Source organism: Cervus canadensis, chromosome 20 (genome assembly GCF_019320065.1).
Source record: "Cervus canadensis isolate Bull #8, Minnesota chromosome 20, ASM1932006v1, whole genome shotgun sequence".
Taxonomy (NCBI): Eukaryota; Metazoa; Chordata; class Mammalia; order Artiodactyla; family Cervidae; genus Cervus; species Cervus canadensis.
The window spans coordinates 34583300-34727478 of NC_057405.1; the positions used below are offsets into that span (position 1 = coordinate 34583300).

The 144179-nt window shown below is 37.4% G+C and overlaps 1 protein-coding gene and 1 long non-coding RNA gene across 4 annotated transcripts in view; both read right to left on the bottom strand.

The window, feature by feature from the left end:
• Nucleotides 1-19635: 19635 nt before the first annotated feature.
• On the bottom strand, nt 19636-110356 carry IBTK (inhibitor of Bruton tyrosine kinase). Of its 3 annotated transcripts, none has more exons than XM_043439721.1 (29): nt 110220-110356; nt 97552-98242; nt 92597-92693; nt 89281-89405; nt 85635-85745; nt 83831-84001; nt 81910-82027; nt 81640-81820; nt 79552-79675; nt 77153-77330; nt 74183-74357; nt 72385-72984; nt 71332-71418; nt 69883-69965; nt 69764-69801; nt 69231-69327; nt 61024-61125; nt 58457-58574; nt 55608-55668; nt 49017-49138; nt 47319-47431; nt 45309-45457; nt 43600-43763; nt 42420-42512; nt 41737-41880; nt 31928-32077; nt 22160-22231; nt 21640-21772; nt 19636-20920 (listed from the first exon to the last, which is right to left on the bottom strand). In XM_043439721.1, exons 2-29 carry the CDS (start codon nt 98056-98058, stop codon nt 20789-20791), a joined length of 4245 nt encoding a protein of 1414 aa, XP_043295656.1. In that variant the 5' UTR covers nt 98059-98242; nt 110220-110356; the 3' UTR covers nt 19636-20788. The 3 variants fall into 3 exon arrangements, with proteins under 3 accessions (XP_043295656.1, XP_043295654.1, XP_043295657.1); XM_043439719.1 differs by having other exon boundaries at nt 74183-74360; XM_043439722.1 differs by lacking the exon at nt 42420-42512 and having other exon boundaries at nt 74183-74360.
• Nucleotides 110357-141676: 31320 nt separating this feature from the next.
• Nucleotides 141677-144179, bottom strand: part of LOC122422939 — a 63571-nt gene continuing 61068 nt past the window's right edge. The window contains exon 3 of the long non-coding RNA XR_006264032.1: nt 141677-142092. This is a non-coding gene — a long non-coding RNA (uncharacterized LOC122422939). The remainder of the gene's footprint in view (nt 142093-144179) is intronic.

The following is a 144179-nucleotide window of genomic DNA, read 5'->3' on the forward strand; positions in this document are numbered from 1 at the left end:
AACACCTGGAGTAACAGGCAAATTTGGCCTTGGAGTATGGAATGAAGCAGGGCAAAGGCTAATAAGAGTTTTGCCAAGAGAACGCACTGGTCATAGCAAACACCCTCTTCCAACAACACAAGAGAAGACTCTACACATGGACATCACAGATGGTCAACACCGAAATCAGATTGGTTATATTCTGTGCAGCCAAAGATGGAGAAGCTCTATACAGTCAGCCAAAACAAGACCGGGAGCTGACTGTGGCTCAGATCATGAACTCCTTATTGCCAAATTCAGACCAAACTGAAGAATGTAGGGAAAACCACTAGACCATTCAGGTATGACCTAAATCAAATCCCTTATGACTATACAGTGGAAGTGAGAAATAGATTTAAGGGACTAGATCTGATAGAGAGCCTGATGAACTATGGACAGAGGTTCGTGACATTGTACAGGAGACAGGGATCAAGACCATCCCCATGGAAAAGAAATGCAAAAAGGCAAAATGGTTGTCTGAGGAGGCCTTACAAATAGCTGTGTAATGAAGAGAAGCAAAAAGCAAAGGAGAAAAGGAAAGATTCCCATTTGAATGCAGAGTTCCAAAGAATAGCCAGGAGAGATAAGAAAGCCTTCCTCAGTGATCAATGCAAAGAAATAGAGGAAAACAACAGAATGGGAAAGACTAGAGATCTCTTCATGAAAATTAGAGATACCAAGGGAACAAATTTGGGCTCAATAAAGGACAGAAATGGTATGGACCTAACAGAAGCAGAAGATATTAAGAAGAGGTGGCAAGAATACACAGAACTGTACAAAAAAGATCTTCACGACCCAGATAATCACCATGGTGTGATCACTCACCTGAGCCAGACATCCTGGAATGTGAAGTCAAGTGGGCCTTAGGAAGCATCACTACGAACAAAGCTAGTGGAGGGGATGGAATTCCAATTGAGCAATTTCAAATCCTGAAAGATGATGCTGTGAAAGTGCTGCACTCAATATGCCAGCAAATTTGGAAAACTCAGCAGTGGCCACAGGACTGGAAAAGGTCAGTTTTCATTCCAGTCCCAAAGAAAGGCAACCCCAAAGATTGTTCAGACTACCACACAATTGCACTCATCTACATGCTAGTAAAGTAATGCTCAAAATTCTCCAAGCCAGGCTTCAGCAATATGTGAACTGAGAACTCCCAGATGTTCAAGCTGGTTTTAGAAAAGGCAGAGGAACCAGAGCTCAAATTGCCAATATCCGCTGGATCATCAAAAAAGCAAGGGAGTTCCATAAAAACATCTATTTCTGCTTTATTGACTATGCCAAAGCCTTTGACTGTGTGGATCACAATAAACTGTGGAAAATTCTGAAAGAGATGGGAATACCAGACCACCTGACCTGCCTCTTGAGAAATCTGTATGCAGGTCAGGAAGCAACAGATAGAACTGGACATGGAACAACAGACTGGTTCCAAATAGGAAAAGGAGTACGTCAAGGCTGTATATTGTCACCCTACTTATTTAACTTATATGCAGAGTACATCATGAGAAATGCTGGGCTGGAAGAAGCACAAGCTGGAATCAAGACTGCCGGGAGAAAATATCAATAACCTCAGATATGCAGATGACACTATCCTTATGGCAGAAAGTGAAGAGGAACTAAAAAGTCTCTTGATGAAAGTGAGAGAGGAGAGTGAAAAAGTTGGCTTAAAGCTCAACATTCAGAAAACTAAGATCATGGCATGGTCCCATCACCTCATGGGAAATAGATGGGGAGACAGTGGAAACAGTGTCAGACTTTATTTTTTTGGGCTCCAAAATCACTGCAGATGGTGACTGCAGCCATGAAATTAAAAGAGACGCTTACTCCTTGGAAGGAAAGTTATGACCAACCTAGATAGCATATTAAAAAGCAGAGACATTACTTTGCCAACAAAGGTCTGTCTGGTCAAGGCTATGGTTTTTCCAGTGGTCATGTATGGATGTGAGAGCTGGACTGTGAAGAAAGCTGAGCACCGAGAAGTTGATGCTTTTGAACTGTGGTGTTGGAGAAGACTCTTGAGAGTCCCTTGGACTGCAAGGAGATCCACGCAGTCCATCCTCAAGGAGATCAGTCCTGGGTGTTCATTGGAAGGACTGATGCTGAAGCTGAAACTCCAGTACTTTGGCCACCTCACGCGAAGAGTTGACTCATTGGAAAAGACCCTGATGCTGGGAGGGATTGGGGGTGGAAAGAGAAGGGGACGACAGAGGATGAGATGGCTGGATGGCATCACCGACTCCATGGACATGAGTCTGAGTAAACTCCAGGAGTTTGTGATGGGCAGGGAGGCCTGGCGTTCTGCGATTCATGGGGTCGCAAAGAGTCGGACACGACTGAGCGACTGAATTGAACTGAACTAAAGTATTGATATACTGTAACAATTCTTAGTACAGCAGTGTCTCAGTGCTATAAGAGATATAATACTTTGCGGTCATTTCCAAATTGGAAACAGGTTTAAGAAATGGTAAAGGAAAGGAGGTGAAACAGGATTCCTTGGAAAAGAAAAGTACCCTAAGTCTCTGTGTTCTCTGGCCCTTGCTTGATTTCTCCTGTCTGCATTCTCCAGCGCTTTCCCACGAGGTGTCTGTCCCAGTTCTAGGGCCCTCGCGTTCTCCTTCCTGGTGGATCAGATGGCAAAGAATGTGCCTGCAATGCGGGATCCCTGGGTTGGGAAGATCCCCTAGAGAAGGGGATGGCTATACACTCCAGTATTCTTGCCTGGAGAATGCCGTGGACTGAGGAGCCTGGCGGGCCACAAGTCCATAGGGTCACACAGAGCCGAACCCGACTGAGCACCTAAGCCTTTCTCTTTTCAACCCCACCCTGCAGGACGTGGTGATGAGTCACACAGCCAGGACAGGGCCCACTGGCTCACATTCCCTCTGCCCCCAAAACTCCTGGGGTCTGCTGCATCTCGGGCTGCCTCCTCTCCTCTCTGTCTGGCCTCGTGTTCAGGATTGGGTCTCTGTCTTTGCTCTCCTTTAACATGCGTCAGGCAGTTACCCTGTCTAGCAGGCTCTTCATCCTCAAAGCAGATGCTCCATCCCGAGCCTGGCTTACTGGAGCCGGAGCCGTGATGATTCTTACCAAACCACAGCTGGGGCTGGCTCCTGCCTGTCAGTCCCCGCAACTGTTCGGGCAGGTCATCCAGGATCGTGGCTCTTGTGTGTTGGCTCCAAGAGCCCAAGTGCCCAGTCTCTGTGCTACTATTTACTGGTGTGTAACTTGTCTCCAAGATGGTGACAATAACCTTCCCATCCTACATGCACTCTTTTTTGTTTTTTACTTTTGTATTTTGAGATAATTAACAGACTCCAGAAGTTGCAAAAATGATACAGTCCCATAGAGCCTTCAATCAGCTTCTCCAAATGATGATAGCAGAAGTATAGCTGGCGTAAGACATCACAATTGCAGGACAACATACAGTGATGGAGCACACATGGAAATTGACATTAGTCTATTGCCGTTACCTGGACTATAGGCCTTATTCAGCTTCCATCATTTTTTAACCTGTGTGTGTACCAGTGCATATAGTTCTATACGGTTTCATACCATGTATAGATTCACATAATGACCACAGTCAACACACAGAACTGTTCAGCCACCAAAAAAGGACTCCTTTGTGCTTCTTCTTTTTTCCTTTGCCCCTCTCTCCCAAACACCCCCTCCCTACCCCAAGTCTGTCACCTGCCAACCACCAATCTGTTTTCCATCTCCATACTTTTACCATTTTGAGAATATTATATAATTGAAACCACACAGTATATAATCTTGAGATATTTTCACTAAGCATAGGATCCTTGAGGTCTAGCCAGGCTGTTGCTTGTTATCAGCAGTTCATTCTTCTTTATTGATGAGTAGTACTCCATTGTGAAGGAAATGGCAACCCACTCCAGTGTTCTTGCCTGGAGAATCCTAGGGACGGTAGAGCCTGGTGGGCTGCCATCCATGGCGTCACACAGAGTCGGACACGACTGAAGCGACTCAGCAGCAGCAGCAGCATTCCATTGTATGGATGTGCTAGAGTTCGTTCAGTTGAATGCAGGACAGGAGGGTTATTACTGCCATCTTGGAGACAAACTATGCAATCCTCCAGCTGAGTGAGTGGACAGTGGGACAAAGACTGAGAACTATTCACCCATAACGTGGGAGATGTGAGCTGAAGATTTAAGCTGCATCCAATATTTTACTATCCCACATAAAGCTACTATGAACGTTTGTATACAGATTTTGTATGAACATAAATTTTCACTTCTTTAGGATAAATGCCCAAGAGTGAAATTGCTGGGTCAGATGGAAAGTGCGTGTTTTACGGGAAACGGCCAAACTGTTTTCCAGAGTAACTGTACCATCATACATTCCCACCAATAAATAAGAAACCCCATCTCTCCATGTTGTCCCTCATTAGCATCTGATATTATCACTTCTTTTCATTTAAGCCATTCTCGTAGGCGTATAATGATATCTCACTGTGGTTTTAATATGTGTCTTTCTAATGGTTAATGATGTTGAACATGGTTTTGTATGCTTATTAGCCATCTGTGTCTCGTCTATGGTGAAATATCTGTTTATATCTCTTGCCCATTTCATAATTGGATTTTTTTTAAATGTTGTTCTTTATATAGTCTATTTATTGTGTGCAGCTTGCCTTTCATCCTCTTAAGTGTCTTCCATAGCACAAAAGTTTTATCTTATTTTTGTCTGATGGACAGTACTTCTGATGTCATGTCTAAGAACTATGCACCTATAAAAGAGACTAACATGTATTTGTACATGCCTGAGTATGCATAAAGGAACTAGAAGGATAACTAATCTAATAAAAGTGTGGTTATCTGTAGTGGGAACCAGAAGTTGTAGGCAGGAGCAGGAGGCGTGTCTCTTCATCTTTTTATATTATTTGAGTTTTTAACTATATGGATATGTTCATTTAAAAAGGAGATCATGGGTTTTGGAGTCAGGTCAGAGTTTCAGTCCAGGCTCCAAGATTAGCTGTGGGAGCTTGGAAAAGTTATTTTTTTATGACTTCCATTTTCTCATCTGTAAAATTAAATGTAAAAATAGACATAATATCTCGGCAACTTTTAATGACGATTAAATGAGATAATGTGTATGAAAATTTAACTCAATAAGTAGTGACCCAACTATGGGATCGAATTACTAATCATGAACCAAAGAAAGATTTACATTTTAATATAAAATAGTTCCTATTTTTCCTGCTGCATGGCAGTTGTCTTTGGTGATGTATTGCCCAGTTTTCTAGGCTTGTTACATTCTGCTGAGGAATGAAGTGCCTCTTCTTCAATTAATGCTGTTTTGATAAGTAAGCATTTTTAGTGATAATAAGCTATGTTCTTTACCTGAACTAGTAGTCTGTAATATCTCCATTAGGTAGAAATCATTCCTCTTACTGTATAGGTGATAGCCCAGGGCTCAGAGAGGTAAAGTGACTTGCTAGATTGTCTAATTCTAGAGCTTCTATGTCTAACTTTGTTTCCAGTGTAATTCAGAATATTCTCTTATAGAACTCCAGTCCCTAGGGCTATTGCTAAAAGAAAAGAGTTCATTGGTTAAGTGATTTTGGTATACCGTTAAAAAATAAAACATGTTATAAGAGTCCCTTCTTGAGAATCTCCTATTCATTTTAGGAAATTTTAAAGGTTCTGAAAAGTCCTGTAGTCTTTAACCCAGCATTTCCCAAATTAAATTAGCGACTGGGCTTTTTAGAAATATAAAGAACTAATATGTGGATAAACACCCCTTGGAATTAGCATTCCATAGAAAACATTTTTAAGGAATCCTGCACTGAGCATACATTTCTGTGCTATTTTAAAATGCTTGATATTTCTGTAAACTGTCTAATTCCGTTGTGATACCGAATGTTTCAGCTTCACAAGAACTCCACAAATAGCTCATTTATATGGTGTCATAGCATCTTACTAGTGAAAATAATAATCCTATGGCAAACTTAGTATATGTATGTATAGATGTGTGTATATATATATATAATATGTGTGTACATACTATATATAATATTTCTTTGGTTTGTAACCATAACCCTAGAGGAATAGCAAGTTTACACCAACAACTCTGAAGGTAAATGATGTTAAAGAGAACACAAATCTCCTTTCTAACAAGCCTGCTTTTCACCATGAATGATGTACACTTCTGAAAAGTTTAAGGTCATTTGGAGGGTTCTATTTAACTAATGCAAAATATATGTTGTATAGCATACAACCAATCTGTCACTACCTTAATTATAGTACTTATTTCCAATATCTCTTCTTATAGGCTCTTAGAACATACCCTGTTATATTACATTTCAGTCCCCAGACAAGAGGAATATGCCATATTCTCTGTCTTGAATTCTACTATCTGTACGGTATCAGAGGGCCGTAGTAGTAAAGAATCTGCCTGCTAAGGCAGGAGACACAAAAGACGAGGGTTTGATTCCTGGGTCGGGAAGATCCTCTGGAGGAGGAATGGCAACCCACTCCAGAATTCTTGCCTGGGAAACTGCAAGGACAGAGGAGCCTGGCAGACTACAGTCCGTGGGACTGCAGAGAGCTGGACATGACTGAGTGACTAAGCTCACGGCACATTCAGCAGTAGCTCTTTAAACAGATGTTTGGTGGTGAGTGTGATGTTGATGGTTTTAGATACATAGTTATGGACATACATAAAATATGAAATCATACTAAATGCCTCTTTGCCTCTAAAAGTTTTCCATTTCTAAGGATGCAGAATGAGTCAAATATTCTATTTTATGGTCATAGCATCAGAGTAATGAGCAAATCCAGGCTGGTCACTGTTCCATGTTATTCTTAGAAGGTAAAGGAAAATTCATCTTTTCACTCCAGCTGAATGTTATTTCCATTTCATTGGCATTGGAAATAAAAGGAATACTAGAGTTATAAAACTTGAGTGTTTTTCTATTTTTATTGACAAGTGTGATTAGTAATTTGTTTGAAAATTATTTTTTAAATGTTTAAATCACAAATTGAAGCCAGTGACATAGGTAACAAGCAGCACTTAAGAGATGTAATAGCTAGGAGATAGTTTTCTCTAAAAATTAAAGGAAAATAAGACTTATTTCCTCAAAATATTATGCAAGAAGTTCAGGGTTGAGTTACAGTAATGAATACTGTGTTTATTTTTAATAGTACTGTCTGTAAGTTCTAACTAGAGCATACTTTGAAAGGTTCTAGACTAGGACAATTACTAATATTAGGCATAAATTGTTTATGAATTGATCTTAAGATGCTCTTATTTTCTATCTTATTAATAAATGATTTTTTCCAGTGAGGATATAGATTACTTCCTCTTCATCCTAAGGTATACAAAACATAATTTTATAATATTCTAGGATACATTGTTTCCCAGAACTTTAAATTGGGTCATTAGAATAAGCTAAATACTGGAGTATAGCAAAATTTAGCTTGATTTGAAGTTTATGGCTTGGTTTATAAAACAAAAACAGAACTTTGTTTTTGCTTTCTGACTTTTTAAAGCTACTTGGCTCACAATAAAAAGAAAATAAATGCACTTTATGTAATTCTGTTTAAACATTTACTCACCTACTCTTTTCATATAGAATGCCTAAAGAAAAACCAAAAAAGTTACCTTTTCCATTTCTTAAGCTAACAGTTGTGATACAATTCACAACTTGAAAATTCTAAACCAATGTGCCATCTGTTACTATGAATATGAAAGATAGTGCCTCATGGAGACTTTTAATTATATCAAAACATGAAATTTGGACTTTTGGTTACTATCTCAGTAACCTATAAAAAGCTTCTAATTTTGGAATACTTTTAGGATTCACAATTTCTTAAAAGAGCAATCCCAAAGAAGAATCTGAGGCTCAAATCAAACATGAAATTTACCTTAATAGAAATCAACTTGAAGCATTCATAACTTTTAACTGACTTTCTTAACTTTCTGCTTTGGATTTATTTTCTTTACTGACCAAGATAGTCCATATAGGAAGACCCAGCAATTAATACGCTTATTAGAAAAGGGTTTGTTCAAGTCTGCTTCTCTGCTGCTCTAACTATGTGGAATGTATTGGTAACTTGACAGAATCCACAATTTACCTCTCTTCATATAATTAATATATCATAATAGGATTCAAAATTTAGTTTTACTTTAACAAAGTCTGAAGTGTACTCAGAGCATTGAAACATATACATGACTGTATGTAAAACAGCTAATGCAAAGCCGCTATATAACACAGGGAGCTCAATGTGGTACCATGTGATAACCGAGGGGTGGGATGCGTGGAGTGTTGGGGGAGAGGTTCAGGGGGGAGGGATATAGGTATCCTCGTGGCTGATTCACGCTGTTGGGTGGCAGAAGCCAATGCAATATTGTAAAGCAATTATTCTCCAATTAAAAATAAATTAAGAAAAATAAAGTATACTCAGGACTAAGATTTATATATATATATAAATAATCTAAATGTTACACTCCACCACAGATTTTTGCCTTAAAATATCTAATACAGTTTCAACACAGAGTGAAGACAGACGTCTTATGCTTGTACGTTTTCTGAAACAGGCTTATTTTATGGAGGAAACTTGGCTTAATATTTCGAACTTTCACGCTAACCAAGTTTAGGGCACTTGCTTTACATAGTTTCAAATTTTAAGATTAAACACAGGGTAGATCAGTATTTATACTGAGCAAAAATTAAGTTCTGGTTCTCTTTTCTATAAAGTCACCTATCTACTTACTACATTTTTGAGTTTATAGTTAACTTTACAATCTCTAAATTTTATCAGTAACATACACTTGCAGAGCTTAGAAGTCAAACCCTGCTAAAAAGATGTGTGCCAAAAAGTGGCTCCCGACCCCAGCTCAGAGGTATTACTTTCAGCTCTCCTGTTCCTTCTTTTTTTAATTCTACTTATTTTTAAAACCACTTTATTGAGGTATGATCGATATATAAAAAGCTGCACATATTTATACAACTTGATAAGTTCGGAAATGAGAACACACCGTGAAAGCACCACCACCATCAAGGTCACTGACAAATCCCCCATCACGTCCCAGTTTCCTCCCACCCCCTTTAATAGTATTTTGAATGTGTCTTTCAGAATACATGATCTGCATGTTTTAAGTATATAATCATACTGTTAGCTGTAGGCACTGTGCTGAAATAGTAGATCTCCAGTACTTATTTTTGCGAGGTAGGTTAGCCCTGGCCCTTTCCAGTCCACTGGGGAAGGAGCGTGCACAGACACACCCACTAAAGGGAAAGTGAGGCTGTGCTTGTGGGTTGCAACGCGGCAGCAGTTAGCATCTCGCTGGCTCATCACCAGTTCTGCTGTTTTGGGGTCAGCCTGATATTGAGATGGCTTGGGCCACGAGCACACAGCATACATCAGTTATTACAAGTTATTACAAGTCAGTTCTATTGGCTGACCCACAATTCCTGAAACTTATCAAACTGGATGACCAAATCTACTCTTTGGGGGAAATGTTTTTAAAACACAGGACCCAGAAGAGCTCAAATCAGAACTAACTAAAAAAGGAGAAAATACTTAAAAGAATAGGGGTTTTGTGGAGTTATAATCAACTAATAAAAGTGGAGGCCATTCTACTACAAGTTTGATGGGACCCACACTCATTCTGTCTTCCTACCCTGTGGGGTAGTCTTAGAGATATCTCCTGATTTGATCAAAAATGAATTGTGTGTTTGCTTCTTGCTGATTTTCAAGAGATAGGGGATGATATTTTCTCTATCCTAAAACTAGAAATTCTAGTACACACTAAACTGTGCCTACAAAATTGCTGTAAGTAAAAGTTTACATCACCTTTTTTTCCATCATCTCATGTAGAGATGAAAGGATTGTAGATTCTTTTAATATTTTTAGCTGAATCTTTAAAAACCAGTTGTATTTTTGGCTGTGCTGGGTCTTTGTTGCTTTGAGGGCACTTTCACTAGTTGTGGCGAGCAGGGGCTACTCTCCAGTTGCAGAGCATGGGCTTCTCATTGTGATAGCTTCTCTCATTGTAGTGCACTGGCTTAGCTGCCTCACGGCATGTGGAATCCTCCCAGACCAGGGATGGAACCCAATGCAGGCGGATTCTTAGCTGCTGGACCACCAGGGAAGTTCCTGGCTGAATCTTTTAAAAGGGACAATATATTTGCCACCTATTTTAAAAGGACTGTTTACAGGATTTTATTTTTTAGGAGCTTCAAATACAAAAATACTACATTAAGCTCCATAGTGAAAATTTTAAGCATTTGGAAAATTATTTGCATTATAAGATGATATTAACAACCATTTAAAATGTATCCACTTCTTCATTATCTATACAAATTAACTTCAAATTTAAAGATAATTATACTAGGTATGGAACCTAAGGACTTCCCAGGAGGCACAGTGGTAAAGAATCTGCCTGCCAAAGCAGGCACTCTAGGGACATGGGTTCAATGCCTGGGTTGGGAAGATCCCCTAGAATAGGAAATGGATGGCAACCCACTCCAGTATTCTTGTCTGGAAAATTCCATAGACAGAAGAGCCTGGAAGGCTACAGTCCATGGGATCACAAAGTCTTGGATATGACTGAGCATGTGCACACCACACACACATAGAATCTAAAAAGTCTCTATGTACATTTGTTGTTCAGTCCTTATGTTCTGTTTGACTCCTTGTGACCCCATGGACTGCAACACACCAGGCTTCTCTGCCCTTCACTATCTCCCAGAGGTTGCTCAGATTCATGTCCATTGAGTTGATGATGCCATCCAACCATCTCATCCTCTGTCATCCCCCTCTCTTCCTGCCTTCAATCTTTCCCAGCATCAGGGTCTTTTCCAATGAGTCAGCTCTTTGCATCAGGTGACCCAATGTACTGGAGCTTCAGCTTCATCACCAGTCTTTCCAATGAATATTCAGGGTTGATTTCCTTTAGGATTGACTGGTTTGATCTTGCCGTCCAAGGGACTCTCAAGTCTTTTCCAGCACTACAATCTGAAAGCATCAATTCTTCTGCAGTCAGCCTTCTTTATGGTCCAACTCTCACCTCCCTACATGACTACTGGAAAAACTGTAGCTTTGACTAGATGGACCTTTGTTGACAAAGTAATGTCTCTGCTTTTTAATATGCTGTCTAGGTTTGTCATAGCTTTCCTTCCAAGGAGCAAGCATCTTTTAATTTCATGGCCGCAGTCACTGTTCACAGTGATTTTGGAGCCCAAAGAAATAAAATCTGTCACTGTTCCTACTTCTTGCCCTTCTTTTTGCCATAGTTTCTTGAATGTTGAGTTTAAGCCAGCTTTTCATTCTCCTTTCATCCTCATCAAGAGGCTCTTTAGTTCCTCTTCACTTTCTGCCATTAGTTACCACTCTAATATCTGAGATTGTTGATATTTCTCCCAGCAATCTTGATTCCAGCTTGTGATTCATCCAGCCTGGCATTTCACATGATGTACTCTGCATAGAAGTTAAATATCCAGGGTGACAATATACAGCCTCAGTGTACTCCTTCCCCAATTTTGAACCAGTCCGTTGTTGCACATCCGGTTCTAACTGTTGCTTCTTAACCTGCATACAGGTTTCTCAGGAGACAGATAAGGTAGTCTGGTATTCCCATCTCTTTAAGAATTTTCTATAGTTTCTTGTGATCCACACAGTCAAAGGCTTTAGCATAGTCAGTGAAGCAGATGTTTGTTCTGGAATTCCCTTGCTTTCTCTATTATCTAATGAATGTTGGCAATTTGATCTCTGGTTCCTCTGCCTTTTCTAAACCCAGTTTATATATATACATCTGGAAATTCTTGGTTCGTGTATTGCTAAAGCCTAACTTGAAGGATTTTGAGCATTTTTGCAAGGATGTGAAATGAGCACAATTGTACGGTAGTTTGAACGTTCTTTGGCATTGTCCTTCCTTGGAATCGGAATGAAAAGTGACCTTTTCCAATCCTTTGGCCCCTGTTTTCCAAATTTGGTAACATATTAAGTGCAGCACTTCAACAGCATCATCTTTTAGGATTTTAAATAGCTCAGTTGGAATTCCATCACCTCCACTAGCTTTGTTTGTAGTGATGCTTCCTAAGGCCTACTTGACGTCACATTCCAGGATGTCTGCCTCTAGGAGAGTGGCCACACTATCATGGTTATCCAGGTCACTGAGACCTTTTTTTGTACAGTTCGTCTGTATATTCTTGCCACCTCTTCTTACTCTCTTCTGCTTCTATTAGGTCCCTACCATTTTTGTCCTTTATTGTGCCCATCTTTACATGAATTGTCTCCTTGATATCTCAAATTTTTTTGAAGAGATCTCCAGTCTTTCCATTCTATTGTTTACCTCTATTTCTTTATTTCTATATGCACATAAACCTATATAAAACATGGGTGAAGGGAGACTGTAAAACAGAGTATCTGATTCCTTAAGAAGTCATGGTCTATCTTGAATATTTGAAATTGAGTTCAGCCCTATAATTTTTTCCACACTGTCTTAGCCTGAGCCATTTATTTTCAAGCAAAGAATAATGGCATTAGGAAATTTTTTATTGAAGTATAACTGACATAAACATTAGTTTCAGGTGTACAACTGAATGACTCAGTATTCACATATACTATGAAATGATTACCACAATGAACTTAACATGTCACCATACCGAGTCACAAAAATTTTGTACAGTGCTATACATGACACCCCATTTATTTTTTTTTATAACTGGAAATTAGTACCTTTTGGATCCCTTCACCCATTTTGCCCAACCCTCACCTCCTACCTCCAGCAATCACCAATCTGTTCTCTGAGCTCAGGTTTTTTTCGTGTTTTTCTAAATAGCATGTAACAGTATATGCCTTTCCCATCTGACTTATTTCACTTAACGTAATGCCCTCATGGTTCATCCATGTTGTTGCAAATGGCAAGATTTCCTTCTTTTTTATGACTGAATATTCCACTGTGTGTGTGTGTGTGTGTGTGTGTGTGTGTGTGTATCACAGTTTCTTTATCCATCGGTGGACACTTAAGTTTATTTCCTTACTTTCACTATTGTATATAATGCTGCGTATTTTCATTTTCTTCAGATAAATACCCAGAAGCAGAATTACTGGATCATATGGTAACTTTTTAAATTTTTTGAGGAACCTCCATACTGTTTTCCATATTGGCTGCACCAGTTTCACTCATGCCAACAGCTCACAAGGGTTCCATCTCCACATTCTTGGCAAAATATTTATTTGATAATAGCCATTCTAACAGGTGTAGAGTGATGTCTCATTATGCTCTTGATTTTCATTTCCCTGATGATTAATAGTGTTGAGACCTTCTCATGGCCATCTGTTAAGTATTTTTTGAAAAAGTGTCTGTTCAGGTACTCTGCCTATTTTTTAATGAGTTTGTGTCTTTGTGTTGCTACTGAGTTGTATGTTCTTCATACATTTGTTCTTTATACATTTTGGCTATTATTCCCTTATCACATATATAAGTTGAAAATATCTTCTCTAATTTAGTAAGTTGCTTTTCGATTTTGTTGGTTTATTTTGCTATGCAGAAGAAGCTTTTTAGTTTGATGTAGTCCCACTTCTTTGTTTTTGCTTCCATTACCCTTGCTCCTGGTGACAAATCTAAAAAACCATCACCAAGACCACCTACCACCTTTCCCCACCCCTCAATTGTATGGTTTCACATTTTTCATTTAAATCTAATCCATTGTCAGTTTTTATATAAGACAGTAGTCATTTCATTCTTATGCATATGCTGTCCAGTTTTCCCAACACCTTTTATTGTATGATCTTGGTTCTTTTGTCATAAATTAATTGGCCAAATGTGTGTAGGTTTCTATTGTTTCGTTGACCTATGTATCTACTTTTGATTACTATAGCTTTAAAATCAGAAGTGTGGTGCCACCAGCTCAATATTGCTTTACTATTTGAGTTCTTTGTGGTTCCATTGAAATTTTAGGTTTATTTTTGTGAAAAATGCCATGGAAATTTTGATAGGGATTGTATTGAATCTGTAGATACTTTGAGCAATGTGAACATTTTAACAATAATTCTTCCAATTCATGTGCACAAAATATTTTTCACTTATTTGTGTCTTCAATTTCTTTCATCAGTATTTTAGTTTTAACAGGTGTTTCACCTCCTTGGTTATATCTATCCTGAAGTATTTTATTCCTCTTGGTGCAATTATAAATGGGATTTCCTTAATTCCTCTGACAGTTCTTTATTAATGTGTAGAAGCACAAAAGACTTTTATATGTTGATTTCTTACACTGCAAGTATACGAAATTCACTTATTCGAACAGTCTTTCGGTGGAGTCTTTAGTGTTTTTTGTAAATAGCATCATGTTACCTGCAAATAGTGAAATTTTACTTTTTCCTTTCCAATTTCAGTGCCTTTTATTTATTTAGCCTAATTGCTCTGACAATCTGAGAACCACTAGGGCTTCCAAAACTCTGTTAAATAAAAGTAGTGAGAATTGACATCTTTGTTTTATTCCTGATCTTAGAGGAAAAGTTTTTAGCCTTTCATTGTTGAGTATGACGCTGGCTGTGAGCTTGTCATATAGTACTTCTCCTCTAAACGCACTTTGTTGAGAGTCATCACAAATGAATGTTGGATTCTGTCAAATGCTCTTTCTGCATCTACTGAGATGATGATTTTTATTCTTCACTTTGTGGTAGATCACATTGATTAGATGTTGAATCATGCTTGCATCCCTGAAATAAATTCCACCTCATCATAGTCAATGATCCTCTTCATGTATTTCTGAATTCAGTTTCATAATGTTTTGTAGAGGATTTCTGTCTTTATTTTCATCAGGGATGTTGGCCTGTAGCTTCCTTTTATTGTGGCATCTTTGCTTGATTTTAGTGTTAAAGTAACATGTCTCGCATCAGAATCACCTGGAGGCCTTGCTGAAGCACTGATGTGGGGATTCACTCTACACATTTTGGATTCCACAGAATTAGAGTGGAGCCCAATACTTTGCATTTCTCTTAAATTCCCGGGGATGTTGATGTTGCTGATGTGGAGACAATCTGAGATTAGAGATTATACAGTTTCTTCCCTGCAGTTTAGGAGAAACAGATAGCACTTCTTTCCCTTCCCACAAGTTTTACTTTGTACTGCTGCTTCCATCTTCATCCGCATTCTACAATTATTTCCTCTTTTCCCAGCACCTTCTATAAGCACTGACTTCCCACCTCCTGTTGTCTGGATACAGAGACTTCCATTTTTTAAAACACAAAACAAGTGCCCTATCTGACCATTATTTCTGTGTCTCACACATCTATCTATTCACTGCAAGTTTCTAAATGATATCCTGGAATCAAAACCTCTACATTCTGTTACTTTTCTCCATTACTTGGATCACCTCTGAATTAGTTAAGAGTCCTAACAGGAAACAGCACTCTCAACTTGGGAAACTACTGAAGGACTCTTTATAAGAAAGTGTGGTTGCAATGGATACTAGCAGTAACCTGGGCTGGAAACAATGGGAGGTCTTCTGCCAGTCCTAGAACGATGGGTGAAGGGAAACCGAATCTGGAGGGAAAGTGCTGTGTGGAGAGTGAGCTATCTGAGGAGCCGTGACCTGCCTGAGAGACATACGGCCCACAGCAGTTCCATGGAGGTGAAGGGCAGGGGAAGAAAAAACGTTTTCCTCCTGTCAACATGCCAGTGTTTTGCTAGTGTTCCAAACTGGCTAATATGACCAGAAACCAGAGGTTCCCTAATCCTGGCTGGTAGAATCCTAGAGTTCAACCCTATTAAGACACAGGAGTGGGGAGAAGAACAGAGAATGGGTCTGAGGTACAAATAGAATACACCTAGAATCATCCGCCCCTTTTGTTCTTCGGCACATATTCTTGTCCTTTATTTAGGCAACAAATTTATGTTCTCAATGTAAGAAACATACAGAGTCCCGAGGCTATCATTTCATATCAATTTAGTCATACTCTTCTCATGAATACAATGGAACTTTCTCCAGGATAGATCATATATATGTTAGATGATAAGGCAGGTCTCAATAAATTTAAAAGACTGAAACAATACAAGATCCAAATTTAACAAAATTAAATTAGAAATCAACAATAAAAGGATATTGGGGGGAAATTCCCAAATATTTTGAAATTAAACAATATACTTTAAATAATCCTTGGTTCAAAAATGAAATCAAGAAGAAATCAGAAAATATTTTGAACTGAATGAAAATGAAAACACAACATATAAAAAATTACAGAATGCAGCTAGAGCAGTGCTTACTGGCAAATTTATAGCTTTAAAAGACTTTATGTTTTAGAAAGAAGACAGACTTTAAATCAATAATCTAAGCTTAAACATCTAGAAAAAGAACAGCAAATTAAACCTAAAGCAAGCAGAAGGGAAATAATAAAGATCAGGGTTGAAACCAAGGATGATGCAGGCACAACAGGGAAAGATCAAAAGGAACCACAAAGTTGGTTCTTTGAACAAAACAATAAAATTGATACGATCAAGGAAAAAAAGACTACCAAAATCAAGAATGAAAGTGGGGACCTCACCACCAACTTTACATAAATTAAAAGGATTAGAAGTAAATGCTATCAACAACTTTATGCCAACAAACTAGACAATTTAGATGAACTAGAAAAATTCCTAAACATACAAATTATTGAAACTGACTCAAGATACAGAAAATCTCAATAGGTGTATAACATGTAAAGAGAAAGAAACTGAATTAATAATTTAAAACCTTTCCACAAAATCCATATCCAAATTCTAGGACACATAGGAAAAAAGGACTACTTAAAATAAACTATGAGGCCATCACTAAACTAATTCTAAAGGTAGAAAAAAGGGCAAAAGAAAACCACAGACCAATATCATGAATTACAGAAACAAAAACCCTTCATGAAATACTCACAAATCAAATCCAGCACCTCTTTTCCAAGGGGCTGTTAATGGTCCATTTCTTGACCTACTGGTAAATCACTGAACTAAATATTTTTCTCTTGTGCACTTATGTCTGTGTAATGGTTCAAGTTTAATGATTTAAATACACACAAGAAAGAAAAGAGTGCCTAGTTCTATGCCTTCAAACTATAAGTAACAGTAAAAGATAAGGACTAACAGAAAAACAAAAATAATGGCAGAATTTGACAAACTCCCTAAAAAGGTATAAAGTGTTCAGAGGAAATGGGAACATAATTGATCCATGTATGCTACTCTATTTTTTGAGGTGGTATGAGAAGGAAAAAACAAAAACTTTATAAGAAAAATAGAATTGGGGTTGTGTTTATCATGGATGGGTAGAATTTCAATAGGCAAAGAAAAAGAAAAATTTAGGTAGAAATATGAATGAAAAAACTTTAAGCCTATCTGGGAGAAACACCAGGTCAGGTTTGGCTCTACCACTATATATACATATAGATTAAAAACAAAAAAAATCACTGGAAGCCCAAGGTGAGCAAAGTATAGAGGGAGTAACTTAAGTTTTCAGAGCAGGAAAATATGCTTTTGGGGGTATTTTTTGAAAGTTAAAGAGCTGAATGTCTTGGACCAGGAGAAAGAGAATAAGGTGGCAGTTAAGGGACTCTGGCAGTTAACTGGACCACTTTCTCAACCTTTCAGGAGTTGGCAAGGTCAAACTATTCATGTTATTTGCCTTTTTCAATCTCAATCTTTCAAGTTTCCAGACACTATATGACTTTTGTTTTCATACCAGATTAAATGTGGAAATAAATATGAGAGTCTAGGGGTCCTCTATTAAACCAGGTGGTAAAGACCTAAACCTGAAATACTGAGTTACATATTTTTATATATGAAAATATAAAACAAGCTCACTTGTGTAATTTTTTATAAAAGTTACTTTTTCATTAGAAATGTCATTTATGTTAGCATGCATTGGTTTATGATTTTTTAATGAATTAAAATCTTACAGTCTGTTGTAACTTGCAATACATTATATATGATAGATATGTAGTCAATATAAGTGAAAGTTGTTTGGGGTCCTCAAAAATTTTAATCATTATAAAGGGATCCTGACACCAAAAAGTTTCAGAACTTTCAGAGAGACTTAAGGACATACAACAGAGTAGTACTGATAAGAATGAAATGGTGAAAGAGACAAAGAATTCAACAGTTTATGACTTAGGAGAATGACAGATTAAGAGAGAAGGAAATAAAAAAGATCAGAAAGTTTGGGAAAGGCAAAACTGACAAGAATTCAGCTTTACCAAGTAACAACATGTAAGAAAATGAAGTATTTATAGGGTCTAAGATATAGTTTGATGGTCATTTTCAAGCAAAAGACACACATAAACATTACCATGAATATCTTGGATCACTTGTCCCCAGTTCCTTGGTGGAAGGTTGTGGTAGCTTCTTCTGAAAACAGCTCTTAAATCAGTAATTCTGGAAGCTTCCAGACTATATTTATTAAGTGTATTTTAATATTTTCTTACTCTTGGCTAAATTACTATAGACAGTTAGAAAGAGGCAGATAGCTATAGGCGGACCAGACTGAAAAGACAGAATTCTCATTACTCATTTTCTCTGGAGTTTACACTCTTTTAATTTATACAATAAAAAGATATACAGGGTTGATCTATTAGGCTTCCTCAAATCTAAAATTTTATGAATCAGTTATCAACCCCCTTCTCATGAACTAAAAAATATACCCCAGCTTCCAGAAGAGTTATAGAACAAACCCAGATATTAGCTATTAAGTAGCAATACCTTTCTCAATCAACTATATCTGTTGTTGTTCCTCTTTACAGTAAGTCCTAAATCCTAGTATTTTGTCAAAAAATATGACTTTATAGCTCACAGACTTCTTGATCTTGCAAACTTTAAGCATATACTGCTCTGACACTTCTATCCCCAGCAATTCTCCACCCAGTCAACACCTTTCCAGGCTAAGGAGTTCTATAGCAAGTGTTGTCGTCAGTCTTAAAAACCTCTTCATCCCACCGATCCTTTAAATTGCCCACCTCTAGAGTTTAAGACTTCCTCCAATTCATGAGATTAAAGATGAATTAATTATTGTAGGCTGAATAATGTTAGGGGAAAAAACCCATTACTTCCCTAGACTTTTTGGTCATAATATATCAGGTTGCTTTCATGCAATCATTTACAAATCAGTTTATAGCAGTGCTTACCTTTCATTTCAATAGCAAAAGAACTCTTTCCACTCACTCCAAATGAACTTTTATATAATACTCTATAAAACAGGCCATAAAGTGCAATTACCCTCAATGAGGTTGGTAAAGACCTAAAACCCCACAGACTTGGTCAGGCCCTGCCGCTCCTTCACATCCCATCCACTGAAGGCCCTTAGCTCTGCTCCAGGCAGCAAGGAGCACATCAGGAAGATCATCATTTTACGGCATCTTTAAAGATGCCACGATGCATGGAGGAGTCAGAGGTTCAAATGCAGGAAAATTACTTCAGAAAATCTCTTTACAGCAACATCAGTAACACATTACAAAAGTTGTTTTTTCTCAATCTACTCAAATGTACATAATATAAAACTTTTCACAGATGCATTTTAGGAAAATTGCCCTTTTAGGTAGTGGCTACAATACATGATATTAGGAAGAATCACTGGTAATTCCTCCTATAATAGATGTCAGTAGAGTACAAGATATTAAACACACATCAACAGTGAAATGGATCAAGATTATTTTTTTATTGCACATTTGCTTACAAGTTTGCTGCTTTGGGAGGAGCTAAAAAGCTCAAGTGTTGTTAATTTCAGCCATATTTCATCAACCTCATTACAGCAGTGATTTGCCTGTATGTTCCCCGAGGCTTATTATTTCCCAGAAACATTAACCTTCGCAATTTGTCTAGGCGCCGGAGCAGATTTAACATTTGTTGTTTTAAAATTTTAACCACTCAGAAACAACCCGAACAGCATACTGTAAAGAAAACAATGTTTCTGTCTGTTCATATAATCCAGGCTCAGAAAATCTGATTATGTAACATTGCAAAGGTAACTATAAACCAAACTTGCCCCACACTATTCAATTCTTGTATGTATAATTAAGCATTTACTTTAGAAAATTTTAACACCTTTAGGAACTGATTCTTTCACAATTAGGCTTTTGATAAGGTCTCCTCTCCCTATCAAAATACAATCCCCACAGTGACTCCTAATTTTATCTTAGACTAAGCTGCTCAGAATAGTTTTATTTCCTTTCCACAATACTCCACAGATCAATGCAAAATGGAGAAAGTGCTGTTCAAACTGAAATAATATGGCATTCAAACAGCTCAAGCTTTAAAAATCAGGCTAGAACCCAAAGCCTGATGGAAAAAGACACAAGAATGGAGACATAAAACTACTAATAGCAAACACAAAATTTTGACCATTAACAAGATCAGAAGTAATGGCGGAGGCTCCTACTTTAAGCTCATCAATGTCACACTAAAAAAAAAAAAAAAAAAGATATTTGGCAAAACTCTTCTAAATTATTTATCCCAAATGAAAGTTATTTTTAATCCATCACTCTTACATTTTACACTTCAATCACTCATGTTTTCCTTTTAAGACTATTCAGAAGAAATAGTTCTACTCAAACTTAAGCTAGTAAGTTTTTCCTCTCACACATTTTTACATAAAAGGTTACTAAAATCACAATTCTGAAGAATTTCTTTTTAATCATACAAACATTATATACTTAAAATTCAGTAAAGAAATTATATCCTTTCATATTCTATCCAGAATGATCAGTTACCAAATTTGTATGAACTCTTTTTCCACAGCATTTACTTGTAACAATCACAATTTATGAAACTTGTATCTCAACTCCATGGTGAACTAGCATCCATGCTTATTCCACATAGGTACTGCCAGTGGCCCCTGTGGTGTCCTTTCAACAACGACAAACTCATCAGGGTTGCCAAATGCTTCATAGAAAACCAACAAATCCTGTATTGCACGCTCCTCAATCTGAAAGAAGGAAAGGAAGAAAACTTGCTTTACTTTTTGAATTACCACTTTCTATGCCTGCAATACAGAACAATAGGTATCCTGCAAGGAGAAGGGCTGAGGCCTGAGCTACAATAATCAGATACCCACCTTTCCTTGATTTTAATCTTGAGCAGAAGGAAAAAGAAACTGAAGATAGCAGATGGAATCCATTCATTGCAATCTCTCATCCTGTGAGATACTTCCTGTTGTTGCACAAGTTGTCTAGCTCTTTGAGCTCTTTAGGACAACGATGAGTCTCGTCTGTTTCCTAAGCCTGGCTCTCTGGTTTTCAGCTAAGTCTATGGAATCTTAAGTGTCTCTCAAATAAGTTCTGTTCTCCTTAAGTTAGCCTGGCTGGGTGTCTGTGGCTTACAACCTACCAACTCTGACTGATACAGAAGCCAGATGCAGAGCTAGGTAAGGCCAGCTCTCTACTGGCCACTTTAAAAAACTAAAACAGTCCAAAGCATCACCAGTGCTAAAAATATTAGCTTTACACAATTTAATTTTTATTATCCTGAATACCTTCAATTAATACTTGCTGAATGCTTCAGTTTTGTTTTATACTACATTTACATTTTACTGTGCTAAATACACATGCACCTCTGCAAAGCTAACAGAATTTTCTTAAGACCTAAGAATGAAATACAGTATATAGTTCTTACCCTGAATTAAGCCCAAACAGGCATGTTACTTACCTGAATCAAAGCCAAGGGCTTCTCTCGGCTTCTGATAAGAGCTGCTTCCTGCTGTAGCTCTTCTTCTACGATAGATGCAAAAGTGACTGGTGCTGCCATGGAAGGAACGGTCAGTGAAGACGACAGCCAGGGACTGAAAGAATAGGAATAATGAGCTTTCAGTCATCTTGCCAAATTTTTGCACATAATGTCTCCCCTGAAATACTCTTTACCAGTGTTGCATTGTCTCCTCGTGACCTAGAACATAAGGGGACCTGGAAGCTTCTGCATTCAAACTTAACAGAATGACGAGGTGAGAAAGAGAAACAGGGAGAACTGATATTTAAATCAGTGCTGTAAGGTTTGGAAACACCAACAAGGGGAACAGAGCAAAGCAATATAACAGAAAGATGACTCAAACTGTGGAGCAGAGTATTCAGATAATACATTTCTACTGATACCATCGTCAACTCTCAGTGTTCTCTCCCAGTGCCAAACCAAGTCTAGCTTTGAGGTCCCAAAGCTGATCAATTAACCTTACTTGGGACTGTCTGGAAGTGGTACATCTGAAATGTGGTTGCCTTCTCGTCCTGGGGAACCGTGAGTAGAACATCTGCAAAACAAATGCCAAAACTGGAGATTAAAGCTTTTAGTAACATTAGTAAAACTGCTTATTAATAGAAATACAGAGAAGAACTGCAAGGCTCTGACTCAAGACAAATTAATTTATGAAGTCAGACTTACCTTTGAAATTGTAAATAAAACAACAAAAATCTCCAGATAATTATAAACTTATGTGTATAAAATATCATGGGGGAAGATCTTACAAGATATTGGGTCTGTTCTTCAGAAACAGAGTCACAAATGTAGAAAAAAAACTTTATGGTTAGCAGGGGAGGTAGGCAAAGGATAAACTGGGAGACTGGGATTGATACCTACACTGCTATATATAAAAGAGATAACCAAGAAGGACTTACTATGTAGCACAAGGAGCCTTACTCAATACTTTGTAATGATCTATATGGGAAAAGAATCTAAAAGAGTGGGTGTATGTACAATCGATTCACTTTGCTGTATACTTGAACTAACACAACACTCAATCAACTACACTCTCCAAAAAAGGTCTGTTTCTTTCTAATAACATTCATATAGCCAATTTATTATTAAAAAAAAACACATTAGGAAATAGACAACTCTATGAAGACTGTTTTACATTAATAACATTTTATGAATAAAAGTGACAGATTAGCACGAAGTTTCAAAATATATAAAAACACAATGGTCAGCAGCCAAATTTTGTGAGGGACTCTAATAGTGTAAATACTGTGAGCAAGAAAAATAAAGAAAATGCTTTGATACCCCAGAGATTATAGATAGGACAGAAATTTGTTTTATTCAAATACAGTTGACATACAATGTTAATTACTGCTTACTGCTGTTTGGCAAACTGATTCAGTTACACATATCTATATAATATTCAGCTTTTTAGAAACACTGTTTTCCATTATGGTTTTTCATAGGACACTGAATACAGTTTTCTGTGTTACACAGTGGGCCCTTGTTGTTTATCCGTTCTGTATGTAATAGCTTACATCTGCTAACCCCAACCTCTCACACCATCCTTTCCCCACCCCGCTTCTCCTTGGGAACCACAAGTTTGTTCTTTATGTCTGAGAGTCCGTTTCTGTTGCATGGATAGGTTCGTTTCTGTCATACTTTAGATTCCACATATAAGTGATATCATATGATATTTCTCCTCTGTTTGATTTACTTCACTTAGTATGATAATCTCTAGGTCCATCCATGTTGCCGCAAATGGCATTATTTCCTTCTTTTTTATGGCCGAGTGGAATTCGGTTGTATCTATGTCCCGTATCTTCTTTATCCTTTCCCCTGTAGATAAGACATTTAGGTTGCTTCCATGTCTCGGCTATTGTGAACAGTGCTGCTAGGAGCACAGGGGTGGCATGTACTTTTTTGAATACAGTTTTGTTCAGAACTATGCCCAGGAGCGGGGCTGCTGTGGTAATTCTGCTTTCAGTTTGCTGAGGAGCCTCGATACACTGGCCACACCAACTTACATTCCCACCAAAAGTGTATGAGGACTCCCTTTATTCCACATCCTCTCCAGCATTTGTTATCTGTAGACCTTTTAATGACGGCCACTCTGACTGGTATGAGGTGGCACCTCATTATATTTTTTTATTTGTATTTCTCTAATAATTAGCAGTATTGAGCATCCTTTTGTGTGCCTACTGGCCATCTGTATGTTTGCCCATTTTTATCTTGTTGAGTTTTATGAGTTGTTTATATATTTTGGAAATTAAGCCCTCATCAGTTGCATAGTTTGCAAATATTTTCTCCCATTTCATAGATGATCTTTTCATTTTCTTTATGGTTTCCTTTGCTGTGCACGAGGTTTATTTTTGTTTTTATTTCTACTGCTTTGGGAGGCTGATCTAAGAAAACATTGGTATGTTTTCATACCAATGAATGTCTTGCTTAAGTTCTCTTCTAGGAGTTCTATGGTATAATGTCTTACGTTCAAGTCTTTAAGTCACTTTGAGTTTATTTTGTGTATTTTTGTATATGGGGAGAGCGTGTGTTCTAACTTCACAAATTCACATGTGGCTGAGAGAAGAGAAATGTAAAACACACTAAGAACTCACAAACTAGATGAGGAACCAAGATATAAAATGACATAACAGAAAAGAGTTTAAGAAAACAAAACTTAAAGGTCTACTGACTGTAAAGATTAAAACAACCAAACAGATTTGGTCATCTGAGAAGGTCTCACAGAAAAGACAATAAAAAGGGTATAGAATGAGGGAGGTAAGAAGCATTCCTGTAAGGAAAAAAATGAACAAAGGAACTATGAGAGAGCCCTAGTTGTGGAATTTTATGCTTAGAAAGATACCTAGAAATTACTTAGATTAATTGACTGCCCTCATTCAGCAATAAGCAAATTTAGGTCTAGATGGGCTTTACAACAGAAAGTCAAACAAAGCATGAATAAACGGGGCCTAAAATATTGACTTTCTGATTCATTTATGCATTTATTGGGTATACGTCAGTACTATGATACTGAAAATCAGGTTAAAACCCAGTTCTCTTCACTCAAGATTTTTTAAAGGTATTTAAGTAATGATAAAGCAATGTGAGAGTAGATAATTGATATTTACATCAATATGTACAAAGTACTATGGATTCACGGGAGAAATTACATAACATGGAGAAGGGTATATACACTATTGGCTTCACTGAGGAAATGACATTAAAGCTGACCTGGAGAGCGGCACTGAGATGGGGGCTGGCCGTACAAATACGTGCAACAGTTCAAGACTGCTGGCTTAAGTAAAGGTGGGTTGTTCTCTTCAATGAACTGAATGACTGGATTAAGAGATTAAGAGGGAAATAAAGTTAAAATGAAACAGGGTCAGAGTACAAATGCACTAAGAACTAAAATGTTTAAACCTGATGTGTGTGGGCAAACAAATTTACTGAATCTATTTTCATATACATTATCTCATTTAATCTTTCTAATACTCTGAAGAAAGCATGTATTGTTCCTATTATATTGATTAGGAAACTATTAAAAATACTCAAAGAATATTCGATAATTTGCCTGATTAGCAAGCTGGGTAAATGGTAAAGACAGAACTCAAATCCAGGCTTTTTTCACTCAAAATACAGAGTATTTTCCATACACTGTAGCACAGAATATGGTCCATTACAAGGATCTTCTAATTCTCTAAGGACTGATTCAAATATCACCTTTTCTCTCTGCAAACAGAAGTGAATATAAGGACTAAAGTATCTTGTATAGGTCTTGTTAAAGCCAATCAATCAGAACTTAGTTAACATTATATAATTTATAAAGTACTATCATATGAATTACCTGATATAATCCTTGTAACAAACCCATATGATAGGCATTACTGCTGTCATTTCAGAAATGTTCACACTGGACTGCTGTAAGAATTATACCCAACTCAAATGTGTTTTGTAAGATGTCAGAATTTTTTCATTAATGATTTTCCAAAGGATAACATTATTAATTATAAATTTACTCAAACATCTTTATCAAAATTTCATCTTAGAATGAAGTAAAATTGCTAAATAGAGCTATGACTAAACAAATACGAAAAGAGTATAAGCTTTCCAATGATAAATAACAGCATTATTAAGCCTCAGGTATTTGCAGCATAGAAACAGACATCCCAACAGATAATCTTATAAAATTTAGCCTTCTGGAAATAAAAGCAACATAAAAGGGCTGGCTAAAATCTTTTAAAGATTTTTGTTCAAACTGAGGAACATTAATCTGCCAAATTTAGACTTCAAGAGAAAAACTTACTTTTTGCTCACATGGTTGACAATTACTTTTTTTTATGGTTGACAATTATTAAAAATAATTTTGTATTATCACAATTACAAAGATTTTATATAAAATTAGATCTGATATAATGATTTTATCTCACATGTAGTTTTCCTTACTAATTAGAAATGCAAGATCACATTTTCTTCCTAGAAGCACTTAAGCGGATATTTAAGTGAAAGGAAAATGAAAGAAAACACATTAAAATGAAAAAGAACACAGAAGTAACAATAAACAAACAAAAAGTGCATAAACCTCTTTTCACATCAGTAAGTAACTTTGCCATTCTTTTATTAGCTCCCTAGCCTGGGGGTGGGGGATGATCACATTTTCTACAATTAAGACAAGAATGTATTATTTGTGGGATGAGCCCTCCATCCCTGCCACTGAGTCCCTAAAATATTCCTGTCTTCTTGCTCTAATTCCCACTATTTCCTCTCTTTATACTGTCCTTTCTCCTCTCTTCTTTTAAAAATCCCATAAATATATGGCCATTTGATCATTATGTTAAGATAAATAATCATTTAAATATATAGCCATAAACATAATGATCAAAATATTTGAGATTGAATAGGAAAAGTGTTTATGAACTAATGCTCAAACTTTTCCTCTTCAATGAAGTTTTTCTGGACAGCTCTAGCCCATGGTCATTTTCCCTTCTCTGAACCACGCATTCAGCATATAGTCATATATTGCCGTGTGACTTCTTTAACACTGTTATATTACGCTGTATTTTTGTTCTGTCAGTTAACTTCCATGTATGCATATTTACACTTACCAACCAGATTTCAAACATATTTCAGGCTGGGTCTGTGTATTATACCTTTATATATACATCCAAGAGAGGCCAGCAGAATATGTATATCAAATGTCCCATAATCTGGTGAATTAATAAATATTCTACTTTATCTGTTATATATTATTTCCTTAAATACAGCTGTCTTAATGGTAACATATTTTCTATGATGAAATTAAAAATGAAATCAAAGCTGTTTTCTTTCTCAGTGACCAGAAGACAAAAAACTATTTAAAACATTAACTTCCACTTGCCAAACACCCAAGCTATGGATAGCAAGATACTATCATACACTCCTTTAACTAAAATGTCTAAAGCACTGTAACATCACACACTACTTTTCAGTTAATAGCCTGATGTTATAGCACACCCTAGCGATCAACTATGAAACCACACATCCTTAATATTTTAAAAGATAAATATCTATCCAAAGAAAATTAGAAAATTTTTGAAATACATTCAATATTTAAAATGTAAAAATGTTACAAAACAATATTAACATTCACACCTTGACATTTATACATCCAGGGCAAACAATATAGCTCATTACATTAAAAACAAATGCTACTTGAAATAAGAGCTACAATTTTGTTTCACTTATTCTTCCCCTCCGTTCACCAGATGATCACTGAACACCTACTATACACTAGGAAACATTCTAATCAGTGATAAGCAAAAGTCAATCTTCCTTGCTATCACTGAACATACAGCTGAACACAGACATTAAAGGACTAATATTTGAAAACACTGGGCTTCCCTGGTGGCTCAGTGGTAAAGAATCCACCTGCCAATACAGGAGACATAAGAGACACAGTTCAATCCCTGGGTCAGGAAGATCCCCTGGAGGAGGAGATGGCAACCCACTCCAATATTCTTGCCTGGGAAATCCCATGGACACAAAAGCCTGGTGGGCTACAATCCATGGGGTCACAAAAGAGTCGGACACGACTTAGCGACTAAACAACAATTCGAAAACAGTAAACAAAGAATCACACCAACAGTAAGTTTACGATAGTTCCCATGTTATCCACAGGAATACATTCCTAGTCCCCTAGTGGATGCCTGAAACTGCGGATGGTACTGAACCTTATACACACTATGTTTTTTCCCCATACATACATACCTATGGTAAAGTTTAATTTCTGAATTAGGCACAGTAAGAAACTTACAACAATAATAAAACAATTATATAACAATATAGTGTAATAAAAGTTATGTGAATGTGCTCTCTGGCTCTTTCAAAATATCTCACAAACATAAAGCCTTTTACTTCTATGTCCTAAAGTATGATAGCAAAACTAGCATGAATATTTCATGGGTAGAAGATTCGTTTATAGCATAATCGTAGCACCCTAAAGACACAAATTTTTCTCTCCTCTCCTTACTAGGTTGAGAACTTTCCACTTTTTTTTTTTTTTTCCACTTGAAGCTTTCATTTAAATGGCTTCTCTTTGGCATATTTGAATTGTCAACATCACTACTCTTGTGCTTCGGGGCTGTTATTAAGTAAAATAAAGATTACTTGAACATAAGCATCGTGAAACCCCAACAACTGATCCGATAACTGAGACGGCTACTGAGTGACTTGCGGGCAGGGAACACTGGACAAAGGGGTGATTCGTGTCCTCGGTAAAATAGTAAAATGGATCAGGCAAATGGTCAGGATGGAGAGCGATTTCATCACACTACTCAGAACGGTGCAGAATTTAAAACTAAAAAAATTGTTTGCTTCTGAAATTTTCCATTTAATATTTTCACACTAGAGCTCACAGCAGGTAACCAAAACCATGTAAAGGAAAACCACAGACAAGGGGTACTCCTCAGACTGTGGTAAATGTGACAAGCGAGAAGAGCCATGAAGGCATTAACAGGAAACTGACCCAGTGAGAGAAGTCAGGCTTCTTCAACGCTTTGACTGAACAGAGACTGGAAGAAGTGAGTCAACAAGTCAAAAGGCAGTCAAGTGGGAAGAGGTAACTGGCATTTGAGAAACTACAAGGTCAAGGTTAAAATACAGAGACCATGTTAAAAACTAAAGAGGTTGACAGGAGCTAGACTGTATCAGCCTTGAGGGCCATATAAGAATTCTAGCTTTTATCCTACGAGGTAAGATTTGCATTTAAAAATACACAAACACTAGCCAAATATGCCATAGAGAAGGATAAAAGGCTATATGGCAACACTTGTTAGGCAGCTTACTCAGGCGGCCCAGGTAAAAGATTACAGTAGTCTAAATAAGGGTGGTGGCAGTGGAGATAGTTTAATACACAAATGGATATAATACTAAAGAGCTATAACTGGCATGTCCTGCTGACAGACTGGATACTGCTGAGGAAGATGATCATGTAAAACTTGCGAATGACATTTACTCAGGAAATCAAGAATAGGCTGGGTTTATGATTTGCCTGTATTTTTGCTTTTATGAGAAGGCTATGAGGAAAATGTTCAGTTTGGTTTGGGACATAAAAGTTTAAGGTATTTCTGAACATCCAAATAGGATGGCAATATCAAAGAAGGCAGATGGAGACCTAAGTCTGAAGCTCAGATGACAGATGTGAACAGGCAATTTAACTTTGAGTCTTTCATGTATAGCTGATAACTGAACAGAGAAACTCATGAAACAACACAGAAAGAACATAAGTGAAATGAGAAGATAACCTATAAGTGAACTTCAAGTATGATGAGTCATATAAAAAGCCCATGGTGTTGGCAATATGGAGGCTACTTCCGAATTTAGCCTGAACTGTTTCAGTTTAGTTGTGGGACTGGAAGCCAGAAGAAGTAGTAAGTGGGCAATGACAGCTCTTTTGAGAAATCTGGCTGTGAAGGAAGCAGGGAAGGGGGAACAACAGGACAATTCTAGAAGAAAGTAAGGAGGCTGAGTGAAGGACTGACTTCCCTCGCCACCCCCCACCCCCCACCACTCCACATGTGAGACACCTGTGCATATTCAAAACCAAATGGGATTTTGTCATACATTGACATGAATCAGCCATGGAGATTCATGTCAATGTATGACAAAACCCACCACAATGTTGCAAAGTAATTAGCCTCCAACTAATAAAAATAATTGGAAAAAAAAAAAAAAACCAAATGGGAAGAATCTACTTAAAAGGAAAACACTGAACATCCATGAGAAAAAGAGAGACAGTTAATAATTTAAGCCTTCATTAGTGGACCTGGGTTAAGATACAAGCACAGGTATAAATCGAACCCGCGTCTCTTATGTCTCCTGCATTAGCAGGCAGATTCTTTACCGCTGAGCCACCAGGGAAGCCCATAATGACTTATTTAGAAGATCCTAATTGAAATAAATGGGCTTCCCTGGTGGTTCAGTGATAAAAGAATCCGCCTGCCAATGCAGGAGACGTGGATTCAATCCCTGGGTTGGGAAGATCCTCTGGAGGAGGGCATGGCAATCCACTCTAGTATATCTTGCCTGGAGAATCCCATTGACAGAGGAGCCTGGCAGACTACATACAGTCCATGGGGTTGCAAGAGTCAGACATGATTTAGGAACTGAACAACCGTGAAAATAAATACTATACAATTAAAACATGAGAAATAAATTGAATATCGAGGCTGATAAACTTCCTCTTCATAATGTGTTGTCACTTTTGTATAAGGTTGGTCTTCTCTTTTGAACTAAGTTCTGTATGAGCAGGGGCTATGTTAATTTTGTTCATCATTGTAACTCTATTATCTACTATAATGTCTGATACACATCAGCTAATATATGTTAATATTAAGACATCTTACACTGCACCCAATTTGTATTTATGAGCCTATCACAATAGCTTTAATATTCCCTTAATCATACGTAAACATTATGTAAAAAGGTTTATCTGTTTTACACATTAGAGTTTGATTTAAGATTTTTGTTTTAAAATAACATCACACTGCCAAAAGTATTTGAAAAGTTAGATACTGATCACGACTTCTTTAGATCCTTTCTAATCTGATTTTCTGTACTATAAGTAAAAGGCTCAAAAACTACAGTCACAAATATACCTATCTGTAACAAGAAAGCCAATTACAAAAACAACAAAGCTATGTTTAAACAGTTCATCTAAACCTGCACTTCCCAGTGTTGTGAGAAGACTCTGGCATTCCTCAGGAGCTGCTTATAGGACAGGTGAGGAAACAGTAAAGCTGTTTGTTTCCTAGACCCCTCTCTTCACTCCAGTCAGAGAAGTTTGTATTACCTGTTTGATACGCTACAATTCGATGAAAGATCTGATTTTTAAAAAGGAGTTGGGGGGGAATCTGACAATGAAAAACTGTTTAATCATTATGAAAAAAATTATTAATCTGGCCACAACTAACATTTTTAATTACATTTTTATTTTGTCTAAAACATTCTAGGGAGTATAATATATAGGAGATGTCATATTAGCAGAAATAAGGTAAAAAAGAAAACTCCATTTAGTCAACCTACTTGAAACAGTTTTTCCTTCCAACATTGGCCCAATGCCCCAAGAATGTTTGTTCCCTTTTGAACGATAATTAAAAGAGAATTTACATACCATGGTGGGGAAACTTTTTTAAAATACCACTTTTAATCTATGTTTAGGTTTTCATGTAGGCATTTATAATATGAAACATGTTTTTAAAATACATTGGACTTTGACAACTAGTATCAAAAACAGCTAGAGAAAAAGATGGAAATACCTAAACAGATTCAAAAAAACTTGGATGCATCTCAAAGTGGATGCTAAGTGAAAGAGATTTTTTAAAAAGCATGTGCGGAATGATTCCACTGATATAATAAAAGTACAGAATATAAAAGTTAATCCATAATGACAGAATCAGGTTAGTAGCTGCAAGGAGACAGGATGGGGAAGGACTGTAAAGGAGCATGAAGAGACTTTGGAGAATGGTGGTTAATAGTCACCAACCTGAATAGCTGGTGATGATGGTTTCACAAAGGTATACATACGCCAAACTTCAAATTGTATACTTTAAATATATATAGTTTACTGTAAGCCAATTATCAAAATATATCTTAAAAGTAAACATGTTAATTTTGAATGTAAAAAGAATGTATAAAAACCTGCCTTATAAATTTTTAAAGACTATTTCAGAACATAAAACCACTATAAGAACATTTAAAGGTAGGAAAATGTTTATTTTACCTTACAACTTTTGGAGACTGGGAATTTTCAATTCCTTTAAAACAAACTTTTTTGACATGATCTCCTGAGCTCTGGCCAGTAACAGATTTTTTTTCTTCTACTAAGAAATCCCGGAATGACTTGGATGAAATTGAATGTTGAGAACATACCCTGTAGAAAGACAGCAAAGATCATAGAAAAACATTCATTTTTCTTAAAAGGCTGTTGCTGAAAGCGACGAGGGGACAATGAAGTGAATATATACCAAAAATTTTAGTGATATAATTACAGTTTTCAGTGTGATGTTGGATTTTGACTGTCAATTATAGACTAATGAAAACTGTGATAAGAAAAAACAATCAATGGAGATCAACATGGGTGATAGCCCAGATACTGAAATTAGCAATGCTTTTAAAAACAGTATTATAACTATGCCTCAGGTAACAACGAAAAATATGGTTAGAATAAATAAGTAAGCTCAGCAGAGGGAAAGTGTCTATCAAAAAGACACTATGAAAAAGAAGAAAACAGAAATTCAAAGGCTTTAATATTCAACAACAAAATTCACTGGAGGGGTGTAACAGCAAGATTGGAAAAGTCTAAACTGGAAGATAAATTTTTTCAATCTTTTCTTCTGATTAAAAATGTTTTATTGATTTAAGTCAGTCATGGTGACTTAAGGTAATATTAAATGTAACTGGAGACCCAGAAAGATAGGAGATAGGGCAGATAAAAATATCCAAAGAAACAATGGCCATCTCCAAATCTGGTGAAATCCATAATGTGAAAGAACTCAAGAATTTTAGCCAACCCCAAAGAAGAAAAATGTAAAAAAAAACATACTTAGACACATAGTGGGCAAACTGCTAAAAACTAGAGATCAAAAAAGAAATCTTAAAAACAGCCACAGAAATCCAACACAGTATGAAAACACCTGGCTTATTTATTAGAATGAAACTCAAAAGAGAAACAACATCTTTAATGTGATGGGGAAAGGGAGTCCCCCCACTTAATTACATTTAAAAAAAGCATTAACCAACCTAAGCCATAACGGATTCCTGACCCAAAGGACCATATACACTGGTTGTTTTAAGCTACTGTTTAAGGTAATTGGTTACAAAGCAATAGATAATACAAGATAACAATTTCAAAGGACAATAAAGAAATATTATAAATAACTATGCAAATAAATTTCACAATTTATAAGAAATGGACATACCCTCATCAAAGATAACAAAAAATAAATTAGAATATCTGCATAGACCTGTATCTAAACAACTGAATTAATCCCACCAGCTTTTTACTGTAGAAACTAACAAATCGATTCTAAAATTTATATGAGAATAGAAAAACCTAGATTAGCCAATGCTGTCTTAAAAAAGAATATAAAACTGGAAGAAGATAAAATAAGTTACTGTAATCAAGACAGTGTGGTATTGACATAATTATTAACAGATCAATGGAACAGATTAGAGAACTGAGTAACAGGCCCTCATGTGATAGTCACTTTACTTTCAATAATGGGACTGCCAAAGCAAACAAGTGGGAAACAGTGTTTTTTATAGAAGAAAATAAAAAGGCCTTTATTTCACACCATACCCCCCAAATTATTTCAAGATGAATTATAGACCTAATGTAAAAGCTAAATGTCCTGGAAGAAAATTGAATTACAGACTTAATGTAAAAGCTAAATGTCCCAGAAGAAAACAGATTATCTTCGTAACCTGGTGGCAAGCAAAGGTTTCTTCAGACATAACCAGCAATAACTATCAAATTAAGGAATGATAAATGAGACTTAAGCAAATCAAAAACTTCTGCTCATTAGAAGATATCATTAACCGACCGAGCTATGAGGGAAGCCCTAAGAAAACAAAAAATATCTGTAAAACATATATCTGACAAAGAACTTTTTTTTTTTGGACAAGCCAAATCTAAGATTTATATAAATGTGGTTGACATTAAAAATAATTCTGAATAAAAAGAACAAAATCAGAGAAACTGCACTATCTGATTTTAAAATGTATAAAAGTTATCATCAACAAGTCAGTCTATATGGGCACAAACACATGCACGTAAGTCATATGAAACTGAGTGGAGTCCAGAATTAGACCCACACATACATGGTCAGCTGAGTTCCACCAAAACTGCCAAGTAACAAAATAGAGCAAAGACAACCTTTTCAATAAGTTCAGCTGAAACAACTAGTTATCTGCATGAAGAAATAAAAATCTTGCCCTGTACCTTACCCACATACAAAGAGACACTTGATCACAAAAGCTAAACTAAGGAAACATCTACATCAAAACAAAAAATGTTTGTAACCTTAGTCAAAGACATGGAGATACTAATACCATCTCCTTCCTTATAAAGGTTGTTATATGGATCAAATGTTAACTTATGGTAAAATATTTAACAGTACCTGATACACAGAAATGCTATGTAAGTCTGTACTATCCACAATTTTCACAGCATTTAACAAAATTTGCTTAAAGCGAAAAAGACGACAATGAGAACACAAATTCTGATATGAAGAAATATAGTCAATTAACAGGCATAATATCTTTCCTTCCTAAAGTCTGACTTAGAAAAACTAATCCAGAAATGTAACTTTTTAGGTATTAATCCTAAGCATCATTTTCAGAAATCCTTAATAAGTCAATATTATGAACAATATAAAAAATTTCCTAGTCAAACATTAATTTCATCTATTTTATTTCCTCAGAAAACAAAGTGAATACAAATGCTAACCAGTTAATTCCTCCCAAAACTAAATTCATACTTTGAAGAAACCATAAAATTCACACCAGAGTAAACTCATAAACTATTTGGGGTTCCCCATAAAAGATTAGCAAAGCCTTCTAAAATCCTATTATCTTATCTGAATTCAGGGATTCAGTTCAGTTGCTCAGTCATGTCCGACTCTTTGCAACCCCATGGACTGTAGCATGCCAGGCTTCCCTGTCCATCACCAACTACAGGAGCTTACTCAAACTCATGTCCATCGAGTCAATGATATCAGCCAACCATCTCATCCTCTGTCATACCCTTCTCCTCCTGCCCTCAATCCTTCCCAGCATCAGGGTATTTTCAGATGAGTCAGTTCTTCGAATCAGGTGGCCAAAGCATTGCAGTTTCAGCTTCAGCATCAGTCCTTCCAATGAATATTCAGGACTGATTTCCTTTAGGATGGACTGGCTGGATCTCCTTGCAGTCCAAGGGACTCAAGAGTCTTCTCCAACACCACAGTTCAAAAGTATCCATTCTTCAGCACTCAGCTTTCTTTATGAACTCCCAACTCTCACATCCATACATGACTACTGGGAAAACAATAGCTCTGACTGGACAGATCTTAGTCAGCAAAGCAATGTCTCTGCTTTTTAATGTGCTGTCTAGGTTGGTCATAGCTTTTCTTCCAAGGAGCAAGCGTCTTTTAATTTCATGGCTGTAGTCACCATCTGCAGTGATTTTGGAGCCCAAGAAAATAAAGTCTCTTTTTCCATTGTTTCCCTATCTATTTGCCATGAAGTGACAGGACTGTATGCCATGATCTTAGTTTTTTGAATGTTGAGTTTTAAGCCAGCTTTTTCACTCTCCTCTTTCACTTTCATCAAAAGGCTCTTCAGTTCCTCTTCAGTTTCTCCCATAAGGGTGGTGTCATCAGCATATCTGAGGTTATTGATCTTTCTCCCAGCAATCTTGATTCCAGCTTGTGCTTCATCCAGCCTGACATTTCACATGATGTACTCTGCATATAAGTTAAATAAGCAGGGTGACAATTTACAGCCTTGACATACTCCTTTCCCAATTTGGAACCAGTCTGTTGTTCCATGTCCAGTTCTAACTGTTGCTCCTTCACCTGTATACAGACTTCTCAGGAGGCGGGTAAGGTGGTCTGGTAGTCCCATCTCTTTCAGAATTTTCCACAGTTTGTTGTGATCTACACAAAGGCTTTTTGTAATCAATGAAGCAGAAGTAGATGTTTTCCTGGAACTCTCTTGCTTTTTCGACGATCCAATGGATGTTGGCAATTTGATCTCTGGTTCCTCTGCCTTTTCTAAAGCCAGCTTGAACATCTGGAAGCTCATGGTTCATGTACTGTTGAAGCCTGGCTTGGAGAATTATAAACATCACTTTACTAGCGTGTGAGATGAATGCAATTGTGTGGTAGTTTGAGCATTCTTTGGCATTGCCTTTCTTTGGGACTGGAATGAAAACTGACCGTTTCCAGTCCTGTGGCCACTGCTGAGTTTTCCAAATTTGCTGACTTATTGAGTGCAGCACTTTAAACAGCATCATCTTTTAGGATTTGAAATAGCTCAACTGGAATTCCATCACCTCCACTAGCTTTCTTCGTAGTGATGCTTTCTAAGGCCCACCTGACTTCACATTCCATGATGTCTGGCTCTAGGTGAGTGATCCCACCATTGTGGTTATCTGTGTCATGAAGATCTTTTTTGTATAGTTCTTCTGTATATTCTTGGCACCTCTTCTTAAATCTTCTGCTTCTCTTAGGTCCGTACCATAGCTGTCCTTTATTATGCCCATCTTTGCATGAAATGTTCTTGTCTGAATAACTAATATATATCTGATTGACCTAACCACCAAAACACTTTTATATGCGTCATCTCATTTAATCTTTACAACAATAATCCTTAAAGTATTTTCATCACAACCTAAATTTAAAAGAGCACAACCAAAGCTGAGGCCTTTGAATGACCCTCAGATCACCAGAGATAAGCAGAACTGGGATCCAAACCCAGTTCTTAATGATCACAAAACTCATGCTTGGCCATCTAGTCTATCACTGGCTTCAATAAGAATCAAAATAATACTCCTTATAAAGTGCCAAAGATGACACAGATGGAAGGAAAATGATGATTCACACTTAGTTTTGTTAGTATATGAGCTAATAGGCATCTATTCATAACAAAATCAGCTGAAACCTTCTACCAAATTTCTATCTGCTCAATAATTAAATACAACTGCTTCACATAAGGTTTTTCTTAGGAAAAAAACTCACCAAAATAACTCAATACATGCTAAAGAAATCAATCATGTGAACATATCACAAAGTTACATTTTATTTATATACTAATGGTTAATATTATACAATGCTTAAGGTGCTGTTATAAATGTATTTCATTAACTGTTTACTCTTCACAATACCCCTGTGAAATAGGTCCTGTTTTTAGCCTATTTATGAACAAGAAAACAGAGAAAAATTAAATAACTGACCTGACAGAGTAAGACTGGAAAGTCAAATTAAAGACTTAATCTGAATTCACACAGCTACCAGGCAATAGATCAACATTTTAAAGTTCAGGCAAGGCTGACTCCTGATTACCAGGCTTAATCACTATACTACTATGTTCACAGAAAATCATTCACCCTATGTAAAATTCTTAAATGAGATAAATTTTCTTTACAGATTTATCAGAAATATGACCTACCAAGGCATTTACATTAAAGATATTTCTTCAAAAGGAACTTACCTGACTGACTTTATCACAAAATTTTCTCCAAAGCACATACATGTGCAGAACATTAAAAAATTAAACACAAAGAACCACGCCCCATTTCCTTACCAACTCCCTTCTCTTCCCAAAAATACACATACCTGAAAGTTTCTACCGGCAAACAACACAACTGTGCTATAAAGTACTTTGTAGTATCATTAGTCACTAGGAACACTGCTGGCAAATACTCTGCCCAAAAAAATCTGATGAATGTCTTTTGTAAGTAATTCATGTCTCTAAATACAGAAACTTCACAATCATCTGTATAAAAACCACAAGATGTCAAATTACCAAACTTTGGTAATCTGCAAACTTCTAGACGTGGTAAATAGTGTACACCCTAAAAAAAATTATTTCTTTCATAGCTATTTATAATATATCCTTAAGAATCAATATAGGTAACAATGCTTACTTACAAGATATCTTATATTCACGTTTATTAATCATGCATAGTGGCTACTTATAAATCGTCTTATACAGACTTCTTTAAATGAATTCTATTACTCTTTCCACTGATCATGCCATAATTTGAAACAGTGTCTGATGTCTGATTTCCCACAATTTTACTTTCCTAACTCAAAGGCTCTGGCTCTTTTCCATTTTAGCAGCCAGAGAAACTTAAGAAGCATTTGTAGACATTTGTAGCCACATAAAAAATTAATCAACATTTTTTTCTCAACTAAGGAAGCTCTAAAAATTGTGCTTTAATGAGTAAAATTTCTAGCTAAAAAATTAAAGAACTGAACTTAGTTTATAGGTTAGCTCAAAATGGAATTTGGAAGAAGTTACATTCATACAGCCAGGCCACAAAGATCATGCATTCTTCCACTCAAGATGGCTGGTGAGAAATGCAGTTTTATTTCTCCAAGTAAAATAAAGGATAATGAAAAGTGATCAACTCCCATATACACTTGGTATTTTCACAACAGATTTAAAAGTCAACTGGTTAGAATTTCATTGTAATGCAAAAACCAGTTATTTCTCCATTTAACATTGTCACACCTAACTGCATGCAGCAGGAGTACTGTTGCATACTAGAAGTCATCATACAGACTAAGTGAAGGAATGGGTGAACAAACTAAGTAAATTCCCCATCACAACCAGAAGTAGACTTAAAGGGCTAATTTGTGATTTGCTAAAGAATTGCACATTAACCTTATTAAGAAGTTGATGTTTAGTTGCTAAGTTGTATCTGACTCTTTTACAACCCCATGGACTGTATGTAGCCCACCAAGCTCCTCTGTTCTTGGGATTTCCCAGGCAAGAATACTGGAGTGGGTTGCAGTTTCCTTCTCCAGGGGTTTTCCCAACCCAGGGGTCAAAACCACACCTCCTATACTAGAGGTGGATTCTTTACTGCTGAATCACCAGGGAAGCCCGTTATTAAGATAAAAACAGAATAAAAACATCCTTTAATAGTTAAGAAAAATCACATTAGATGATTTATCAGGAGATGAACATGTCCCTTTGAGAAGTAATTGAAAAAATCACTATAGCAATGAATATATTCCATACATACAATCTGTAAATCAAATCAAATTAAAATGCTAATTTCTTATTAATTTTCTACTTTTTTCAAAGCTGAGCAAACTTTAAATTCTACCAACTTTATCTAGACCAACATTTACAAGAGATATCCTCAGAAAAACAAATCTATTCCTTTTTTTTCTAATATGATTTCTAGAGAAAATAGGAAGGAAGAAAGTATCAAATAGTATATAAGCTGTTCCTAGACTTGGATGTTCCTAGACATGCTTTTCACAATTAATAAGAGAGCCCACCAAGTAGCCAGTATAACGTATCAGAAAAGAATCCACATCAAGGCACTTCACTATGAAATTTAAGAACACTAGAGAGAAAAAGGGGGGAGGAAAAGAAACTGGTAACATGTGAAGAGTTAGGAGTTGGAATGGCATTAGACTTCCCAGTAGAAATAAGAAAAAGGAACTCTACAAATGATTTCCAACTCAGAATTCTGTTCCCATTCAGTCAAGGGTGGCGAGAATAAAAACATTTTCAAAGTTATAAGAGCTCCAAAAATGTGCGTCCTGTACATTCTTCATCAGAAAACTACTGGTTTTGATGTGGAGTGTGCTACCTCAAATCAAAGAATAAACCAAGAAAGCAAAAAACACAGCCTCTAGGAAACTGGGGATCGAACACTGGAGAGAAGCAAAGGAAATCCCCAGGATGACAATTAAGAGAAACCTCAAGATCACAGTATTAAGCGTGCCTGAAAAAGGCCTAGTTCAAGCTAGAGAACTCAGAGTTCTAAATGAAAATGGTTCCAATAAAAAACAAAAGTCATAAGTTAGCTGGGATATTTCCCAGTAGGGGAATTAGTTATTCCCGGGAAAAATAAAGGCATAAAAAAGGAACCAGAATCATACGATGGTTCTGTTGTAAATCTTAACCAGTCAAAAGAGAATTTTTTTTATTGGGGTTGGAATGAACTCCAGTGTTTGAAATAGATTTGAAACCAAGAGTTGGATTAAGTCTATTAGTTGGATTTCCCAACTTGAGTAATCATTGTTTTGTTCCTCCTTTTGCTCATTTACTTTTTGTTTTTAAATAAGGAAACTGGTTGATGACATGGCTGAAATTGTATTTACTAAGCCCAAAGCTTCTCCTCAGGCTTCCCAGGTGGCACTAGTTGTAAAGAACCTGCCTGCCAATGCAGGAAACATAGGAGACACAGGTTTGATCCCTGGGTAGGGAAGATCCCCTGGAAAGGGAATGGCAACCCATTCCAGTATTCTTGCCTGGAGAATCCCATGGACAGAGGAGCCTTGGTGGGCTTCGGTCCATGGGGTCGCAGAGTCGGACACGACTGACATGACAGCAGAAAGCTTCCTCATGTGCTTAGTTAACTGGCTCAAATCGCAATATATTTAGTATCTTGAGAACTAATTTAAGAATTTTTTTTTTTGGTCTTTTCCATGCTTTTGTTTAGGAAAAACATTAACTCTATTTTAACAGCTACTCCATAAACCTAACAGAGGCAGTGATCAAATTACTTTTGTATATTGCCTTATCAGAAACTAGAACATGCCTTGCATGTAGAAGCTACACAACAAATACCAATGAATTGAAACATTCTACTAAACCCATTCCCTCAAGTTTTACTCTTTTCTTTTTAAATTGGGTTTTCTCATCTTTTTTTTTCTGTGATCAAGTTTTAGATTTACTAGTGGTTCTGACATTTAGTCTTCCTGATAGCAATCAAAATAAAATGAGTTGATACTCTCTTCAAAATAATTTGCATTTTAATTGGGAAAAAAATATTCCTTCTTACAAATAGAAAAAAAGTGGCATTAGAAGCAATGAAAGGATCTCCCCATGCCCACCCCCCCGCCCCAATCAAGGGTAATCTCAAGTACCCTCTTCTATGCTTGTGACAGCAATAGGGTTTTTTCCTGCCCTTCATATATCCATGTATTTTTCCTCTAAAATTGGTTTCCATATATTCTATTAGTGGACTTGCCTGGTGGTATGGAGGCTGGGGATATGCCTACCAATGCAGGGGACACAGATTCAATCCCTGGTCCAGGAAGATTCCACATGCCACAGAGCATCTGGGCCTAAGTGCCACGACTACTGAAGCCTGCATACCCTACAGTCTGCACGCCACAACCACTGAGCCCACACGCCACAACCAGAGAAAGCCCATGCAGACCAATGAGGACCCAGTGCAGCCAAAAATAAATAAAAATTTTTTACAAAGTCTATTATGATATTAGTTACCAAAAAAGGAGGATGGAAGGGAAGCAGGAAGTACAATCTTTTAACATATCTCAAAATTGCCATGTGAACTCTTTGGAAATGATTCCTGCTAATGCTGCATTTATGGTTAAATTATAACGGAGAAAACTATATAACATATTGTTAAGTAAATAGTCCTGCTTAAAAGTGACAATGACAAGCTATGATAACAGAGATTTTCATGATACATACGGGGAATGTGCAAAGAAATTAGGGTGCTAAAAGAGATTTACTTTTATCAAACTTCTCCATGATATATATTATTTTTTATTAAAAAAAAAGAAAAAATAATGCTCTCAAACTACTTTAGCAATAAACATTAATTAAAATACCAAGAAGGAATTTTATCTACACATATGAAAAAGTTTGAAAATCATGATATACTTGTCAAAACAAACAAAAAACTAAAGGATTTCCCAAGGTCTGATTCATAACATAAAAGCTAAGGGGGAACAAAATATTTGAAAAAACAGGAGGAAAAAAAAAACCAAAGCCAAGAATCACCTTAAAAGCTAATGTACAAAGCTTATTTTAATAAAAATTAGAGCATACCATGCATTTGCTGGCTTGGGGCTTTTTGAAGGAGCACTTAAAGCTGTTTCCATGTTATTCATTCCTGAATTATTATCTTTGGTAGTCATTGCAATCATTTTTCGTTGCTTCTGAGAAAGTTTAACTCCATGAGAAATCATTTTTCTAGAAATTAAATTAAACCAATCAGTTTTACTGCTTCTGAGAAAGTTTAATTCCATAAGAAATAATTTTGCTAGAAATTTCTGCTTAAGATTACAGGTAATTATATTGCTTTGTGTTTAGTTGATGAAATTTTACTATTACTAGATCAAAATGACCACAAGTTTCAGCAGTGACCATATATATATATATATATAATCAGTTTATACTACCAAGGATAAAGTAATAGCTACAATGAGCCTTTATAATAGCGTTCATCACACTTGTATCAGAAATAGCCTATAAGGATTATTTTAGAGGCCAATTTCTGGCATATAATTGTATTCCACAAGATCTGGACTATCAACCCAACTCAATCTTTAGCATGTACTTAAGAGATAATGTTATGGAGGCTAAATTACCTATCAATAGAAAAGAGCTTAGAACTAACTTTAACATCAAATGCAGAAAAATAATAGGAAAGGTCCAGTAGGTCTTTCTAATTCCTTAGGGCAAAACTATAATACAACATGTTCTTTCCTTTTTATGATTTTGTAACCAACCCCAAATTTGTCTTTGGTGTAGTTCCACATTTTTGTCTACTTTCTTCAATTTGCATGATGGTTCTGAGATCCACGACAGGAGGGCTGACAGGACTAAAAGACATATAAAAGCTACTTTACAACCCATTCATTACTTTCTACCCAAATATTACTGAAACTGTAAGTTATATATAACATCATTAATGAGAGGACAATTTAGGTCCATTTTGTCAGCTGTGGTCAACTTCAAAAAGGATAAATGAAAGCTCCTTTTATATATACATACATAAATAATAATTAAAATGTATCTAAGGTAAAATGTTAAGTGATACATGTTTAATAAAGCAGTCTAACATTAATGATTAGAAGATGCTTCCAAGTGTTCCCACAAGTATGTTTACGTAGGCAGAAAATTTTGAAACTACTTTCTGACTATCTTTAGATCATGAACCATCATATACCAGGACATCATAATCTTTATTCCAACTGTGCAATAGAGCATATTTCAAAATATTTACACAAATGGTCCAAATGATAACTAGTAAGGCAATTAACAGTTTTAGCCTATAATAAACCATACTAGGTAATAAAAGATGAAGAACAACCTCAATAAGCATTTTGAAAAAAATACTGTATTTTAATTATATTTACTCCTTCAGTTTTAAAAACTGGATTTTCTAAATAAAATAATGGACAGAATATATAGGTAAGGTAAAACTACAGTATAACAGTATAACTAAATGAATATCTTCTGACAATAACTGTGAACAACAACACATTTTATGAGATCTTAAATACCCTTTAATGTGCTAAAGAAAAGATAAAGGAAGCCTATAAGAGACAAAATGGTCTTCCTGAGTGGGTGTTTTTACTAATATACACTATTCGTTAAAAAAAAAAAAAATGGTGATATCAAGTCACTGCGTGCATGTATGTGTTTGTTACAGAGAATTTACTAGTATTCACTAATGACACTACAAAGGCAACTATATTTTGTCTGGAAAAAAGAGCCTATTTTAGCTGGTTAGTAATTTGTATGCACTTTAGCTGGTAATCTGTATGCAATTAGATACTTTCCTCTATGTTAGAAATTTATATTAATGGTTTTAAATGTGCTCCATTAACAATTTTCATTTGACTAAGAATGAATGATATTTTTGCCAACTAACAAGTATAGTACAGAACAAAATAGAAATCCTACCTGAAAGAGCCAGAAACCCAACTGGAAGAGCTTGTAGTATCAATTCTGTTACTGGGAATGGGCTGTGGAGCAGTTATTTTAAGTACTGGTGATTTTTCCCATGGTTTTAAGTCTTCTCTAAAGTATGTAGGAGGTGTACCATTAACATATGATTTAATTTTCCCCTGGAGGTAAAAAAAAAAAATTTTTTTTTTAGTTGAGTAGTAATAGGCACCCCTAGCACAGCAGTTTACACACAGTTGGTACTCAGTAGATACTGGTTAAACTGTATTAAAGAATAAAATTTTATGACAATAATCATCTAGCACTTTTAAATGTCACACAATTCACTCTGAATATACTTAAAGGACTCTGAATAAAATGAAAGCCAAATAATATTGTCACTTCAAAAGGGATGCTACAACTATTGCTATAGATTCTTCTACTACTGCTAGAAAGGCACTTCAACCTTCCTTTAAACCTCAAATGTCTTCCAGGCCAACCTTAGTGTAATATGAATTGCCCCCAAACTACTACTCTACATAAAAAATTTTAATAAAATTTTGTTTTGTATCAGTCCTTGAGGCCTGAGACTCTTTAATAAAGGGTACATTTTCTGAGGTCTCACAAATTTCTAGATATTCTGATATGTTTTGTGAATGCAGAGAGGTTAGAAAAAGATTATATCTGGTAAGTTAGATGTTTTCATTCCCTGTAGATTAACAACTATGGAATAAAATGTTAAGAGATGTCTAAAATATGGCCTCCCCAGAGTTCACTAGACTAGGAATTCAGCAGCTTGGTGTCAATTATGCTAGACTAGGAGAAGAACTCCATTTCAGATTGCATTGTTCTAATTATTACCATGAAGGAAAGATATTAAACAGATTTTGCAATTCAGCTCATTTTCAAAATCATTTTCCTTGGTTTTTAGCTGGTATTAACTGACATTCCAAAAAATAAATTTCAAGTAATCCAGCCATGAATATACAGGTGGTGCCACTGGTAAGGAATCTTGTCTCCAATGCAGGAGACACAAGAGACATGGGTTCCACTCCTGCTTCAGGAAGATCTCTGGAGTAGGAAATGGCAATCCACTCCAGTATTCTTGCCTGGAAAATTCTGTGAACAAAGGAGCCTGGTAGGCTACAGTCTATGGGGTTGCAAAGAGTCAGACACGACTGAGCAACTACACATACACATATATTTCAACTGCCTATACAGTATTGCTATACTTTATATCAATATTATATTTAATGTAGAAAGATTAGAAATATAACATCATAAACAGCTCAACAGTGCCATTAAAATCTTTAAGAGTAGAAACATTAGGCAAATTTGAGAAAATGAATATTACATGTATTGTCACTAGTTTCATATATATATATATATATATATATTTTATAAACCAGTTAGAGGAGTGTTTTAGAGTAAAACACTTGTAAAAAAGCCCAGTAAAAAAATGCTGGGTTCTTAGTAGCTCAGCTGGTAAAGAATCTGCTGGCAATGCAGGAGACACCGGTTCAATTCCGGGTCAGGAAGATCCGCTGGAGAAGGGAAAAGTTACCCACTCCAGTATTCTGGCCTGCAGAATTCCACTGTATAGTCCATGGGGTCGCAGAGTCAGACACAACTGAGCAACTTTCACTTTAGAGTAAAAACAATGAAAGACTAAACCGTCTCCAGACTAGAATTTGAAGAAAATAGTGCATTAAAAAACAAAGACAAACCTCAGACTTATCTGAATGAAATCCTGTTGTAAAGTCAGGAGACTGTAAATCTCTAGGACTACCCACTCCTGCATAGCTTCCTTCAGAGTCCGATGTCAACAGTTCTGGAAGAGACTCCACAGAATTGGTCTTACCAGACTTTAACAATCCTAAAAGATAAAAAGTTTTAAAACATTTAAACACATATACATTAAACATATATGAATTACATTTAAAGAACCAAATAATTTAATGAAGTAAAAAAATTGAAATGGAGGTTTTAAAACAAGTTTTATTCATTTCAACTACATATCAACTATGAGGAAGATTGTTATTTGGTATCTAATGTAAGAAGTGACTCAGAATATTTTCCCCCATAAAGATAAAAAAGGAAGGCAAAAATAAGTAAACTCTACTCTTTCTATAAAAAAGAGTCTATTTACTAGTGGAATGTTCCCAAAAGTCAATTATAAATTAATCTAATAAATAATGTCTTCTAACTTTAAGGATCAACACAAAAACTAAGCTGTCACACAACCATCCTTGATGAAATTAGCCTCATACTCAAAATTTCTTCAAGAATGGTCTTTTTTTTTTTTGGCCCGTATTAAATTTAACCTTTCAATCATTATTTGCTTTGGCCACAGAAAGAGTAGTATAGCAGGAAGAATACCAAAGGGAAATCAAGAAAATAAATTCTACTTCTGTCTGTTACTACCTGAAATCACGTAAAAGTTTTCTGACCTTGCTTCAAGTTTAAAGGAAGGGGCATAAATTAGTTCACTACTAACGTCTCTTCCAACTCTGAAATGCTATGACTCTAACACATGTGCTAACAATATCATTTAAAACAAACCAAATGTCTGCTTTTTCCATAAACCTTTTAGGTATTTAGAAAATCACTAGTTCCATGATTGTCTATCCATTTAAATACCTTCCCATCAATGTACCTATGCTTCCTTCTAAGGATGTGAGGTAATTCATGTAACAGAATGAAAAATCACAGAATTTTAAACTTGTAAAGGTCCGAAAATAGGAATCAAGATATGTAGTAAATATCTTTTATATTACCTAAAGCAATTATTCTTCACATTATTTATCAAACATGTCAAATACTTCACTTGTGCTTAAGTTGTTTGTATAAAGCTGACTGACTATGAAAGAAAATACTGTGGATAGAAATTGCACCAGTTTGTCTTACTGCTACAGATACACCTACTATTCCTTGAAGCCATATTGTACAGTCATTATTTGTTTACACTTCAAATTTTTATCTAAAGAAACTTAAAATTTAGGTAGTTTAATTTAGATCTAATCAGATGAATCTACAATATAGGGTAGTCTATACCGCCACTGGCCTTAACTTCTGAAAACAGAACAAAACGTTGTGAGGGGGTGCTACTCTAGTGTAAAAACACTAAAAAGACATTAATAAGCAAAGGCAATGTCAATCTTAGTAAGACATCAGATTTTCTTTTACATTAAAACAAAAAAGACTATAAAAACATTTTTGGACAAGTAGGGAAATTTGAGTGTAGACTGTAACACTAGACAGTATTATGAATTAATGTCTTCCAAAGTCTGACCCTCTCCCACCCATCTCCTATCGGCAGAGATCTGATATGGCCGAGCCAAGCGGAACTGTGTGCATAAGATATGTGCAATCTTTCTACTGTCTCTAGGCTTGAAACACTGCCCTGTTCTCTTACCACGTCAACCTGCCTCCTCTTCTTAACTAACCTCTTTACTCTGCAAGAGCCAGCCCAGCTATCGCTGTCCTCTAACAGACATGTCCTCTAACAGATCTCAGGCTGCTTTGGGTGCCTCTCTTGTTCTCACAGAGCAGGTATCAGAGTACTTAACCACAACACACACCATTTTCTGTGGCCTCCCTAAGACAAGGATTATCTGGTTCTGTAGACCCAGCAAATGGCATGTATTGGTATTCAACACATGTTAAGTGAATTAGATAAGGAATAGAGTCGTGAAAGATTACATCAGAAAATACACCCTCAAACAGGTTCCACTAACCTGCAGATGGCGGACTCTGAATAATATCTGAAAGATTATAACCTCCAGAACTATCTGACCGTTTACGTGGCTTCTTTTTCGCTTTTGTTTTTGTCTTCTTGAACATACTTTCCCTAGAAAAAAAGCAAACATAAAAGTCATTTTTAAAAAGTTAAGTTAGAGGTAAAACAGAACAATGAAATTTTGAGCAATGGAATACAGCTTGATCAAACAGAAAACACAGAAGAATACACATGCTCTAGAGTCCCATTTATCTACGTGGCCCAGAGTTCCACTAAACTTCAATGTGATACTATCACACAGTAACTAGTATTTCTGTGAAAGTCAGAAACAAGGTGGTATATATGAAATACTCTGAGAAGTAAAATACTGTACATGTTCACATACAAGCTACTATAACCTATGATCTGGAACTAGAAATAGTTGGTGATAATTTTTAAAGCATTTCATGCGATGCTGTAAGCATTATTAACCAGGAAAAGGAAAATAACACTATCGATGACAACTACAAGTATCTTATCTCATCTAAAAATAATAAATCTCATCACATGATTTATCCCCAGTTAACACAGGTCAGCTATGAATACTATTATTTTGTAAAGGATAATATACTTAAGTCAGAGTTAATTTTATGATCACTTTTAATGTGGTAACACATCATACATCCAAGTCAGACATTTATAAATATCAAGTAGCCCAACAGGTACCGTCAAACTCCAGAAAAGAGGTTAAAAAAAATTCCTGGAACCAAGAGGAACTTTTCAGAGAGCAACATAATTGATTATTATACACTTACATATATATACACTCATATGTAGTAAATTACTTGAACATACCAAAATTTTAACAGGTCATTTACCAAGTAAAGGGAGAGTAATTCTATAACCAGCTGGTAAACTAGCCTAAAACACAGGCTGGAAATTCTAAACCTGACTTGTCAAACAGTCAACAGGGAGATTATGTAGAACCTGGGATATTTTATCAGAGGACTCCCAAATGCCAGGCATTATAGATCGTATCTCTTGAACTAGTAGGGTTCTCTAATATACTGGGGGATCCAGAGGAATGGCTGATGAATCCCCTTGGTTCACCCTCCCCAGAAGGCAAACCTTTTCTCTTCTATCAAGATGGAGGCGAGGCACTTACTTGGTTCAGGAATAGATCAATGCTTTTAGAAAAATTCTCAAACAGTGCTCTTTTTGAAATCCAACCAGGTACACTAGTCTTCATAAACCTAGTACCTCTAATTCTTAAGCCTGTCAAGAATTCTGTTTTGTCTTTTCTGTTCTAAGTCACTATTGCTCAACAACCACTTTCTAACTTCCAAAACATTAACATCTCCTGACTGACATTCACTCCTTTCCTGTTCTCTCTACTCTAGCACAACATGCCTTTTTCATTTCTTTACTATGCTCTCTGCAGGGTTTGGAAAGGTACTAAGATAACTGTACTTATTCAACCCAACATATTAAACTGGAAGCCTATATTCCTTTTATGCTTATGCTTAATTTTGTTATATCTGCAAATATTAATTATGCAGTCATATCAAGGCTAAGAATGGACATAAATACCTATTTTCTACGTTTTCACATTTTCTTTCAGTGGCAGTACAAAAGTGCCAACAGTGTCCAAGATTGGGAATGGGGGAAGGAGAAAAGAAACGGAAAAAAAAAAAAAAATCCCAAATCTAAAGCTTACGAGTAATTCTGTTCCATATTGACTTCTTCTTTCAAAAAGATATCTCCATCTTCTACATCCAAATAGCTAATATCTGGTCCATCTTGATATGGTGTAATGACTCTTCTCTCCATTGCTGGAATCTATAAGAAAAAAGATGTTACTTTTTCTTATAAATTCTACTAAATGTGTAGAGGAATTACATCACCTACCTTTCTCTCGCCCCTTCAATCTACAACCAGTAAAACAGCCAGAGCTCAAGAAAGGTGCTTCTGTCCAACACGAGGACGCCAGAGATTTCCACACATCTGCACGTCTAAAGGTGCAGGCTGGAACACACAGAGGAAGGAGGCAGAACCACTAAGAGTGGAGTCGGTGCCTGCAATCCTGGGCCTCTCACCATGGCAGCTGAGTCCACAGCTTCAGAGAACCGAGAAGCAGCAGGCAAGGCGGTACACACGTCTCTAGCCTCCTGAAAGGGGTGCTGGTGCTCACAACCCCAGGTCGCCGGGTAGCAGTGGCAGTGGGCCCTGGACCCCAGCCCTCTACCCCCACCTCCCACAGTGGCGGAGCCCAGAAACCTTACACAACACCGGACACAGTAGAGACACCTGTGAAACTGCTCCTACCACTCTCACGCTCTTCCTCCCCCCATGCAGAGGAGACCGTCACTCAAAGAATCCCAGACGCTGGGGAAGGGCCCCACATCCCAGTGATGACTGCAGCTCTGGCAGAAGAAAGGCAGTAAGGATCAGGGAGGCACAGAAGGAACAGGCAAGGCACTGACACACTTCTCACTGAGCCAGTGGAAGCCGGAAAGTGCCAACTAGAAAATACAATCGGACGCAACTCGGGGAAGAAACCAAAACCTTGTGTTATAACGCCACCTACTGGGAAACAAGAGTAAGGACTCCAACTTCCAACCTATCATCAACTTCAAATGCACCTGCAGAGGAATAACTCATCAAGCACCGTGTACAACCACAATAACACTGTATCACAAAAAAGAAAATAACTCTCCAGAAACCAAACTGAATCACAGAGTGTTTCAACATAACTGAAAGATAATTCAAAACAGCTGTTAACTCAAGGAGCTACAAGAAAAGTCAGAAAGGTGGTTTAATGAGCTCAGGAATAAAATTAATGAACAGAAGAAATCCTTTACCAAAGAGAAACTCTAAAAAAAAGAACCAAACAAACACTGGAGCTGAGGAATCTAACAAATGACATAAATAATGCATTAGAAATAGAAATAGACTTAATATATGGAAGAATTAGCAAGCTCAAAGATAGAAATCTTGAAATGATACAAGTATAAGAAAAAGAAGGAACAAAATATTAAAAAATGAGGAAATTCCTCAAGACCTATCTCTTTTAGGAAGGATGACACTAAGGTAATCAGTAACACAAAAGGAGAAGAGAGGGAGAAGGCAGCAGAGCGTTTATTTAAAGAAATAACAGCTGAGAAAGTCCCAAATCTGGGGAAGGAACTGGATATACAAGTACATGAAATTACCTCATACAAAATGACCTTTTCCAAGACAAGTAATAAATAATAAGATTGCTAAGAGTCAATAGCAAAGATTTTTAAAGGCAGGCAGTGTAAAAAGGACAGTGGCCTATAAAGAAACCTCCACTAGGCTATCAACAGATGTCTCAGCAGAAACTCTACAGGCCAGCAGGGAGTGAAATGACAGTCTCAGCATATTAAAAGATTAAAAACTGTGAGCCACGAATATTCTATCTGGGAAAGATATCATTTAAATATGACAGATAAAGGCTTTCTCCAACGAACAAGCTGAGGGAGTTCATCAACATTAGACCTGCGTAACAAGACATGTTGAAAGCAGTACTTTAATAGAGACAAAAGTAAATAAAACTTTGAGCAAGATGATAAATAGAACCAGGAAACTATAGAGCATAAAGGTTAAACAGAGAAAAAAAGAAAAAGAACTATAAGCCATTCCTGTTTGGTAGCAAACTCACAACATAAAAAGGGATAATTTGAGAAAACAAAAACATAAAAGAGGATGAGAAAAACTGAACAGGTAAAGGAAGGTAACCAGCAGAAAAAAGATTTTTTCTATGAGCTGTTTTTTTACAAAGCTCAGGACAACCACAAAACTTTATCCTACAGAGCAGAGATATGAAACATAAAAAAAGAAAACACTGAGAAAAAGACCAAAGAAACCTCCACACCAAAATGACAAAAACACAAGGAAAAAGAAACAACGGAGATGTCAAGCAACCAAAAAACAAAACATAAAATGTCAGGACCAACTCCTCATTATCAATAATCACCCTAAATGCAACGGACTGAATTCGTGAATCAGAAGACAGAGACTGGGTGAAAGCACCAAAAAACAAGACTAACTCTATGCTACCTCCTGCAGACACACCTCAGCTGTGAGGAGAAACACAAGCTCAGAGTGAAGAGATGGGCTGCTATACTCCAAGCAAATGGCAGCAAAAAAGAAGCAGGTATAGCCATCCTCACACCAGACAGACTTCAAGCCGAAAAATGTAACAGACAAAAAATGGTCAGCATACAGTTATAAAGAGGACAACTCATCAAGAAGACATTGAAGTTACTAATGTATGTGTACCTAACCTAAGAACTATAAAATATATAAAACAACTATTAATCAACCCAAAGGGAGAGAAATGACAGCAACAAAATAACTGTAGGGAGTATTTACCACCCACTTACATCAAGAGTGGGCTTCCCTGTGGCTCAGCTGGTAAAGAATCCGCCTGCAATGTGGGAGACCTAGGTTCGATCCCTGGTCTTCCTGGAAAATCCCCTGGAGAAGGGCAAGGCTACCCACTCCAGTATTCTGGCCTGGAGAATTCCACAGACTGTATAGTCCATGGGGTCACAAAGAACCAGACACGTCTGAGCGATTTTCACATATACATCAACAGATAGATCAATCTAGAAGGAAAGTCTACAAGGAAACAGTGGCCTTAACTGAAACATCAGACTGGATATATTTGACAGGTCAAATTTGAACAGAACATTCCATCCAAATGAAGCAGAATATACATTCTTCTCAAATGCTCATGAAACTTTCTCAAGGATAAGCTGTATGTTGGGACACAAAAAAGTCTCAACAGATTTAAGAAACCCAAAATCCTATCAAATATCTTTTCTGATTACAATAAGAAAATAGGAATTAAGAACAAGAATGATAGAAAAACTACAAATATGTAATAAACAACATGCTACGGAACAACTGGGTTACTGAAGAAATCAAAGGAGAAACAAAATCCTACCAGAGGACAAATGAAAATATGATATACCAAAATCTATGAAAAACAGCAAAAGCAGTACTAAGGGTTTGTAGCAATAAAGGCTTACCTCAAAAAAATAAAAACTTATACCTAGAGGTACTAGAAGACCAAAGGAAATAAAGACCTAGTAGAAGGAAGGAAACAGGAAGAGAGGACAGTAGAAAAGATAAAGTAAGAGCTGATTCTTTGAAAAGATAATAAAATTGACAAATCATTAGCTAGACAAAGAAAAAAGAGAAGGCCTGATAAATAAAATAAAAAATGAAAGAAAAAAATGATACCAAGAAATGTAAGAGTATAAGAGAATACAAAAATTGGAAAACCAAGAAGAAATGGACAAATTCTTAGAATAATAAAACATTCCAAGGCTGAACCATGAAGAGACAGAAAATCTGAATAGATGAATCATGAATACAGAGATTGAGACAGTAATCAAAACGCACCTAAAAAGCATAGATCCAGGACCAGACTGCTTCACTGGTGAATTTTACAAAATATTCAAAGATTTAATACCTATCTTAAAACTCTTTCAATGAACTGAAAAGGAGGGAATGCTTCCTAACTCCTTTTATAAAGCCAGTATCACCCGATACCAAAACCAAAGACAACACAGAGAAAGAAAATCACATGCCCGTATCTCTGCTGAACAGATACAAAAATTCTCAAAATATTAGCAACCTGAATTGAATAATACATCAAAAGAATTATACAGCATGATCAAATGGGATTTATACCAGGGATGTAAGAATTGTTAACATCCTCAAATCAATGTGATATATACCACATTAACAAAATAAAGCATAAAAATCATGAGGTCTTCTCAATAGATGCAGAAAAAGCATTTGACAAAATTCAACACCCATTTAGGATAAAAATTTTCAATAAAGTGGGTATAATATATGAAAAATCCACAACTAACATACTCAATGGCAAAGTACTAAAAGCTATCCTCTAACATCAGGAATAAGACAAGGATGCTGACTCACCACTCTTATTCAACACAGTATTAGAAGTGCTGGCCAGAGCAATTAGGCAATAAGAAATAAAAGACATCCAAATTGGAAAGAAAGAAGTAAAACTGTCACTATTTGCAGATGACATGATTTTACACATACACAGATACACTACACATTCCACCAAAAATCTGTTAGAAATAACAAATGAATACAGCAAAGCAAAGGATACAAAATCAACATACAAAACCCTGTTGCATTTCTATACACTAAGAATAAGCTATCAAAAAGAGAAATTAAGAAAACAATCACATTTACAATCACAACGAAAGAATAAAACACCTAAGAAAAGATTTAAACAGGAAGATGAGAGATCTGTACATTGAAAACTCTAAGACACTATCAGAAGAAATTCAAGAAAATACAAATAAACGGAAAGATATTCCAGTCTCATGGAACGGAAAAATTACCATATTACCTAAAGCAGTCCAACTCAATGAAATCCCTATCAAAATCCCAAGAACATTTTTCACAAAAAATTCTAAAATTTATATGGAACCAAAACAGATGCTGAATAGTCAAAGCAACACTGATTAAAAAGAACAAAGCTGGAGGTATCACACACCCTGATTTCAAACTATATTACAAAGCCACAGTAATCAAAACAGCATGATATTGACAGAAAAATAAATACAACGATCTCCAAACAGAATTAAAGTTCAGAAATAAACACTTGCATATATGGACAACTAATTTACAACAAAGGAGCAAATATACAATGGAGAAAGGACAATCTCCAGTCAATAGTGCTAGGAAAACTGGACAGCCACATGCAAAACAAATTAAACTAGACCACTATCACACCACAGACAAAAATTAATTCATACAGCGGATCAAAGGCTCCAGTGTAAGACCTGAAACCATAACACTCCTAAAAAAGAAAACATAGGTGGCATGCACTTTGATATGAGTCTTGCAGTATCTTTTTATTTTCTCAGTCAAGGAAAACAAAAACAAACATAAATCAGATTACATCAAACTAGTTTCTACAGGGCAAAAGAAATCATCAAATGGGAAGAGAGATTTGCAAATGATATATCAAAAAACAACTTATATATATGAACTCAATGATATATTTAACAAAAAAACTGATCAAAAAATGGACAGGAGTTGAATACATATTTTTCCAAAGAAGACATATAGATGGCCAACAAGCATATGGAAAGATGTTCAGCATCATTAATTATTAGGAAAATGCAAATCAAGACCACACTGAGATATCACTGTACACCTATCAGAGAGCTAGGGTCAAAATGACAACACAATATCATGTGTTGGCAAGGATGTGGAGAAAAGGGAACTCTCGTACACTGTTAGTGAGATTTTAAATTGGTATAGTCACTAGAGAAGACAGGATGGAGATTCCTAAAAAAATTAAGAACAGACTACCATATTATAGCCAGGTACTGCACTTCTGGGTATTCATCCAAAGAATACAAAAACACTTATTCGTAAAGATACATACTCCCCTATGTTCACTGCAACATTATTTACAATAGCCAAGATATGGAAGCACTGTATGTGCCCATCAAGGGATGAACAAATAAAGAACCTGTGTTATATGCATTTGCATATATAAATACACACACACACACATATATATACATACAATGGGATACTACTCAACCATGAAAAAAGATGTAATCTTGCCATTTGCAACAACATAGACCATGAGGGTATTATGCTAAGTGAAATAAGTCAGATGGAGATAGACAAATATTGCATGATTTCACTCATAGATGGAATATAAAACACTAATAAATAAAAACAAAATAAATGAGTAAACTAAACCCCAAAATTCCCTTTGTACAGAGAACACAGTGTGGTTATGAAAGGGAAAAGCAGGTGGTGAAACAGGTAAAAGGGATCAACCATATGCTGACAGACAGAAGTTAAATTCTTGGTTGGAAGCAACCTGCAGGGTACACAGAAACAGAAATATAATGCCGTCCACATGAAACCTATACAGCATTATAAATCAACATTACCCCAATAAAAATAAATAAAACCACTAAAAGCCCGTGTTTTTATAATTTCCAGATCTTTGCTAAATGAAAAATAACAAGACCCTGAAACTTTCCATAAATTCCATTTATAAAGGAATTTAAATAGACATTAATTTTATCATTGGACATCTTTAATTTTGATTATCAGGTTTACCTGTACAGTGGGTACCTAAGTCTCATGACCTCATTTTTAAAAGATCCTAATGAATCAGAATTCATTAGGAATTTGTTCTACTGAGAAGTTGGGCCAAATATACTGTTTCACTTGATACTGTAACTGAAAAAAAAGTAAACCTTACCATTTTCCGGTAAAACACAGAAAGGTCCTTCAAAACACCATCACTTAAAACATCAAGAGATCTAAAAAATAAATTATAAAATTCTATCTTAAGACTCAAGTAATTTAATGCCTGGTAAGATTTTCAAATATATAGAGACATTTTATATAGTTGAATAAGTAACATTTATTTTTTAATATATCAGCAGCAACAAATTCTTTTTGGAAGTATGTGTGATTATATATTTCAAATATACAGCAAACAGACAAACATACTGAATAAAACTCAAGCAACTCTTACAAATAATAGAAAAATATTTTCTATCATAATAAAGTATAAATTTTCAACTTTCATTTTCCACAAATTAAAATCCTTAAAGAGTAATAATTAATATAATTATAATATATAATTATATGTAATATATAATCATATGTAATATATAATTAATTATAGTTAGCATAATTTATTATAATCCTACAAAAGAGTATTATATTGATAGAACAATGGCCTATCAGGTACCTGAATTCTATCCAGAATTATCACTGTTTCTAATCATCTACATTATCTTGAGCAACTCACTTCATCTCTCTACGTTTTAAGATCTTCATGTATAAAATGACATTTGGACTAGTTCAACTGAATTCAAAGAGATTTCAAGGAATTTTACTGATACTTTGAGGCATCAGTAAAAATTTAAATCAGTTTTCATTCTAAAGTAAACTTCAAACTTTTTTACAACTAATATGAAACATGGAGAAGGAAATGGCAACCCACTCCAGTATTCCTAACTAGAGAATCCCACGGACAGAGGAGCCTGGTGGGCTACAGTCCACGGGATCACAAAGAGTCAGACATGACTTAGCAACTAAACGACAATGTGCAACAAGCATATTCAAATCTGTACCATACCGTTTTTTTAGCATTTAAAGATAATTAACTTGTAATGCTACATCAATTTACATGCAGCTCTCCTTTCTTAACATCTATTTGCATATTTATTTACACTTCTGAAAAACACATATTTTACTAGAAATGTTTACATTTATACAAACAAATCTTTATTTTAATGAAACTTATGCAAGTCTACTTATGTAAAATTATTCAACACAGCACATGTGCCACCCTTAATACTTCAGCTGACAAATTTGTCACAACATAATAAATGAAAAACAGTAGTGTGACACATCATTTTCCACATATTTTATTTTTCATATTTTAGATATGGTGTTCATTTCACACTGTGGTTGATTCTTATCTGACATATTAAATGAGCTTAATTTGGCAATAATGAAAAAAAATTGCTATGATTAGAATTACTAATGTCAGCAAAAGTAAATGAATTTGTTCTGAAACCTTTGTTCCGACACTAAAATACCAGAGGCATTTTAAATGACATTGTCTAACATCCCATACTAGTAATTTGTATTTAGAAAGCATGCACCAAGTAACAAAGATTAAACGGCCATAAGAATTTCTTCTAAATAGACCCTAAATGTCAATTATTAAGAATCTCTTTGTGATTCACCTTTATAAAAAAGTAGAAAACTTTTATTTCAAACATGTTTTGAAATTAGTTTTATTAAAAATCATCCTGACTTTGAAAGGTTAGTTATCAAACAACTGTTACCACTTCTAATTATATGAATCAAGGTTTTTCTTGATTATTTGCAAAAAAAGTTTCATGGGTTTTTTTCATCCTCATATGAGGATATAAAAAAAATCTACCTTATAAGGTTTTCATAAAAATTATGAGAATCCATACAACACCTCTAGAATGCTGCCTGGCACATGGTAGTATTATTATCACTATTATTATGTAACTATTATTATATTACTACTATTAGTTATTATTAATAACTACTTTTATGGCAATAAGTGTTACCTATTATTACAATTAAAACAAAATACAGAATTATTATGATACTGACTTTAAAAATGCAACTGACACCAAAAACTCTAATCTGAAATTTCTGTATTCACCAAAAAGACTCATCTTCTTATCACTGACTTTATAGTGAATAAATGTAATAACATCTTGACCTTACACTAAAAAATGAATCTGTAAATTTATTTCATTAAAAAATTCCACTGCTAAAATAGTTGAAAAGAATGGGATTAAATTTCCTAAGATTCTTCTAATTCTAAAATGTCTATGACTCCTAAATCATTAGCATTTATCAAATTCCTTTCATCCAGGTAAACAACAATATAATGTGAAATATTAGCATATAACATAGGATATAATGTTTAACTTGTAACATGTGTCATTTTTCATAATGAATATTCCATTACCATCAAAGCTTGCACACATGTACCAGCTTGCAATAAACCAGACCAACTAAATTTTTCAGGCCATCTGCTGCACACTAAGTTTGACCAAAGAATCAATACATAGTATAGGGAACATCTTAAAAGAGAATAAATACAAAGAGAAAATAGAAATCAACCAGTAACAAATTATATGCATAAATATATGTGAAGTAATTAAGTGCTGGCTTAATTAGTATTAACAGATAGTTTCCAAAAGACAGGTAACAACTACATAGCTACAAATTAGCCTAAACAAGCAGAGAGGTATGAATACATATACAAATACATTTGTGATAATATTGTCCCATAACCTTCCAATCAGAATGTAAGCTCCTATAACACTGAGGGCAAGGATATTGTCCATTTGTTCACTGTAGTACTGTAGCAATGGCTGGCATATATTAAGCATCCAAATACTGATGAAATGATTAAATGTCTTACATTTTCACTTTTTCTACAAAGTTAGGATTTATTGTTATTCACTTCCAAATTACTAACATAATAGCTATTATATATAAATAAGTGCTTTTGCAACAGTCTGTATATAATACTCAACCTACCTTGCTTCAAGTAAAGCTGCCATATTCAGTCCAATAAACTGTAAACAAGAGAGTTTCAATTGTTCAGCATTATACATTGCTGCAAATTCCAGCAGCATAGCAGCATTCTTAAGGGTAACTACAAAGGAAGAAAAGATCTATAAAACAAGATGAAAGGCATTTTAACTATAGCAAATGAAACATACTTATTTCTTAACTTGTCAGGTTTGAACATTTAGAAGAAGGAAAACTGAAAGTACTGTCCTGCCAAAAAAAAGTTATACTGGGGCAAATATAGAATTTATTTTCCAACCCGATATGCCAAAGTAATTTTAAATGATTCATTATGAGGAAAAATAAACACACACAAAATTTTAAGCAAAAGAAAATAGAAAAGGTGCATTACAGTGTCATCTAAAAGTAAACACGTAAGAACTGACAATCTTCCATCTAAACTTTTTGGAGTATTTTTAACTTTCACTGATAAACAACACTCCTTTTCATTTACATGTCACAGAACAGTTATTTCCTCTTCTATAAAACTAAAAAGATATGACTAACAGAAAGTGAAGGAATCATTCTATAAAATATATTTATGTTAAATCAACTATCAGACTTTATGTGAATATATTTACATATATAAACACAAACTATATATTTAGAAAATAAGTACATTTAAATATTACTATATTATCATTCATGCCAGTGCACAATCTGGCATACTGCACAAAAGATGCTAAATTTTGTTATAATCCTTGTAAATGTATATATATATACGAAGTGTGTTTTACTGGAGACTGTCCAAGAATATTCTGCTTACCTAACATGTAACTTGGCTTCTGAAATCCCCTTTTCTTATTTCCTCTGAGCCCCAGCCAACAGAGAAACACAACTATTTTCTACACCTGGCTTCCTCCATTTCCTTTCTCTTTCTCTCTTGTAACTCAGTCAAAAGTTATATGCAGACAATAATGATCTCTGCCTCACTCTGGACTGACCCAAAGTCTCAACTATTTATTTCACGGAAATAAAAATGAATCATATAAAAACTTTATAAAGAGTTGTTCAGCTGGTTTCAAGGACTGCCCAATAAACAGACACCAAGGTTCTGTTGAATCCTTCTCTTGCTAGATTCTAAGATGATCAAGAAATTCATTAACAGGGGCAACTGTGCAGCAGGAGCCAAGAAAGAATATCCAAAGGATAACAGGAAAGTTGACCGAACAACTGAAAATATCCTCAATTTGTATATTTTATACCTACTGCATGCTGTGTCCTTTAATATAGAGCTGGTCCTCCATGCCAGCAAGTTCCATACACAGAGAACCAGCTGTATTCACTGTATTAATACTATACTATTTTACACAAGGGACCTGAGCATCCACAGATTTTGGTGTCTGCAGAGGCTCCTGGAGTCAATCCCTGTGACACTGAGGGACAATTGTATTTCCTTTTTCTGGCTTTTAAGATCATAGCTGTTGCTCTCTCTTTGACAACCAAGAAGAAGATACTCCACAGAACTCAAGTGAGTAAATAAGATACCTGAGCTAAGTTAAACTATTAGCAAGTACAAATCAGAAAAATCTAACAGGAAATCTCTTCACACTTCCTTAAGAGGCAAAGAAGGAGAACAGGATAAGATTAGAAAGCCAAGAAACTTTTGTTATCAGGCTAAGGAAATTTAACCATTATCTTAGAGGAAGCAATTAAAAACATGAATAGGAGAAGACACTAACCACTTCCTATAGGAAGATTAAAGAAAGAGAAGTCAGAAGAGAGAAAGAGGACTTAAAAGACTACTATGACACTACACAGAAGGGACGAGTAACAGTGATCTCAACTAGCATAGTGACAGTGAGGAAAAAAAAGGTGGGGGAAATGTGATCAACACAGTTAAGAGACTGATCAGTTTTGACAGCTGAAATTTGGATGTAAGGCACAAAATAATAAAGAAATAACTTTGGCTTTCAAAGTTCAGTGTTAGGATGACAGTCCTGCAAATAACTGAAATAATAAGCAGAGAGAGAAGTAAGAGCTTCAGAAAAAGAGATACTTTTGATCAAATACATTGATGGGATGGTTACACAAAAATTCCAGCAAATATAATTCTCTGGCAGTCCACGGGTTTGAACTCTGTACTTGCACAGCCAAGGACACAAGTTCATCCCTGATGGGGAAATAAGATCCCGTAAGCTGTACGACGTGGCTTAAAAAAAAGAAATTCCAGTAAATAACAGGGTAGTTAAGTGTAGACTTACAGACCAGGGCAAGTGCAAAGAATTTCCACTTTCAAACTCTCATCCTTCAGATTGCAAAATAATTTCATGCCATCTTTATTATTCAAGTTTTATGATATTTCAAAAAAATTAACATATTTCAACTATAAGATTTACATGTATTCACATATTAACATCTCTGAAATAAGGATGTGCTTACAAATGATGACAAGAAATAATTTTAACTGTCTTGACATTTTTCATGATATAAAAACAGGCATTTTACTTAAGCTGCATCATAAAGTCAATAAAATATCATAAATCCTGAATCAACCTGAGAAAACACTAAGATTCTAATTCAAAATTACTCACGTTTTTCAGTTAATGCTACTTCACAAATTTCTTTCAGTCGAGATATGAGAAGCTGATCAGCCACCACAAGAACACTACAAACAAAATCCACATTTTGAGATTCTGGAAAAAAAAAAAAAAGTGTCACTCATACTATTTTGTAAACATTACACCTAGGAAAAAAGTCCAAGTAATTACGATACTACAAAATACTACAAAAGAGAGGTAAGATGATTCATTTCTAAATGCTGAAATTGTAAGTATGATAAAATATTTCTATCTATAGGTAGAAAACTGTTTAAAAATAAAAACACAAAACCATCAAAATGCCCTGGTTTACATTAGGACCATAAAATGGGAACTTGAGTAGATCTCTTTTAGTCTAAAGGGCTAGAATGCCTGCCTTATTTAAAATCTCCCATTATTGTTACAGAAACTAACAGGGGGGAAAGTCAATTCTCATCATCAAAAATAATATACAGGTATATGTTAAACACACACACACACATACAGCAAGGGACGGCAGAGGTGAATAAAGCTCTTAGGCTTATTTAAAATGAAACTGGTCATCTAAGAGTACTTTTAAACTATAGAGAAGTTCCTTAATTTAACATAACCTTGGTCCAATGTACTATTTATGACCTTAAAAATGCCCCCGAGTCACTGCCAGAATAGTAATATAAATAGGAAAAAAAAAAAAAAAAACACCATAGGAAGAAAAAAATGGTTAAAAAGAAAAAAATTAAAGCAGAAAAAACATTAAATGAGAGGCGAAGTCACTATAAATGGGAGACTAAGGACTACGTCAAAAATTCTTCTCTTCTACCAAAGCAATGAGAATTATTACAAAAAATGAGCAAAAATCAACTCTTTCAGAATTCTAGAAATTAGCCAAAGGCTCACAATAATCAGGGAGCACTGACTCCAAAAACTTGGCTGAATCTTGCTAAGAACAGTGAGCTTTGGGACACCCTGGCTCCTCCTACTTAGATCCTACTCTCCTCCATTCTCAACAGTAGTCCTGAAAGCCATCATTCCTGCAATCATGGGCTGAAATAAGCAGGTACAGACACTGGAGGTGACAGAACAGTTGTGGGGCAACATTATCAAATAACTTATTATTTAACCTATCTGGCAGTTTCCTGGAAACCCCACCAGTAGGGGTTTATTTGACCTGACTCAAAGCTCAGTGTGAACAGCGGCAGAAAAAGGTACTTATTAAAAACAAATAGCAATTGTTTAACACTGAGGCTGTCCAAGACAATGATGAGGGGCAGAGCAAACAAGAGGCAGGTCAAAAAACTTAAAAAGAATAGCTCAGGGAGGAGATGTTGTCAAGACTGAATGTTTGTGTCCCCTGAAAATTCACATGGTGCAGTCATAAGGGTAGGGCCCTGATCTGACGAGATTAGTCTCTTTCTACGAGACAGAGATCTATCCATATTTCCCCAAAAAGCTGTTCCACGTGTGTGTGCTGTCTCACTCTTTCTCCATACACACTCACACACAAGCGCTGAGGAAAAGCCAAGTAAGCACATAACAAGAGGCTTGTTACACAACACAACAAGTAAGGACATAATAACAAAATTATACACACAACCTGTGTATGAGACAGGAAGAGAATCCTGCCAGACCTTGGTCTGAGACTTCTAGCCTCCAGAACTGTGACAATAAATTTCAGTCTGTTATTTTGTTGTAGCAGTCTAAGCTGACTAGTAAAGTGTCTAAAAGGGGCTTTGAAAAGTTTTAACATATTCCTGTGAATCTAGAAGGCCATACAAATGTGGAGGACTGTGTACATGCCCAGAAAACACTTAGGAAGGCCCCAAACTCTTGAAGCCACGTCACAACACACACAAACAACTCCTAGGCGTAGGCTGGGAAATTTACTGGTTTAGACATTTAAGGAAAACTCTATTAGCTGAACAAACAGAGGCCTCAGTGGTCACATATGACAAAGAATATCAATCTGACAGAATTAGCTTCAAAAAGTCACTAAATAAACAGAAAAAATAAATAAAATAACCCCTGGAGAAGAAAGAGAATCTGATTTCAAGAGTTGCTACATTATGGGAATTCCCTGGTGGTTCAGTGGTTAGTGTGATTACACTGCCAAGCCCTGGTCAGGGAACTAAGATCCAGCAATTATGAAAGATGAAAAGAGAAACGTCAAGTGTGGCCTATAGGCAAAAAAAGGAAAAAATAGTCAAGAGAATGTCCCTAAGAATGCCAAGATCCTGAACTATTACAAAGAGTTTAAATCAATTATTTTAAATATGTCCAAAAACAAATTTAAAATATCACATCTAAAAATTTAAAAGAAAGCATCAGAAGAAATGAAGACTATCAATAAAGACAGAAACTACAGGTTAACTGAGATAATCCAATATGAAGAACAGAAAAAAAATAATGAGTAAAAAATAAACTGTGTATAAGGGATTTATGGAATACTATAAAAAGATACATAGGGGACTCACAGAAGCAAATAAGAAAGAACATAATATTTGAAGAAATAATGGAACTGGAAGATAGGGATTGACATATACACACTATTATATATAAAATGGATAACTAATAAGGACCTCCTATTAATACAGGGAACTTTATTCAATACTCTGTAATTGCCTACATGGGAAAAGAATCTAAAAAAGGGTGGATACATGTATATGTATAACTGATTCAAACTAACACAACACTGTAAATCAAGTATATTCCAATAATTAAACAAATAAATGCTTTAGTGGTATATAAAAAAAATAAAATCAGCGGTAATCTGGAAAAAAAAATAATTATCGGGGGGGGAGGAACTAAGAGTGAAGAAAATCTGAATGCAAAATTAAGCAGTAAATGACAGCCAAGATAGGTGTAGTTCAGTCACTAAGTCGTGCCTGACTCTTTGCAACCCCAGGCGCTGCAGCACACCAGGCTTTCCTGTACTTCACCATCTCCCAGAGTTTGATCAAGCTCATGTCCATTGAGTTGGTGATGCCATCCATCCATTTCATCCTCTGTCATCCCTTCCAAGAAAGGGAACAACCAAAAAAACCATCACCCAATGAATGGATAAAGGAGATGTGGTGTTTACATGTATGTATACATACATATATGTGTGTGTGTCACATACAGTGTAATACTACTTGGCCATAAAAAAGAATGAAATTCTGTCATTTTCAATAATGAATCTAGAAGATATTATGCTTAATGCTGCTGTTGCCGCCAAGTTGCTTCAGACGTGTCCGACTCTGTGTGACCACATAGACAGCAGCCCACCAGGATCCCCCGTCCCTGGAATTCTCCAGGCAAGAACACTGGAGTGGGTTGCCATTTCCTTCTCCAATGCATGAGTGAAAAGTGAAAGTGAAGTCGCTCAGTCATGTCCGACTTTTAGCGACCCCATGGACTGCAGCCTACCAGGCTCCTCCATCCACAGGATTTGCCAGGCAAGAGTACTGGAATGGGTTGCCACTGCCTTCTCCGATGCTTAATGAAATAAGTCAGAAAGACAAATACCTCATGTTATCACTTGTATGTGAAACTGTGGAATTTAAAGAACACACATGTATATAAAAAGGACAAAAACAGACAATGAGAACAAAGCAGTAGTCACCACTGGGGAGAGGGAAAGCGGAGGGGCAAGGTAAGGTTATGGGATTAAGATCTAAAAACTACTATGTATAAAATGAGAAGGCAACAGGATATATTTTATAGGACAGAAAAATAAAGACATTGTTTTTTTTAACAACTTTACATGAAGCATAATCAATAAAAATATTGAGCCACAATGCTGTACACCTGAAACTAATACTGTAAATCAACCACACAGAAATTAAAAGAAATACAGAAAAAAAGTTGTGATTGTTATAATTACATTAGGGCTTTCCCCCGTGACTCAGATGGTAAAGAATCTGCCTGCAGTGCAGAAGATCTGGGTTCGATCCCTGGGTTGGGAAGATCCCCTGGAGAAGGGAATGGCAACCCACTCCAATATTCTTGCCTTGGAGAATTCCATGGACAGAGGAGCCTGGCAGGCTATAATCCATGGAGTCGGAAAGCCAGATATGACTGAGCCACTAACACTTCCAGTTCCATGATTATATTACATGTAAGCCTCATGGTAACAACAAAGAAAAAACTCCATTAGATATGTTGGAGCACCTATATAAAGGAAATATTAAAAGCTGAAGGCAGAAATGGACATGAATACAATAATAGAAAGGACTTTGGGCATCCTGGTGGTCCAGTGGTTAAAAAAATGCCTCCCAATGCAGGGAACACAGGTTTGATCCTTGGTCTGGGAGGGTCCCACATGCCGCGGGGCAACTAAGCCCACGTGCCAGACTACTGAGCCTGCCCTCCAGAGCCCACAGGCTGCAACTGCGGAGCCCAAGCTCTGACAGCCTGTGCTCTGCAACAAGAGAAGCCACTGTAACGAGAAGCCCGCGCACTGCAACTAGAGCAACCCCTACTCTCCACGACTACAGAAAGCCCATGTGCAGCAACAAAGACCCAGCATAGCCAAAAATAAACAAGTAAACACAAACATTTTTAAAAATAATAGAGGACTTCAATACTCCATACTCAATATGAATAAATAACCCGGACAAAATTAACAAAGAAACAGCAGATATGACCAACGCTATAGACCAAATCACCCTAACAGACATAAATATAACACTCCATCCAACAGCAGCAAAACAGACATTCTTCTCACATGTACACAAGACACCCTGCAGGAGAGACCATGTGTAGACCCACAAAACAACAATTTAAGACTGCAATCATATTAAGTATCATCTCCAACTACAAGGGCATAAAATTAGAAAAATAGGAATAAAACTGGAAAATTCAGATGGTCTTGAATAACCAGGAAGTCAAAGAAAAAGTAAAGAAAATACTTGAGTCAAAGGAAAATGGGAAACACAACATATCAAAATTTAAAGGACAAAAGAATTTCTAAGAAAGATGTTTATACTGACAAATGCCCTAAAAAAAAAAAAAAAACTCAAAAGAACAACCTTTGAAGGTTTTTACACAACAAAGAACTATAAAAAGAAGAACAAAGCCCAAACTTGGCAGAAGGAAGGAAATACTAAAGATAGAGCAGAAACCAATGAATCAGACACCAGAAAAGCAAAAGAAAAGACCAACAAAAAGTTGCTTGTTTGAAGAGAGAAAATTAACACACCTTTAAGTAGACTAAGAAAAAAACTCAAATAAAATTGCAAATGAAAGAGGAAACATTACCAATGATATCACAGAAATATAAAGGATCATAAGAGACTATTATGGATAACTATATGCTAATGAACTGGACAATCTAGAAGAAATGGATCAGTTCCTAGAAACAAGAAACATACCAAAACTGAATAATAAAATAGAAAATCTGAACAGACTAATAACAGAATAAGGAGAATGAATCAGCAATCAAAAATCTACCACATAAGGAAAAGTTCAAAAGCACAATGCTTCATCAGTGAATTCTACCAAATATTTAAAGAAAAATTAACATAAATCCTTCTTAAACTAATCCCAAAAATCAAAGAGGGGGCAACACTTGCAAATTCACTTTATGAGGTCAACCTTATCCTGCTACCAGAGACAGACAAGTTCACTAAAAGAAAATTACAGAACAATATCCCTGATGAGTGTGTATATAAAAACCCTCAATAAAGTACCAATAAACACAATTAAACAGCATATTAAAAGGACCATACACCATGATCAAGTGGGATTTACAGATAGTGATGCACAGATAGTTCAAAACGTGCAAATCAATATAGATGATATGCAACATTAACAGAATAGAGGTTAAAAATCATATGATCATCTCAATAGTTGCAGAAAACGCACATGATAAAATTCAACATCAGTTCAGTTGCTCAGTCATGTCCGACTCTGTGAGTCAACATACATTCATCATAAAAACTGTCAACAAATTAGAAATGCAACAGGTTTTTGTATATTTGTTTTTAACCCTGTAAATTTATTCATTTATTATTTTTAATAGTATTTTGGTGGCATCTTTTACTATTAGAAATAATAAATGAATAAAGTTGCAGAGTAAAAAAATCAATATACAAAAACCTGTTGCACTTCTATACACTAACACTGAGCTAAGAGAAAGAGAAATTAAGGAATCAATCCACTTTACAATCACATCAAAAAGAATAAAAGACTTAGGAATAAATTTAACCAAGGAAATGAAAGATCTGCATACTGAAAACTACAAAACATTGAAAAAACAAAGAAGATACAAATAAATGGAAAGATATTTCATGTTCATGGGCTAGAAGAACTGATATTGTTAAAATGCCCATTCTACCCAAAGCAATCTACATATTCAATGAAATCCTATAAAAGTTACAATGGTACCTTTCATAGAAACAGAAAAAGTAATCCTAAAATTCACATGGAACCACAGAAGACCATAAATGGCCAAAACAATATTGAAAAAGTTCAACAAAACTGGAGCTGTCATATTTCCTGATTTCAAAGTCCTACTACAAAGCTAGAGTAATCAATACAGGAACACCCTGACATAAAAAGAGACACGTAGACCAATGAGATAAAATAGGCCAGAAATAAACCTTCATGTATACAGCTAATTAACCTCTGACAAGAATGTCAAGAATACAAAATGGGGAAAGACCGTCTCTTCAGTTAAGGATATGAGAAAAACTAATATCCACATGCAAAATAATGAAACTGGACAAAAATCAACTCAAAGTGGACTAAAGATTTAAATCTAAGACCTGAAACCAAAAAACTCCTAGAAGAAAAACCAGGAAAGGCTCCTAGACACTGGCCTTGGCAATGATTTTTTAGATGTACCAAAACCACATGTAACAAAAGTGAAAATAAACAAGTGGTGTTCCGTGAAACCAAAAATCACACCAAGGAGTCAATAGAATGAAAAGGCAACCTTGGAATGGGAGAAAATAATAGCAAAGCATGAGAGATTAATGTCCAAAATATATAAAGAACTCATATAAATTCAACAGCAAAAACAAACAAACAAACAAAAAAATACAGACTTAGAAGACAAACTTCAGGTTACTAAAAGGGAAAGCTTGGGGTGAAGGATAAATTGGCAGTTTGGGACTGACATATACATACTACTATATTCAAAACAGATAACCAACAAGGACCTATTGTATAGCACAGGGAATATTCTGTATTCTGTAATAACCTAAATGGGAAAAGAATTTGAAAAAGGATGCATGTATATGCATAAATGATTCAGTTTCCTATATACCTGACACTAATACAATGTTATAAATCAATGACAGTCCAATATAAAATAAAAACTTTATTTTTAATGGGCAAAAGATCTTAGACATTTGTCCTTGGAAGACATACAAATGGCCAACAGGTAAATGAAAAGGTGCTCAACGTCACTGTTTATCAGAGAAATGCAAATCAAAACCACAAGGGGATGTCACCTTATACCTGTTAGGAAGGCTATTATCAAAAAAAAACCAAGATAACAAGTGAAGAGGTAGAGAAAAGGTTACTCTTCTGCTCTGTTGAGAGGAGTGTAAACTGGTAAAGCCACTATGCAAAGAATATGGAGCTTCCTTAAAAAATTAAAACTAGAATTATCATACGATACAGTAATCCCAATTCTGAGTATTTAGCCAAAGGAACTGAAATCTGTATTTTGAAGATACACCTGCATTACCATGTTCACTGCAAAATTATTCACAATAGCTAAAGTACAGAAATACCTAAGTGTCCATCAACAAACTGATTAAGAAAATTTGGTATATACAGAAAACAGAGTGTATCACTCCTATGACTAAAGACACCTGGTAAATAAAACACGGGTGTGTTCCTGACAAAGCATATAAATGCATCCTCTTTATAAAATTCAGTTCAATTATTAGTCTATTTATTTTACTTCAGACACATTACATGAGGGGAAAAACAGACAAGAAAGAACCACACTCCCTGTTGTCAATTTTTCATCTCAATCGTGTAAGTAGCTGGGTATGAAAATGTTAAATCTAACCTCAACCATTATTAACAATTCATATAGAGTTCATTTTTACATAGGTAATGAAAATTTTCTATTCCATTCCTTTACTGTTAGTAATCATCTGCATAGCTTATTCTAAATTTAAGCCTTTGCTGATTAATTCAATTAAAGCAGAAACTAAGATCTGTGTAATTTTATCATTTTTAAACTGTATCTTAAATATCTAAAATGTCCTAACTTTTATTAATACCTTTGATCACAACAGCTTCATCAGCATAGAGGTAGTCCAAAATAACTTTTAGTATGTCAGAATGTATTGGCATTTCCAGAGCTGCACAACTGGAAGCCTAAATAAAAGTAAAACAATTAATTTTCAACTACAAAATAACACTGCAATCTGACTGAGGTGATCAGTGTGAAAAACTTTTAACAGGAATCACATCAGATACAAAAGAATATAATGTTAAAACACAAAGCTAAAATGAGATACATTTAATTTTAAAATGCCTTGTAACATGAAAAAGAATCAAGAAAATCTGAGAAAAAAGAAACAAACTGGTATTCCACATATAACTCCAAATAATAATGGAGAATTCATTTAAGTAACTATTTTGCAACAACTTTAATTTCAAAAAATTGCTATTTTCCTGCCAGTTTAAGCATAAATAAAGTCAATACAAGAGAAAAACTGAGTTAAAAATATTTTAGAATTTCTTTAGTATATAATTTCCCAAAGATATAAAGCATAATTAGCAGCCTATGTGGTTTCTACTTAAATCTTACCTCAATCCATGAGCTACTCAGCATACTACGAAAATATTCTGAAAGAAAAAAGAATCAATTAAGAATAGGAAACAATACCAAAACAAATAAATCTGCAACCAACAAAAAAGTAAACCTACCAAGTCTAGCACAAAGAATGCATTTATGACAAGGAAATTCCTTTCCATCCACTGATTTCATGGTCACATCACATAAAAAAGAACTGGAAAAAAAAAGTTTAATTGAAGCAAAAGCTTTAGGAATTGTCTTAACTTTTGATTTTCTCCTAATTAAAGGTGGCATATAGCAAACAACTTGAGGGTATACATACAAATAAAATATTTTATCTCCTTCCACTATAGGGAAAAAAAGGCCTTACAATGAAGATAGTATTTGTAAAAGGAACTGCATACAGATAAATATTCAAGAAAGCTTTTTCTAATTTTCCTTTTTCAATACAGGGCAGGTGCTGATTAATATGACACTAAGTGGCATCACAGTCAAAGGTCATTAATTCACTTTTATTTGTACAACCTATTTCATGCTAAGCACAGTCTATATACAACCAGGTTTTTCTCTAAAATTTTCTACCTACAAGAGACAAATACCTAAAAATAAAAAACTTTTTTTTTTTCATTTATTTTTATTAGCTGGAGGCTAATTACTTTACAGTATTGTAGTGGTTTTTGCCATACATTGACATGAATCAGCCATGGATTTACATGTGTTCCCCATCCCGATCCCCCCTCCTGCCTCCCTCCCCATCCCATCCCTCTGGGTCTTCCCAGTGCACCAGCCCTGAGCACTTGTCTCATGCATCCAACCTGGGCTGGTGATCTGTTTCACCCTTGATAATATACTTGTTTCAATGCTATCACTCAGAACATCCCACCCTCGAATTCTCCCACAGAGTCAAAGTCTGTTTTGTACATCTGTGTCTCTTTTTCTGTTTTGCATATAGGGTTATTGTTACCATCTTTTTAAATTCCATATATACACGTTAGTATACTATATTGGTGTTTGTCTTTCTGGCTTACTTCACTCTGTATAATGGGCTCCAGTTTCATCCATCTCATTAGAACTGATTCAAATGTATTCTTTTTAATGGCTGAGTAATATTCCATTGTGTATATGTACCACAGCTTCCTTATCCATTCATTTATTAAAAATAAAAACTTTTAATAATAAACATATTTTAGAATAATATACTTATTTTGGAAAAAAATTTATACTAAAGGAAATAATCTTCATAATGATGAAGAGAAGAGGCATAATTATTTCGGTTTCTGGGTTAACATCATTACCTATTTTTAAGAAAAAATACAAAATTTAGGGAAATTTTTTTAAATTCTTCATTAGAAAGTAATCAGGAAAAAAAAAATGAACTCTACGTCTTACTGAGCAGTTAATATTTTACCCATTTGCCTCAACAATTCTTCAACATTTCCAGACATGAAAAAGATGAATAAAGGTGAGAGGGTGTCCACATACACATTTTGCTGCATACATGTGTAAATAAAGAGAGCTCTATTTCCAGTCAGGTTCCCAAAATCTAGAGATGAAAAGTTTATCTTCATTTCCTAACTTACCATTTTTTCTGATTTAGCTTTGGCTTACTACCAGTTTTCTTGGCAATGATACTAATTTCTTCATTTTCATATCTGACTCCATCTAACCTATCAAGGATAAAAAGTAACAATTGGTGACTATATTCCCCCGACCAAAACAACAAAAATCCAACAAATGAGCCCACATCTAAACATGATTATATAATTTGTATCACCTAAAAGAGTATCTCAGCAAACCCCCCACTCTGTGATAAAGAAGTCATCCAGTCTCCTTCAATTTTACTTAATATTCAAAATGTGTTAAACATCATTACCGACAAAAAAACAAGTGAAAGCCATGACACAAAACCCTTCATGGTTTCAATTAGAAAACATGATAAACTCTCCTCCCTTGGCTCCTGCCCCACAACTAAGGTTATACTGCCACAGGCAACATAAATACCTTAAAAACAGAGAATTCCAAAAAATCTGGTTTGTAAGACGAGAAACATTGTCAAGCACTGTACACATGCTTTATGACCAAACTACACCAATAATGTAAGGTAAACATTATTCCTCTCATTTTATCTGCTGAGAAACTGAGGCTCAAAGAAGTAAGAAATCTGCCCTAGCTAGTTACAGTGGAGCTAAGAGGCACATATAGGTCCAACTCCAAAGACAGAAACTCATTGCAGAATACCACACTGCCTGCCACTCCAGATCCCTGTTACAGAGACACCATGAGAGTTCAAATCCACGAACAGTCTTCCTATCCTTTAATGTTTTAATCCAGGGATTCTAGAGATAGCTTTAGCAGAAAACAGAGAAACACAGGTCCCTGAAAAGAAAGAAACAGATCCAAACAGGAAGGGGAGGGGGAGAGAAAAGGAGAGAGAGAGGGAAAGTAAGGGAAAGAGAAAAGGAAGATGAGGAGGGGATGGAGGAGGGTGGGGAGGGGAAGAGAAGGACCAAGATCAGAAGCAGGAGCAAAAGCAAAGTAAAGTTGAGCAGGAGAAAAAAAAAAAAACAAGAAGCAGAATTTCTAAAAGGAAGACATAATGAGGTACATGAATAGATACTAAGGAGGAGTCATACCTACTACTTAAATTACTGAGACCAAATTTCTTTGCGACATTTTGTAACATTTTTACAGGATCATCTTCCCCAACACTTTTTACTTTTTTGGAAGATTTGGATTTACTCTTCTGCTTTTCACTAATTGTATGAGCTTGATTACTTTTGTAAACTTCAAATGCTGACTTCTGATTATCTTCATGGGAATTCATTTTATTCGAATGACAATTTGGAGTGCCCAGATATCCTTCTGGTTTTCTGCTTAAATTTAGTCTTGGTTTGAAGCCATGAGTTAAAAAGTCGCAAGTATCTGTGTATATAAACTGCAAAAGATATTCAAACAGGTCAGGATGAACCTTCTCTACCACAAAGAGATGGCAGCCTGCAGAATCTTCATCTTTCCGGTAAACATCTATGAAGTCTAATGCAGTACCATCCGAAAGAAACAATTTCTGGAAAAAGTCCGAACGCACTGCCAAAATATATTTATGTGCAGGGAAGAGTCTACTGCCAACTTGAAATGTCACATCATGGATGTTGTCCATTTCATCCGTTTCCCTCAAAAGTTTGCCAAACTCTTCAAAAAAGGATGAGGAGGACACGGTTGGAATTTCATAAAGGCTAGAAATAAAACAAAAATTATTTTTACTTTCAAAATAATGAAAAAAAGAAAACACAAAAAACCAAGAGCATCCCTCCTTAAGTATAATTTTTTTACTTATTAAACTTAGAAAATCTTTCATTTGACATTTCTGATAAGTATATTGCACATAATTTTAGATACCCTTTAAATATATTCTATTCCTTTATGTATCTTATTTCCTCTAAACTAACATGACTAGAATTAAGTTTTCCTTTGAAAGGAGAGTTTTCTGTTTCTATAAGGAAACACTAAAACATAAATTTGAATGACTTTTGGAGAAATTTTTTAAATGTATTTTTAAAAGTATAACTAAAAACATTCAAAAAGAGTACAGTACAGTGTTCAACCTTTTCCTGTTTATATTCTTTCATCTCACAAGCGGAGAAGAATATATACAGAACAGCAAATAAATACTTCAGTTCCCAGATCCCAGAATAAGTTAGAAACTCAAGGAAATAAAGATAAATACACACACATACATCAGTCCATACCCCTGGTTCTTTCAGTACTGTAGGCATGCAATCGTTACCTTCCCAATCTACATTTCACTCTTCTCGGTAGGGTGACCAACTCCCCTGGTCTGCCTGGGGCTGAGTGGTTTCCCAGGAGAGGAAACTTTCAGTGCTCAAGCTGGGACAGACCTGGGCAAACCAGGAGGAATGATAATCCTGTCTCTAGGGACTTTTTCCCCTCTACAGTAAGACCCTTGATATTTATCTTAAACCTGTCATCTCTGTACTAACCTGACAGAAGATTTGCACTGAGATTCACAATGCCCTCCAGATGACTCTACATTACCTCTTCTATCATTTCCCACTGTACTCAATGGTCAGAAAGTTTTGTAAACTATGTAACAAATATTTATATTTCTCAAAATCTGAGAACCTACAGGACCTCATGAAGTACCAAAGATATGAATAAATTCTGTGTGTATGTACATATTACCTTCAACATTTTCAATAAATATCCTTTTGCAAGAACAATCACTCATAATTTCCAATATAACAAATTCCACCTTTGAGGTAACCTAGTAATAGGATTATATGTCTGAAGTCTCTTTAAGACTTGACAACAGCTCTTCAATTAAATTTGTACCAGGAGCTATTGAAAACAAAAGAAAACCCAATGACTGTTCCTTCTAAAAATGAAATTTAATATAGACAAGTGTACATTTACCTTGTTTTAGGATCTGACTGCAAGATTGCAAAGTTGCATCCACTTGGATCTGTGCTGACACTAACAGCTCTATGGGCAAAAGTAAGTTTCTCAAGTCGAATTCTTTCATACACACTATTTATATCAGAGACACAAGACACATCTGGTGAGGAATTATGAAGGTTTGATAAAATCTCTGCTAAAAAGAAAAAAATAAACTTTCATTAATCAAGGCTTTATTGAAACTGTTAAAACGATTTAGGAGTAAATGGAATAGAAAAACGATTAGGAGAACAGGGAAATCTTTTATCTGCATTAAGTCCTTTTGAAGAACTACATCTTCTCTCTCTTCAACATAATTTACACCCTATATATTATTTGTCTGATAGAAGAAATTTTGGTAGGTCAATTCTCAATTATTCATGATTTTTTAAAAATTTTCTTCTTTTCCCAATTACTCATGATTGTGTCCTCCACACTGGAACCAAAGCTGTCTAAAAGGCAAATACAGTGTTATACTACCGTTGAAATTTCCTCAGCTTCCATTAAAAATTGTATTTGCTTCCTCCCTTCTTCTCCCCCTTCCTTCCATTTATTGAGCAAATATCTGAATGACCACATGTGCTACAGTGATATAGCACTTTTCAGTGTAGCCCTAGTAATACTGTAGTGAACAACACAGCATGCGTCTACAATCTTGGAATATACAATCAAGCAGAGAAGACAGATGTTAAACAAATGATTTTATCAGTACAAGTCAGATTGGGGATATGAAAGAAGAATATGACACGTGCATGCAAGTAAATGTTTCTGCCTGTAGTATGAAAAATGTTTAAAGCAAATAAAGACAAAGAGATCACTGATAAAACTAAGAGTCCAAAAAAAAGAATGAACACTCTAAGACTGAGGTTGTAGCAATGAAACTAGAGAAAGTGGAGATTTCAAAAATGTTTGAGATGGAAGTGACAAAACTTGGTGACCAGTGGGTTGTAGAGGGTGAGGGACAATGGGGTGTGAAAGACAGCCACTTACTTAAAACCAGTGAGAAGCAGACACGTAAGCATGAGAGCGTGAATCCAGTTTTAGACTAGTTAGGACTAAGGCACAGTTCTAAGGGCTCCAACACAAGTTAGTTAAAGACCCTCTGGTTACTCTCAAATTCACTCTTTTACTCACAGGGATTTACTAATCTTCCTGACACTCAAAAAACTTATTATGTGCAAATTAGTATTTGTCTCCATGAACTGCAAATATTTATAAATGTATCTATTGCCCCTACAAACTCATGACTGTCTGAGAACAGGGGCCCACCTTACATATTTTTGTATCATTAAAACCTAGCCCTATATCCAGCACATAGTAAATATACCTTAAATGTTTATAGACTTGTGTAATCTATAAAGAAATAAAATACTACACATCAATAAACTATCCAAAAATCATTCCTTTGTGGCTTTATAATTTTGAAGAATATGTTTATAATTTCCTGAGTAATTATAAATGTTCTTTATATATCTTTTAGTATATAATAACTAATTTGTTCATTCAATAGATGACTTAATGAGGGAAGGAAATATGCTGAATGCTAATGATTCCAAAGAAACCTTTATTTCACTGTGAGGATATAATGACTATATGTCATGGTCCTTGCCATCTTATAATATGATAGGAGACCAACATTAGAAAAATTAATCACAAAGATAAATACATAAAAACAAGTAAAACTAAGCTACATGATAAAAATACAAAGAGAACATTAAAAGTTAAAAGGGGTAACCAAGTTTAAATAATCGGTGAAAACAACTCTGATGAAGTATAAATTAAGCTGAGATGTGAAACTAGAAAGGCCCTGGGACTAACCACAAGTGGACAAGACTGAATACCTGAAGGTCAGTGTGTCTGGAGAGTGGTAATGAGAGGGAGAGAACTCAAGAGGAGTTCAGAGATGCAGACAAGGGTCAGAGCAGGAGCCTTGTAGGCCATGTTCAGGAAGTGAGGAAACCATCAAAAAGTTTTTAAACACAGCAATATTGGGATCAGATCTTAAAAGCTCACTCTGGTAAGAGAATAAATAAAAAGAAACAAGAGTTGAAAAAAAGGAAACATTTTTCGCAGTGACCATTTGATGTGACTTGGGCTAGGGTGGAAGGAATGAAATGTGAAGAGGTAAATGAATTCTAGTTTTTCTGGAAAGAAAAAAAAAGATTACTAACTATGGATGAAAGAAAAAAGCTGCTACTAGAGTTAAAAAAAAAAAAAAAACAATGTTAAGCAATCCACAAGTTTGTAAATTCATAGTCAGAAAATCAAAAATGAACTATATAATGTAATAAATAACTCCTATTTTCCATGCTAGCATCTTAAAGCTCTCCTTTATATTCATCAAGGAATGCATAAAACTTGCCTCCAATTATTTTGTTTAAAATAAATTGTTTAATAAAGTGAGCTGAACTTTTTAAAATTCTCAATGAATATAAAAACCTTATTCTTCCTGTAATCTTCCTCTAAATCCTAAAACACCTTATGAAAGTTTCATTTTATATATTCAAACATGTAAAAAACAAAACAAAAAGCCCCCAAAACACCCCCAAAGCATAAGCCACTCAATTCTCAATTTGGGGAGAGGGGGGAAAAAAGGAATTTGGAAGACTGTTCAAATCCACCTGCAAAGTTTTTTTGTTGTTTTTTTGTTTTTAATTTTATACTGCCCTGTCCCTAGAGCCAAGGCTAGAGATTAGCAATGCTCAGCCTCTGTTACTGATGAGAATGTGCCATGATTTCAGGGCATACTGACAGATATAAGGTTGAAAATTTAGGATTTAAGTGGATTGAATTCCCTTTGTTTACCTGCACAGACAAACCAAAATCAAAAGAAGAGATACAGAGGTAAAACCTAGTAACACTTGTCAGTTAAACCTAATAATAAATAAGCACAAAATTAAACATTAGCTAGAAGGTACTATTACATGCCATTCACATATATGAACTAACCTTTCTTTTCAGAACTCTTTCTTTTTTCTTCAAACCATTTCCCTCTAAATCCCTCTCCATCTCGTGTGACAAAAAGAATTTCATTTCTACTTAAAGCAATATCAGAAATGAAGACTTGGCGTGGATAGGCCCATCGACACTGCTTCATAGAACTGTTGACAGATCTCCAACAAAATACCTAAGATAAAACCAAATTACAGTGGAATAGAAAGCAATATAGCATCTAAACAACCAAAAAATGAAATCAACAAATCTTATCTCAAAAAATAAGAGCTCTCAGTATGTTTCAATGTTCATTTTTCCATAGTAAAAGATATATATAAAAGCCATGATGGTGTATGTTTCAGAAAACACATCAAGCAAACATGAAGCATTAAAAATACTTCAAAGACACTTCTCTTAAGAAGTAATGTTCAGTGTTACTCATTTGGAGCAAACATATGCTACAATGTGTTACTCATTTGGAGCAAACATATGCTACAATGTTTAGCATACAATATGCTAAAGAAAAACAAAATTCTTAATGCTAAAACTTGAATGTCAGACTTAAGTGTAATATTTACAAGAAGAATGAAAACCACCCTACGAAAATCTAAACTTTACTCTCGAGGGAAACAAAAAAAAGATGTCTGCGTAACTCAAGTAAAACAAAATCTCAAGAGACAGAACAATCATCATAGAATTCAGCGGCTTCCAGTTGATTCTGCCAGCCTTAGTGCTCCTGAGAAATGGCCCAGGAGCTGCTGCTCAAGGACTGAAAATGACAGGAGACGAGGGGCTGGGCTTTCCAATCCAGCTCTATCTAGAGCAGCAAACCTTTTTTTTCATCTACACCGTAGACAGGCATTCCAAGTATGATTTCATTTGAAAAATTAATACTGCTGATCTTGAAAAGCTCAATCCCCTCATAATTAAGAATCTTAAAGCACAGAATGGTATCTGCCAAGGTCACTCAAGTAATATACACAAAATATAGACTCTACTGATTAGCTGATACCATCAGAGCTTGTCTGTCATTTTTATAGTAAAGTTATTAATTTTACAGGAAGTAAATATCCACATGTATAAACAATCTAGATCTCTACTAATGTACATGAAATATATCCCAAAGTCAAATGTTTTTAATATTCAACTTTTTAAATGCAATTCTATGCCTCTGCTTCCTTCTTTCAGTACAAATTAGATCTCTAATTCTTAAAGATAGTTCCCTCTATGGCTGATTCATATCAATGTATGACAAAACCCACTGAAATGTTGTGAAGTAATTAGCCTCCAACTAATAAAAAAATTAAAAAAAAATAAAAATAAAAAAAATAAAATAAAATAAAAGGACATGCTAATATCACCTTTATGCTTAAAAAAGTTTTTAAAGCACCAGTGATACTATGAAACTATTTATAAAGCAGGATAACTGTTTCTGGAATTTTTGAAAAAAAAAAAAAAAAGATAGTTCCCTAAATAAAATGATCCATCACAGAATTATGCCTATAATGTACCAGTAGGTGGAGTTTTATGATTAATTCTTCAGTTTCTAAAATTGCAATTTTTATAGCAATTTATAAAACCTCAATACACTTATTGTATGTTTTTATTTTATAAACAAAAAGCAGATAGCAATCTGTTTTTCCAGTGACAGTGTAAAACTTATTCAGTGTTTCTAATGTATAATACATATTTTTAGTTGACAATTTTATCAGAGAAATGAAAATTACAACTCTATTTACTTAAATGAAAAGAGACAAGAGAGGCTTTTTTTTTCACTTGCACCAGGTGGCATGCAGGATCTTAGTTCCCTGACCAGGGATCAAACCCATGCTCCCTGCACTGGGAGTGTTGAGTCTTAACCACCTGACTGCCAGGGAAGTCCCAGAGATTATATAGTGATCCAGAAATTCATTATATTTTCTATATGATAGTTATAATCTCTGTATATATAGTATTTTGTATACATTTAAGATCAAATTTGAGAGAAAATTTCCAATTACATATTTTTAACACTGCCAGCTTAGTTTTTTACTTTTTTAAAAGAGTAGTTATATACCTCATATCTAATTCAATATCATTTTTGAATACTTACTGTATATATCAAATAACTCATCAAATCCCTTACTTTTATTTTAAACACAATAAATGAATATTTTTCAATAAATGAAATTTTAAACTATTGTTTAACAAGGCAGTACTATGCAACATGAAAGGTCATACTTTCTTTGAAATACCAATTAGTATTTCAAACCAATTAGTACTGGACATCAAAAACAAGTAGGGACAAAAACATGTAGGGAAACAAAAGTCAGTAGGAATCCACTATCATAGCAACACAGTTTTACATTATCAGGTCCTCTAGAGCTATCAACTGAGAACAAGATTACTAAGCTTTTGCATAAATATATACTCACCCTTCCAGCTCCATCCATTGCAAGAATGCAAATTTTTTGACCCCCATTTTCTTTCAAATGTTCAGGATCAACTTTGTATTCCATATGACCCCCAGATACAAGAACCTTTTTCAAGTTCAGTTGTCTGAATGAAAAAAAAAAAATTCTAGATTAATATGTTTTCTATAATTTACAAGCTCAATTTTAAAGAAATGACTATTCAAACAATACTTTAGGGTGATTGCTGTGAAAGATAAAAGTAAGGTGATTTGACCTTTGGTATCCTTAGTCCCTCCTTTTATGAGTTTCCCCTACACAATGACCATTTCCTTCTATGGCAAGTTTATACCTACTCAGATACACATGCTATGTATCTAAAATCCCATGTACTAACATATGTATTCTCCCCAGATTAAATTACTGGTAAGGCGAAAAAGCTCCTATGTTATCTGCATTTTTAACAGAAAAAATTTAAACCTCAAAACAAGACAGAAATCCTTAATTTCAAATGTGGGCAACTTTAAATAGATATAGCTACCATTGGTGTTGCTAATTTAATAACCCATCCACTAGCCAATTCATTACACATTTCATTATATCCACACATGTGATGCCTATGACACTGTGTGAAATCTACCTGCTACTACTCCAATGACTGTCCTCTCTTTCAGATATTTTTAAATGTTTAAAAATACTTTATTTTTATATTTTAAATAACATAATATTGTATTTTTACATTTTATTTTAAAAAATAAAATAAAAATTATTTTTAAAAAATATTTTTATATGTTTTCCTTTTCAAAATTACTATCCTGTAACAAAAGAATTTTCTTAGGCAAAACATGATGTAACATATCTATGTAACTTAGTGTTGTCAGGGTAAGTTTTATAAATGCAAAGTAAAAACAAATTCTAACAATCCACAAATCATCTCATGCTCAGAAAGATACCTACATAATCAGTTCTAAGAAACATGTTTGATCACATTTTCTTTTTTTTTTTTTTGTTTGATCACATTTTCATGTTTTTATAACTGAAATATGACCTTACAATTGATAATTTTCCAATTGTTATACACTGAAAATAAGTTGTATATATCGATGGTTGACATCTTCTGTTCATAATGGTATCTGTTCATGAAGTTACCATCTCACTAGCATTAGCAAAAGCACATTCTGTTGTATTTCAGTTCAAATCCCTGACTAGTTTAAAAGCTGGATAGTTACTCTCTAGAATTCCCTCACACGCCTACTCCCACTAACTGAGCTATTATACCTGTTCAAAGATCTATTTCTCTACTTGTATTTATTACTACACTTATAATGAAATATGTAAACCAACAAAATAGTCTGAGAAGAACACTTTCTATAAAAGAATACTTTAAAGTGACACAAAAAATATGACAAGCAAAAAAATTAGTCAGATACAGATTAACCAACTATATAAAATACTGAAAATGTATGAAAAATACAGGATTCTGCCCTTAACTTACTTATAATTCTTTTTAAGCACTTGCTCAAGTCACTCAAAATGAAATAATGAATAATACATTACAAATATGGTTTATGCACAAAAGAACTCCAGCTAACTGACTCATCTATACTTAAACCTTAAGCTTTATAATTCCCTGCTTTAACTGACTTTTTGATTAGACAGCCAACTACTTATTTACCACATGTTACTATAATATGTTATCATATAACAACTGGCTATACAAAAATATGAAAATACACCAATTAGGTATAAATACTTGGACTGAGTAGAGGGTACAGAATATGATTAACAATGTAAAGATGATTGTGTCACAAACCAAGAACTATGATTAATCTAGCTCTGTGCACCTGAAGCATAAAGGGAAACTTACAGGTCATATTTAACCACGTATTATCATAATTCAGAAATACTCTTTACAACCCTACAAAGAACTTTTACATATATTTACTGAACATTTGCCAAAAGATTAAGATTATCATCTTAGGCAAAAACTCTTGACTTTCCCACCATTCAATGTACCCATTTGACACTTCAGAGAATAACACAGAGCTGAAACTCAGATATTTGCCGGAAGAGTTGAATTAAGGTATGTTTCTTTCACAGAAATATACATACTTAGAAGCCAGCTTCTTGCATTGATAGTCTGCAAGTAAGTAAATATCTCCTTTTGTGGTAACACAGACAGTAGCCCCATCACTAGCAGCAACCAAAGACAGAGTGATGTCCTTATGATGAAGGGCAGAGACTTGACGAGGTGCAGTTACACACTTTTCTCCATTGGGATCTAGTAAATAACCTAAAAATTTACATCAACAAATAAATCACAAAATATCCGTTTTAAGAACACAATTTACTTTTCAGATACTGTCATCCTGGATTTCTTACCCAGCTGTCCACCGTTTAGTCCCATAGTGTAAACAGCTTCTCTAGTCCACAGCACGGTATGAAACCTTCCAGCTGCTACTCCAATGATTGTCCTTCCTTTCAGATACTTTGCCTGCATCTATTCAAAAGACAAGTGAGGCTTCAGTTGATTATGTATCTATAAACTAATGGAATTTTGCAAAAGATCCAGCAGACCAGGGTAGCCAATACAGGGCAAACTTGCTGCCAGTGACCCCTTCAAGTGCTAACGGCAGTCATCACCAACAGATCTCGGCACTAGTACTGACCCCAACTCCTCTCAGAACGTAAGACATTTTGGTGCAGCCGCCTTAAGTCAGCAGTTTTAACATATAAAAAACCTTACATACACCGAATCATTAAACTTTGGTTAACAAATAATATTCAAAACAGGCATTCTGGTTCTTGCTAGAAAACATGGTACTTTTACATTTGACATATCCAGAGTCTCTCAACAGTAACACTGCTGACAGTCTGAACCAGATGATTGTTGTGGGGGACTGTGTCAAGGAGGTTCGGTAGCATCCCTGGCCTCTGTCCACCAGATGTCAGTACCACTAACCCCACCTCTACCCACCCCACCCCCCACCCCCATTGTAACAACTAAAATTGTCTCTAGACATTGCCAAATGGCTCTGGGGCACAAATCTGCCCTCACTTAAGAACACTGGATATGTCCGTAACAAGCCAGAGCTCCAGGATAGCCACACAAAGAGAATGAAAATGAGTAAAAGCTACCACTCCTAAAGAAGTCTACAAAATGATTAAATAGCTACAAATTCCACAGTTGGCTGAGGAAAAGGGATCTTCTAAGAAGTACCACAGATCGGAAACTACCTCTAATTATCTTGGAGTAACTACTATTGATTCACTAGCCATCCAGAATGCAAAAGCATTGGATTTTAAAGCTGTATTAATAAAAAAATGTATATCTAATAATCATTTTAAATCCAGAGAATTAAACCAATGAAGAAATTTAATACCAGAAATGCAAAATTTTATGAGTTGAAAACACATGTGTTATAGATGATTCTGCTGCTGCTGCTAAGTCGCTTCTGTCGTGGCCGACTCTGTGCAACCCCATAGACGGCAGCCCACTAGGCTCCTCCGTCCCTGGGATTCTCCAGGCAAGAACACCGGAGTGGGTTGCCATTTCATTCTCCAATGTATGCATGCACGCTAAGTCGCTTCAGTCGTGTCGGACTCTGTGCGACCCTATGGACAGCAGCCCACCAGGCTCCTCTGTCCATGGGATTCTCCAGGCAAGAATACTGCAGTGGGTTCCCATTTCCTTCTCCAATAGATGATTCTAGTAATATATTAATTTAAAGCACCAGTCCTGTCTTGTGTACTAGGTCCCTGAAGTTGAGAAAAGGCCACCTTCTGCTGGTAGTTGTACAAAAGAAAAAGGGACAAGAGAACACAGAATAGTGGCTTTCAGGCTTATATTCCCTCAAATAAACTTGCCAGGTGTGATTTCTATGCAGAGACAGATTGACCATGAAGCCATAACCTTAAGCTTCTGGGTACCTCAACTGCATGGCCCATTTTTTACTTATAAAATTTTTTTTTTAAGGAGGGCCTCAAAATTAGGCTTCAAACCCCAAATATCTGGATCCCCCTCTGCAAAATATCTGGATCCCCCTCTGCTTGTCACCACTTGTAAGTTGAATCAAAGGCACTTTGCTGCCTAATATCCCAAGTGCTTTCTTTCTCACTCCAAACAAATTTTAATTTGTACTATGCTAAATTTCTCCCGTGAAAAATAAGATATATACCATTTAAGAAACATATACCATTGACTATAGGTAAAATAAGTTGCTCTTATCAACACCTTCTATCCTTTTGTCCATGTAGGTTTTATGGCAATGGTCACATTATTGTTTAAAAAAGAGAAGTTTACCTGTCTGGGTACATTACAACTGGAAGGTGGAGGAGTGAGTCCTAATTGGTGAAAAATATTTAGACCAAATGTATAAACACATCCATCTTCAGTTAATACAACAGTATGATCCTTAGCAGCTGCTACTTGAGAACAATTATGACCACTCAGTCCTTCCACAAGCCTAGGGACCTACAAAATAAAATTAACTTTGGTATATTACATTAACCACTTATATAAAATATACAAATAGAATCTGAGAACATTACATCCCAAATGACATGACTGCTATATGGCTGTATCAATCATAGGCAAACTCTACAATTCAACAAGGAGGGGGATGAATTTAATAGGACACAGACATTGCTTTATAAATAAAATACAAAATCCCAATGAGAGATTTTAATAAAACAATTGGATTCGATAAATGATTCTGAGCCCTGATCATGTATCATACACCAAGTACAAATTTGTTTGGTTTGAACAAAGGGCGCTCTTTAACCAAAGTATTCACTCATGGAATGAAGCAATAAATAAAAATACAGGAATCAACACAGCCCTTCAATGAATACCAAACGATATTATATTCCTTTAAAGTCATCTGTTCTGGGTTCAAATCTTAATCCAGCCATTTACCAGCTGCTGCTGCTACTAAGTTGCTTCAGTCGTGTCCGACTCTGTGAAACCCCATAGACGGCAGCCCACCAGGCTCCCCCATCCCTGGGATTCTCCAGGCAAGAACACTGGAGTGGGTTGCCATTTCCTTCTCCAATGCAGGAAAGTGAAAAGTGAAAGTGAAGTCGCTCAGTCATGTCTGACTCTTAGTGCCCCCATGGACTGCAGCCCACCAGGCTCCTCCGTCCATGGGATTTTCCAGGCAAGAGTACTGGAGTGGGGTGCCATCGCCTTCGCATTCAGCAGCTATTTGATCTCAAAAAAATCTCTTCTCTCATTTTCTTCATCTGAACACAAAATAATAATAGTATTTTGGATGATAATAAGATCAATAGAAGGAGTAAATGAGTTGGTAAGCGCAAAACAACCATCTCTGGCTCAGAGTAAACAACTGATAAATGAGTACTATTATTACTATTGGCATTATGTATAAAATGAGGATAATAAGGCTATAACTTCACAAGGCTGTTTAAGGCTTAAATCAACGTAGCAATACTAAATGGAAAGCATAAACAATGCCTAGCACATAATATACCCTTCAAAGAACAGAAGCAACTATCATAGCGCTCTCTCCTTTTTAAAGACCTCTTAATCGATGAATATGCCAGCAGTCCCCTCAAAAAAAAAAACCTTAGTTAAAAGTAAGGTATTTTTCTGAATGTAATGATTATTAGGTTTTCTCCGGAATTAGCACTAAGTTTCAGTAGCTGACTCAATTTTGTGATTATATAATGAAAATATTGGCTCAATTTTTAGACCACAAATACCTTAATGAGAAGTTAAAAATGAATAAATCCTGGACTACAACAGAAAAAATCTTTTACAATTAGTAAACTCCTTTTAAAATTTCAACTATGGAAATATTTTAAAGCTTATTTATATACTATATCTCCTGATTCAATACTTGCTATAAGAAAAAATTTTTTGATGCTTTAGAATTTTACATATTTAAATCTTTATTTTAAACACAATATACCAGGAAAGTAACTGATCTTTTAAAATCAATTATCATTGATATACTATTGGTATACAATTGGTATACTATTTTCTCCTTTCAGTTAGTTTAAAAAAAGAAATTTAGTTAAGTGAAGCTTCCAATCTATCAAATTTTACCAAAGTTACCTAAACTGTATAGTGACATTTCAATTACCAAGCATGTCTGTTCATCTCCATGGCCTAATCGTCCTCCAGGACCATGACCACAGGTGTAAACCTGCCCTTTCTGAGACAGAAACACTGAGTGAAATTTACAAAGCACCACCTACAGGAAAACAAGAGAATATTATTAAATGTCTCTGCATAAAATATCCTGTATTTCATAAAAACAAAATAACAGAATATTACTAATTGTTTAAGCTAGATAATGGGTACATCAGAATTCATTATACTATTCTCTCTACTTCGTACATGTTTAAAGTTTTCTGAAATAAAAATTTAAAATATATACTGGTCTATTTTAAAACTATGTCTAAAACCACCGACATATGGGGGGAAAAAATTTAGAAGGAATTAAGCACGTGTAACACAGAAGAGACTAAACAAAGGAAAATACAAAAAGTAACCAATTGTTTTCCAATTTCATAAAATCCCACACAACGCGAATTGAACAGAATAAAATATGAAGCATAAAGATTACCAAATAGTGACATACTACTAAAGAAAACAGTAGAAATGCTGTTAAGAATATTTTTTTCAATATCACCTATACAGAGAGAGTGGTAGGTTAACAGTATGTCCTTTTTTATCTCTGAAGTGTTTAATATGTCTTTAATATCATTACATGGCTTTAAATAATTTATACCGATTCTCAAGCTTTTTTCAAGGCATCATCAGTACACTCATTTTACCTAAATACTATTTAAACATCCTTTATCTTTAAAACATTTGCATTTGTATTTCTTATGCTATCCATAAATATTTCTAACTTAGGACATTAAAAAAGGATTAAGAAATTAAAAAATCCTAGAATTGTTTATAAGAATATTATAAGCTGAACTGCAAGTGCTATTTACACATATCCTTAACCACCTGACAAGTTCTGTAAATACTTTTTTATAGAACTTGTTTTTTACAGAAAAAAGTTTATCAAAGACTCTGGGTCTTTGATTAAAGAAAAAAAGTCATTTATTTAGCTGTACCACAAACATCTAGAAAGTCTAAAAATAAAATAAAAAATGTATTCAAATTTGTACTACAAAGTTAAAATCTGTAAAGGAAATATTATTTTATGAAACTAAAAATAATACATTTTGTTCAATCCTATATTCAACATTAGAGCACCCCTGTAATTTCCAACTTCAGCGTCCTTGGTGGCTCAGTGACAAAGAATCTGCCTGCCAATGCAGGAACGTTCAATCCCTGGGTAAGAAAGTGCCCCTGGAAAGGAACTGGCAACCCATTGCAATATTCTCGTATGGCAAATCCCATGGACAGAGAGGAACCTGGCGGGCTACGGTCCACGGGGTCTCAAAAGAGTCAGACACGGCTTAACAACAACAATATCAAACAACCAACGCCAGAGTATAAGACCTTCAACTTTAAAACCTCTGAATTTAAGAGGCAACTGATCATGGATTTTCATCTTAATTATCAAGAATACATTATGCTAACAACAATAATCTCTGTCCCAAGGCAGTCAATTCATCTGGTAGGACAGAATCAGCTGTTTTTCAATGAGGAATGGAGCTATCTACATAACCAGGCACTCGGTAAATAGTGCCAAAAACTTGCTTCCTCTTTTCTTACTAAATTTACACTGCTTTCCTTCCTCTCAAACCTATCTATAGTGTTTATGTTTCAACCCTTACTTTGTGGTTAAGACAAAAAAATCCTTTACATCCTTAATTTCTTCACAAAATACTTAAGTGTCCTTGTCTTAATTGAAATGTAGCTTTGTCTTCATGTAGTTTCATCTTTAACCCTACCAAGTGGAATATGCTCAATTCTTCTATAGCACATGTGTCTTAGGATCAGAAGGTACAATCAGCCCATTTCCTGATGCCTACATGACTCCTTCCCATTCGTGTAAAAATCTCTGCTCCTGAAAAATCTTACCTCACCAAATCTGACTGTATCTTGTACCAAGTCAGAAAAGGAAAACAGGAGCCTTACTAAGTGCCTCAACTCTGATCACTTATTCGTGGCTGCTGACAGGTGAACTCTGAGGACTTGTCCCAATTCACTTTAAAACAGAGAGGCGGGGAAGAGAGTGGGACTGAGGAGGAAGGGAGAGGAAGTGTGCGCTGTGATTGATCAGCAATGTCTACCGAAAGCTTTTAAGTAGGTGAGAAAGAGCCAGCCCTGCTCTAACAGTTTCCTGCACCTTCTCTAGAGACCCTGACCCCAGGCTTAAGACTCTGGTCTGTCCCAAGTCCTTTCAGCATCCTCAATTCCTTCCAAGTCTCTGTATTAATAGATGGCTAGCCAGAATCAGGACACCTGACCTGAAGAATTGAGCATAGTCCACTTGGTAGGGTTAAGGATGAAACAGTGTACACAAAGACACAGCTACACTTCAGTTAAGGCAAGGACACCAAGTACTTTGTGAAGAAATTACGAATGTAAAGGATTTTTTTTTTAACCACAAAATAAGGTTGACATACAAACACTGTGGATAGGTGTGAGAGGAAGGAAAGCAGTATTCGGCACTATTTACTGAGAGCCTGGTTATGTAGACAGCCCCATTACTCCTAATGCCTCCACTGCTCCTGCACATTTGTGTAAAAATCTCTGCTCCTGAAAAACCTCCCCTCACCAAACCTGACTATATCTTGTACCAAGTCAGAGAAGGAAAGCAGGTGCCTCTCTAAGCTTCAGGACACCACCCCACTCCACTTCCCTCGTCACTCTTATCACGTGGGCTCCTATTCTTGCCCTCTCGAATTTTAATATTCTCTTGGGTTTAACTCTTCTATTACTTTTTCTAAATTGCTGATTGTGATACATTAGTGACTTCTGGTGTAAAAAACAGTGTCCTACATAGCTCTAAATATGGTGGCTATATAATTTATCATCCAAATAATTGGGGGAATAAAAGAGTTATGATTACATCATGGGGAAAAAATGGAGAAAAGAACTCAGCAGACATATTCTGAGATGTAGTTTTCAGATTTAGAAAATGAGAGTTATAGCTCTAAAAATTATTAAGTAGAGGTTGTTTAGGAGTGGCAAAATTAACACTTCAGTTAAATTTAAAACTTTGAAGACTATCGAGAGTGCAACTGAAATGAAGCTCAAGAGGAAGAAACGCTGAGGCCAGATATGTATTATACACACAGAGACACACACATACAGAGCATTATAGAAAAAGATGAGTAGGTCAATAGCAGCGAAATACACTGAAGAGGGAGATAACCAGAATTATGATATAAGGACAAAGGCAAAACCTTTACAATTATCAATTAAAATTTTACAATTACTTATATTTAACAACTCAGGTTCACTTACCTAAAACTAACAATAAATTGAGTTTGAACAACAAATTCACTTGAGAAACAATTTGAAGAACTCTAAATGGAAAAATAAAGCTAGAAAATCCAACAGAAGTTCTATCTTTAAAAAACTACTATCTGTATAATGCCTTCTAACTTCTAATGCTCCTTATACAAACGTGAACGTGTTAGACACTCAGTTGTGTCTGACTCTTTGTGACCCCGTGGATGGTAGCCTACCAGGCACCTCTGTCCATGGAATTCTCCAGGCAAGAACACTGCATAAACATCTCATAGTTTTATGATACGTTATACAGTCTAACTATGATTAAGACTAACAAAATCTTAAAAGAATTAGTAAAATACCTGCTTGATATAAATCCCACTCCTGGAAAACAGATCCACCAACTCTGGATGATGTTTGCTATTCTGGCTTCCATGACCCAGGGTGAAATTTGTATTATCTCCCCAAGTGTAGACATCTGTAGGATCTAAAATGAAAATTAGTTTTTATATTCTATCACATTTTAAACAAGTATCAGTGTTGTTTAATTACATACTGAACTAATCAGTTTACTTCAAATATGACTCTTTACAAAACCAAACTACCATATTTAGAAAGATACTACCAAAATTTTCTTTTAAATTACCCATCTATAATTTATTATAACACTCCAGAAACAGAAATCAGAAGATCCAAATCAGCACAGGCCTGTCTCAACGAAGGCAATTTAACACGTTGAACCCTTGTTTCTTTAGCAGCTAAGATTTAACTGCCAAATGAGTAAAATGCCACCTGCCATATTCACCTAGCTTTCATGAAAATTTAAATTTTAAAATAAATTTTAAAATAAAAATTAAAACTATTTAAATGTAGAATGTCATTAAAATGTTTCATATATACAGGTTCTAAATGAAACACATGGTATTAGTTTCTATTATTACATAAACATTATTTTCCAATAGTTTGCTCTTGATAGATGCAAAATCACACTAGGCATTAGGGCAACAAAAAGGAAAATGGGATAAAAATCACAGCTAATTATGATATAAATCTTCATTTTTGTTTTGGGACACTTATCAAGGTCTTCAATGGAATAATGACTGTAACTTGGAATATAGGGTCCAAGACAGAAGTAAAATGAAGACCATGTCCTTACCCAGCTTGTCACTGGTTAACATGCAGATTAACTAGTGCCCCCATCTACATCTCTTCTTCTTTTCAATCAATTTACATTCACAAAGCTCACAGGGCAAAAAAATTGAAAAGATAAGTGCCATTACAAGAACGGACGTGTGGATAGAAGAATCACTTCCTTTCCCTTCAACCTCAAATACTGTCCTTTCTCAGTGCACATCAATCACTTTATAGTAGTTACAATTCTAGCTGCCTTTATTTGTTGTTCAGTCACAATCATGACCAACTTTGTGACCCCTGGACTGCAGCACACCAGGTTTCCCTGTCCTTCTCTATCTCCTGGAGCTTGCTCAAACTCATGTCCATGGAGTCGGTGACACCATCCAACCATCTCATCCTCTGTCGTCCCCTTCTCCTCCTGCCTTCAATCTTTCTCAACAGCAAAGTCTTTTCTAATGAGTCAGCTCCTCGCATCAGGAAGCCAAAGTACTGGAACTTCGGTGTCAGCATCAATCCTTCCAATGAATATTCAGGACTGATCTCCTTTAGGATGGACTGGTTTGATCTCCTTGCAGTCCAAGGGACTCTCAAGGGTCTTCTCCAACACCACAGTTCAAAAGCATCAATTCTTCCGCGCTCAGCTTTCTTCATAGTCCAACTCTCACATCCATACGTGACTATTGGAAAAACCATAGCACTGTCTATACGGACCTTTGCTGGCAAAGTAATATCTCTGCTTTTTAATACACTGTCTAGGTTGGTTATAGCTTTTCTTCCAAGGAGCAAATGTCTTTTCATTTCATGGCTGTGTTACCATCTGCAGTGATTTTGGAGCCCAAGAAAATAAACTCTGTCACTGTTTCCATTGTTCCCATCTATTTGCCATGAAGCGATGGGACCATATGTCAAGATCTTAGCTTTGTGAATGTTGAGTTTTAAGCCAACTTTTTCACTCCCCTCTTTCACTTTCATCAAGAGGCTCTTTAGTTCTTCACTTTCTGCCATAAGGGTGGTGTCATCTGCATATCTGAGGTTATTGATATTTCTCTCTGCAATCCTGATTCCAACTTGTGCTTCATCCAGCCTGGTATTTCACATGATGTGCTCTGCACAGAAGTTAAATAAGGAGGGTGACACTATACAGCCTTGACGTACTCCTTTCCCAATTTGGAACCAGTTCACTGTTCCATGTCCAGCTCTTACTGTTGCTTCTTGACCTGCATACAGGTTTCTCAGGAGGCAGGTAACATGGTCTGGTATTCCTATCTCTTTAAGAATTTTCCAGTTTGTTGTCATTCACATAGTCAAAAGCTTTAGCACAGTCAATGAAGCAGAAGTGGATGTTCCTCTGGAATTGTCTTGCCTTTTCTATGACCCAATGGATGCTGGCAATTTGATCTCTGGTTCCTCTGCCTTTTCTAAATTCAGCTTGAACATCTGGAAGTTCACATATGGTTGAAGTCTAACTTGGAGAATTTTGAGCATTACTTTGCTAGAATGTGAAATGAGTGCAATTGTGCAGTAGTTTGCACATTCTTTGGCATTGCCTTTCTTTGGGACTGGAATGTAAACTGACCTTTTCCAGTCCTGTGGCCACTGCTGAGTTTTCCAAATTTGCTTGAGTGCAGCACTTTAACAGTATCATCTTTTAAAATTTGAAGTAGCTCAGCTGGAATTCCATCACTTCCACTAGGCTCTGTTCATTGTGATGCTTCCTAAGGCTCACTTGACTCTGCATTCCAAGATGTCTAGCTCTAGGTGAGTGATCATATCATCGTGATTATCTGGGTCATGAAGATCTTTTTGTATAGTTCATCTATGTATTCTTGCAACCTCTTCTTAATATCTTCTGCTTCTGTTAAGTCCATACCATTTCTGTCCTTTATTGTGCCCATCTTTGCATGAAATATTCCCTTGGTATCTCTAATTTTCTTGAAGAGATCTCTAGTCTTTCCCATTCTATTGTTTTCCTCTATTTCTTTGCACTGATCACTGAGGAAGGCTTTCCTATCTCTCCTTGCTATCCTCTGCAACTCTGCATTCAGATGGGTATCTTTCCTTTCCTCCTCTGACTTTTGCTTCTCTTCTTTTCGCAGCTATTCGTAAGGCCTCCTCAGACAACCATTTTGCCTTTTTGCATTTCTTTTTCTTGGGGATGGTTTTGATCACCGCCTCTTGTACAGTGTTACAAACCTCCGTCCACAGTTCTTCAGGCACTCTGTCAGATCTAATCCCTTGAATCTATTTGTCACTTCCACTGTGTAATTATAAGGGGTTTGACTTAGGTGATATCTGAATGACCTAGTGGTTTTCCCTACTTTCTTCAAGGCTGTGTTTTTACTCTTATACACATAAATCTAGATTGAAAAAGTATAAAATAAACCTAAGTGTTCTGAAAGAAAACCAAAGTTATCAATCTATATATATTAGAGTAAAAGTCTTTGCAGATATCCACACACAAATTTTCTCAGTTATTTTTATAACAATAAAATTTCGTTAAAATGTTCTAAACTTTAATGAAATATATTTATGGAATTTTCTTACCAGTATTTTTGAATACTACATGAGTTGGTCTATCCTTCATTACAAGATCCAAAGCTGACAAGCCTTCTTTATCTTGAATATACAGATTAACACCATGCTAAAAAAGGAAAAAATGTGCATATAGATATAGATATACATGCATATATTTTTAATCATTTACCTATAATCAGTAACATTTATATTTATCAAGTCAGATGATCAAAGTATAAAGAAAATTAAAAATAAACACCTAATAACAATTATCTCCTATGCTCATAAACATTTATTTCTCATACAAAAGAAAACTAAGAGAAATCAAATATCCAATTCTTGGTAGAATAAAGAAGAACCATAAAATGTAAAGAAGCAACATTTAAAACCAAAATGAAACAAAAATCTAAATGAACTAGATATGAAAGTTTTCCATGGTAATGCAGGTCAGTTACCTAGAGGGCCCTAACTCTGAGAGTGTATATGTATGTACATACACAATTCTTTTTTTTTTTTTTTTTGCATTTAAAGAACCAAATTCCACATCCAGATAAAGGGTGTAAAGATTTCTACACAATGGCAAACAATAGTTTTTACTTTTTGTATGTTTATTTTTTCAGATTTACTGTATATAATGTGATCACCTATGCTCCATCTTTTTGACTTAAATTCTGTTATATCTATTACTGACATGAAGACAATTATATTTTTTATTTCTATTTGTGTGATTTATGTCTTTCCACTTAAAATTTTCTACGTGAAATTTCAGAGCACTGTCTTATCACTTAAAGTTAGACTGTGTCTTAAAACTCACGGCTAAGGGCACAGGTTTAAACCTTGGTTGGGGAACTAAGATCCCATAAGATGTGTGGTGTGGCCATAAATAAACGTGAAAGCATGCATTTGTGTGTTTTAAGAACAAATTTAACCTATAGTTTTATATCTCCAGAATTTAAACATGAAACAGAACATTTTCCATCCCATTTATTTAAGGTAGTTAGTACACCCTATCCTTAGCACATACTTACTGTCTTTTAAAATATAATGAGAGGAGAGGAGAAAGTGCAATGTTCAATTCATAGTACTATTACATTACAGCTTCCTAAATACAAAATGTACTCCTTTTCAAAAACAACTTAGTACTTGCTGACAGTTTAATAAGGCATTCAACAACCACTTTTTAATCTAAGTTTCTTTTTGTTGGGATGTATCATGTGTTTGGCTGTGCCAGCTCTTCGTGGCTGTGCTCAGGCTTCCCCAGCGGCAGGGAGCAGGGCCCCTCTGGCCCGGGCACGAGCCGCACTGTGGCGGCTCCTCCTGCGGCCCTGCAGGGCCTCTCGGTGCGCGGCCTTCAGCGGTGGCGGCTCGCAGGCTCAGCAGCTGTGGTGCGTGGCTTAGTCGCTCCGGGGCACGTGGGATATTCTCAGAGCAGGGATCATACCCATGACTTCTGCACTGGTGGGTAGATTCTTAACCACTTAACACAGGGAAGCCCTTTTAACTCTTTTAACTGATGTGAATGATCACTGCCTATCCATACACACTGGAGTTATAGGTTGAGATGGAACCATGAAATGTTTAAACTTTAACCGTAATGTGTCAGAACACTGTTTTGGGTTACTAAAGAAAGGGACTCTCCTCTTACCTTGTAACAATGAATTTTAATAAACTAAAATCAATTCTTTACCACAGAGCCACCCGGGAAACCCAGTCCATGGCATTGCAAAAGAGATGGACACAACTTAGCAACTAAACAGCAATACCAATCCTAACTTCATTGTGTTCCAGAAGGTAACGACAACTGATTTCACAAGGACTGTCAATGAACAAAAACTACTCAAGATAGTGAGCTAACAAATAAAACAAAATTCAGAAGTGATCTTTTAATAAGATCTTAATAAATTTAAAAATGTATATTGCCTATTTTCTAAGTTAGATATAATAAATCCACATAGAAAGACCTGATTTTGACCTTTATAAGAGTAAAAAGGGCTGATTCCAGGGCAGTGTTCCAAATTATGAATTTGACAAACAGGATCCCAGAAACTTAGATCCCTACAGATTTTACTTTACCAGTTCTATAAATTCATCCTAAACTTTACTGGACCCTATTTGTATCTTAAGTAGCCCCAACTTCAAAAGGACTAGGAACTTTTTTTTTTTGCCTTTGGAGTTATGGTGGTCTCTGATGCTTTTTTAATATGCTCACTTTAAATTCTAAAGGTAGAGGACCAGTGTGTAGTCTATCTCATTTATTTAAAGATCAAGTCTTTACATAGCTCCCAAAGAGGAGATAAATTCACCAGCTTACTAAATAGCATCTAAGCATAACAACAACAACAAAAAAGCATTCTTTTTTTTTTTTTCATTACAATATCTCTAGCACTGAGATCACTGCCTAATACACATCAGGCACTAAAGAAAAATTTCTGTTCCAAATACTTGACAAATAGGTTATCATTTAGTCCACACAATCTTATGATTCAGCTAGTTCTTCCATAAGAAGTTTCTGCTGAGGGTTTTCATCTTTGGCAAATGGGAACTGACAGCATGGCTGTATATTTATTGTACAATTTTAGCACTTAATTTTAAAATTTCATACTATGAAGTTTTTTATCAAACGTAATTCATTTAAAATGTGTTTTTCTGTATAGTCTCTTCCTGCTCATCCATAACACCTTAAATGCTAGAGTTGTTAGCAGAAGCAAAATTGACAATAAACACCTCTATCATTGCAGCCCTTCCAATTAAAGAATTAAAAGGGGAAAGGAAAGAAGTCTGGACTAAACAAATGCAGATGGATTACAGAACATGGGAGTACTCAGTGAAAGAAAGGAGTTTCTATGGGATATTTTATCAGTGGGAAGCATCCATGTTGATGTCTATCACTGATCAGAAGGACTCTTGATGAAAATCAGAGTCAAGCCAAGAGCAAAGTGGCCCAAGGCACCATTTCCTGGCCTCTCCTAGCCAAGGCAGCAAGGATGACTGAGGATTTCTAAAGGGAAATGAAACCCAAAGGCAGGGAAGGTCCAAAATTCATACCAGGACCTATTTCAAGCTGAAGACCCAAATCCTCACACCTGAATGGCAAACCCTAGGAAAGCAGAAAACCGAAGGACATTCTCAAGCTTGTAAGGGCTGGCAGTCATCCAATTTTCCAGCAGAAACTAAAGGGAAAGGGCAAAAGTAGAGCTGATAGATGCTTTAACTCTTATTAACCTAACTTTTCCTACAAAAGAGTTTATAATAAGGGAATTAAACTGATACCCAAAGGTTTTAGATAAAATAGGAATTAACAGTACTATTAATACTTAAGAAAAGTTTTTCTTCACTGAAACTCCCTGGGGAAAAACAAATGAGGATGGTACTATCATTATCTTCTTTTTTATAGATGAAACTGAGGTTCAAGATTCAGTAACTCATCCAAGACGACTTGGTAAGTAGTACACCTAGATAGTTTAGCTCCAAAAAGGATATTTTGCCATTAATATATACTGAAAATCATTTTGATCAGTAAATGTTACTACCTAAAGACCACTATGCAAAAAATTGTTTTGAAGTCAAAAATAAAATATAAGCTCCCTAATGTCTTACAGTGTGACCACAAGTTCCTTGAGGACAGGAACTGCTTTGTTCTTCTCTGGTCCTCCACAAACACGACTGAATGTCTGTACAAAGATAAACTGTGCAGTTTAAAACTCATGATTTCTGACAGTTTTTAACTTGCATTTATTAATAAAATGATACCAGGCTATATCTCAAAACATTATTTGTCTAACCAGTACAACAAGACTAGATTTAATCTACTTCATGGGAAATTTAAAATAAACTGATTCTGGGAAATCCCATGGACAGAGGAGCCTGGCGGGCTACAGTCCATGGAGTTGCAAACAGTCAGACACTACTGAGCAACTAACACTTTTTGGGCTTCCCAGGTGATGCTAGTGGTAAAGAACCTACCTGCCAATGCAGGAGATGCCAGAGACATGGGTTCAATCCCTGGGTTGGGAAGATTTCCTGGAGGAGGAAATGGCAACCCACTCCAGTATTCTTGCCTGGAGAATCCCACGGACAAAGGAGCCTGGTATGCTATAGCCCACAGGGTCACAAAGAGTCGGACATGACTGAAGCGCCCTAGCACGCATGCAAAACTGATTCTGATTATTAATTTTTCAAACAACTATAAAAACTTTGCCTTCTCATATTGTTTACGGACAGCAAGGAGGTCAAACCAGTCAATCCTAAAGGAAATAAACCCTGAATATCCAACGAAAGGCCTGATGCTGAAGCCCCAATACTTTGGCCACCTGATACAAAGAGCCAACTCACTGGAAAAGACCCTGATGCTGGGAAAGACTGAGGGCAGGAGGAGGAGGCTGCAGGAGACAAGACGGTTAGAGAGCATCACTGACCCAATGGACACGAATTTGAGCAAACTCTGGGAGATACTGAAGGACAGGGAAGCCTGTTGTGCTGTAGTCCAAGGGGTCACAAAGAGTTGGACATGACTCAGTGACTGAACAAAAACAATAAAAACTTAATCCCTAGCCAAACAAGAAATGAACACACTACTCAAATCAGAGTCCTTATATGATTTCAATAACTAGTGCCCTTTTAAAGTAGCTAATAATATAGTTATAGAAAAGGAAATCATACTTCTTAAAAATACTGAAAGACATATAGTACTGTGTAAATGACAAAATGTCTGGGATTTACTTTAAAATAACATGGGGTGGAGAAAGTCAGTGGAGACATATTAAATATGTAACACAAAACTGGCCCATAGTTTACATTATAAACTTTAGTATATGTTTAGAATTTCACATCATAAAAGGTTTAAATTAAAAGGATAATTCTACAAATGGTTACAATAGTAAAAGATATCAAGTTCTTATCAATTGATAAGAACACCAATTTCTTCGTGGAGATTAAGAAAAACACCTGCCAGACCGAAAAGTTTTAAAAAAACAAATCACACTCACCTTCAGTAGAGACCAAACACAATCAATATGTCCATAAAAAATGCTTCTATGCAAAGCTGTCCATCCTGACTCCTTGTCTTTCACCAAGGGATCCACTCCTTTCTCGATAAGCCAATCTAACACTCCTTTTTTTCCACAGGAGGAAACAAGGTGGAGGGCATTCCGGCCAAAGGCATCCTTGATGGTTGCAGCATTGTAACAATGACTGGAGACAAAGGCCTTAATCTGGTTTTCACTCCCCTTCGTCACCACAGAAAGGACATCCAGAGCATGCGTCAGGGATCGACACTTTGATGTGCAGTCAGGGATGGAAGAATTCATCCTAATTGTTTTTATGCAGCTTCCTTCTTCAGAATAGTCAGATAATTTAAAAAAATGAAAAAGCCAGGCCACAAAGGTGCTATTCAGAAAGACTGGTAGAGAATAAACGGCCTGCTTAGGGTTATAATTTAAATCCTCCTGGTAACAGTATAAAACTATATAGATTTGTACAATGTATTTTGGCATTTAAATCAAAAATTTATAAATAGCTCTATAAAGTTTATATCAAATACAAGTTCTTTCTTTAAAAAAGAAAACTTTCCACAGTTTATAAATTATTCCTGGAGTCAAGCACCAAGGGGGAGTGAGGAGGGGAACTCCCCCTCCACACTGTCTGATCCTTTTAAATATCCATAATTGCAAGGGTGACCTGTAAGAGAAGGAGAAACAAAGTAAAAAATACAGAATCTCTCTCTTACTCAAGTATTTTACAATACAATTGTCCCCTATTGAAGTGCCCCTGATTCCTACTTTCAAAAGCAAGCAAGCAAATCTATTGAAGTGCCCCTGATTCCTACTTTCAAAAGCAAGCAAGCAAATCAATGGCAGGATCTGACTTTTGTTGTTCCTCCTCCCCTGTGATACTCTCCGTATGGAATTTGTGGCAAAGTTAAGAGCTTCACCGACAAAAGCTCGGCTTCCTCTCCCAGTTTTGATCAGGGAGGTCAGTTCTGCTTGACTATAAGCCTGCCTGAAAGGTGACTTCATCCACCCCCACCGAGAAAGTTGAGGTGGAGAGGGAAGTGGATCCACCTGGCAGCCACCTTCCAGCTCGTTTGCCTGGATTCTACCAACATCACCATACAGATCACTGGAAGGGTCTCTCACATCCGAGGTATGTCTAAGTTCTTTGACTTCACTCAAACTTTACTTCAGGACCCAGGCATTATGGGTAGGTATGTACATGGGGAGTGATGAAGTTAATTCATTTAATCAGGCCCTGCTCTTACCACAAACCCAAGCCTTCGTCAGTCCGCACTTACAGATACACCCATCCAGGAAACCTAACACCAACCAATCCTCTAACTCTGCTCTGGTGCACTCACCAACCAATCCTCCAACTCTGGTGTGCTCACCTCCCTGCACAAAATGGGACCTGCACGCCTCGGCAGGGAATCCCCAACCTCCTAGTCAAGCACACCCTGCTTCAGGGTTGCCTCTTTCAACATTCTGCAAAATTCTCTCTCGCCCAAAGTCCCTGGGAAGACTGCCCCACTGCTAGTGAGAACTGAACTCCCCGCAATCCATGGGTTGTTTTCCCTTGAATAAAGAATGCCAAAGTTGTTACCAATTTTTTTTAAATTTTGTCATCTGACAGGAGACAGTGTGTGAGTGAGAGAGATGAGGGAAGAGAAGAAAAGAGAAAGGAAGAGAGAGGTATTACTTTGTGCTATTCCTGCATTTTAGGAGATTTCAAGCCCTGAAACTGTGGTCACCTGTCCCTACTTCATATGTAACTTTCAAAGAAACGAATTTTGAGGTCACCTTAATATTGTTTTTTAGATGGCCACAGTTTTGCATTATCAGCTCTGTTATGGTTGCCCCCCCCCAAAAAAAAAAAAGTTAACCAGGTTTTAAAAAAAAAAAAAACTTTTCACTAATAGAAGAAATTTTCACATACTGAGATATGGAGAGGTCATTCTTGCTTATACATGATTTGTCTTTGAATTTATGCTAACTAAAAACAGCCTGTCCTATGGCCTGTCAAACACACTGTACATCTGCTTTTACCATTAAAGAAGAGTGTGGCTCACCATCCAGTACTAACACAAAGCTTGAGTCGCAACCCACAGCAGTAACCCACTGACAGTACGTCCTGAGGAATATTTAGGATGGGAAAAACAGGATGAAGCATCCTACACTGGGGATCTACAGGCACCACGACAGGTAAGACGACCAGATTCTCACACCTCCCCATACACAGGAAAACACCACCATCATTTACTTGAGGTATCTGTCATTTGTGATTAGCAGTACTCTTTTACCAACATGTACACTTGACTGTATGTATTTCCCAGCAAAAAAAAGTTCATGTTTATGCTGGCTCCTCCCAAGTTACTGAGATGTTGTTTCCTGGGCTACCATCTGCAGTTGAGTTGGAATAAAACCCTCTTTTATTCTTACTATGGGTCACTGGTTATTTGCATCAACATCACCTTCACATCTATAACATTCTGTATCTGTATCAGTCATCCGCTCACCTTTTTTCCAGTCTTATGTTTAAGGTTAACTACTGTGTGTTACTCTGGAACCCACCTCTTTTCTTCCAGAACCTTCATTACTTCTCTCCTGTATTTCTACACTCTAACCAGTTACACCTCCACAAGCTATAAACACACTTAAATCTACTGTCTTTATAGGAATCCCGCTTAAAAATTTTATCCCTTAAAACTGAATGATCAGGCTTCCCTGGCGGTCCAGTCGTTAAGAACCTGCCTGCCAACGCAGAGGACAAGGGTTTAACTCCTGTTCCAGGAAGATCCCACAAGCCTCAAGCAGCTAAGCTGGTGCGCCACAACTCCGGGCCCGTGCTCTGAAGCCCTCCCGCCACAGTTGAGTCCATGAGCCACAACTACTGAAGCCCACGTGCCCTAGAGAGCAGCCCCCGCTGGCTGCAGCTAGAGAAAGCCCTCGTGCACCAGTGAAGATCCAGAGCAGCCAATTAAAAAAAAATTTAAGTAATCATTATCACCAACACCTCCACCACCACGAACACCACCAACACTCTTATCAGTTAGTATTTACTAAGTGCCAGGCACCGTGCCAACACTGTTTTCTCTGCCTGGAAGGCTCTTCACCACAGAGGGAGATGTTAACTAAACATCAGGTATTGGAACTTCCTGGTACACGACTGAAGTGACTTAGCAGTAGCAGTAGCAGTGGCTAAGACTCCATGCTCCCAACTCAGGGGGCCCAGGTTCAACCCTTGGTCAAGAAACTTGATCTTGTAACTAAAGACCCTGCATGCCACAACAAAAAGATCCTCCGTGCCCTAACTAGAACCCAGTGCTGCCAAAGAAATAAGTGTTTTTAAAAATATGCCAAACAACAAGTATCAAAATAACTGGATAGCTATCTGGGGGGAAAAAAACTATAAATACTTATTTCATACCTTACGCCAATATAAATTCCAGATGGGTCAAACATAAGATATAACACCATAAAAATACTAGAAGAAAAACAAAGAGACTCTTTTTTATAATCTCAAAGCAGAAAAAGTCTCTCTAAATATGATCTAAAATCCAAAAGCTATAAAACTCCAATAAATTCCATCAGTTTAAAACATACATAAAAAAATTTAAAGACAAAAAAGGAGAAAATTTTTCCTTTAATATATCATCTATACAAAGTAGTAAAAATAGAATAAATATCAAAAAAAATAAAATAAAAATCAAAGAATATGACCAATTTTCTCACACAAAAAGGGGAGGTGGGGTATATTTAAATGGATTTTTAAAAAGAAACTCATCTCATTCAAAAGAAAAGAAATGTAAATTAAAACTACAATGAGACACTAATTTTATCAGAAAGACAAAGATCAAAAAGGTTGATATCACTATGTATAGACAAGGGTATGGAGAAATAGAAACTCTACTCCACTGTTGGTGAATGTACACCAGTACAGTTATTATAGACAGCAATTCAGTAATATTTGCCAAAATGTAAAATGCATTCCTTCTGACTCAAGCAATTTTACTCCTAAGAGTTTATCCTGTAAAAATATATCCATGTGTGAAATGGCATAGGTACAAGAACAGTCACTGCATCAATGCATAAAAAAAATCTTCATAGTTAAAAGATAGTTACGGTGTGTCCATGCAAAAGATTGTTCATGTATTAAAAAAAAAAAAAAAGGCAGCTACATATTTTCTAATATGAAATAGCCTGCAAGATAAATTCTAAAATGTCTCTTAAAACTAGATGCATGTGTAATGCCACTTATGAGAAAATGTATATGTAAGCACATGTTTATGCTTAAATATGCATGAAAGATGTTTAGAAAGAACATACAAGAAAATGGTTAATAACGGTTGCTCCAGGGAAGAGCACACGGCTGGAGACAGAAATGGAAGGCAGACTTACTTTTTACTACAAACCTCTTCTGAATGCCTTACCAAGCGCATGTACCATTTTAAAATAAACATACACCTTAAAAACACACATAAATGCTAATGTGTTGATTAGAGAGGCCACAGGCAAGTCAAGAAAACTCAACCACCATACATGAGCCTCTAGTCTTTTTCCAATATGCTAATTTTCTTGTTTTGCCTTTTCAGATCTGGAGAAACAAACATTACTTGTCAACCCCTTGATAAACTACTTATCTTCAGTTTCTTCACTGTTAGAAAACTAAACACCAATATACTAGAAATTTTTTATCTAGAGTGGACTACTTCACATTAAGCATTTCTCCATCACCTTTTATTTATCATCTCCTAATTATCTTCTCCTTTCAGTACTTTTGTCTTCTGGATTTTAAATGAGCAGTCAATCCATCTATAACGCCTAGATCTTAAAGCTTTTATAACAGAAATTCTACATAAATTACCCTTTTCGAGGTATCAAATTAAGTTCCCAAAATACTTTTTTTAAGTATGTAGTCAGCCCTTCATATCTGCAAGTTTCACATCTGTTAATCAAACCAAGCTTGGATTGAAAGTATTTAAAACTTCCAGAAAGTTCCAAAAACAAAAGCTTGATTTTGCCTCATGCTGACCAACTATATTTACACAGCATTTTCAACTACAGTTGACCCTTGAACAACACAATGACCCTCTCACAGCCAGCTTTCCCTATGCTAGGTTCCTCCTAGTCACAGTTCCATATCTGCAATTTCAACCAAAGGCAGATCTTGATGGTACTGCAGTACACATTTATTAACAAAAATCCAAGTATAAGTCAACCTATGCACTTCAAATCCATGTTGTTCAAGGTTTAACCATATTTACATAGCATTGACATTGTATTTAGATATTGGAAATAATCTAAAGATGATTTAAAGTATACTTGTATGCAAATATTAAGTCATTTTACATACAGGACCTAAGCATCTGTGGATTCTGGTATACCATTGGGATCCTAGAACCAATACCTGACTGATACCAAGAGACTTCTGTATTTATATGAATGACAGAGGAAAAACAGTTATATGACTATTTAGAGGGACATAAGTGAGTTTACGTGTATGTACAGGAAAAACTTCTGTGTAGCAGACATAAACATTCCAAATCCATATTTTCCACTCCCAATTCAAATCACACTAAGTCAGAAATTCTAAATCTAACTGGTTCCTAACTATTATGATTTCCCCATTTGGAAATGATAGCAGAGACCTAGAGAACTCCTAGTTCTTTCTAGCTCCAGTTCTGTTCCCACTAGGCTACATGTAAACAAGCTAACAAAGTGTTCGGTAGTTAGTTGACATGAAGACAAAGTACCAAAGCCTCAAGTAGTTTAAAATGTTAAACTGGAAAACATGATAGGTGGCAAAAATAGTCACAAGTACTTAATTCCTTTGAGGCTCTAAAATTTTTCAGTGTCTTCCTAATACCTGAAAAGAACCACTTACATCAGTCACTCAAACCCTACATGCAATAATTAAGGTACAAGAGAAAAGAATTCCCTAATTTGTTATGATACATAATTCAAACACTTAAAGGGAAAAAAGAATATTAAATCTAAATAAAAGTGATACTATATAATATGTAACAAGAGAGGCACATACAGAGTACTATGAACATAAATATGGAAGTGACTAAGAGCTAGCACTTCTCTGAATCCTACATATTTGAATTCAAATCTAGCAATGCCAGCTGTTACCAACTATGTAACTGCAAAGCACAATCATCTCTCCAAGCCTTCATTTCTTCACCTGAAAACAGAGACAATGCCACCCACCTCACAGAGTTACTATAATGACAAATGAAGCTGCTCAGCATGGCATCTGCCACCAAATGTATATTCCACAAATAGTAGCTTTTATTACTACCATTTCTTCAGTAACAAAAAGATAAAACTTTTATCCCAGAGCTCATGTTTGGTCTTCAGTACCGCTGTCACTGGTTTCCGAGCACTCTCCTCCAATGAAACCATACATACTAAGGTTACCAACGACATCCAAATTACCAAATATTACTTGAGGATAATGTTACTTGACTTCCCTGCTGTTGAATCATTACCACCACATTCATATCTCCAAGCAGTAGTGAAAGGACAGGGAACCACTGAAGCATTTAAGCATGGGCTCTCTCTCCTATCACTTCTTCCAAAGGCATTGTCCCTTCTCCTGACATTCAAATGTTGGGCTTCTCTCAGTGTTCCACTGAGTTTTCCTTTCCTAATTCATACTCTCCTTGGATAGTTTCAATTTCTTCATGTTATTTTAACCTATGTGCTCATAATCCTTAAACCTGTCTCCTGCCCTCATGTTTCCCCTAAATTCCTGGCCCATTGCCTACTGTTAATCTTATTTATGCTTTAAACAATACTTATTGATGGCAAAGAGAGCAAAGGAAGTACTCATGATGTGATATTTTACATCAGAGAGGTTAAGTAGGCCACCCAAATCACACTATCAGCAAAAGAGTTAGGATTCAGGATTCAAACAGATCTATTTCACAGTAAAGTCCAAGCTATTTCTACAACACTATGCTGCCTCCTCAGTGCATCTACAGGTCACAAGGTACTGCAAAAACAAAAATACGTAGAGCTTAAGGGCTTCCCTGGTGGCTCAGACAGTAAAGAATCTGCCCAAAATGCAGGAGACCCGGGTTCAATCCCTAGGTTGGGAAGATCCCCTGGAGAAGGGAATGGCTACACACTCCAGTATTCTTGCCTAAGAAATCCCATGGACAGAGGAGCCTAGAGAGGGCTACAGTCGTGGGACTGCAGAGTCAGACACAACTAAGCGACTGACAGTTTTCACTGTTGCTCTAGATAATTCGAAAAATTCTATTCTCGATATTCATGAATAATACTTGAATGAAAATACAGTTCATTTCACATTGTATTGACTGAACAAGATTTACTATCTAGTACATAGTCTACCATCAGTGGGTCAGTTTAGCACAGGGGAATGAACTACTTAGTAAAAAGGGATGAATTTAAGCAAGTACTAAAAAAATCATGAGTAAAAATCTATGGTAAAGATATAACAAGTGACTCATAGGAATGTAGAGTCAATAAGAGGGATAGAGAGATTTCCCAAAGGATATGTATAAACGAAGACTTAAGATGAGCACGTGTCAGCCTTGGGTTAGTGGGCATTTGAGGCAGAAGAGTAAATATAAAAACACTAAAATCATCTTGGTCCATTCTGAAAACTCCAAGAAGTTCAGAAAACAGAAATGCATAATGCCTAATATATATATATATATACTGGATGCACTAGATTATAGACAGTCTTACATGCCTTTCTTTAGGAATAAAGAAAGTGAGCAATCAAAAACATATTTAGGACCCTGAGTTGATTAGATATGGTGATAACTCCTAGGTTTCTGGCTTGGGCAGCCAGGAAGAAAAGTAGAGGGTAAATACTTTAAAAATCAGAGAAAACAAACTTAAAAGGAACAAACAGAAATTAAAGGTGAAAATTTGTTTTACATGTGAAAAAGTGTTAATGAGAAATTGAGTGGAGAAGTATAGCTAGCTACAGGCAATTGTTAACCTTGAAGACTGGTTCACTACAAAGTGCCAATCAGGAGAGGTTGAGCCCTCAACAATGGCTCATAATCCTATTTATACCCTTGGTTAAGAGTTCAGTTATATTCCCAAAACACAAATCTGATCATGCTAGTCTCTGAAATATTTAAGACCAAAATGAAACAATATATTTAATGCCTTGTGACCTCAGAAAGAGGATGCCAGTTAGACTTGGAGATTATGTAGCACATAAAGTTCAGACTATGAATTCAGAACACCGAGCTAGTAACTCAGATACACAACTAATTAAATTATAAATTACCCTGGGCACATCACCCATTGCCTAAGCTTCAACTCTCTCCTGTAAAAAGTGAATAACTATTTATCTCCTGAGTTGTCCTGAAAAATCAGTGAGACAATTCATGCACATGTAAGTACCCAAGAAATGTTATGAAGGAAAAAGGAACATAGCGATATATATAGATCAGAAAATAGAGTAACTATATTAAAGTCCCTCCTGCTTGGAACATTTTTACTCAAACCTCTACAAGGCTGCCAACTTGTCCACGGCTTACAAACGTTACGTCTACCATCTTTTGAACTTTCATATGGACAAGCATAGTGCTTTACATAAATGAACTAACTTAATCTTCTTTCCAGCCTGCATTGCCCTGTATATATTATTACCTTTATTTTACAAAGAGGAAATTGATGTAAAAGCTTGAATAGCCTATCTAAAAATCACACAGATAGAAAACAGTGTGAATTCTACGTATTCTCTCTACCCAAACTGCTCTTTCAAAATGCAGTTAGGAAATCTTCAATAAGAACTAGAATAGTGTGGCAGAAAAGAATTACCCTTACTTGTAGTCGTAAGAATTGGGCTCCTACTATGGAGGTGATTTCAGACAAGTCCTTGTATTACTAAGAACTTAAGTTTTCTGAACTGTGTCAAACTTGGGATGCCACCAACCAGTCTCAGGAGAATGTCTGCTAGCAGCTGGTGACCACGACCCTACTTTTTAAAGGCCTCCTCTTATAATTATTATATTTTTAGACAATGAATTTGCTTTAAATCATATGTTAACAAGATGAGAAAACACATGTGCAGGGACCAATAAAACTCGTTATGTATATGTTAATACCACATTAAGAGTTAAAACCTACCTAGATAAAACGAGACAAATGGCTACCTGGCTACAAGTCTCCCCAAAGCACCAGGGCCACACTGGGTTTCTGACTTACTCTCCTGAAAAGAAATGTGACCAATTTTGTCTATTAACATTCACGTTGTCACTTGTCCAACTACTTCTAACTGGGTCTGTGACACCTACATCAATCACACTGGGCTAACAGGACAAAGAAAATGTGTATGACCACACCAAATAGCTTCATTCCTCTGGACAGGGTAACCCAAGCTCTGACTCTATCTAGACCAGGATCAAAACTGCTATGAAATGTAACCTGGTTCTTACTCCTGCTTGGGCTCCCGGTTACAAAAAATTATTTTATTGATATTTGGCCCCTGATTTTTTCAATCTAGATTATTAAGTTTGTCTCTTCCAAATTATAACAGTTTTGCATCAAGATGACAGTGATGAAGAGATACCAGCCACTCCTCAGAATAGACCCTGCCAAAATAACAAGTCACCCCGGGTCCCTTGGTGAGACAGAACAAGAGCTCTGTGACCCCAACTAGGTAGAGTGTATGAGCTCCATGTCAGTCTAAAGAAGCTAGAGAAGACAGACCTTTGCCCTTCATCCTCCCAATAAAGATTTCTTGGGGTTCATCTCTCTCAGGGGGGATTTGAGGCAGACATTATTTTGTCAACAAAGGTCCATTTAGTCAAGGCTATGGTTTTACCAGTGGTCAGTTGGGACTATAAAGAAAGCTGAGCGCCAAAGAATTGATGCTTTTGAACTGTGGTGTTGGAGAAGACTCTTAAGAGTCTCTTGGACTGCAAAGACTCCGATACTTTGGCCACCTGATGCAAAGAGCTGACTCACTGGAAAAGACCCTGATGCTGGGAAAGATTGAGGGCAGGAAGAGAAGGGGACAACAGAGGATAAGATGGTTGGATGCCATCACCAACTCAACGGACATGGGTTTGGGTGGACTCCGGGAGTTGGTGATGGACAGGGAGGCCTGGCGTGCTGTGGTTCATGGGGTCGCAAAGAGTCGGACAGAGCTGAGTGACTGAACTGAACAGTTCCTCTCCCCAGTGGACAGAAACTCTATAAATACCAGAAACTCCATAAAAGCAGGACAATGGAAGAGTCTGGGCCCCTGCCCAGGTGTGATATAAAAGATCACTTATTCCTCATTCTTGAAGTCAAGGAGACCTTGCGGACTACACATGAAAGGCTCCTTAGAGGTCAAAAAGGGAGGAGGCATCACCTCACAGTAAGTGATGTCAACTACCCATAAGCCTCTGCACTAGAATCCATCTTGGCTAAAAGATGAGCAGGCACACATGGGAAGTTCCTAAGCTATACTGAATACAGACTCAGAACCAGGCAAATCAAAATGACTGGTCAAACGAAACCCGGAAGAAATAGCTCCTAAAAAGTAATTCAAACTACCATGAGGGTGCAATTCTTTTCTGCCTAATAAATACATGTTTCACTTAAAAAAAAAAAAAAAAGACAGAAAGAAAGAATTGGATTCCTACCATCTAAAACCCTGGTCAAGTAGCTTAATCTCCCTAATCCAAATTTCTTCATCTGCAAAATGACAACAACTTGCCTTATGAGTGGAGACCTTGCCTACAAAGATTTTAAGCTCCTGAAGGGAGGGAAGGGAATGCCTTACTAACTTGTATTTCTCACAAAATATAATATATATTCAACCAGTAGGTTTATTTTTTTTGAAGAGCTCTCTAAAATCAAAATATCTTCCCTAAAGCCTTGTATCTATGTTAACTGTTACAAAGCTACAAATTATGGTGACTTATAATCAAAGAATTTTAAAAATTTTAAATTCCTTCTGTAAGTCCTGAAAATATTTCACCTAATTTTAAAACATCAAGACTTACTACTTTAGGAAATAATTTAGCTTTATCAATACTGTATTTCATTCTAATGTTTTCTCAATTATTCTCTGGGTACAAGAGATAGAAAATTCAACATTTTATTAGCACAAAACCCAATTTCACAATTTAACAATTCCCCAAATTTTAGGGGGCAAGCACATCTCTGGAGGTGGCAAAGAATTATCACCCTATTGCCTGGAGAATCCCAGGGATGGGGTCGCACAGAGTCGGACACGACTGAAGTGACTTAGCAGTAGCAGTAGCAGCAGCAGCATGATAATAAAGGGATTTTTCTTAGGGATCCCTCCAGTGGTTAAGAGTCTGTCCTCCACTGCAGGGGTTACAGGTTTGATCCCGGGTCATAGTTGGGGAACTAAGATCCCACATAACACAGGACATGACCAAAAGATTTTAAAAAATAATAATAATAAGCTGACTTTGAAATCATTTATAATAATTAACCAAGTAACACTGAGCTCCTTATGTAATATGGTCTATTGAACTTTATGGTCTTGAAGCATAAGGTACAATTTAGCATAATGAAAGCCGTGGACACAAGTTTTTAAAATTTTTAAATAACAGAAGAGCCATTTTTTAAAATTCCTTGAAAGAAGCTGCTTTGACTAAATATCTGTACTTTCTGCCAGTATCTATACTATAATTCTTTGTAGAAAGCAGCTCTTTCTGCCCTATATTAATTTCTGAAATCCATAAAAATCAAGGAATTCAAATTAGAAAAGGCAGGGACTCCCCCGGTGGTCCAGTGGCTAGGACGCTGGGCTCCCAGTGCAGGGAGTCCAGGTTTCATCCCTGGGCAGGGAGCTAGATCCCAGGTGCAGCCAAATAAATAAATAAAAATTAAAATTAAAAAGTTTAAAAAAATGGGGGGTGGCAGTGAAAAGATCAAGGATCTATGGCAGGATGTGAATTTGGACATCACGGGCATAGAAACACTGGTTCTTTTATCATTTCTGATAAATTTCGACTTTCAAACCCCCTATCTTTCATGCATGGGCAAAAAAAAAAGGTGTCACATCAATTTCTACTTCTGACCTGTTTGGTGAACACCCTTTACGTTTTATTACCTACGCTGGAAATCCGGAATCACGGATATCCTGGGTTACTTATCTCGCTGCTGAACTAAAACTTTGTTTTTCTTTTTTAAGAAATCCGCAACATGATACAAGAACAGAAGCCCTCTATCCTCTCCCCTCCATCCCCCAAGAAAAGAACGGGTCCCTTTCACAGAACAGTCGATTCACTCTGCACTTCATCGTTAGCATCCCCAGAGTGAACGAAAACTTCTGTGACGCGACGAAGGGGCTGAGGAATACGGGCGCCTCGAGGAATGACTTCTCAGTCAAGGCTCGAGGGACAGTGACAGGAGACAACCACCAGAAACAAGCAGCGCGACGTCGCTGGAGGGCGTGGCAGGAGAACCGCAACGTAGCGCGCTGCCCGCACACACCATTCATTAGCTCGGGGAGGACGCGGGGAGGTGGCCGCTGGGACCCGGGCCACACGGCCGGCCTCGCGCCGCCTCGCGCGGAGCCCGGCGGCCTCGGTGCCGCGGAGTCCCCGGCCCGCTGTCCCCCGCACCCTGCGGGAAGATCACACCGTCCCGTCGCCTCTGCCCGGCTCCGTACGGCCGTGCGCGGCCGAAGCCTCCCTCACCAGTCGCTAGATGAAAATGCGCCAGTGGTCTCCGCGGGGTGGGCGCAAGGCCGCGCAGGGACTCATCCTCAGTGAAGGCAGCAGGAGAAAGCGAAGGGCGCCAGTGGAGGCCGGTCCCCAGGCCCGGGTCAGCTTTGGAGGCGGCTGCAACTACAGCCGCGTCTACGGGCGACTGGAAGTGGGGTGGGGAGGTGGGTCTGGGAGGAAAGGCCGGCGCGGGCGGGACCTAGGAATAAGACGGGTGGTGATTGGCTGGGGCTCGTGTATGCCTCTTGAGGATTGGCTAATGTCTGCCCAGAAGGCCTCGCGTGGCAGCACCGAAACTGTGGCCTTTCCCTGGCGCCCTAGAGGAACTTGACCCCGCCGGCCTTGGGACTGCCAGCGCTGGCGGGTGGGAGGGTGCCGAGGGGGACGGGGTGGGGGAAGGCCGCGGTCGGGGACTCTTAAGCCAACGGGGGGTGGTGGAAATGTCCGTCCCGCGGTCAGCTGTCGCCCAAGGAGAAACCGTGTTCGCCCCCACAGCTGGAAACTTGGCAGTTCACGATAAACCCTGGTGGAGAGACTGAACTTTGGGAACCTGGACGGATGCCTGGGTCACCACGCAACAGAAAGCAAAGACGTAGGCATCTGGCACCTGAGTTTCCTTCCCGACGCCCTACCAGCGGGGTCACTGAAAAGCTCAGGGCGCGGTCTGGCAGAGAGACAGCCTCGCCCCTCCCACACCCAGATGATCCGGGGGGTCACTCCCTGGGTCAGAAGGCGTCATGGACTTCCTAGATCATCGCTGTGCGGGTCCAGCCGCCGACCCGGGGCCCGCCAGTCACCATCTCACGCCACTCTGCCTGACGCCAGGCTGGCACTATCTACCGCCCCCCCCCCCCCTTTAACTCCGCACGGAAGGGCAGTTTTTTAAAATGGTCGCGTGAAAAATGAGGGAGGAAAAGCAAGCAGCCAATAATCGATACTAGGGGAGCGAAAAAGAAACACCCTGCCTGGGAATGCCTAATACAGTAGGCGCCCGGTCAGTGTTTGTTCGGGGAGGGCTGGGTGACTCAGAACAAACAACACGAGGAGTCAGGAGGTAGCTGTGCGGCTCTGCCACGTGGTCAGTTATACAAGCCATTGAGTCTCTCTCATCTGTAAAACGACAGAGTTGGACTAAACTAAATGTCTTCTTCGGGACAGCCCATTCAGCGGTACTCTTTCTGGAGCCTGCCTTGTGGAAGCCCAAAGACACCCAGCTGGTTAGTGAAGAGAATAACTAGCTCCGTTCTGTCTCTTTGCCCCTTATTCTAGGTGCCCTTCTTTGACAGGTAACAAAAACTAGTTTATAATGTAAACATTGAAGTGATTTTGAAAATAAGCTATGTATGACGACTTTTATATTCATGCACAAAGAAGCTAGCAATGCCAAGTAAAATAATGTAAATAAATGCACTGACCAATGATGAAATATTTTATCAGTCTCTGGACAAGTTAATTGGCTTTTTGGAAGCCTCTGTTTCCTCATTTGTAAAATAGGAGCAACACTGCATATTACCGTTGTGAAAATGTAATTATATAGAGACATATTGCACTTAGCAGACTGCCTGAAACACAATAACACTTCCTAAATGGTAGATGTTACTTTTTATAAATAAGAAGTATTTCCTCAGCAGTGGAATTATTCTAGTTCCATTGCAATTATTCCATTCATTTTAACAATAGCCGGTGTCAGGCACTTGTAAACAATAGGGATCCAATTAGTGAACAAAACACTTGTATAGACCCAGATAATCCCACATATAAGAATTGTTTGCAACTTGTACAAAAACTGCAAATAATGCTATGATAAATTGAAGCTCCCAAAGAAGTGACACTTGAACTAAGATTGGAAGAATGAGTATATGATAACAAGATGAAGCAGGTGAGAAAGAACACTGCAAGCCAAGGGATGTGAGATTGCTCCCCATTTCCCTGGAAGATTAGATGTCTTCAAAGATACTGGTAATTTGCAGGATGGAATACTGCAATGATTAGGAAATAGTACAAATAAAGGAACATGAAATGAAAAACGCATTGGCGATGTGGTTAGTGAAGGAAGAGATCAAAATTAGCCATTTAAAAAAAAATGCTCTTTGTGCTGACACATAGAAGAAGAGAGAGAACTATACCAGTAGCAATTATGTGTGGTGGGTTATTGGTGACTCTTAATTTCTATCATGTTGAATTTGTCATTTTTATTTGCAATAATTAAAGTTACTTCATTAAGTTAAAAAAACAAGTGGCATAAAATGACTGGAATCTCCAAAGTAGGCTTAGGAAATTCCCCGGTTGTCCAGTGGTTAGGACTCTGTGCTTTCTCTGCCAAGGGCCTGGTTTCAATTCCTAGTCAGAGAACTAAGAACCCAGAACCCATATGGTATGGCCAAAAAATAAACAATTTTTTTTAAATTAAATTAGGCTTAAAGCAAGAAATCTAAGCATGGCTTTAGAAGATTACAGTGATTTAGAGGCAGAGAAGTAGGAAAATAATCCAGGCATCAGGAATGGAGCTTGAGATGAGGCCAAGACAGAGCATCACAGAGATGTTTAAACCACACCATTTCCAATAAACTCCATAAATGCCACTTTCCCCATGTTAATTGTGCTATCCTTCATAATCAGAGTATATTGTGCTACCATTGAAGTTGTACAGTGACAAGGAATGCAGTACTGCCCCAAATTCAGCTGGTGACAGAAGAAAGAATATCAGAATTTGTATGGTTGCAATTGAACCAAAACCCAGACCTGCTCAGGTTTTGCAAGAGTGGTTATCACTACTGGAAGATCAGCAATGCAGCTGGCGAGACAGATGACGAGAACTTTATTGTCTGACCTGATTTTCTTTTACTCCAAATTGCCTTCCAGGTAAGAACACTTGGCTGGAAGCAGCTTGCTGACACCCACCTCGGCTTTGCCACTAGGGAAGACAGCACTGAGCCCTCTGCCTCAAACACAAAAATCTCAGGGCCCCTGATGTACCCTGAAACTGTCTCAAATTAGGTGAAGCGTAAGGGCATCATGACTAACAGCCTTTATTAGAGTTCTATAGTGACTCAGTGTTAAAGAATCTACCTGCCAATGAAGGAGACATAGGTTCAGTCCCTGAGTCTGGAAGATCCCCTGGAGAAGGAAATGACAATCCACTCCAGTATTCCTGCCTGGGAAATTCCATGGACAGAGGAACCTGGGCTAGCTACAGTCCATGGGGTCGCAAAGAGTCAGACATGACTTAGCAACTAAACAAATAATTGAAGCAGAATGACAAGTAGTTCCCCAAAAGAAGACAGGGTACAACGGCAGATAAAATTATATAACTCTAGGGTGTTTCTGTGCTTTTAGATCCAGGGGTTATGGTCTCCACTGCATGCTTCCAATGGGAAAATTATCCTTCTAATTCTCACTTAGAGGAGGCAACCTCCTCACAAATCTGTGACGCCTTCCCTGATGTCCTTTCCTAACAGTTATCCTCTCTTCTCTACTAGTTCTATAGCTTATTCATATTACTGTGTCACACTGGGTTGTTTTTAAATTTATTAGTTTTATATGTGGGTGCAGTACAAGCAAAGGTCCTGAAGGCAAACTGTCTGAATATAAAAATTTCCTTTTATTATTACTAGCTGTGAGACCTAAGGCAAATTGTACAACCACTCTAGGCCTCAATCTCCTCACCTCTGACAGGGGATTAACAGTACCTCCTTCATAAAGGCCTTATGAAGTTTAATGATTTGATACAAATCTCAGTATGCTGTTAGTGTGCCTAATAAACGTTGATATCCCTGAAATAATCTGGATGAATATGTTTGCATGAGTGAGTTTGAGGGGTGGGATTGGGAGACCCAAGAAATGACCCACAAGATGGCAATGTTTGGATATAACTTCAGAAATATATAAGCTTCAAAGCAGAGTTCACCAATAAATCCAAAAATTCAAGGCAAATACTGGAGAAATTCAAGACCATTTCAAAGCCTACATGAGGCAAACTAAAGTTGTGAGAAATCAAATCTATGGATTTGGGAAGCTTAGCATTCTTTTATAATCAGGACAAACTATTCCCCCTTTACTACGAGAATTTGTAGTGCTCGTTTCTTAGCCCAACTTAACTTAGATTTTCTTGTGTTCCTTCTTTGCCTAACTATGTAATTAAATCAGATTATCACCACTTCTTCTTTAAGAAGAGGGAGTGGCAGGAGAAAGAAGAGGAGGCAGGGGATTGGGGAGGAGGAGAAGAAAAGCAAGTTGGATTTAAAATGGCAGGCTGGGCACATACTGTATGCCACAAATCTCTAGACCTGGCAGGAAAAGCATCTTTAAAATTGAATTTTAAAATTCATAAATGAGTGCATTGGAAAATAAGAACGTTGGCTATTAATGGTCCAGAACTTAGGAGGAGTCTCTGAGAGATGAATAGGAGGCTGGATTGGACAGTAGAAAGTAGTAACAGCCCCAAAACAACAAGACAGGACTGCTACAAAAGACAACAGCAGTGCGAAAGTGTTCCACAGCCAGGGTGGCTATCTGGAGCAGAAAGGAATTCATACTAAGCCACCAAGTGATTAACTGGACTATCACAGCAGGAGCAGATAGGCTAATTGAATCTTCCTTAGCCTCCCTCTTCAAGGAGCACAGTTGGGATATCTGCCTCCAGATAGAATATTGGACCTTCAGTTTAAAAGACAGGACAGTGGTCATGTGGAAGGTGAAACCTGGAGTAATCAGGAAACTCTTATACCTCAACACTAGCTACTAGCTCTTCCTGTTCAGCAACATGACCCACCCCTTCCTCATACCCCTAAAGCAAGACAGGTATTCAGGTGTGGCTACAGGTCTTATTCCTCCCCACCACAGACACAGCCTCCTCCACAAACAATAGTGTTCTAATCTCTTTTGTGCACAGGTGAGCACAAAATTAAGAATCAGCAAATATTTAAGGGAAACTAACATTGTGAGAAATATGCATTTACACATCCAAAGAAGCTCAGCAGAACCTAGGCAGAATAAATTCAAAAACACCTATGCCCAGAAACATTATAGCCCAACTGCTGAAAACCAAAGAGGAAGCGAAATCAGAAAGCACTCCGAGAAAGATGTAGTATTATATAAAAGGAAGAATAACTTGAATCACCATGGATTTCACATCATAAATCATGAAGATGATGTGCGTGTGTCCTAAGTCGCTTCAGCTGTGTTTGACTCTTTGTGACCCTATGGACTGTAGCCCGACCAGCTCCTCTGTCCATGGAATTTCCCAGGCAGGAATACTGGAGTGGGTTACCATTCCCTTCTCCAGGAGATCTTTCTGACCCAAGGATCGAACCAGCATCTCTCATGTCTCCTGCGTTGGCAGGCAGGTTCTTTACCACAGTGCCACCTATGAAAATGACAGTAAGTCAGTATCTTTAAAGAGCAGAAGAAAGAAAACTGTCAACCCAGACATTGTCCCTCAATAATGAAGGCAAATGAAGGTATTTTTAGAGAAACAAAAACTAAGAGAAGTGACTGCCATCAGAACTGGCCCACAAGAAATGCTACAGATCTTCAATGGGAATGCTGCCACTTGGAAACTCAAAATTTCAGGAAGGAAGGGAAAATGTTCAAGGAAATATAGTCAACTCTCAGTTTTCACAGATTCTGTGTTTGTGAATTTACCAGTGGGCTAAAATTTATGTGTAACCCCTAAATCAGTACTCAGAGCTTTCCCAGTCATTCAGGGATTCAGGGCAGCGGAAACTCTGAGTCACCTATTCCAGGTGTTCTCAGCACATTCCAGATGGGCTCAAACAAGACAACGCTCTGCCTTCCTGTTTTAGCTCTCAAGATGCAAATAGGTGTCATTATATATTGCCATGTTATTTGCATTTTTGTGCTTTTTATGGATGATTTTTTTTCTTTAAAGTGGCCCCCCCAATATGGAGTGCTGAAGTGTTCCAAAGCCCAAGAAGTCTGTAAGATGCTTTGAGGAGAAAATACATGTGTTAGATTAACTTTGTTCAAGAATGAATTATAATGGCCGTCAGTTCAATGTTTTAAAAAAAAAAAATCAGTTAAATCTTGTTTATCATTTCCTTTGCTGTGCAAAAGCTTTTAAGTTTCATTAGGTCCCATTTGTTTATTTTTTGTTTGTATTCCCCTTACTCCAGGAGGTGTCAAAGAGGCTTTTGCTTTGATTTATGTCAGAGTGTACTGCCTATGTTTTCCTCTAAGAGTTTTGTAGTTTGGGGCTTTAAATTTAAGTCTTTAATCCATTTTGAGTTTATTTTCGTGTATGGTCTTAGGAAGTGTTCTAGTTTCATACTTTTACAAGTAGCTGTTCAGTTTTCCCAGCACCACTTATTGAAGAGGCTGTCTTTTCTCCATTGTATATTCTTGCCTCTTCTGTCAAAGATACAGTTGCCATAGGTTTTGGGATTTATTGCTGGACTTTCTATCTTGTTCGATTGGTTTGTATTTCTGTTTTTGTGCCAGTATCATATTGTCTTGATGACTGTAGCTTTGTTGTATAGTCTGAAGTCAGAAAGGTTGATTCTTCCAGATCCATTTTTCTTTGTCACGATTGCATTGGCTATTCAGGGTTTTTTTTGTTTCCATACAAACTGTGATTTTTTTTGTTATTGCTCTAGTTCCATGAAAAATACCATTGGTAGTTTGGCAGAGATTGCACTGAATCTGTAGATTGCTTTGGGTAGTATAGTCATTTTCACAATATTGATTCTTCAGAATGGGAGAAAATAATTGCAAATGAAGCAACTGACAAAGGATTAATCTCCAAAATATATAAATAGCTCATATGATCCAATATCAGAAAAAGAAACAGTCCAATTAAAAAATGGGAAGAAGACCTAAACAGATATTTCTCCAAAGAAGATATATAGATGGCCAATAAGCAGATAAAAAGATGTTCAATATCACTAATTATTAGAGAAATGAAAATCAAAACTACAATGAGGTATCACCTCGTACCAGTCAGAATGGCCATCATCAAACAATTTACAAACAATAAATGCTGGAGAGGATGTGGAGAAAAGAGAACTCTCTTGCACTATTGACAGGAATGTAAATTGATAAAGCAACTATGGAGAAGAGTATGGAGACCCCTTAAAAAACTAGGAATAAAACTACAACATGACCCAGAAATCCCATTACTGGGATATACCCTGAGAAAACTATAATTGAAAAAGACACATGTACCCCAATGTTCATAGCAGCACTATTTACAATATCTAGGACATGGACGCAACCTAGATGTCCATTAACAGATGAATAGATAAAAACATGTGGAACATATATACTGAGTGGAATATTACTCAGCCATAAAAAAGGAATCTGCTTATAATGCAGGAGACCTGGTTTTGATCACTGGGTTGGAAAGATCCCCTGGAGAAGGAAACGGCAACCCACTCCAGTATTCTTGCCTGGAGAATCCCATGGACAGAGGAGACTGATGAGTTATAGTCCATGGAGTGGCAAAAGAGTCAGATACAACTTAGTAACTAAACAACAACAAAAATAAAAATACAACATATCATTTGTATGCTGCAACTCAAGTAGTGCTCATATACAGAAATTCATAACTTTCAATACTTATGTTAGTAAAGAAGAGCAACCAAAAATCAGTCAGCTAGAGAACAGACTTCTGGAGACAGCAGGGGAAGGAGAGGGTGGGACAAATTGAGAGAGTGGCATTGAAACATATGCATTTCCACGTGTGAAGCAGCTAGCTAGAGGGAAGTTGCTGTATAACCAGGGAGCTCATGCCGCTGCTCTATAACCATCTAGAGGGTGGGGTGGCATGGCAAACAGAATGAGCGTTATGTTTGCATCACGTCCAGATCCCCTGGAGGAGGGCATGGCAATCCACTCCAGTATTCTTGCTTGGAGAAGTCCATGGACAGAGGAGCCTCGCGGGCTATGGTACATGAGGTTGCAAAGAGTTGGACACAACCGAGTGACTAAGCACAGCCTACAGCACGTTTTTATAGGCTGGGTAATTTCATAGGCTGATAAGTAGGAGGATTGTGAGCCATGCTAAGTCACTTCAGTTGTATCCAACTCTTTGCAGCCTCATGGACTGTAGCCTGCCAGGGTCCTCTGTCCATGGAATTCTCCAGGCAAGAATACTGGAGTGGGTTGCCGTGCCCTCCTCCGGGGGATCTTCCCAACACAGGGATTGAACCCAGGTCTCCTGCATTGTAGGTGGATTCTTTACTGTCTGAGCTACCAGGGAAGCCCCCATACAAATTAACCATGCCATATTTCAGGGCCACTCTTGCCTTCTGAGATGGCCTACACTCAGTTTGAATAGTGTGTCTATCTCTAAATAAATCCACTTCTTACCCTATCACTTTGTCTCTCACTGAATTCTTTTTGCAATGAGACATCAAGAACCTGAGCTTCATTTAGTCCTGAGACCTGGTGTGAACTCAATTAAAAGACTGTGGATTCAAGTGTCAGTCTGGGTTTCGGCTGGGTTCAAGTCCTGGTGAGTGGCTTCAACTCCAAATCAGAGGTACACAGTTTCACTTTTGGTCCCCAAATCCATCAGGAATGACAGAGTGGCCCAGGTAGATGCTACAAATGTTAGTGAGTCAGCATCCCAGTTAAGGAACGCCAAGCTGAGGGAAACAGTATTTTAAAATGTATTGCAAGTAGACCTGTTTTTATCCCTGAAGCAGAAATTGCCTTTATTATACTAAATAGTAAACAAACATGTCCTCTGCTCCAGAGAAAGCCACTATTGCTATTTACCAAGGCTGTTTGCTATACCAACACAAATGACCTTGAGAAGACAGTGGAGGACAAAGGCTGTCAGTGTCCTCCTCACAAGATGTGCAGAAACATGAAGACATATAAGTAGATAAGGTGGGGGTTCCTGGAGACAGAGAACCAGGTAAGGCGTTTCTTACACAAGAGAAGCCATTTTGGGCCTAAGCCATTCTGTGACCTAAGCCTGCACAGTGCTTGTCCTTCAACAGGGCTCAGAGATTATAATTTTAAGGAACAAAAGAATGCAGGAATAAATTACTAATATCAGGCAAGAGAAGTGAAAATAGCAGAGATAATAAATCAGTTGTAAAGACTACCAGTTAATGGTAATGACTAGCCTGAGGCATGCTTGAGCTCCTTTGCAGAATTCAAGCTCCCTCCAGCCTTCAACCACCAGATCAACTGGAACCTAAGGAATGACAAAGGCTGACCTTTTCTGATCCTCCTGACTGCTTCAGCCAACCAAACTTGGACTCTCTTAACCGCTGCCCCAGTTCTGTGCTGAATTCTCCTCTGCTCAAGCCCCTTCAGGAATATGAATATGCCATCCCAATCCCTTCATTGAATATACATGTACCCTTGGCAATTTTGCTATTTAGGGAGATGGTGCTTTGGGGAAAATTCCTGGTATTCTTCTTACTTGCTGCAAGTAATAAATTCTTTCTCCCGCTCTTTGGCCTGGTTGTGTGTTTTGACTCAATATCCATCAAGAGGTAAACCTAGTTTTCAGGTAACAGAGACCCATGGGTAATTATCTCTCAATAAGAACCCCAATTACCAGTATCAGGAATGAAAGTGAAGTCATCACTCTAGATCCTACAGACATTAGAAGGAAAATTAGAAAACATTATAAACAACATTGGGTTAGATGGTCTGCCTTGAAGAATTAGGGATAGATATTGTCTGGGAAAGTGTACAAGAAAACTTTCCAAGTTGGTTAAAAAAAAAAAAATTTGTATCTTTACAGGGGTGTGGATTACAAAACTGTATGCATTGTCAAGACAACAGATATGCACTTAAAATTTGTGCATTTCATTGTTTAAATGTTACTTCAAGAGGAAAAAAATAGTAAATAATATGAACTTTAGCAATGATTTTATGCCAAAATATTTAAGTGTAAATTAATGCCTGCTATTTACTATGTATCAAGAAATATAATTTGGAGATAAAGATAAATGATGATAGCTATGTGATAAGGGAAGTATATTAAAAATGTTTACTGTAGTTCACAGTAAAACTCCTCCAAATTTGTTGCATGTTTAAAGTTTTCAAAATAAAAAGAGGAAAATTGACTTAAAAATTGTATAACTCAGGGGCTCCCCCGGTGGTGTAGGTGATTAAGAGTTTGCCTAGCAACACAGGGACACAGGTTCCATCCCGGATCTGGGAAGACCCCACATGCTGCGGAGCAACTAATCTCATGTGCCACAACTCCTGAGCCAGAGCTCTAGAGGCCAAGAGCAGCAACAGTGAAGCCCAAGTATCCTAGAGCCTGTGCTCTGCAGCAAGAGAAGCCACTGCAGTGAGAAGCCCATACACTGCAATGAAGAGTAGCCCCTGCTCACCGCAACTAGAGAAAGCCCACACGCAGCAACAAAAATCCAACACAGCCAAAAATAAATAAATCTTTTAAATAAATAATTAGTCTGAATTTTCAAACAAATTGTATAAATCAATTACAATGTATGGCCTTGATTTGGATCATAATTTGGACACGTAAGATGCTAAAAATGATGAGACACTAGGGGAAATCTGAACACTGGCTGATTACTTGTTAAAGTGTTTTTATGCCTGTGTAGAGTAAGTTCCCAGGTCCCATAGTCACTCACCCTTACTAGTAAGGTGCATGCTATCCAGAATTTTGCTGTCTGCATCTGCATTTCTTCCCTGAGAGCTTTCTCTGTCAGCCGAAGTCTTGGTCAGCCCTTGTTTATCTGCAAGTGCTGAGGAGTTAATGCTTACCAGAGCAGCTTTCTACCCATGTTTAACTTACAGCCTTCCCTTTTTCGTCACACTTCCTCCTTTTCCCTAATGGGGCTCCTTCTCTCAAACAGACTATTTGCATTCAAGTCTTTGTTATATTACGAGTTTCTGGAAGAACCCAGAGTATGACATTGGGATAATGACATTTTAGTTATGTTTTTTTTAAGTTCTTCATTTTTGGAGATACATACTGAAATATTCACAGATAAAATTATAGCTTGGGGATTTGTTTCAAAATAATCAAGTGTTTGTAGGGAGAGCAGGTGGAGATATGAGTGAAAGACTTGGCAGAATCACAATACTGTTGAAGTTCAGTGATGCTCATGGGTATTCATTTTACATTTCTGTCTACTTTGTATATGTTAGAAATTGTATATGTACATAATTATTGTGTATGGTAAAATCTCTATATATTTCTAGTTTGTATATGTTAAAATCATATATATATATAATTATATATACTTTCCATTACAATATTGTAAAGTAATTAGCCTCCAACTAATAAAAATAATTGGGAGAAAATTATATATACTTTGTATATGTTTGAAATTGTACTAATCATACTAAATGACCAATAGGGATTAATAACGATAAGGGAGGTCTGTCAGGAACCTTGGGCACACACTCTGGTCTGAGTTCTATCAAGCAGATCTACCTCCAATGGGTCAGTGGGTCAATGTGATGAAGACCTTGGTTTAAAAGTGGATCAGGGAAACTACGTGAATACTCAAAGCAAGTTTGTTTGTAAAAGTTCCAAACCAGAAACAACCACAATGTCTTTCAGTGGGTGAATTGTTCAATAAGCTATGGTATATCTATACCTTGGTATACTACTCAATAATGAAAAGGAACTAACTGTTCATTCTTAACTACACAATAATTTAAATGGATCTGAAGGGCAATAAGCTGAGTGAAAAGAGTGGGAAAAAAAGTCAATCTTAAAATATCATACATGACTGCATTTACTTAACATTCTTGAAATGACAAAAACACAGAGACGAAGACAGATTAATAGTTGCCGGGGTTAGCAACAGGAAGAAGTAGGTATAACTATGAAAGGACAGCACAAAGAAAATGTTTATGGTGATGGATCAGTTTTGTACCTTGATTCCGGGGATGGTTATACAAATCTATACATTTGCACAGACCAGTACACACAGACACATTTACACACAGACACATAAATGAATTCACATGTAAAAGTGACAAAATCTGAATAAGGGCCATGGATGGTACCAAGTGAGTTTCCTTATTTGATTTGTGCTATAGTTATATAAGGGCTTTCCTGGTAGCTCAGTTAGTAAAGAATCCACCTGCAATGAGGGAGACCCTGGTTCAACTCCTGAGTCAGGAAGATCCCCTGGAGAAGGGTTAGGCTACCCACTCCAATATTCTTGGACTTCCCTGGTGGCTCAGACAGTAAAAAATCTATACATTTGCACAGACCTGTACACAGGTTTATAGCTATATAAGGGCTTTTCTGGTAGCTCAGCTAGTAAAGAATCCACTTGCAATGAGGGAGACCTGGGTTCGATCCCTGGGTTGGGAAGATTCCCTGGAGGAGGGCATGGCAACCCACTCCAGTATTCTTGCCTGGAGAATCCCTATGGACGGAGGAGCCTGGTGGGCTATAGTCCATGGGGTCACAGAGTCAGACATGACTGAGTGACTAAGCACAGCACAGCATAGTTCTATAAAATGTAATTATTGGGGGGGTGCGGAACTGGGTGAAGGGTATAAGGGACTTCCCTGAGCTATTTTTGCAGCTTCCTGGGAATCTATAATTACTGCAAAATAAAAAATAAATATATTTTCTAAAAAGTAAAGAAATGGAAAGAAAGTTTAAAAAGAAAAAGCATTCAGATTTCAAAGGTAATTAGGGTGAAGGTCCTAGAACTTGAGTTGCATATTCATTGTTGACACTGCAAAAGAACAAGCTTCCTTTCCTCTGTCCAGAAGCAAGAGAGATACAGTCTTCACTGGATAACCCAGTAGCCAATTATTACAGGCCCTGTAGCCTATAAACCCAATTATAAAGGTTCTCTCAGAAATTATAAGGTGCCCAACATCTTAATACATTCCTTTTAGGCTTAAACTAAACAATGCAGGCTCTGTTGTTTGCACTTTTGAATGCTGGCTAGTTCTTATTTCAAGGGTTTCAATTGCATATCTTAATTTTCTGAGAGACTTAAAAGGGTGATCAACAAAGCCTAAAGCATATCTCTACCCACTGAAACCACTGAGAAATTGATATCAGGCTAGAATGTAATAAGGTTACACAATATCCCTCAAGAATTTCTTTGTTTTGAGCCTGAATGTAGCTGCTTGGTTACCTCTAGAAGCAGAGAGAACTGGAACTTGCAATAGTCGGTGGCCCTCCCTTTCTGAGGTTTTTTGTTATTCTGAAATCCCAAAGAAACCAGAATTCTGGCATGTCTTCCATGTCCAGAATGTGGGTTTTTCTTCTATAGCTCACTCACGCTATGCAGCACAGCCCTCCCTAAACCCCCTGAGTGACCCATCCTGGTTCTCAGATGGAAGGAAAACTAAGCCTCGGAAAACTTTCTGCTTTTGTGCTCAGTTGCTCAGTTGCGTCTGACTCTTTGCAACCCCATGGACTGTAGCCCATCAGGCTCCTCTGTCCATGGGAATCTCCAGGCAAGAATACTGGAGTGGGTTACCACGTCCTACTCTAGGGGATGTTCCAGACCCAGGGAACGAACCCACAACTCTTGCATTGGCAGGTGGACTCTTAAACACTAGCGCCACCTGGGAAGCTCCTCCCTGCTTTTAAGCACAACGTTAAGTGAGGGCTCTGAAAGGGGGATACTACAGGGAGCTGCACAATTGCCCTCTACTGTAAGCAGATCAGGAGCGGACAAGAAGACCAGCACAGGACCAGAGGAGAAAGCAAGAGAACAGACTGAAACACACAGTTCAGAAAAACGAAGTAAGACTCAGAGAAATGATCTTGGCCTAAGTTAAAGGAGGAGGAAGACAGCCCAGATCTTAAGGACCTCATTTCCCCATAACCCTTAGGACTGCTTTGCCTTCAATGTGTATGTGGATTTGGATCCCTGCTGGTGTTGGCAATTTGCTCCTAATTTGCTCAGCCTTTAATGTGAAGAAGTTAACTTACGAAGTTTATAAAAGCAGAGCCACGTGAATAACCTCATTTGAATGGAAGCTTTCTTTGGTCCCATATAGAAAAGGTCATTGTTCATGCACATCTGTTTCCTGATTCCAGTTTTAGGTTTGTGGATAAAATGCAGCTGAATAAACACTTCCTAAAAATTTACATCATTGCCCAATGGACCTGCCCCCAAATGGAGATGACAGAGAGGTACATGGTACGACTTGTGTGGCAATTTCTTCTTCACAGCTTTGTTCTTTTCAAGTCTTCTAAAGCTGCCACCATTAGATACTTAGATTTTTGACCAAAGACAAAAACAAAGCAAAACATAGTAAATAGTATCATAGTCACGGTACCTCTAGACCAGCTGAGGTCCACCATTCGTTATCACCATCATTGCCTATTTTTCTTTGGTGTTTTCCAGTTTGGAAGTTACTTTAACATCCTTTGTTTCCAATTATGATTTTGCTTCTCAGCAATAAATCCTGAGCAAGAAGTAGGGACTTACAATCAAAAGGTTTATCATAAAAAAGATGATGCTGTAAGGGGTTAAGTGACTTGCTCAAGGTCACAGAGCCAGTAAAAGATTCCTCATCCATCACATCAGAAACAGACTGAGCCTGCTGCCCCCTGTCACGCTAACAGATTACATGAGAGAAAAGGGAGCCCCGGGGAATTTCCTCTAATCACCCCACATTAGCTGAACTGCACAGATTGCCTTCTACGTCCTCTCAAATCCCATTGCACTTGCCATCTGTAAAATTCACTTGAGGCCGTTCTCACATTTTGCCTTGTCTTGCTTTTTAAGAGTTGAATAAGTGAATGGGTGAATGCTGTGTGTGTGTGTGTGAGTGTGTTTGTACTTAGTCGCTTCAGTCACATCTGACTCTTTTCGACCCCATGGACTGTAGCCCTCCAGGCTACTCTGTCTGTGGGATTTCCCAGGCAAGAATACTGGAGTGGGTTGCCATGCCCTCCTCCAGGCGAGCCTCCGGACCCAGAGATCGAACCTGCGCCTTTTACGTCCCCTGCCGAGGCAGGTGGGTTCTTTACCACTAGGGCCAGCTGGGAAGCCCCTGTGTGTATGTTAACACCCTTATTATATATAGCAGAAGGACTAGAAACAGGAACCTAGACTTCTGTATTCTCACAAAATTTAACGCTGCAATACTTATAAATAGTTTTTATTTGACTTTAATCAAATTAGATAATAGCATGAAAAATATGGACTCTGGCCCTAATAAGACAAGACAGAGAAAAGGAAAATTTTAGTGGAGGAAGACCAGATATTTTTAAGCCTATGGAGTCTACATTCATTTATCATTCTTTCTTAAATATTTTCATTTAAGAAAATGTTTTTCATTTTCTTTCAGTCTTAAAATTTTTTTTTCTTTTAGTATTTATTTATCTGGTTGTGTCGGGTCTTAGTTGCAGCACTTGGGGATCTTTTGACCAGTATCCCCAGCATTGCAAGGCAGATTCTTAACCAATGGACCACCAAGGAAGTCCTTTGTGATGACTTTTAATTCCCTGAATTCTTGGGGCACATGCCTGCCTCAAACTCAGTGGTAATCCTGGGTCAACCTACAGCTCAGCCTTCTTCACTCCTTACCTTAGTTATGCTGGAGACAAGATAACAACTAACGGGAAGATGAACACACACTTGTGTAAATAATGAAGGGCATCTGAACTGAGAAGACCGAAGGTAAAACTGCCTTCCAACACGGCTTCATCTTAGAGCTCAAATGATGTGAGCAACACCAAGCTTCCCTTTGTCATTTCATGTGGCCTTCCTTGGGGCTGGCTTTGTTCTCAGGCCAGGCGCCTTCTGGTGAGCAGCAGTGCTCCTGACAATTCTGATGTCATGCTTGTTCCTGCTCCTTGGTATGTGATCTACTTTATCCCACTGGAAGCCTTGTACATGTTCAGTTGTTCAGTCGTGTCCGATTCTTTGTGACTCCACCAACTGCAGCCCACCAGGCTCCTCTGTCCGTGGGATCCTCCTGGCAAGAATACTGGAGTGGGTTGCCATTTCCTACTCTTGGGGAATCTTCCTGACCCAGGGACCAAACCCATGTCTGTTGCGTCTCCTGCATCAGCAGGCAGATTCTTTACCACTGTGCCACCTGGGAAGCCATTGGAAGCCTTAGGGTTCTAAAATTTTGAAGTAATATTTTTTTCCCATCATATCCAGCAGGGAAAAAACAAATATGTGTCCCAGCATTCATGGTAAAAGTCCTAGGTTGTGTGCCCACCACTGAGCCAGTCACTCTGGCCAGGTAATTCAGATAAACTGATAATCTTCAATTCTGTTCTGTGTTCCCATATTGGTGCTAGAAAGGGAATTAGTTTCCCTAGAATCTCATGGATCCCAAATAGAAATCAGTATCTACTAGAAAGAGGGAAATAACACACTAAAGAAATAACTAACAGTGTCCTCCACTGCCCTTTATCTTGACTGATGGGTGTTACTAGAAGAAATTAAACAATTATGTGTAATTCACAAATGAAAATGTTGATCTCTACTGTCTGCTGGATTCTCATTGCATTATTCTCCCTCCTTCACAGTTCACTCTCTACTGAGCACTTCTCCTTGGCTTATTGGTCAAATATCTTTCTTCAAAAAACAAACAAAACTCACCCCAATTCATGCCACCGAACACAACTAAACATTTGATGTCTTCACACAGTGGAAACCATAATAAAGTGAGACAAAAGTAAGGTCCCTGCAATACACATGATATCAATCATCACCCTCCTCCAGCTAAGAAGAGTGACTACTACCTCCTTACAATCTTCCCTCTAGTCTGCCCTCCCAATAGATATAATTTATTGAGACATCCAAGCATAGAATTGCCCCCACTTTTTGGTAGTGAGTAAACCCCTCATTTCCTTACACTTTTCCTCAAATTACCCAACTAATCCAATAAAGCTCAAATCCAATAAATAGTTTCCTTCTACACCCTCTTATATAAACACCCCTTGGTTCCTCATGGTGAGTGTTCACATTCCTTTGCAGTGAGTAATAAAATCAACTTGTTCAACTAAACATATGTATCTGGTGGTCTTTGACTGGAGGGTGTTGGCAGTCCTTACTGTATCCATTGATGTATTATTCACTGAAATCCATTAAGTACTTTTCATTTCTCTCCTGAATTACTCCAGCAGTCTCATAAAATGATTTTCCTTGTTTCTAGTCTTATTTCCTCTAATCTACATCCCAGAGACCTTTCCAGGGTGACCTTTCTGAAATTCAGACCTAATGATGTCACTTCCATGATAAAGTCTAAGTATTGGAGCCTAGCTTGTGACAGCCTCCTCACAATCACACCTCCTAGCTTATTAGTCACGCTCCCTCCAACTCCAATTCCATGCACCAGTCATGATGAATTTGTGAGTAGCTCTTTCAAAGCACTTTTCTGAACTCTGGCATGACCCTTGGGCCTCTTGTGATGCCTAGAAATCCTCATCTAGCTCATTTTTATTTGTTCTCAAGCATTTTATTTGGTCTCAAGACATGGCTCAAACATTTTGTCTTCTGAGAAGCCTTCTTGAATACCTCTGGGAGTCATTAGTTTGTGTTTATTTTCCTCATATCACGTGTCAAGCTGTACTGTATTTACTCATCTGCTTTTCTCTGAGGTTGCCAACTTCTCGAGGCCCACAACCTTGTTTTATTCATCCTGATACCCTCCCATGAGACATCATACCCAGGTTCTTCTGCAATGTTTGGAAATGGAAGTGGGGAGTGGGGTTAGGATACTCAGGGAGTAAGAACAAACTGCTTTGTGGATGGAGCCTAGAGATGACAAATGTTTTGCAGTCTATGGGACCATCCAGCACAAGAATATCTCAAAGATTTATCTCCCACTGGCAGTCCAGTGGTTAAGACTCTGAGTGCCTACTGCAGGGGCCCGGGTTCAATCCCTGGTCAGGGAACTAGACCCTCTAACTAAAGATCCTGCGTGCCATAACAAAGAAACAGTACAGCCAAATAAATAAAAAGATCTTTCTCTCTCAAAATGCCAATAGCATCTCCAGTAAGAAATAGCCGAGATTCTATTCTATACCTTGACTCAACAACAGGTATTCGTTGGTTGAAGGAATGACTAAATAAACATGAATGAATAAGTACAACAACATAAGCATGAAAGAATAAATTAAGAGGGGGAAAGGCAGGGAGCACTGTATTAGAGATGCAAGTGTACTCCAAGGGGAGAAATCAATTGGCAAATTCATGCTTTGACAACTTAATTTTTTCTCCTGGTCGTATTTGCTGTCCCTGCCCCCTGGGATTGTGAGTGCAAGGTACAAACTGGATTGAAATAACAAATTCAAGTGAAAAGATTCACTCGAAGGTATCTGTGCGGGGAGATAAACCCAGGCTATCTAGAAAGTGCTGGTGTTCAGTCGCTCAGTTGTGTCCCACTTTTTGCAACCCCATGGACTGTAGCCCACAAGGCTCCTGTGGCTATGGAATTTTCCAGGCAAGAATACTGGAGTGGGTTGCTATTTCCTTCTCCAGGGGATCTTACTGACCCAGGGATCGAACCTGCATCTTCTGCATTGGCAGGCAGATTCTTTATCACTGAGCCACCTGGGAAGCCCCTATCTAGATTGTCGTGGGGGTGGGGGGTGGGGGTGGTCATTTTTGTAAGGCTTCTCAGAACATTTGGCCTCTGACATTTACCTCATCGTCTTCAAGACAAGATGTTTTAATTCTGATTTGAACTTTATATTCAACCATTTAACCTAAGGCCCATTACTTGCAGCTTATTGTTGCTGCAAATTAAAATCTGCAGGGAGCAGACATGCACTGTGGTTTTATTTGCCAGTGTAAGTACTGTGTGACTCACATCCTCCCTTGAGGGGAATCTCAGCTAGGTAAAACTTTTCCAGGGCTCAACTTTTTCTGGAATAACTTTGTCATTAAAGACACAGGTACTGAATCAAAAGCTAATTGAATCAAAACTGTGAGTGATTTAATCTGGGATTCTAGACCCCTTTAGTGAATAAATGATTGCTACCCAGTGTCTTTTATGCAAGGATGCCAACTCCTTCTGGGTCCCAGTGCAATTGTTTCTAGTTTTGAAGGCAGTGTTTTAAACTCTCACTGTTTGCAGATGACATGATCCTCTACATAGAAAACCCTAAAGACTCTTCCAGAAAATTACTAGAGCTAATCAATGAATATAGTAAAGTTGCAGGATATAAAATTAACACACAGAAATCCCTTGCATTCCTATATACTAACAATGAAAAAACAGAAAGAGAAATTAAGGAAACAATACCATTCACCATTGCAACAAAAAGAATAAAATACTTAGGAGTATATCTACCTAAAGAAACAAGAGACCTATACATAGAAAACTATAAAACACTGATGAAAGAAATCAAAGAGGACACAAACAGATGGAGAAACATACCGTGTTCATGGATTGGAAGAATCAATATTGTCAAAATGGCCTATTCTACCCAAAGCATCTATAGATTCAATGCAATCCCTATCAAGCTACCAACGGTATTTTTCACAGAACTAGAACAAATAATTTCACAATTTGTATGGAAATACAAAAAACCTCGAATAGCCAAAGTAATCTTGAGAAAGAAGAATGGAACTGGAGGAATCAACCTGCCTGACTTCAGACTCTACTACAAAGCCACAGTCATCAAGACAGTATGGTACTGGCACAAAGACAGAAATATAGATCAATGGAACAGAATAGAAAGCCCAGAGATAAATCCACAACCTATGGACACCTTATCTTTGACAAAGGAGGCAAGGATATACAATGGAAAAAAGACAACCTCTTTAACAAGTGGTGCTGGGAAAACTGGTCAACCACTTGTAAAAGAATGAAACTAGAACACTTTCTAACACCATACACAAAAATAACTCAAAATGGATTAAAGATCTAAATGTAGACCAGAAACTATAAAATCCTAGAGGAGAACATAGGCAAAACACTCTCCGACATAAATCACAGCAAGATCCTCTATGACCCACCTCCCAGAATATTGGAAATAAAAGCAAAACTAAACAAATGGGACCTAATGAAACTTAAAAGCTTTTGCACTACAAAGGAAACTATAAGTAAGGTGAAAAGACAGCCTCAGATTGGGAGAAAATAATAGCAAATGAAGAAACAGACAAAGGATTAATCTCAAAAATATACAAGCAACTCCTGCAGCTCAATTCCAGAAAAATAAATGACCCAATCAAAAAATGGGCCAAAGAACTAAACAGACATTTCTCCAAAGAAGACATACAGATGGCTAACAAACACATGAAAAGATGCTCAACATCACTCATTATCAGAGAAATGCAAATCAAAACCACAATGAGGTACCATTACACGCCAGTCAGGATGGCTGCTATCCAAAAGTCTACAAGCAATAAATGCTGGAGAGGGTGTGGAGAAAAGGGACCCTCTTACACTGTTGGTGGGAATGCAAACTAGTACAGCCGCTATGGAAAACAGTGTGGAGATTTCTTAAAAAACTGGAAATAGAACTGCCATATGACCCAGCAATCCACTTCTGGGCATACACACTGAGGAAACCAGATCTGAAAGAGACACGTGCACCCCAATGTTCATCGCAGCACTGTTTATAATAGCCAGGACATGGAAGCAACCTAGAGGCCCATCAGCAGATGAATGGATAAGGAAGCTGTGGTACATATACACCATGGAATATTACTCAGCCGTTAAAAAGAATTCATTTGAATCAGTCCTAATGAGATGGCTGAAACTGGAGCCCATTATACAGAGTGAAGTAAGCCAGAAAGATAAAGAACATTACAGCATACTAACACATATATATGGAATTTAGAAAGATGGTAACGATAACCCTATATGCAAAACAGAAAAAGAGACACAGAAATACAGAACAGACTTTTGAACTCTGTGGGAGAAGGTGAGGGTGGGATGTTTCAAAAGAACAGCATGTATACTATCTATGGTGAAACAGGTCACCAGCCCAGGTGGGATGCATGAGACAAGTGCTCTGGCCTGGTGCACTGGGAAGACCCAGAGGAATCGGGTGGAGAGGGAGGTGGGAGGGGGGATCGGGATGGGGAATACGTGTAAATCTATGGCTGATTCATATCAATGTATGACAAAACCCACTGAAATGTTGTGAAGTAATTAGCCTCCAACTAATAAAAAAATAAAAATAAACTCTGTTTACATACCGAATGACCTAAAAATGATTTCGAGGTAATACCAATCCATAAATGATTAACTGGTGATCAGGATCTAACCTGAACTTCAAAAAATAAAAGGCATTCTTAAAAAATCTTTAAAAAAAACTTTTATTCACATTTTTTATGGGAAAACTTTTCTAAACTTCTAATTTCACTGGAGGAAATCATAGTAAAATCTTCTCATAAGGATGACCATGAAGGACTTCTGTTCATTTAAATCATTATAAAGCCCACACTCCAAAGGTTTAATTTTTTTTATTTACTGGTAGTAAAATGAAATATTGCCATAAAAGAGACATAAGGGAGGTGGTCCAATGGCTAAGACTCTGCCACCTCCCAAGGCATGCAGGGGGCCCTAGGTTTGATCCCTGCTCTGGGAACTAGACCCCCACATGCCGCAACTAGGATCTCACATTCTGCAACTAAAGATTCTGAGCACCACAGCTAAGAGCCAGTGCAGCCAAATAAAAAAATTTTAAAATATATATTTAAGAAAAACAGAGAGAGAGAGAGACAAGGGAATTGTGGAGCTATTAATATAAGAGAGAGCTACAATCAGTTGAGAAGATCAGAATAAACTTTATTTTTTTTTTAATTTTTCCTAACTTTATTGAGATATAATTGACACATAAAAATCTTACCTATTTAAATGTACAATATGATGATTTTATATATGTAAATATTATGCAATAATTACCAGAATCAAGCTAATGTTCATTATGTAAATATTATGAAATCATTACCAGAATCAAGTTAACATGTTCATTATCTCACACACTTTTTTCTTGGTGAGAACACAGATCTATTCTCATAGCAAATTTCAAGTATACTGTACAGTATTATTAACTACAGTTATCATGCTGTACATTGAATTTGTTCATCTTATAACCATTCTTATACACTTTGACTAATATCTTCCTGTTACCTACCCCTCAACAACCCCAAGCAACCACCATTCTACTCTTTTCTTCTTTGAGTTTGACTATTTTATTTATTTTTTTTCCATTTATTTTTATTAGTTGGTGGCTAATTACTTTACAATATTGTAGTGATTCTTGCCATACGTTGACATGAATCAGCCATGGATTTACACGTATTCCCCATCCCGATCCCCCCTCCCACCCCTCTCTCCACCCGATCCCTCTCAGAATAAACTTTTAAATTGAGTTATTTGTAAACGAATTGAAGGATGAATAGGCTTCAGGGGAGCCTCAGAAAACAATCTCTTATTTCCATGATTGCCAATGTAGGAAAAAATTGTGGAAAGACATTGAAATGGACCAAAAAGATCTGGGTGACACTAATGGGAAACTAGGTGAATTAGCTGATATGACTGGGTCCCTGGGCCTTTCAGTGTCTGTGAACTATTTTACAGCACTGTAATTTGTACACAGATGAGACAAGGCCTCAGAGAACTCCTGTTCCCAGACAGGTGGATCTATCTGCAGACTGTCTAGTTCCCCAGCATTAAGTACAGTCAGTGCAGGCACCTCATGGAAACTCCTGGTGCCCCAGTCCTCAGACCCGGGTTGTCAGCAGCATTTATACTGCCTCGCACCGAGGTCTCGTCTTGCAGAGACTGATGTCTAAAGCAGGCTTGGATGGCTTTCCCAGTGAAGCCCATAATATCTGTCCTTCCTTCTCAGTTTCTGCCCACACATCTGCCTCACTCCTATCCCCAACACACAGAAATCACTCTGTCCCCCCCCCCCTTTTTAAAAATACAAAGCTAAATTGTTTCTTAAGACAATACAACCTGGGTTCTAGTCCAGTGCTGTGAAGATACAAATATCTGTTTATGTTCATCCCTATCCATCCATCACCTTCTCTTTAGTTGTAGTTTTAATCACTAAGTCATGTCTGTCTCTTTGCGACCCCATGGACTGTGGCCTGCCACGTTCCTTTGTTCACGGGATTTTCCAGGCAAGAATATTAGAGTGGGTTGCCAGTTTCTTCTCCAGGGCATCTTCCTGACCCAAGGATCAAATCCTTATCTCCTTCATTGGCAAGCAGATTCTTTACCAATGAGCCACCAGGGAAGTCCTCTCTTTAGGACCTGAAGCATAAAATTTCCTCTGTGGATGAGAACTGTTGTGGGTTTCTTAGAGGGGTCGTGGGTCCCTTAGAGCTCTCAGAGTAGGAAGCTGTCTCATAAGATGAAATGTCCTTTTATTTCCTAATTATGTCCATAAAACCCAAGAAATTTTTATAAGAAACCTAGATATTCTAGAAATATATTTTTGGAATCACGGACATGCTTAATAAGACTTCCTTGGTGGTCCAGTGGGTAAGACTCTGCCTGCCAACACAGGGGACACGGGTTTGATTCCTGGTCCAGGAAGGTCCCACGTGCCACTGGGCAACTAAGCCTGAGCACCACAACTACTGAGCCAGAGAGCTCTAGAGCCTGTGCTTTGCAACAGGAGAAGCCAGTGCAATGAGAAGCCCTCACACCACAACTAGAGTAGACCCTGCTCACTGTAACTAGAGAAAGTCTATGCACAGGAATGAAGGCCCAGCAAAGCCAAAAACAAACAAACAAGTAAATAATAAACCATTACTATCCCTGGAAGTCAAATGGGCCTTAGGAAGCATTACTACAAACAAAGCTAGTGGATGTGATGGAATTTCAGTTGAGCTCTTTCAAATCCTAAAAGATGATGCTGTTAAAAGTGCTGCACTCAATATGCCAGCAAATTTGGAAAACTCAACAGTGGCCACAGGACTGGAAAAGGTCAGTTTTCATTCCAATCCCAAAGAAAGGCAATGCCAAAGAATGTTCCAACTACTGCACAATTGCACTCATCTCACGCACTAGCAAAGTAATGCTCAAAATTTTCCAAGCCAGGCTTCAACAGTACATGAACCATGAAATTCCAGATGTTCAAGCTGGATTTAGAAAAGGCAGAGGAACCAGAGATCAAATTGCCAACATCCACTGGATCATTGAAAAAGCAAGAGAGTTCCAGAAAAACATCTATTTCTTCTTTATTGACTATGCCAAAGCCTTTGACTTGTGTGGATCACAGCGAACTGTGGAAAATTCTGAAAGAGATGGGCATACCAGACCACCTGACGTGCCTCCTGAGAAATCTGTATGCAGGTCAGGAAGCAACAGTTAGAACTGGACATGGAACAACAGACTGGTTCCAAATCGGGAAAGGAGTACATCAAGACTGTATATTGTCACCCTGATTATTTAACTTATATGCAGAGCACATCATGAGAAATGCAGAGCTGGAAGAAGCACAAGCTGGAATCAAGATTGCAGAGAGAAATATCAATAACCTCAGATATGCAGATGACACCACCCTTATGGCAGAAAACAAAGAAGAACTAAAGAATCTCTTGGTGAAAGGGAAAGAGGAGAGTGAAAAAGTTGGCTTAAAAATCAATATTCAAAAAACTAAGATCATAACATCTGGTCCCATCACTTCCTGGCAAATAGATGGAGAAGCAATGGAAACAGTGACAGACTGTATTTTTGCGGGGGCTCCAAAATCACTGCAGATGGTGACCACAGCCATGAAATTAAAAGACGTTTGCTCCTTGGAAGAAAAGCTATAACAAACCTAGACAGCATATTAAAAAGCAGAGACGTTACTTTGCCAACAAAGGTCCGTCTAGTCAAAGCTATGGTTTTTCCAGTAGTCATGTATGGATGTGAGAGTTAGACTGTGAAGAAAGCTGAGTGCTGAAGAATTGATGCTTTTGAACCATGGTGTTGGAGAAGACTCTTGAGAGTCCCTTGGACTGCAAGGAGATCCAACCAGTCCATCTTAAAGGAAATCAGTCCTGAATATTCACTGGAAGGACTGACACTGAAGCTGAAACTCTAATACTTTGACCACCTGATGTGAAGAACTGACTGATTTGAAAAGACCCTGATGCTGGGAAAGATTGAAGGCAGGAGGAGAAGGGGACGACAAAGCATGAGATGGTTGGATGGTATCATAGACTCAGTGAACATGAGTTTGAGTAAACTGCGGGAGTTGGTGATGGACAGGGATGCCTGGCGTGCTGCAGTCTGTGGGGTTGCAAAGAGTCAGACATGACTGAGAGACTGAACCGAACTGATCCCTGGTGGCTTAGATGGTAAAGAATCTGCCTGCCATGTGCGAGACCCAGGTTTGATCCCTGGGTTGGGAAGATCCCCTGGAGAAGGGCTTGGCAACCCACTCCAGTATTCTTGCCTGGAGAATCCCAGGACAGTGGAGCCTGGTGAGCAACAGTCCATGGGATTGCAAAGAGTCAGACAGGACTGAGCAACTAACACAACTTGTTCTAGTTTTACAAAACTGGAACAACCTTATAGTTCCTGCCAGTCCTAAGTTCCTTGTAATGAGAATGGCTCTAGTTCCTGGTTAAACTAGTCCACTCTCTTCAGGAGATATCTTCTACTGTAGGCAAGAATTTGTTTTAGGTGCTATTTTGTTCATTAATAAAATGATGTGCCAGAAATGGATCAGTGCCCCAGTTCTGTGTTCCAAACACCTTTCCATGATGAGTGGGATGTGAAAAAAGTTATTTGGAAGGGAGGGCATGAAGCCCATTGCTTAGCATCTATGTGTCCTCTAGTTGCAGAGAGAGAGAGATTCCTAGGGGAGCATCTTACTACTGAGTCTCATGATTTTACTTTTTTTTTTTCCCCCAGCCCTTTGGCTGTATCCCTCGGCATATGGGATCTTAGTTCCCTGACCAGAGATTGAACCCACACCCTCTGCATTGACAGGCAAAGTTTTAACCACTGGACCATTGGGGAAGTCCCTCATGGTTCTACTTTTAAGAGCAGCATAAAATAGTGTCTAACAGGTTACCAGAAAGTTCAAGCACTAAGAGAAACCAGAAGGACATAGGAGGAAGGCTTTTCTTACTATATGCCCAGGAAAACTCTGAGTTAACGCCCACACAGAGAGAAGAGAAAGAGATGCCAACACAGACTAGGTATTAGTTTAATTGAATCTCCATATGTGATTTGATTAAGACTTCTGAAGCGGGGGTGGCGGGGGTGGAGGATGGGGAGGTATATTTAGGGTTGTAAGACAGGGCATTCATCACAACTTTGCATCGTTGCTGTGTTCTGGTTATGTAATTATGAAACAATTAAACTGCCCTCATAAAATTATATGAACATTAAATGATTACATTTTAGAAATGAAGCCCTTGATCCTGCTCAGTTTCTAACCCGTAATAAACTTGGCACCACTGGAGAGGGTTGGAAGGGAGACAAAAAGTGAGCACGGCTTGGCATTCTTCCACTAAAATTCCTGCTGTGGAAGGTTGGCCCTTTCAAAGAACACCAGATACCAAACTGGTATTTAATTTAAAACTCTTTAACAACAACTTGCCCAACAACCACTTCAACTTCACCGCATGTCAATTCTAACCAGCAATTATGAGACTACTGCTAATGCCATCAACAAAATGGAAGCCTTTGAATTAGGGCAGTAGAGGGATTCTAAAACCACAGAGATCAAGAGACTAGCATCCTGTTTCTGAAAAGGCAAATTCTATAGTAGTTTAGCCAAAATTCAGAACAGAGGTTTTGAGTCCTCTTTAACTGAAAACTGCTTTAGACAGGTGTACCTCATTCAGTTACTCTCTTTCTAATTAACATGGCAAAATGACAGTAAAATCCGTGTTCTAAAAGCCTCTACCCTGAAACATTCATTTTCATCGTATTCATTTTCACAGTTAACAGTACCTCAGTGAAGAAAAGATTAAGGGGGAGGTGGGAGGGGGGTTCAGGAGAGAAGGAACATATGTATAAACACTGGCTGATTCATGTTGATGTATGGCAGAAACCAACACAACATTGTCAAGCAATTATCCTCCAGTTAAAAATAAATTAATAAAAAAAGAAAAGATTAAGACCAAAGATGTCCTTTTGTAAATGTCAGGGAACCATGAGAGGAAGACCAAACTTCTTTAAGAAGAAATGCGCCTCTGGGTCTTCCCATGGGGAACACATGTAAATCCATGGCTGATTCATGTCAATGTATGGCAAAAACCACTACAATATTGTAAAGTAATTAGCCTCCAACTAATAAAAATAAATTGCAAAAAAAAAAAAAAAGAAGAAATGCCCTGATGATGAGATATTTAGAGAAATTAGGGATCTTGACCCCGATTCAACAGATATGTAGCTCAGCAGACATTCTATGAGGGCTGAGTCATTCATTCATTCAAGCACCTCCTATTCAAAACATTTTAGACTTGCACAGCTTGTCTTATATTTCAGTTGACATTCGTGTTTGTCAGTTTATCCACAAGACCAAGACAGAAAGCAAGCAAGTCCAGCAGGAAGGGGGCCTGAGAAACACACCTGAGGTCTCTGAGGTCAGCATGGTAAGGAGCAACCTCTGTCAGCGGCTAGGAAGCACGTGATGACTGACGCATGCAGATCTGATCAGCTTCTCAGTGCTGCTACCAGAAGAGAGCCCTCTGAGAAAGCCAGAAGGACTTTGGGGCAACATAGAATTCTGGTCTTGGAAGAAGCCCACAAAGCAAAGCCCACCTCAGTTCCAAATGCAAGATCAGTCTTCAAAAGGGCATGCAGAGCCTTGGAAACACAAATAAATTAGACCATAGTTTCTGATTTGGCTTCATTTTTTCTAATTTTTTCTTTCTTTCTATATGTGTGTGGAGGGGTGCAGGGAGGGTTGTTTATTGATTCTGAACTTTGCTAGCAGGGGCCAGCTTCTCAAACTCTGGTCTTGTCTGCGTAAAAGCATATCTCTTTCATAAATATAACTGATTAAACCTTTGTACACATTCACATAGTTAGCATTTAAGAACAATAGATTTAAGTGAGAAGAGTTGGAACAGGAGAGCATCTTTGTATTTTCAGTGGTATGATCATTGCTGTTTTCTTAGATTATTAACATTTTTCTCTTTTCAGCAGAATTTGTTTTACAATCAGAAGTGAAGTGGCAATAAAGTTTAAATTTAAAACAGCAATGCAGCAGCAATTCTTCAGGATTTTCACAGTTTTTCTGGCTCTCCACTAAGCAGATTAAAACTTTCTCAATGACACCAAAAAGGGTCCCCATGATTGGATATCCCCATAGAAGGTAATACGTGAACCGTGAATTTCCAGATGTTCAAGCTGGTTTTAGAAAAGGCAGAGGAACCAGAGATCAAATTGCCAATATCCGCTGGATCATCAAAAAAGCAAGAGAGTTCCAGAAAAACATCTATTTCTGCTTTATTGATTATGCCAAAGCCTTTGACTGTGTGGATCACAATAAACTGTGGAAAATTCTGAAGGAGATGGGAATACCAGGCCACCTGACCTGCCTCTTGAGAAATCTGTATGCAGGTCAGGAAGCAACAGTTAGAACTGGACATGGAACAACAGACTGGTTCCAAATAGGAAAAGGAGTGTGTCAAGGCTGTATATTGTCACCCTGCTTATTTAACTTATATGCAGAGTACATCATGAGAAACGCTGGGCTGGAAGAAGCACAAGCTGGAATCAAGATTGCCGGGAGAAATATCAATAACCTCAGATATGCAGATGACACCATCCTTATGGCAGAAAGTGAAGAGGAACTAAAGAGCCTCTTGATGAAAGTGAAAGAAGAGAGTGAAAAAGTTGGCTTAAAACTCAACATTCAGAAAACTAAGATGATGGCATCTGGTCCCATCACTTCATGGCAGATAGATGGGGAAACAGTGGAAACAGTGTCAGACTTTATTTTTGGGGCTCCAAAATCACTGCAGATGGTGACTGCAGCCATGAAATTAAAAGACGCTTACTCCTTGGAAGGAAAGTTATGACCAACCTAGATAGCATATTAAAAAGCAGAGACATTACTTTGCAAACAAAGGTCCGTCTGGTCAAGGCTATGGTTTTTCCAGTGGTCATGTATGGATGTGAGAGTTGGACTGTGAAGAAAGCTGAGCACCGAAGAATTGATGCTTTTGAACTGTGGTGTTGAAGAAGACTCTTGAGAGTCCCTTGGACTGCAAGGAGATCCAACCAGTCCATCCTAAAGGAGATCAGTCCTGGGTGTTCATTGGAAGGACTGATGCTGAAGCTGAAACTCCAGTACTTTGGCCACCTCATGTGAAGAGCTGTCTCATTGGAAAAGACCCTGATGCTGGGAGGGATTGGGGGCAGGAGGAGGAGGGGACGACAGAGGATGAGATGGCTGGATGGCATCACCAACTTGATGGACATGAGTTTGAGTAAACTCTAGGAGTTGGTGATGGACAGGGAGGCCTGGCGTGCTGCTATTCATGGAATCGCAAAGAGTCGGACACGACTGAGCAACTGAACTGAACTGACTGATAGAAGGTAAAACAAAACTAGAATCAAGCCTGGAGATTCTAAAAATCAGACCCTAATATTAATAGCAGCAGTTTTCTAGGTTCATTTAATCAGTCCCTCAGTGAAAGTGTGTGTTAGTTGCTCAGTCGTGTCCGACTCTTTGCGACCCCATGAATCGCAGCACGCCAGGCCTCCCTGTCCATCACCAACTCCAGGCTCCTAGGTCCATGGAATTCTCCAGGCAAGAAAACTGGAGTGGGTTGCCATTTCCTTCTCCACAGCTTTTAAACATCTCTGCCACTAGATGGCACTATATAGACACCTTTATTTTCAGTTTTCCCATCTCAACGAAATCGGAAGGAGGCAAAATATTAAGGGAATCCATTCAGTCCTTGAAATTGCTATCATTTATTAATTTAACTAAACCTTTAAATTATAAGCCTAAACACCTTGTAACCAATTTGCCAATACCTTAATTCTCTAACAACAAGTACAGTTCCATTGATGAGAGATTGGCTCAAAAGCAGCTTTAGATGTGTTATTTGGCAGCTAGGAAACTGAATAATAAGAAGGTCAGAAAATTGATAATACGTGAGAGGGCATATAGGAAAAAAGAAATACATTTAAAAGAAATTGTCTAATCTTGACTTTTCTTTGGTTTCCATTAAAACTCCCAGTGCCTCAGAAGACTGTCGGTTTAATGTTCCATCAGTAGTGCTGTAATTTATTCTTTTGTTAGACCATGAGGATTGGAGACGAAAAGGCCCATGCTAGCTAGCAGGAGACACAGGAAGAGATTATATATGCAAATCATTCCATTGCTCTCTACCAGGAGAAGGTTTGTCTTGTAATATTTCTTTTAAGTTGCACAGAGAAATCTTCTTTGGTTGTTTGCCAAAAAGCAGAATTGGGAGGTTAAAAAGAAGGGGAAGAAAGGAAGAGATGATTTGAAAGGAGCATGCAAAGCTGTGATGAACAGTCAGAAGATGTGTGATAACTGCAGTGTCTGTGATTTCTTTTTCTTTTTTTTTTTTAAGAGCTGAGAATGGAGAGGATCTGGGGGTGGGTGAGGAATGCAAAGCAGTTTGGAGAAGCAAGGTTAAGTGTATTCAGGCCTAGGGAATTGAGGACATCTGGTCAGATACAGACCAAAAGTAACCTGGGAGGCTGGCAGTAGGCAGGCATAACCCAGGTCACCTGCCTTCCTAACCGAGGATGGCTACCTCTTGATCCTCCTTCCCAGGAGCAGACAGCCACATCCCATAGAGTGGAGAGGCCAGATGCTGCTTCTTTGCCCGAAAAAGACAAGCGGAAACTGAGACAGAATTTTAAAGACATCAAAGAGCCTGAGTGAATTATGGCATCCCTGTAGCTGGCCACTCTACTGGTCCAGTAAGGTCAGGCAGGATGAAGAGGAAGGAGTTGGGGGACTCTGGTAGGGATGGGAGTAGTGGGTGAGAGAGGGCTGGTTTGAATGAGCTTTCTTCTTCCTCTAGCATAGAGTCAGTAAACTTGATTTTCTTTGTACTTGAGCTTACAAACATTGGCTGCTCTCTGAAAAGGTCACCCTGCTATTCAGGCAGAATTTGTGACTCTCAGCAGCTGGGAATACCTTGGAACCAAAGAGAACCTATTAGGAGAGGAAAAAAAAACCCGAACTCAATTGCTAAGCCAAAATATGGGGGAAAAGATTAACCTCTAAAGGTTTTTTCTTTAATTATAACAACAACACAACATTTCTCTTTGACTTATAACCTTAATAAATTCTGCTTATCATCTGCAATAATTCTAAGTTATTCTTAAGACACTTTTTTATTATTAGAAAAGCGTTTCATGTTAGTTTAAATTACTTTAGGAAACAGATGCCCTATTCCACCACTAGAAGTTATGGAAAAATCCATAGGAGGACATGTTTTCTTCACCCTAATGAAGAAAGAACCTAATAAAGGATTGCTGAATTTTGGAGAGGGGGGAGCTGTGTTTATACCCACAATAAAATGTTAGGCTGCTACATCAGAAAAGCCTTGGTTCATTTATTTTGACACAAGCATTCGAAATAATTTAGTTTCCTTGGTAAATGGTCTGTAGAGCTCTTCGAAGTGTTGTTAGCTAAAATATTATTAATGTGAATTCACTCAACACATCTCATATTTTTGCTGAGAAGTGAGATGTGAACATTGCGTTTTATGGGAGCACAAATTGGATGAGGGGAGCAGAGAGAGGCACAGGGATGAACAAACAGCGGGCTTGAATTTATGAAGTTCTGCCCCCAGTGGCTCAGCGGTGAAGAATCTGCCTGATGCAGGAGCTGCAGGAGATGCAGGTTCGATCCCTGGGTCAGGAAGACCCCTGGAGGAGGGCATGGCAACCCAGTCCCAGTGTTCTTGCCTGGAGAGTCCCATGGACAGAGGAGTCTGGAGGGCTACAGTCCATGGGCTCACAAAGAGTTGAATAGGACTGAACTGACTTGGCACTCACAGGGCACGAGCAACTGGAAAAAAGAAATCAGGAAACTTAGATTTTGCTATCAGATTCAGCTTAAAAAATAAACTCTGTGGTTAGTAAACATGCTGGGGATGGTTTCACATGAACTCCGGGCACATTGCCGGGATTTTCCTAAGCATAATTCAGCATCATCTGGTTCCCACGTGCTAAATTCATTCCCTTCACAAATGTTCCCTGTTCTCGTTCATCTAGTATTTCATTAAGTTTATGCTTGAACATCAAATTCTAACACGACTATACTCCCAGCCCTACCCCAGGCTGCATCAGGGGGCCCTATTCTGTGGCTAGGAGCTTGGTTGACCAATTGTCCCGGTTTGTCCAGGATTGAGCAGTTTCTTAGGATGTGGGACTTTTAGTGCCAAAATGGGGACAGTAGCAGATAAACTGGGAAAACTGGTCACACCAGCACTGCTCCCCCTGCCCCCGAGTACACTTCCAATAGAGCTCTTATAAACAGACTAACGTTTTGACTTTCTCTCTCTCTCTGGCTCAGAGGGTAAAGCATCTGCCTGAGATGTGGGAGACCCAGATTTGAATCCCAGGTCGGGAAGATTCCCTGGAGAAGGAAATGGCAAGCCACTCCAGTACTCTTGCCAGGAAAATTCCATGGACAGAGGAGCCTGGGAAGCTACAGTCCACAGGATTGCAAAGAGTTGCACACGATGAGCAACAACCTCACTTCTCTCTCTCTCTAGACTGAGTTTCTTGTCTCTTTAAATTCCCAGCATCTAGCACAGGGCCTAGTACTTCATTGACATGAATGTTTGTTTCACACTTAAACGAATGGAGAAATGTATGGAGAGAATGACAAGTTTTCTTTATTTCCCCATGAAGGGGAGAAACTTCTCCTTTCTGTGTTGCAGTCCTATTACAGAGGTGCTCATGCTCAGTCACGTCCAACTCTTTGTGACCCCATGGACTGTAGCCCACCAGGCTCCTCTGTCCATGGGATTCTCCAGGCAAGAATACTGGAGTGGGTTGCCATGCCCTTCTCCAGGGGATCTTCCCAATTCAGGGATCAAACCCAGGTCTTCTGCACTGCCGGCAGATTCTTTACCGCTGAGCAACCTTACAGAAGGTTTTCAGAGAAAGGGGGCCACCAGAATAAGGCAGGGTTTCAACTGCAGCCCAGAAATTCCTGGATAACTTGGGCACTCTCTTCATAAGGAAGAGGCCCAAGGAGACACCATGAGCTGCCCAATCTCTCCCCTTTATGTGCAGCTCAAGCATTTTCTCTTTTAAAAAAAAATTCTTTCACCCTCTGGCTTTCCATTCTGGGGCTTTTATAGCACTTATTTGTCTCCTCTACTGCTCTGAGGGTATGTGTGTGCTAAATTGCTTCAGTCGTGTCTGACTCTTTGCGACCCTATGGACTGTAGCCCTCCAGGCTCCTCGGTCCATGGGATTCTTCAGGCAAGAATACTGGAGTGGGTTGGGAAGATCCTCCAAGAGATCAAACACACGTCTCATGACTCCTTCATTGGCAGGCAGGTTCTTTACTACTAGCACCAGCTGGGAGGCTCTGAGGGCACTTTTTTAAAATTGAGGTACAGTTAATATACAATTTTGTGTCAGTTTCAAGTGTACAGCAAAGTGATTCAGTTATGTGTGTGCATGTGTGTGTGTGTGTATATATATATGTGTATATATTATACTTTTTCAGATTCCTTTCCATTATAGGTTATTACAAGATATTGAGTGTAGTTCCCTGTGCTGTACAATCCTTGTTGTTTACCTATTTCATACATAGTAGTACATATATGTTAATCCCAAACTCCTAATTTATTGCTCTAAGGGCATCTTGAATTGTCTGTCTCTTATTCATTCATGGATCACCAGAAGCTATCATTGTATCTGGTCCATAGTAGGTGAGCAATAAAGGAGCAAAAGAAAATGTTGAAAATACAGAGGAATGCATTCACAAGCCTTTCATCAGACTGACATAGACATCAGAGGCACTGAATTTAATGAGGAGATGCTCATAATAAGAACATAGACTTAGTAAGCACTCTGTATTATTTTATTTAATCCTCACAACAAACTTCACAAAGTTTGAGTCATCCCACGAAGGAG

What these genes read in the sequence shown, in the direction of transcription:
- IBTK (XM_043439719.1), bottom strand. Translation starts at nt 98,058, where the DNA reads ATGCCAAAATACATTGTACAAATCTATATAGTTTTATACTGTTACCAG. An exon ending in AAGCTAAATCAGAAAAAATG is followed by an intron (nt 69,966 to 71,331) that starts GTAAGTTAGGAA and finishes TTTTTTTTCCAG; the next exon opens with TTCTTTTTTATGTGATGTGA. An exon ending in TCAGAGTCCGCCATCTGCAG is followed by an intron (nt 45,458 to 47,318) that starts GTTAGTGGAACC and finishes TTTATCTTTTAG; the next exon opens with GATTGTTAAAGTCTGGTAAG.